The sequence below is a fragment of the Salmo salar genome, chromosome 04 (assembly GCF_965601325.2).
Source record: "Salmo salar chromosome 04, fSalSal1, whole genome shotgun sequence".
NCBI lineage: Eukaryota > Metazoa > Chordata > Actinopteri > Salmoniformes > Salmonidae > Salmo > Salmo salar.
In genome coordinates this window covers 54,145,231-54,289,409 of record NC_138294.1, presented here as the reverse complement: position 1 = coordinate 54,289,409, position 144,179 = coordinate 54,145,231, and the positions used below count along the sequence as shown (strand labels likewise).

Below are 144,179 nucleotides of genomic sequence, written 5' to 3'. Positions count from 1 at the left end.
AGGAGGTGCTCTTATTCTCCATGGACTTTACAGTGTCCCAAGACTTTTTGGAATTAGTGCTACAGGATGCACATTTCTGTTTGAAAAAGCTGGCCTTACTCCTGACTGAGTATATTGGTCCCTGACTTCCCTGAAAAGTTGCATAACGCGGGGACTATTCGATGCTAATGCAGAATGCCACAGGATGTTTTTGTGCTGGTCAAGGGCAGGCAAGTCTGGGGTGAGCCAAGGGCTATATCTGTTCTTAGTTCTACATTTTTTGAATGGGGCATGCTTACTTAAGATGGTGAGGAAAGCACTTTTAAAGAGCAACCAGGCATCCTCTACAGACAGGATGAGGTCAATATCCTTCCAGGATACCGGGCCAGGTCAATTAGAAAGGTCTGCTCGCAGAAGTGTTTTAGGGAGCGTTTGACAGTGATGAGGGGTGGTCGTTTGACCGCGAACCCATTACACACGTAGGCAATGAGGCGGTGATCACTGAGATCCTGGTTGAAGATAGCAGAGGTGTACTTAAGTTGGTCAGGATGATATCTAAGAGGGTGCCCATGGTTACGGATTTAGGGTTGTACCTGGTAGGTTCCTTGATCATTTGTGTCAGATTGAGGGCATCTAGTTTAGATTGTATGACTGCCGGGGTGTTAAGCATGTCCTAGTTTAGGTCACCTAACAATACAAACTCTGTGGATAGATGGGGGGCAATCAGTTCACATATGGTGTCCAGGGCACAGCAGGGGGCTGAAGGGGGTCTATAACAAGTGGCAACGGTGAGAGACTTGTTTCTGGAAAGTTGGATTTGTAAAAGTAGATGCTCGAATTGTTTGGGCACAGACCTGGATAGTATGACAGAACTCTGCAGGCTATTTCTGCAGTAGATTGCAGTAGATTGTTATAGTTAGGGATGGAAATGTTAGGATTTTTGGTGGCCTTCCTAAGCCAGGATTCAGACATGGCTAGGACATCCGGGTTGGCGGAATGTGCTAAAGCAGTGAATAAAACAAACTTAGGGAGGAGGCTTCTAATGTTAACATGCATGAAACCAAGGCTTTTATGGTTACAGAAGTCAACAAACGAGAGCACCTGGGGAATGGGAGTGGTGCTGGGGGCTGCAGGGCCTGGGTTAACCTCTACATCACCAGATGAATAGAGGAGGAGTAGGATAATGGTACGGCTAAAGGTTATAAGAACTGGTCGTCTAGTGAGTTCAGAACAGAGAGTAAAAGGAACATATTTCTGGGCGCGGAAGAATAGATTCAAGGCATAATGTATAGAGAAGGGTATGGTAGGATGTGAGTACAGTGGAGGTAAACCTACGCATTAAGTGACGATGAGAGAGGTTTTGTCTCTAGAGGCACCATTTAAGCCAGGTGTTGTCACCGCATGTGTGGGGGGTGGAACAAAAAGGCATATTGAGCAGGGCTGGAGGCTCTACAGTGAAATAAGACAATAATCACTAACCAAAACAGCAATAGATAAGGCATATTGACATTAGGGAGAGATGTGTAGCCGAGTGATCATAGGGTCCAGTGAGTAGCTAGGCGAGCTGGAGACACGGCGATTCAGACAGCTAGCGGGCCGGGGCTAGCAGGCTAGCAGATGGACCTCCGGGGGACGTCGCAACGGAAGAGCCTGTTGAAACCCGCTCGGACGGTTACGTTGGCAGACCAGTCGTGATGGATCGGCGGGGCTCCATGTCGGCAGTAAAAGGGTCCAAGCCAATTGGCAAAATAGGTATTGTAGCTCAAGAATTGGCTGATGGACCTCTTTGGCTAGCCAAGAGATGGGCCTAGCTCGAGGCTAGCTACAGGCTAACTGGTGCTTGCTTCGGGACAGAGACGTTAGCCAGGAGTAGCCAACCGGATAGCAGCTAGCTAGCTGCAATGATCCGGTGTAAAGTTTCAGAGCTTGCGATAGGAATCCGGAGATGTGGTAGAGAAAAAGCAGTCCGATATGCTCTGGGTTGATATCGCGCTGTGCAGACTGGCAGGAATTGACCATGCTGAGGCTGGCTGATGTCCGAGTTAACGGTGATGACCGCTAGCAGTGGCTAACTGACTACTAGCTAGTAGCTAGTTAGCTGGCTAGCTTCTGATGGGGGTTCCGGTAGCAGATCCGTACCACATTGGGTGAGGTGGGTTGCAGGAGAGTATGTTCAGTCCGTAGATGGCAATTGAGATTAAAAATATAAAAAATATATACAAAATATATACGAAGAAAATGATATATACACGGGATGGGACAGGACAAGACAAAACAGACGTCCGACTGCTACGCCATCTTGGAACACACGTGGTCAGATTCGTGGTCAGATTCGATTTTCCAATAAGCCTGAATGGATGCATTTTGATTGCTCTGCTATATCCCTGTTGTAAATGCATGAGGTTGCATCACTGGTTTTGTATGCTCTCTTTTTATGACCTCTTCCTACCAACACGGAGAGGGAGAGCCAACACAATTGGTTCTAGGCCCATTCCATCAGGGAATGTTATTAATGCACATGCTCTGTTATATCTCTTAGCAGGCTGTTAGGAAAGAATTTAGTCACTGTAGGTTCAATAAGATCCTTTCATATGGGATAGTCATTAATGTCCCATGCATGAGAGTCGGTAGAGCTTACAGCTAAATGCAACAAAGCTGTCCTGGTCCTTCTCTTCCGCACCATAAAAACCCACACTTCCTCCCTATACCTGCTCCTCTAACAGTCACGTCTCTCTCCATGACGCTGATGACTTTCTTGTGTTTTCGTCCTGAGACACACCGTCTTTATGCCATTGTCTCCGATCATTCCTACACACACTTCATCTTATGGATTCCTGAAACATTCCATGCCAAGGTTGATTCTACCCGTACTTCCGCTTGTGGCCATAGCTCACTTTAGATCTACATCTTGATCTGGAGACAAGGATTGTTATCCTCTCCTCCACTGGAGGGTTTGGTGTGAAGATGTTCACTTCATATGGCTGTAACTCTATATAGTAAATGATGTTAACGTTTGAGTGTTGTGTCATCATATACTACTGTATTTCCTAGCTACCCCAGTTTAAGCGTACTCTTCTCTTACCATTCAAGTTCAAACATGAGGACTTTTTGCTGATTTTCTCCCCCACTGTGCAGCCAGAGCTTTTGGAGACTTTGCAGACTTGGCTTGCCTCTGGCCTCCTCCAGACTAGAACATTATTTATCACAGTGGCGGTGCCTGCAGGAGCTGCAGAGCTACATACGCTTCTTTTTAATTAGTGAATCGCCCCCGTAATGTGGGAGATAGGGAGTGTCCATTTCTGTGGGGCAAATAAACACAAATTGGTTTCTTATGAATTTGTGTTGTTGTAACCATGAAAGACCATGAACACTGTGTCTGTACTGTAGCCTTTAGGACATTATGATGTTAACATGGCCGTTTCTAGCATTTTGGGGACCCTAAGTGAGATTTGGTTGCCGCCCACCCCCCACCCCCCTCCACCCCACCTCGTAGGCAAAACATTTTAATGGCCCCCTCTTGGTGTCGGAGAGAAAAATATGCAGCTTTAAAGTTCATGTCCTGCAATTCTACACATTTTTCTATGGGGCAGAAAGAAGATTTTGCAGTTTCAAAATGAATTACATGGGATTCTACTCATTTTGCCATGGGCAGGAGAGAGAACTGCAATTTTAAAGCAAAATTCCTGCAATTCTACACATTTTGCTACAGGTTAAAAAATATAAATCCCTTTTTGAAGCAAATATTTTTCAGTTCTACACATTTAGCCTTGGGATGGAGAGAACATTTAGCCTTGGGATGGAGAGAACCTTTTGCAGTTTTAAAGCAAATTTCCTGCAATTCTACACATTTTGCCATGACTTATGCCATGTTTATATGATATCTGAGTGAGAGTGACTAACAAAATCAATGCGGGCCCCTGAAGGGCAGGGCCCCTGGGCACGTGCCTTGCGTGCCCGGTCAGTAATATGGCCTTTATTACTACAATGTTTAGATAGCTGGCTGGACTAACTTAGCAATTTATGAAATGTTAGCTAATATATGGGCTAATTGAATGACTGTCAGTGACTGACATAACAAGAGTAAAAAATGTAACTTTTTTTGTACATTGTGTATTCTACTATCCTAACTAACATTAAGTTGAGACCATGACTGACTTCCTAAAAAAAAATTTGTGGACCCCTAGCGGCCGTGCCTATGTCGCTTATGCCTAGAAACGGCACTGCCCTGTACGTGCAAAGTGTACAGAGTGCATAATGCATATGGCCATAGGTCTTCAGGTGTTGTATTATGGTATCAGGAATTTAAAATATGACCAGCATATGTACAGTTGACACAATTTAGACTGCAAACATGTGCTCACGTGTGTGTGATTGTGTACAGTATGTGTGCACTGTAAATATATCTACATATTGTATGCACAGATGAACAAATACTGTATGCAAACAACGTATCAACCCGATGCAGGTTTGTAGGTAATCTAATGATACATTTTCATGAAGGTGAGGTGTTAATTATCAAATTGAAGTAATTGTGGAAAACAATTCCACACAAGCCTTTGGTCTTGCCTCAAAAATGATCGTAATGAAAATAATGACTGTGGTGGTGAATTACGTATGTGGTCATAATATGTGTGTGCCACATGAAGTTTGTGGAGAGACTCATAATAAATGCTCTTGGCACTTTCATCCACAGAGATTTATTAACTGCCTACTTTATGTGAAAAAAATCCCATCTGTTGTTTCAATGGTGGCAGTCTTAAAATGCCTTCCAGGGATGAGAATGAAATCTGTTCATATTCATCAATATTACATGAGTTAAAGCTCACTCTTTAATTTATCCCAAGTCAAACTACTGTATAAGGAATTCACTCATTCAGATACACAAAGTCAAGGCTCACTCATTCATTCATTCATTCATTCAGTTGAGTGAGGTGCTTATGATTTTACTCACATCATTTGTGTTCATATGAGAATAGGCCACTCATATTATCTCACATTTACTTATATTCACTCTTAAGGCTCCCTATTTTTTGATTGGAAAAAAATCAGAGCTCTGCACCAGTTCAGATGTTATCTGCTGGGTTGTGCACTGCAACTTCTAATGGGAGGGCTGCTAAAGTCATCATGTGTGATATGATATCACTTAATCTCAGCCACATGTTTTTTTAATTCTCTACTCTGCATCCAGGGCCTGAGTGCTCTGGGATTGATGTGTGAGTACTGTACTATGAGTGCCAAAAAACCTTGATATGAAAACTTGCACTGTTGGATGGCAGAGCAATGCCGTATGCCACAGTCATTCTGATAACATACTTTAATACATTTATCTTACAGTAAGTAACTAATTTATCTTACAGAAAGCATTATGAGAAGAGGTTGGGAGTTTAAATACATCTCATATCTTCAGATTTGCCCACTAGAGTGATCTGAGGACGAACGAAAGGTTAAGTAATTTACACATTTTTAATGGCACTGTTTAATTTAGCAGCTACATAGAGAACAGTATTGAAAGGATAATACTGTACATGGTACAGAAAAGATTTATCAGGGTTTATCTGGTGACTAAATGACTAAGGAAATACCACATTTTAGGGGGATTGCATGCCTGATAGACCGTCTCCAGGAATAACTCTGTATCTTTCAACTAAGTCTCAGGAAGCCTCATGGCCAACTATTCAAACTATTCTGTTTTGATTTTGCTGGGCAGCAGAACATTAAAAGGGCTTTGAGAAAAGATGGTGCTCTCTGCTGTATTTGTAACTGATCATGGATCATGCCAAGGCTTGACACTGGAAAGTAACACTTCCTTGAGTTTAACTGGGAGCTATAACTCTTTTTGGGCATATATTTATTTATTGTGGTGGTTGACTCTTGAATTTCACCCATTTTTTTAAACAAGGTCATAGTTAACTGATAAATGTACTAGTTCGCTTTGAAGAGGCATTTCGTGTCCATGTAAAACTGGCTGTGAACTTTAAAATTAAAGTGTCACTTTATACTCTCTATGTACTATCTGTTTGAAATGACAAACAGGTGGCATACATTTTTTTGCATATTTTCACTAATAGAAATACACTACTTACAGTAATACCATCTCTAAGCTGATTTTCATACGTTACCTCTCAATTGTGATATGGTATAACAACATTTTAAATTGTTAATACATTTCAGATGCTTTAAGCCTATCACCCCTAATAATCTATAGTACTTGTGCTCCTTTTTATCTCTCCAAAGTAAAATAAAGATCCGGTGTGTGTTCTTGGAAGGCTATACAATACTCTGGTCTCTCCTGCTGGTGTATAAAAAGCGGGAATCTATTTCTGGCTGATGTATATAGATCATTTAGAACACATGGTGACAGAAGGGGAGCAATTGTGACAGACCCTACGCAAAAGCATCCATCTTGGAGGATGTGTGAATTATGTTCTACATTATGGTATTTTGTTTACTAAAACACTACTACTGTGTTCAGCTAAGAAACAACAACAGAAAAAGAGCGGAGAAATGAGGGTGGGGCCTTGCTCAAGGGCACATTGGCAGATAGTTCACCTAGTCAGCTCGGGGATTTGAACCAGTGACCTTTCAGTTACTGGCCCAACGCTGTTAACCGCTAGGGTTGGGATGTCATCCTCTGCCTCTGCTTGTGAAAGATCATGAAAGATGCAGTAGCAGCAGGGGACCCCCAAATGTTTTGAAGCCCCATATGGCCGGCACTCTGACAAACCAGAAAGGGCATACATTACAAACCCTACTTCTCTCTTACACACACAGACACAAAAATGCACACATGTGCACTCAGAGAGAGAGAGATGAAAAGAGAGAACGAGACACACACACACACACACCTGGCACGTCCTTTATGCTAGTATCCCAGCACGTCTGAGAACAGCTTAATTAAGTGTCATTCTGATCCTGCGTGATAATCTGTGTTTTAATGTCATATGTACAAATTGGAAGGTGAAGCAATTTGGCTAAATCATGTGGTGGCATGTGGATGTCTATAATACTGCCAATGCATCACCAGCCGGTGTGCTGTAGCTCACTAACCAGGATAAAGTATAGAGCACATTATAATATGTGCAGACAGGGACCTCTGGAAATTATTATGTGATACACTGCAGCAATTTGTGGGCTGTGTCACAGTATTTCACACATTATGTGAATGTCCCAGATAAGCTGCTGACTGTTGATTCAAGCAGGCAAGGTACAGATGAGAATGTTTATGGATCCTGTTCAATCTGATATGCATTGTAAAAGGAAGTACTGTAAGTGAATAAAATGTACTATAAGAAAGAAAGATGTGAAAAACTGTGAATCTCACACTTATTACACACCCTGACATATTCATACACATGCACGTACACGCACAAACAGGCCTACTGAACAAGAAAGCTTGTTTTCCATCCCCTCAATTGTGGCTGAAAAAAATGGCAATTTGTTGGTCATTTTTTGCTCTTTCTTCTCTGCCCATCGTTTCTCCAAAGCTCCCTGACAGACATTCTGGTTATTTGTCTTAAGCCAAGGCTCTTTGGCTCCTGTCTAGAGTAGGAAGGCAATATTAAATCTGACATTTCCAAACATCCTCCCTCCTCACTGTGTGTGTGTCTGTGTATGCGCGTGTGTGCGACAGAGGGAGAGAGAGAAAGAAAGTGACACCGACAAACCTCATAATGCATTGGGGAGAAGGCTGTTAAGCAGGAAGACCAGGAGACTAAGATAACTAATGGGGAAGTTTTCACACACTGGGACTTTTAATGATGTGTGTACAGATGTATGATCTTAATTTGACCAGTATTGTGATAGCAAAAATAATCCTCCAGCAACAGGCTTTTAATGTTTTTTTATTTGAACTTGCTTGACCGGTGGATAGGCTATTTGCTGGCTAAAATTAGGCTACATGAAAAGTGCAATACTGTTAATATAATTGCGTGTTAGTGCAGGTTTTCAGGGAATTTATGTAAATCACAAAGTCCATTTGCATTTCCTGCAGCACAGGAAAATTCTCAGAAACAACAGAATGATCAAATTAAGATCATACACTTGTATTTGTTCTTTAAAAGTGTCAAAGCTTGCTTAATCGTAACAGGTGCTGGAGGGTTGAGTATGTGTTTCCTATAGCCTCAGGCTCTCTGCGGGGGAAAAGTCCCATGAATAAGCTTTTTGAGGTTTGTTTTACTGCACAGAATATGTGTGGGATATTTAGCTACTGTACATAATTCCTCCCAAACCAGTGAGAAGCCTTTTAATTGATACCAAATGTTTGTGTGTAGAAAGGAATTGATTGAAATTGTGAGGTTTATTGAGCTGCTTGGCTCTGTGGCCTGGGAATGTCAGAGGTCAAGTCTAATTGTCGGCAGATGTATTCTTGATGCAGGGTTCAAAAACCAACTTAATGCCCTTGCTTTTTAGTTGCATTAAAATAATCTAACACTGCAGAGAGAGAGAGATAGAAAGAGAGAGAGAGAAACTGCAGTGTTAGTTGTTTATATGTGAACCCTAGAGGGAAACATTTGTGGTTTATTTAGGGTCATTCAAGGTTTATTATCTTCTCAAACGCTCACACATTCAGCCTTTAGGACTGTATAATGTAAGACCACACCTTAGCTAAAGGCTTGAGTAAACACTACTTGTATTTCTCAATGTCTGGTTGACTCACAGAAAAAAAGTAAATTGCCATTTGTTTAAATATTCTGAATAACATGACAGTCCGCTCTCTTGGCAGCGTTGATTTGATTTCTTAGGATGTGTACTTTATTGTCAGGGGATTTATATTGTACCATAAACACTGCCGTTCCACTGTCGTCTGCAAAGGACCTCCCATCTGCAAGTAACTTTAACACTAGTATTTAAGTTATGAATACAGTACATGGAGATCACTCAGAGCAGAGATTAATGGGACGTGGGACAGACTTGCTTTCTCTTTCCAACATGAATATTTACTTTATCTTCATTTTCAGGCAGAGTGGAGATGATACTGATGCTATCCTGACAGTGCTGATATGGCTATTGTTATTTTCAAGTTTCAAATTGTATTAGCCGTATGTACGGGATACGCATGGTAAAGATCGTCCAACGAAATGTTTACTTGCAGGTTCCTTCTTGACAATGCAGCAACAATAATAAATAATAAAATATAAGAATATGAACATAAAGTAAATGGCTCAGTGGAATAGAATAATACATTTTAGCATAAGCATAACACAGGAAGGCACAATTTATAGTCCACAATTGTACATGTGGGGCTTCCCGAATGGCACAGTGGTCTAAGCTGTGCTACTAGAGATCCTGGTTAGAGTCCAGGCTCTGTCGCAGCTGGCCGTGACTGGGAGACCCATGTGGCGGTGCACAATTGGCCCAGCGTTGTCCGGGTTAGGGGAGGGTTTGGCCGGCAGGGATGTCCTTGTCCCATCGTGCTCTAGTAACTCCTGCAGCAGGCCGGGCGCATGCACGCACGCACGGTCGCCAGGTGTACGGTGTTTCCTCCGAGCCAGGTGTACGGTGTTTCCTCCAACACATTGATGGGGCTGGCTTCCGGGTTAAGCGGGCATTGTGTCAAGAAGCAGTGTGGCTTGGTTTGGTCGTGTTTCAGAACATGCACGGCTCTCGACCTTTGCCTCTCCCGAGCCATATGGGAGTTGCAGCGATGAGACAAGACTGTACTGTAACTACCAATTTGATACCACGAAATTGGGGAGAAAAAGGGGGTTCAACAAAATGTTATATATAAAAAAAATGTTAAGCAAAAAATTACAAAACACTCAACCTAAAAATACTACAAATGTAAACATTCATACAAAAAAACAATTGTACATGTGTATTGGGGAAGGTGGGGATGGTGGGCAAGTGGTATTTTGGGTATTTATTAGGATCCTTATTAGCTGTTGCAAAAGCAGCAGCTACTCTTCCTGGGGTCCACATGAAACATGACATAATACAGAACATTAATAGACAAGAACAGCTCAAGGACAGAACTACATATAAAAAATAAATAAAGGCACAAGTGGCATACATATCAATACATACACACAAACTATCAAGATCAAAAAGGGGAAAGGTGTTGTGCCGTGAGTTGTTGCTTTATCTGCTTTTTGAAACCAGGTTTTCTGTTCATTTTAGCAATATCAGAGGGAATGGAGTTCCATGCAATAATGGCTCTATATAATACTGTACGCTTTCTTGAATTTGTTCTGGATTTGGGGACTGTGAAAAGACCCCTGGTGGCATGTCTGGTGGGGTATGTGTGTGTTAGAGATGTGTGTAAGTTGACTATGCAAACAATTTGGGATTTCCAACACATTAATGTTTCTTATGAAAAGAAGAAGTGATGCAGTCAGAAGAAGTGATGCAGTCAGTAATTTAGTCTCCTCAACGTTCAACAGCCACACCCTTCATTACCAGATTTAGCTGAGGTCTAGAACTTAGGGAATGATTTGTACCAAATACAATGCTCTTAGTTTTAGAGATGTTCAAGACCAGTTTATTACTGGCCACTCATTCCAAAACAGACTGAAACTGTTTGTTAAGGGTTTCTGTGACTTCATTAGCTGTGGTTCCTAATGCATATATGGTTGAATCATCAGCTTACATGGACACACATGCTTTGTTTAATGCAAGTGGCAGGTCATTGATTAAAAGAGAAAAGAGTAGAGGGCCTAGAGAGCTGCCCTGCGGTACACCACACTTTACGTGTTTGCCATTAGAGAGGCTTCCATTAAAGAAAACTCTTTGAGTTCTATTAGATAAATAGCTCAGAATCCACGATATGGCAGAGGTTGTAAAGCCATAACATATGTTTTATCAACAACAGGTTATGGACAATAATATCAAAGGCTGCACTGAAATCTAACAGTACAGCTCCCACAATCTTCCTATTATCAATTTATTTTAACCAATCATCAGTCATTTGAGTCTGTGTAGTACATGTTGAGTGCCCTTCTCTATAAGCATGCTGAAAGTCTGTTGTTCATTTTTCTTCTAGGCTCAGATTAAAGATATGACAGTTAGCTATAGAGTCCGCTACCATCTTTAGTAGCTTTCCATCTAAGTTGTCAATGCCAGGAGGTTTGTCATTATTGATCGATAACAATCATTTTTCCACATCTCCCACACTAACTTTACAAAATTCAAACCTGCAAAACTTTTCTTTCATTATTAGTTTTTTTTGCATGAATACGATGGCTCACTGTTTGTTGTTGGCATTTCCTGCTTAAGTTTGCCCACTTTGCCAATGAAGTAATCATTAAAATAATTTGCATCATCAAATGGTTTTGTGATGAATAAGCCATTTGATTTGATGAAAGATGGAGTTGAATTTGTCTTTGTGCCCATAATTTCATTTAAAATATGTCTGTTCAACCTCTCTTTCATATCGTCCGAGATCCATAAAGATTGGAAAGCTGCCTAGCCTAGTGGTTAGAGTGTTGGACTAGTAACTGAAAGGTTGCAAGATCAAATCCTTAAGCTGACAAGGTAAAAATCTGTCCTTCTACCCCTGAGCAAGGCAGTTAACCCACTGTTCCTAGGCTGTCATTGAAAATAAGAATTTGTTCTTAACTGGCTTGCCTAGTTAAATAAAGGTGAAATCAAACAAAAATGAAAGGGGGTGACACTCTAGACCCAAACTGTTACAGACCTCTATCTATCCTGCCCTGCCTTTCTAAAGTCTTCGAAAGCCAAGTTAATTAACAGATCACTGACCATTTTGAATCCCACCGCACCTTCTCTGCTGTGCAATTCGGTTTCTGAGTTGGTCACGTATGAGTTTCTGAGTTGGTCATGTATGTAGCTTTAGTCTTTCACTTTTCAATTAAAAGGACCTTTAGGACCTCAGCCACGCTCAAGGTCCTAAACGATATCATAACCGCCATCGATAAAAGACAATACTGTGCAGCCGTCTTCATCGACCTGGCCAAGGCTTTCGACTCTGTCAATCACCGTATTCTTATCGGCAGACTCAACAGCCTTGGTTTCTCTAATGACTGCCTCGCCTGGTTCACCAACTACTTCTCAGACAGAGTTCAGCGTATCAAATCGGAGGGCCTGTTGTCTGGACCTCTGGCAGTGTCTATGGGGGTGCCACAGGGCTCAATTCTCGGGCCGACTGTTTTCTCTGTATATATCAACGATGTCACTTGTGCTGCGGGTGATTCCCTGATCCACCTCTACTCAGACAACACCATTCTGTATACATCTGGCCCTTCTTTGGACACTGTGTTAACCTGTTAGGGCTAGGGGGCAGCATTTGCACGTCTGGATAAAAAAAATGTACCCGATTTAATCTGGTTACTAATCCTACCCAGTAACTAGAATATGCATATACTTATTATATATGGATAGAAAACACTCTAAAGTTTCCAAAACTGTTTGAATGGTGTCTGTGAGTATAACAGAACTCATTTGGCAGGCAAAACCCTGAGACATTTTCTGACAGGAAGTGGATACCTGATGTGTTGTATTGACTTTAAACCTATCCCATTGAAAAACACAGGGGTTTAGGAATATTTTGGCACTTCCTATTGCTTCCACTAGATGTCACCAGCCTTTACAAAGTGTTTTGAGTCTTCTGGAGGGAGATCTGACCGAACAAGAGCCATGGAACGATGATGGCCCATTAGACACCTGGCGCGCGAGTTCATGTTGGGTACCCTCGTTCCAATACGTTATAAAAGAGTATGCATTCGTCCACCTTGAATATTATTCATGTTCTGGTTAAAAAAGGCCCTAATGATTTATGCTATACAACGTTTGACATGTTTGAACGAACGGAAATATATTTTTTCCCCTCGTTCATGACGAGAAGTCCGGCTGGCTTACATCATGTGCTAACGAGACGGAGATTTTTGGACATAAATGATGAGCTTTTTTGAACAAAACTACATTCGTTATGGACCTGTGATACCTGGAAGTGACATCTGATGAAGAGAATCAAAGGTAATGGATTATTTACATAGTATTTTCGATTTTAGATCTCCCCAACATGACGTCTAGTCTGTATCGTAACGCGTATTTTTCTGGGCGCAGTGCTCAGATTATTGCAAAGTGTGATTTCCCAGTAAGGTTATTTTTAAATCTGGCAAGTTGATTGCGTTCAAGAGATGTAAATCTATAATTCTTTAAATGACAATATAATATTTTACCAATGTTTTCTAATTTTAATTATTTAATTTGTTACGCTGACTTGACTGCCGGTTATTGGAGGGAAACGATTTCCTCAACATCAATGCCATAGTAAAACGCTGTTTTTGGATATAAATATGAACTTGATAGAACTAAAAATGCATGCATTGTCTAACATAATGTCCTAGGAGTGTCATCTGATGGAGATTGTAAAAGGTTAGTGCATCATTTTAGCTGGTTTTATGGTTTTGGTGACCCTGTCTTTGACTTGACAAAACATTACACACAACTCTTGTAAATGTACTGTCCTAACATACTCTAAATTTATGCTTTCACCGTAAAACCTTTTTGAAATCGTAAAACGTGGTTAGATTAAGGAGATGTTTATCTTTCAAATGGTGTAACATAGTTGTATTTTTGGATTCAAATTTGCCGCTCTTGAAATGCACCTGCTGTTGATGGAGTGCACCACGGGTGGCACGCTAGCGTCCCACCTAGCCCCAAGAGGTTAACTAACCTTCAAATGAGCATCAATGCCATACAACACTCCTTCCGTGGCCTCCAACTGCTCTTAAACTCTAGTTAAACCAAATGCATGCTTTTCAACCGTTCGCTGCCCGCACCCGCCTGACCGACTAGCATCACTACTCTGGATGGTTCTGAATATGTGGACAACTACAAATACCTAGGTGTCTGGCTAGACTGTAAACTCTCCTTCCAGACTCATATTAAACATCTCCAATCCAAAATTAATCCAGAATCGGCTTCCTATTTCGCAACAAAGCCTCCTTCACTCACAACGCCAAACATACCCTCGTAAAACTGACTATCCTACCGATCCTCGACTTCGGCGATGTCATTTACAAAATAGCTTCCAATACTCTACTCAGCAAACTGGATGCAGTCTATCACAGTGCCATCCGTTTTATCACCAAAGCCCCTTATAGCACCCACCACTGTGACCTGTATGCTCTAGTCGGCTGGCCCTCGCTACATGTTCGTCGCCTCTAAATATTCGTCGCCAGACCCACTGGCTCCAGGTCATCTATAAGTCTTTGCTAGGTAAAGCTCCGCCTTATCTCAGCTCACTGGTCACAATAACAACACCCACCCGTAGCATGCGCTCCAGTAGGTATATCTCACTGGTCATCCCCAAAGCCAACACCCACTTTGGCCACCTTTCCTTACAGTTCTCTGCTGCCAATGACTGGAATGAATTGCAAAAATCACTGAAGCTGGAAACATATATTTCCCTCACTAACTTTAAACATCAGCTATCTGAGCAGCTAACCGATCGCTGCAGCTGTACATAGCCCATCTGTAAATAGCCCACCCAATCTACCTACCTCATCCCCATATTGTTTTTATTTACTTTTCTGCTCTTTTGCACACCAGTATTTCTACTTGCACATCACCATCTGCTCATCTATCCCTCCAGTGTTAATTTGCTGAATTGTAATTACTTTGCTACTGTGGCCTATTTATTGTCTTACCTCCTCACGCCATTTGCACACACTGTATATAGACTTTATTTTGTTTTCTATTGTGTTATTGACTGTACGCTTGTTTATTCCATGTGTAACTCTATGTTGTTGTTTGTGTCGCACTGCTTTGCTTTATCTTGGCCAGGTCACAGTTGTAAATGAGAACTTGTTCTCAACTAGATTAAATAAAAATTATGTACTCTAACATTTTTTTCATCATTCTTTATATCATTGATCTTGGATTCACAATACAGGTTATTATTTTTGTTGAGTTTAGTCACCTAATTTCTCAATTTGCAATAAGCCAGCCAGTAAGATGTGCAACCAGACTTATTAGCCATTCCTTTTGCCCCATCTCTTTCAACCATACAGTTTTTTATTTCCTCATCAATCCATGGAGCCTTAACATTTCTAACAGTCAGTTTCTTAACAGGTGCATGTTTATCAATAATGGGAAGAAGCAGTTTCATAAATTAATCAAATGCAGTGTCTGAGTCACAGCAAAATCTTTTGTATGATTTCTTTACACTATTTTAGGCCCAGCTTTTGGAACTTTGGCTTTCCTGGATATCACCACTATATTGTGATCACTGCATCCAATGGGTACTGATACAGCTTTAGAACAAAGTTATTCAGTATTAGTACAACTGTGATTAATACATGTGGATGATCTTGTTCCTGCAGTGTTTGTAAACACCCTGGTAGGTTGATTAATAACCTGAACCAGATTACAATTGCTGGTTACTGTGAGAAGCTTCCTCTTGAGCGGACAGCTTGATGAAAAGCAGTCAATATTCAGGTCCCCAAGAAAGTAGTAATCTCTGTTTACATCACATACTGTAAACTATCAAGCATTTCACACACGTTATTTAGATACTGACTGTTAGCACTTGGTGGCATATAGCAACACCCCAAAAGAAAATACTTCAGAAGTGCCAGGTTAACCTGCAAGCACAGTTGAGTAACACTTGACATAAGATATTCTCTAAGTATTACTTCTGGGAGGGAGGATGGACAATGAGCCTGTCATAGCTGATGTAAGCAATGTCCTCACGCGCTCTGGGCTTTCATGGCTGGGATAAGTTCTTTCCACTTTTGGTGCACATCTTCAGGATAGTCCTCACTGAGGAAGATATATGTTCCCCTCAAGTTCTTGGCTATTTTCAGCACAGCTACCTTGTCCTTGAGCCTCAGGAACTTGACCACTATCGGCCTGTGCCTGTCACTTGGTTCGGTTGTGGGTTTTCCAGACCTGTGAGCATGCTCCACCTCACTCCTTCCAGGTCTCATGTGGAGATTCTGCAATTCCGTCCACAACCATGTTGTTCCGCCTTGATTGTCCCTGGAGAGTCCCTGAAGAACTTTTCTACAAACTGTTCTTCAGGTCCTGGACCTCTCTGGTCAGGTTGTCCATTCCACCATTTTTTGGGACAAAACACTTGAAGCTATTTTCTTGTGGTTGTAACAACTTTTTTTGTTTGTTTAAAAAGATCTTTCACATGTGATAGTGACACCACTGTGCGCAACAGTACTCCCGCCAGCTTTAGTCTTTGTCATGGTCACTAGCAACTTAGGTAACACTGTTACTCCTCACAGTTCCAGACAGGGCAGGTCACATGGAATATTGAAAACAACAACAAAAAGCAGGGATCTAGACAGCCACAAACTCGAGACAATCAGCAGTCCCAGCCACAATGGCTAACCGCGTCGCGGGCTGTGTTCAAGCCCTCAAGAAAACCCTACTAGCTTGATAGGCTACACCAAATAGCTCCTCAGACCCGGCCTTGGTCGGCAGGATCACTAGACAGAGAGTAGATGTCCCAGCAACTGATGCCAACTGCGTCGCGCGATCCAAACTCAAAGGTTAGCTAGCTACTAAGAAACTTTCCAATACACTTTCAAAACATCAAACTTTCCAAAACAACAAACCGAGCTCTCCCCTTGTAGCAGCAATTGTGTGTGTGTGTAGCATGAATGTACTGTATATGTGTGTGTGTGTGTGTGTGTGTGTGGGGGGGGGGGGGGGGTGTTATTAAGGACACTTTAAAAATGTTATCCTAAAATGACACACCCAAATCTAACTGCCTGTTGCTCACGACCTGAAGCAAGGATATGCATATGCTTGATACCATTTGAAAGGAAACACTTTGAAGTTTGTGGAAATGTGAAATTAATGTAGGATAATATAACACATTAGATCTGTTTAAAGATCTGCATTTTTTGTACCATCATCTTTGAAATGCAAGATAAAGGTCATAATATAATATTATAGTTTAGACGCAATTTTGATTTTGTCCACTAGATGGCAGCAGTGTATGGGCAATGTTTCAGATTGATCCTGGGAAGCATTGCAATACTGGACTATATTTTGTGTCAAGTCTGCCCAAATGTGCTGAATTGGTCAATTGATACATTTTCAAGTACATAACTATAGAGAACATACAAAAATGATATGGTAATACCAAATGTAGGTTTTACACACTCCCAGGAATGTCATACATGATAGATCATTAGCTTATACACCAACTTTCACACATCCAGATGACCGGGTGGGGTGGGTGTGGAGCCAGAGACAGCAGGAGTTCGAACTGTAGAACCCAGTTCCTACATTTGAATATAAAAATAGATTTTATGAAACAAAACTATGTCACATTTTATCTCTGGGACCCTCATGATGACAAATCAGAGCAAGATTACTGAATATAAGTACATTATTTACCTTCAGAGGTGAATGTATCAAACCAGTTGCCGTGATAAGTGTGTTGTTGGTGTGCACTCTCCTCAAACAATAGCATGGACATTTTTTCACTGTAATGGCTACTGTAAATTGGACAGTGCAGTTAGATTAACAAGAATGTAAGCTTTCTGACCATATAAGACGTCTATGTCCTGGAAAGTTTGCTGTACTTACAACGTCATGCTAATCACATTAGCGCACGTTAGCTCAACCGTCCCGGTATAGGGACACCGATCCCATAAAGGTTTTAAGAGTGAGTGTATGCATGCAGGGTGCGGAGAATCAGAGCAGGTAGTCAGTCCAGTTCAAGTGTTCAGCATTCTGATGGCTTGTAGATAGAAACTGTCTCTGAGCCTTTTGGTATTAACATTCCTTCCTCAGGCACCATTTCGAGTAGATGTCCTGGATGGGTGGGAGCACGGTCCCAGTGATGTTCTGGGCCGTCTTCACCACCCGTTAAAGGGCCTTGCGGTCGGGGTCGAAGCAATTCCTGTACCAGACTATGATTCAACAGGTCAGGACGCTCTCGATGGTGCAGGAGTAGTATTTGAAGAGGAGCTGTGGCGGCCTGCTGAATTTCTTTAGCCGCCTTAGGATGTAGAGATGCTGTTTCGCCCTCTTGCCAAGAGTTGTGGTGTTGTTGGTCTATGACAAGTCCTCAGTGATGTGGACGCAGAGGAACTTAAAATGTGTGACTCTCTCAACTGCTGTTCCGTTGATGTGGATAAGGGTTTGTTCCCTTCTCTGCTTCCTGAAGTCCGCAATCAACTCCTTTGTTTGCTGATGTTGAAGGAGAAGTTGCTTGATAGGAAACAAAGTGTTTCTCAAAGTATTATAGTATATCAAGTCCATCTTTACTCCCTACCTCAATGCCAAGCAAGACACATGAAAAAAATCTGATATGAATTCTCTATACACCTTTTTAACAACAATATACTGTACACCTCGTGGTACAAAAAATACACTGTACTACTGATGGCAGGTCATAAACACATGCTATATGCTTTTCACATTGCTATGTTCTTTGATCAGGCCATGACATTTTGTGTATGACTAATACAGCTATATTAAGATTCATAGAGGCCCCTTGCTCTGGCTCTGGGGTAGAGGCACCGTTAAATGGGCATTGGTCCAGGTCCTAAAGCCATGACTGTGCCTGATATTCAAATTACCAGTTCCCTCTGCTCTCTCTTAAGATTGTAGGATAGCATTGCTTGGCCTTAACCAAATCAACAAGCCCCCCTTGACAAAAAAGCACATGTACAAAATCCCTGACTAAATGATTCCAGTCTTACTGTAGAAAACATCCCAAAAGTAGATCCAAAATGTAAATAATAACATATTAAAGCCAGAGAATGGATTCTTTCTCTTTCTGCACAGAGACAGTTAAATCAGAAGCAATGATTCTAACCACAGGAAAATAAACCTCTGAAGAAGGATGGACAAACTCTGTGGTTTCCACTCATTGTCCAACATACTGTACCCATGTTTCCACTTTACTACGTATTTCTAAATGCAAATGAAGGTGTCAGAATAGACTAAATAGTTTACCTTTTCCATCTAGATCTTGTGTGATGCCCGGTAGATATGGGTAATGTTGCCTTTGTGGCAGTGAGTGGGACTGCTGATGGTTGTTAGTGTTTAGATGGTATTACAGTCTACTTCGCCTCTGCCCCTACCCCTACCCCCCCACTGTCTGCACATGGCTCCTAGATTTAGGTCATGTCTCAGATGGAGGGGCTGCCGCTCTGCACTTTTCACATGACACAATTGATAGTGAGTGAACTGAACTGTACACTATGTACGAGGGTGAGTAGATTTTGGGAACAGTTATGCACTGCTCAGTCTATGAAGCGAAACAAGACCCCATCAAAGTCTTTTTATGAGTTTGCCAATGTTTTCTTTCAAACTTTACAACAGATAAAATATTGAATTAGTTATTGACATAGCATTAGTTATTGAATTAGTTATTGACAACACATAAATGTATATGCATTGCTTTTAAAAATGATGGGCACCTTTATATCGGACCACTGCACTTAAGTGTTACCCAATGACTGACTCACAATGACAAAAATAATGCAGCAAGTAGGCCTACAGTGAAACATGGAGAATCATGTAATCATTGGGATCATGAGACTAGCAATTTAAATAATTTATCAAGTGCAATTTGAGATCAAGGGACAGGGATAAGAGCACATGTGTGTCCTTGTTGTCCTCAAAATATATTGAATATGTATTTTTGGAATACATCTTTAATCCTGTACCATCATAAAGTTATCTAATAGGCAAAACTATTCCATCACAATTAAATGATTTATTTTATTTGAGTATTCAGTATGTTTTATTTCAGTATCGGGTGTGTTTTGGCTTGTATTGATATGCGGGGGGAATTCCAGGCATCCCGTAATTAAGGTAATAGTGTAAAACAAACCAAAACCTGTCTTCGTCTCCACACTCTTAAAAACAATCCTGTGGTTGTTCCAAACATGTATTTCAGCCAGCCTGTCATGTACCCAGTTATCAGATGGCCGGAGGAGGTACACGTAGCCAGCAAAGATTTGAAACTGGCAGAAAAATGTAATGCTCTCAGCCATGCACCTGAATACATGCCTGATAATTTCCCAGGTTGTAGGAAAATGAGCTGCCCCTGCTTTACATATTTAGCAGTTTAATCTGCACTCCAATATGAATCTTTAACATGAGAATCTCCTGTGTTGGTTGGTATTCAGCCCATGCAGTGACAGTGTGTGTTAGGATCCGGTCCGGTGCATTGCCCTAAATGTGGATTGGTCTGTTGAGGCTGTTTCCAGGGGAAATGAGCTCATCCGGAGCAGTGGAGCCTCAGATTTGCCTCCAATTGGTTCTCACCTGTGATGTTACTGGAGACACATTACTTGTCAGGAAATTACAGTAACTACACTCATTACAACATCCTGTCCTGTGTATCTTGGATATCTGTATATCACAAGTATCCAGCACATGAAAAGTTTCTATTGCAATTGATGTATTCAATTGATGTATTCAATTTAACTGACATAAAAGGGCAGTAATGCCAATATGTAAGTGTTTATGAATCTCAAAGTACAATGTAATGTGGGTCAATGAGACAAACTTCCTAGTGGCATCGCCATCAGTAAATTAAATGCATTTATTAAACCAGAAATGATGAATCATGACTGCATCTCTTTATTTAAAAACCCCTAGCATCCAGATTGCTGAGTGATGTCATGAGAGGGTGAAGGTCGAGAGTCGGCCCTTTTCATGTCACAGAAAGTGGTTTATTTTTCGTTCCAGTCGCAGCACAAACATTCATGATATGCATGCGAATTCACAGCGATGGGGAGATCAAACAGTCCGTCGTGCAGGAGAGAGGGGGAAACTACTTTTCCTCATGACAGTATGATGCACTGCAGAGTGTCTGCAACATAAACATGGCCCAGAAAAGTAATTTCACTCTGAATTTGAGCACCGGTCTGACAGCACAAGCCAGATAACCAGAATTTGTGGGCAGAGTGTTATCTCTGCAGGCAGTGTCAGGAAATTTACTGCTGAAAACGTTCAGCGGTAATCCATTTGTTGCTTACGGTCATTCCTAAAAGAGTGTTTCTCCCACCTCACTGACCAGATCTCTGTCTCTCCACTTTGGCTTGATGCTCTCATCAAAGATGAAGAGAGAAATGTCATCTACACTATATATTACAGACATGATACAAAATCATGCATACATTGCTTTCAAGGTGAAAAGTTCAAGGTGAACTGTATATGAAAGTAATAATGTTTAGATAATACTAATAATGTTTAGATAATAATAATAATAATGTTTAGATTTCATTATTGAAGCTCTAATGTTAAAATAAATCAAATAAAACATTATTGTGTAGACCTTACAGTGGAATGCTTAACCAACAGTGCAGTTCAAGAAGAGTTAAGATAATATTTACCAAATAAACTAAAGAAAAAATTATAAAAAGTAACACAATAACATAACAATAACGAGGCTATATACAGGGGTACCGGTACCGAGTCAGTGTTCAGGGGTACAGGTTAGAGGTAATTTGTACATGTAGGTATGGGTGAAGTGACTATGCATAGATAATAAACAGTGAGTAGCAGCAGTGTACAGAACAAATGGAGGGGGGTCAATGTAAAAGTCATTTGATTAATTGTTTAATTGGGGGTAGAAGCTGTTAAGGAGCCTTTTTGGTCCTAGACTTGATGCTCTGGTACCTCTTGCCGTGCGGTAACAGAGAAAACAGTCTATGACTTGGGTGACTGGAGTCTGACAATTTTATAGGCTTTCCTCTGACACCGCCTATTACATAGGTACTGGAGGAAGCAGGAAGCTTAGCCCCAGTGATGTACTGGGCCGTACGCACTACCCTCTGTAGCGCTTTATGGTCAGATGCTGAGCAGTTGCCATACCAGGCAGTGACGCAACCGGTCAGGATGCTCTCGATGGTGCAGCTGTAGAACCTTTTGAGGATCTGGGGACCCTTACCAAATCTCCTGAGGGGGAAAAGGTTTTGTCGTGCCCTCTTCACGACTGTCTTGGTATGTTTGGACCATGATAGATCGTTGGTGATGTGGACACCAAAGAACTTGAAACTTTCGACCCGCACCACTACAGTCCCGTTGATGTTAATGGGGGCCTGTTCGGCCCGCCTTTTCCTGTAGTCCACGATCAGCTCCTTTGTCTTGCTCACATTGAGAGAGAGGTTGTTGTCCTGGCACCACACTGCCAGTTCTCTGACCTCCTCGCTACAGGCTGTCTCATTATTGTCGGTGATCAGGCCTACCACTGTTGTGTCGTCAGCAAACGTAATGATGGTGTTGGAGTCGTGTTTGGCAACACAGTGGTGGGTGAACAGGGAGTACAGGAGGGGACTAAGTACACACCCCTGAGGGGCACCAGTGTTGAGGATCAGTGTGGCAGACGTGTTGTTGCCTACCCTTACCACCTGGGGGCGGCCCGTCAGGAAGTCCAGAATCCAGTTGCAGAGGGAGGTGTTTAGTCCCAGGGTCCTTAGCTTAGTGATGAGCTTTGTGGACACTATGGTGCTGACCGTTGAGCTGTAGTCAATGAAAAGCATTCTCACATATGTGCTCCTTTTGTCCAGGTGGGAAAGGGCAGTGTGGAGTGCGATTGAAATTGCGTCATCTGTGGATCTGTTGGGGCGGTATGCAAATTGGAGTGGGTCTAGGGTATCCGGGAGGATGTTGTTGATATGAGCCATGACCAGCCTTTCAAAGCACTTTATGGCTACTGACGTGAGTGCTATGGGGCAGTAATCATTTAGGTAGGTTACCTTCGCTAGCTTGGGCACAGGGACTATGGTGGTCTGCTTGAAACATGTACACTACTGTTCAAAAGTATGGGGTTACTTAGAAATGTCCTTGTTTTTTAAAGAAAAGCTATTTTTTTGCCCATTAAAATAACATCAAAGTGATCAGAAAGAGTGTAGACATTGTTAGTGTTGTAAATTACTTTTGTAGCTGGAAACGGCAGATTTTTAATGGAATATCTACATAGGCGTACAGAGGCCCATTATCAGAAACCATGACTCCTGTGTTCCAATGACACGTTGTGTTAGCTAATCCAAGTTTATCATTTTAAAAGGCTAATTGATTGTAATTATGTTAGCACAGCTGCAATAAAACTGGCCTTCTTTAGACTAGTTGAGTATCTAGAGCATCAGCATTTGTGGGTTCGATTACAGGCTTGCATTCCGGAGACGCCTTTAAAAAAAAATGTATTAGGTAAGTTGACTGAGAACATGTTCTCACTTACAGCAATGGCCTGGGGAATAGATACAGGGGGATGAAAGAGCCAATTGTAAGCTGGGGATGATTAGGTGACCATGATGGTATGAGGGACAGCTTGGGAATTTATTCTGGACAACAGGGTTAACACCCCTACTCTTACGATGTGCCATGGGATCTTTAATGACCTCAGCAAGTCAGGACACCCATTTAACGTCCCATCCAAAGGACAGCACCCTACACAAAGCAGTGTCCCCAATCACTGCCCTGGGGAATTTGGATATATATTTTTTTAGACCAGAGGAAAGAGTGCTTCCTACTGACCCTCCAACACCACTTCCAGCAGCATCTGGTCTCCCATCCAGGGACCAACCAGGACTAACCCTGCTTAGCTTCAGAAGCTAGCTAGCAGTGGGATGCAGGGTGGTATGCTGCTGGCTCTTCACTGTTGAATATTGAGACTGGTGTTTTGCGGGTAAAATTAAATGAAGCTGCCAGTTGAGAAGTTGTGAGGCGTCTGTTACAGACTCATTCAGGGAGAGGTTGAAAATGTCAGTGAAGACACTTGCCAGTTGGTCTGCGAATTCTTTGAGTACACGTCCTGGTAATCAATCTGGCCCCACGGCTTTGTGAATGTTGACCTGTTTAAAGGTCTCGCTCACACCGGCTAACGAGAGCGTTATCACACAGTCATGCAGAACAGCTGGTGCTCTCGTGCATGCTTCAGTGTTGCTTGCCTCGAAGCGAGCATAAAAGGCATTTAGCTCGTCTGGTAGGCTCGCGTCACTGGGCAGCTCGCGTCTAGGTTTCCCTTCGTAGTACATAATAGAATTCAAGCCCTGACATATCCGACGAGCATCAGAGCCGGTGTAGTAGGATTCAATCTTAATCTTGTATTGACGCTTTGCTTGTTTGATGGTTCATTTGAGGGGATAGCGGGATTTCTTATAGGCGTCCGGATTAGTGTCCCGCTCCTTGAAAGCGGCAGCTCTAGCCATTAGTTCGATGTGGATGTTGTCTGTAATCCATGGCTTCTGGTTGGGATATGTATGTATGGTTACTGTGGGGACGACGTCGTCGATGCACTTATTGATGAAGCCGATGACTGAGGTGGTATACTGCTCAATGCCATTGGATGAGTCCCGGAACATATTCCAGTCTGTGCTAGCAAAACTGTCCTGTAATGTAGTATCAACGCCAGCTGACCACTTCAGTATTGAGCGAGTCACTGGTACTTCCTGCTCCTGCTTGTAAGCAGGAATCAAGAGGATAGAATTATGGTCAGATTTGCCAAATGGAGGGCAGTGGACCGCTTGTATGCATCTCTGTGTGTGGAGTAAAGGTGGTCTTGAGTTTTCTTTTCCTCTGGTTGCACATGTGACATGCTGGTAAACATTTGGTAAAACTGATTTATGTTTGCCTGCATTAAAGTCCCCGGCCACTAGGAGCGCCGCTTCTGGGTGAGCATTTTCTTGTTTGCTTATGGCCTTATAGAGTTGGTTGAGTGCGCTCTTAGTGCCAGCCTCTGTCTGTGGTGGTAAATAGACGGCTACGAATAATATACGCAGATGAGAACTCTCTTTGTAGATAGTGTGGTCGACAGCTTATCATAAGGTACTCTACCCACCGGCGAGCAATACCTTGAGACTTCTTTAATATTAGACGTTGCGGACTAGCTGTTATTGGCAAAAAGACACACACCCCCACCCCTTGTCGTAGCTTCTCTGTTCTGCAGATGCATTGAAACTCCCTCCAGCTCTATATTGTCCGTGTCATCGTTCAGTCACAACTCGGTGAAACATAGGATATTACAGTTCTTAATGTCCCGTTGGTAGGATAAGCAAAAAAAATGAACAAATTGCACAATTGATTACGGCCATGTAAAACGTCAGCCATCTTCTTCTGCACCATTTAAAAAAAATTATCAATTACTTCTACCATCTTCTTTATGTTAGATGGGTTGCTTAATGCTTAACGTTGCTTATTGATTGTGCCATATAAACATTTGTACTTTTTTCCCTACTGTGTTCAGAATGGAATACCACGTTGGTCCTCCTGTGACTAAAATAAAATTTTAAAAATGTACAGTAAAATCAGACCTTGATCTCACGAATGCAAGATAATGCGTGGCCCTCCTGATGTGGAACAGCCTTGGTTAGATTTTTATGAACACATAGATCTCTATATTATAACTCTCACATTGAAGTGATGGGTTGGAATAGGTGGAACCCTGTATCTAATGGGAAGTCTGCTGCCTTACTGGGTCACATGGCCCAGCACCGCTTTCTAGCTCTGCTGTTCTGTTCCAATAGGAACAAATTAAAGTTGCAGGGAGGAGAGGAAAGTTTCCAAAGTTAGCAGCATTAGCATTCACTTTTCTCTTGAAGGCGGTGAATGTAATGATTTTTTCCCTCCAGACAGTTTTCTTTCACTCCATGAAGCAAATATGGAAAAGTATTTTTTTTTATATTCATGACAAGATATTTGCTGACAGTGGCACTTATGAAACTTTTTGAGAAGTCAAAGAAATATGTGCTGAATTTTCTTTCACAAACTGAGTGTCTGAAAGAGTTGAGGATGAAAAATGTATTGGGGAGTGCCTGGAACATCTGTTTAAGAACCGATTCAATGCCTGATACAAACATTTACCAAACCGTGAGAGAGACAGGATACTTCCAATTAATACCACCAAATACATATGTTTGACTGGACTTCTGTTTGAAGTGACGACACCTAAGAGCTTGCTGTGGTTGTGTTTGAGATTAAAATAACCAGCAATATCTAAATAAATGATCGCTTTGAAGAGTTGAATTTCCAGAAATTCTGGAGGACTTCAGGGAGCTAATAGGAATCACTGCAACAACACATGATTTGTTACTTTGGATCAATCACCAGTTTGGATGTCAAAAAGCCAGGATGTCAAACACCAGGATGACTCAGCAGTAGAGATATCCACAGTTAGAGATCAACCTGCAAATACACATTTATTACAAGACCTCCTGCACTAACTCCAGCCATGAGAGCAACATTTGCTCATTAGATGTGTGCTGTGAGCAAAGGCTCAGAACAAATAGATAGCATCAACAAAACAGTCAATGGAGAAGAAATGTACAGTCGTGGCCAAAAGTTTTGAGAATGACACAAATATTAATTTTCACAAAGTCTGCTGCCTCAGTTTATATGATGGCAATTTGCATATACTCCAGAATGTTATGAAGAGTGATCAGATGAATTGCAATTAATTGCAAAGTCCCTTTTTGCCATGCAAATGAACTGAATCTCAAAAAACCATTTCCACTACATTTCAGCTCTGCCACAAAAGGACCAGCTGACATCATGTCTGTGATTCTCTCGTTAACACAGGTGTGAGTGTTGACGAGGACAAGGCTGGAGATCACTCTGTCATGCTGATTGAGTTTGAATAACAGACTGGAAGCTTCAAAAGTAGGGTGGTGCTTGGAATCATTGTTCTTCCTCTGTCATCCATGGTTACCTGCAAGGAAACACGTGCCGTCATCATTGCTTTGCACAAAAAGGGCTTCACAGGCAAGGATATTGCTGCCAGTAAGATTGCACCTAAATCAACCATTTATCGGATCATCAAGAACTTCAAGGAGAGCGGTTCAATTGTTGTGAAGAAGGCTTCAGGGCGCCCAAGAAAGTTCAGCAAGTGCCAGGACCGTCTCCTAAAGTTCATTCAGCTGCGGGATAGGGGCACCACGAGTACAAAGCTTTCTCAGGAATGGCAGCAGGCAGGTGTGAGTGCATCTGCACACACAGTGAGGCGAAGACTTTTGGAGGATGGCCTGGTGTCAAGAAGGGCAGCAAAGAAGCCACTTCTCTCCAGGAAAAACATCAGGGACAGACTGATATTCTGCAAAAGGTACAGGGATTGGACTGCTGAGGACTGAGGTAAAGTCATTTTCTCTGATGAATCCCCTTTCCAATTGTTTGGGGCATCCGGAAAAAAGCTTGTCTGGAGAAGACAAGGTGAGCGCTACCATCAGTCCTGTGTCATGCCAACAGTAAAGCATCCTGAGACCATTCATGTGTGGGGTTGCTTCTCAACCAAGGGAGTGGGCTCACTCACAGCAATGAATAAAGAATGGTACCAACACATCCTCCGAGAGCAACTTTTCCCAACCATCCAGGAACAGTTTGGTGACGAACAATGTCTTTTCAGGCATGATGGAGCACCTTGCCATAAAGCAAAAGTGATAACTAAGTGGCTCGGGGAACAAAATATTTATATTTTGGGTCCATGGCCAGGAAACTCCCCAGACCTTAATCCCATTGAGAACCTGTGGTCAATCCTCAAGAGGCGGGTAGACAAACAAAAACCCACAAATTCTGACAAACTCCAAGCATTGATTATGCAAGAATGGACTGCCATCAGTCAGGATATGGCTCAGAAGTTAATTGACAGCATGCCAGGGCAGATTGCAGAGGTCTTGAAAAAGAAGGGTCAACACTGCAAATATTGACTCTTTGCATCAACTTCATGTAATTGTCAATAAAAGCCTTTGACACTTATGAAATGCTTGTAATTATACTTCAGTACTCCATAGTAACATCTGACAAAAATATCTAAAGACACTGAAGCAGCAAACTTTGTGAAAATTAATATTTGTGTCATTCTAAAAACTTTTGGCCATGACTGTACACTAAAACAGCCAGTTTTCTTTCTCTCTCTCTCTCTCTCTCTCTCTCCTCTCTCTCAAAATCAAACTACGAAGTTCCAAACTGCCTCTGGAAGCAACATCAGCACAAGAACTGTTTGTCGGGAGCCCCATAAAATGGGTTTCCATGGCCGAGCAGCCTAAGATCACCATGGTTGATCATGGTTCGGGCTAGGCCCCTTAGTTCCAGTGAAGGGAAATCTTAACGCTACAGCAGACAATGACATTCTAGACGATTCTGTACTCCTACCTTTGTGGCAACAGTTTGGGGGAAGGCTCTTTCCTGTTTCAGAATGGCAATTCCCCTGTGCATAAACTAAGGTCCATACAGAAATGGTTTGTCAAGATTGGTGTGGAAGAACTTGACTGGCCTGCACAGAGCCCTGACCTCAACCCCATCGAACACCTTTGGGATGAATTGGAACGCCAACTGCAAGCCAGGCCTAATCACCCAACCTCAGTGCCTGACCTCATTAATGCTCTTGTGGCTGAATGGAAGCAAGTCCCCGCAGCAATGTTCCAACATCTAGTGAAAAGCTTTCCCAGAAGAGGAGGCTGTTTATAGCAGCAAAGGGGGACCAACTTCATATTAATGCCCATGATTTTGGAATGAGATGTTCGACGAGCAGTGTCACATACTTTTGGTCATGTAGTGTAGCTATACCACCACATTTATTTTGTTCAGCTAAGAAATGTGGCAGTTTGATTTGCTTTTCAATAAAACCCATATCAGTGCTGCCTTGCGTAAGACACATTCTACTGTGCATGGTTCAACGCACCATCTGCTTGCTATACACTTTGAAATAAAAGACAACACCAGATAAATTCCATAGGAAAAATTTATTTATCAATATGCAATATCAGGATTTCAAACTTGGCTCATGGAATATCCATTCCATAGTAACTGGTTATGTTGAACACGGGTTGAAGCTGCGTGTGAATGAAAGGCGAAATATGAACATGGAGCAGATACAAAAAACACAAATGCACTGGGATTGCATACATGTACATTGAAAATAATACTGTATCATGAACAGAAATAAAACAATGACAATAATGACAGAGCAGGGAAAGTGAGCAACCAGTCAAACTGAACAAGCCAGTACTGTTTAAACTGTGTTGAGCAGGAAAACCAAAACACTGTATTAATACTCCAATAGCATGGAGCTGTATAAGTTCATATACTGTACTTCCGCTATCATGTCGCTAATCACTGCTGGAATATTTTTCCTTTGTGAGCGGCCTGCCCACCACACACAGCACAGCAGAGTCTGGCTGAACTTGGCTGTGTGGCGGCTGATAGCTGAAGAAATGTCTGGGGCTTGAGCTGCTTTATCATTAGAGAGAGCCAGAGATAATATTGTGCTAATCTGCAAAGGTCAAGAGAGCATCTCCATTTCACCTTGAGGGCTGACAAAGGAGTGAGATCGAGCCATGTATGCTGGCCTTATTTATTTCCTAAAGTCGCAAGCTCAGCAGAGCTCCAAGCATGCTGCTCCCCCTTGGACTCTCACAACTAGAGATGGAATGACTGTATCCTTGGTCTGTGAGAAAATTCAGAGTTTAGGGAAACTTGCCCAGAATAATATACTGCCAAAAAGATGCCTGGAATAATGTTCTGTCCATCAGACTATTTTAAATCAGCATGGGTTTATTTATTTACCTTTGGAGTATGTTATTATACTAAGATTTATCTTGATCAAGGCATCAGATATTTAACTGGTTGCTGACCCTCCCCTGTTTTACGTTCACTAACAGTTCCATTGATTTCAAGGGGTGACTGTCACAGAGAAAATCGATTACATGTATAGTAGAGTGTCTAGCCCTTCTCTAGGTTCCCAATCCAGCACCCACAAACAAACAATCTGGGACAGCTAGAATGAAACTGAGGGGGTAAAAATCTCTCATGCTGAATGTATGTGGTGAACCATGATACGATTTTCTTCTCTCCTTGCAATGCCTGACACTTAAACACTGGCTCTAAGAGATGTGTCATCTATTATTGTCTATTAAAAAAAAAAAAAAATCAAGATTTATATGAAATGTATTTCCAAAAAGACACCTATTTACAAAATTCTGCATACAAAAAAACAAATATGTTCATAAATGGGGCTCTATTAAATGTAACTTTTAAATTGAATTTTTTCACATATTTACATTATTTTAGGCCACTGAACTAACCAAACAATAATAAACAAGCAGTAAATGGATGTCACTTCTAGGACCACAGGGTGTTTGTGGTAGTGTTAATTGAAGACCATACAGTGGTGTAGACATTATCCTTCAACATTTTGACGATTATCCTTGTATTCAACTATACCTTTACCCAATGACAAACCACACACAACAACCACACAATGTTTGTTCAATATCTGAAGAATTTGGATTCTGTTGGTCACCAGTTTGTCATTGACTTTATCTGAGGTTTATTTTTTTTTATCACTTATTGAGTTGTGCCTTCGATAAAACTTAGTTACAGTATTGAACAAAATATGTTTAAAAAATGTAATGCCAAATCATGATTACAGTCATTTTGCATATGTTGTAAACAATGTATTTTTTCAATGTAGGTGACAATGTACAAGACACTAGGAAGGCAATAGTACATTTTTTCTAGGCCCTTTTTAAGCCAAACAAATGTGAATGTATCAACATAAATCCAGACTGGGGGGGGGAAACATTTTGTTGTTGTTATAAAAGAACAGGCAGTCTGCTATAGCCCTCAAAGCAAACAAATATGTCTGTGTACAGCACAGGAGGTTGGTGGCACCTTAATTATCTGAAACAATGCCAACAAACTGGTCGCACATGTCCTGCTCTTGCTGCTATACTTCTTAATAACTTTAAATAATGTCAATGTTATCAACATTAAAAATATGCCAGAAAACCTCTACTGTAAATACAGGACATTACCTATCTTCTGTCACAATAAACACACACAACTAAACAACGGGACCAACTTCAGAACATGGAGATAAGATATTGACACAGAAAATACTGTATGTGTAATGATTCATGTTGAAAACTATTTGGTACCAGTGTAATCTTCCCTGGTCTTTGAGGTTGCCATGTGATAGGAATTGTAAGTCATTAGTTGTCCTCCTGAAGACACCAGAGATGTTTAAGCGCCACCCCGTTGCGGTGGTAACAACTCTTTAGGAATTAAAAAAGCCTTTTCATGAGCAGGAATAGTTTAAGATAAAAATGTACTGTATTGCAATTATGTTTGTACAACAATGTGTAATGTAGAATCATTATTTACTTTAAGTGTCTACTCTGTGCCTCATCTGCGCTAAGTGATTTTGAAAGGTTTGGTTTTACCACCATCGCACAGCTGAGGAGAATAGGGACTGGAGCTGGTTGCCAAACTCTTTCTATTATCATTTATTCTCCTGAAACTAGCTTTTATTGAGATGCACAACACACATGATTGACATTACCTGCACCCACTTCTCATTCTGAGCACATGACTGATCCAGGCACAATGTCTACAGTATGTGACTATGAATGAATTCAGACCCAAAAGGGAATGTGGAAAACAATAAAACCATCCTTAGCAACATCCCTATCCATTCCATTGTCTCCGGGTGCAGAACTAACACTACAAATGTCATACCATTTGGTGAACACAACTCATTCCCTCCAAAGCCATCCAATTCTTCTGAGAGCACGACCTTTAGGTGGGAGTGAAAGGTTTGATAACATCTTAATTGTGCCCACACTTTTTCTGCTCATACAAATCAGATCTTGTTATTCTTTTTCACTGAAGGGAAAACTCAGGCCTAATTTAAGAGGAGCAAAACCCCTTGAGGCTCTTTAGATACAGAAGTGACCTGTCAATTTGAAACAACCTTTGTTTTCTTTTATTTCAGTCATGATGGCCTCTCACCATGATTGAGTATGAGCTATTTGTTTTTCATTAATTTATATCCAGGGTGAGGCACCTTCGTTGCTCGTTTTTCCCCCCCACAGTTGCATAACTGACTTTGCCTGTTCAGACAAGCTTAGAGAAGTAGAAGAGGAGACACTTATTTAACACAAGTATGTCACCTAGATCGATGTGTTTTTTTTATATACAGTACCAGTCAAAAGTTTGGACACAACTACTCATTCAAGGGTTTTTCTTAATTTTTTAAATCTTATATATTGTAGAATAATAGTAGACATCAAAACTATGAAATAACACATATGGAATCATGTAGTAAACAAAAAAATGTTTTCAACAGGACAATGACCTAAAACACCTCCAGGCTGTGTAAGGGCCATTTGACTAAGAAGGAGAGTGATGGAGTGCTGTATTAGATTACCTGTCCTGCACAACCACCCAACCTCAACCCAATTGAGAAGGTTTGGGATGAGTTAGACTGCAGAGTGAAGGAAAAGCAGCCAACAAGTGCTCAGCATATATGGGAACTCCTTCAAGACAGTTGGAAAAGCATTCCAGGTGTAGCTGGTTGAGAGAATGCCAAGAGTGTGCAAAACTGTCATCAAGGCAAAGGGTGGCTACTTTGAAGAAAATATATTTTTATTTGCTTAACCATTTTTTGGTTACTACATGATTCCATATGTGTTATTTCATAGTTTTGATGTCTTTACTATTATCCTACAATGTAGAAAATAGTAAAAAATAAAGAAAAACCCTGGAATGCGAAGGTGTGTCCAAACCTTTGACTGGTACTGTGTGTGTGTGTGTGTGTGTGTGTATGTATATATATATATATATATATATATATATATATATATATATATATATATATATATATACATACATATATATATATACATACATATATATATATAAGAGAAAGAGTGGCAAAGTATCACTAAAGGACACCTGAAAAATATTAATATTTACCATAATATTGTATGTATTAACTAGATATACAGTAGAAAATAAACAACGTTGAAGGATCAGACATTGGTGAAGAGGGAGCTACTGTAGGTGACTGATAAAAAAGAATAGTGCAGGTAAAACATATTAAAGGGAAGTGTGTTATGCTATATCATCACACTGTGCCTTTTTCTGTCTCTGAGCAAACCATGGAGGCTTCATTACAGGAATGGAGACCATGAGTGACAGCCCTATCGCAGGGTCCTTTGTTTGTGTAGTATACCCTGTTTGCAACTTGTCTCCATTGTCAGAGCAAAGGCTTCTCTACTCCATAGGCTTGACCATCTTACAGTCCTCTCAGACACAGAATAGCAAAACTTGGGTGAATTCAATTTCTAGCAAGAAGCAGGAAGAGAAGACGACACAAACCCTCCAAAACCTGCCCTTTGGCTTATCTGGAAACAAACAATTATTCAACTACCGTGTCCATGACGACCTGTTTTTCATTTCTGTTCTTGTGATGTTATTTTGAACATCAAAAGTGTTTTTGAACATCAGATGGACAAGGTAGTAAAAGGTAGGCCAGAATTCTCCCCTACAAGCAAACATCCTAAAGATAGTCTTTGCCTCAGACCTTGTAGTAGATGTTGGCTGGGCTTTGCGGGGGCATCTCCTGGACTATATAAACCGGATGGCCGTAGTCCCCGCTCACCTTCTCGTAATGGGGACAGTAGTTGTTTTCTGTAGTCCGTAGAGGGATGATGATGTCACTGGGTTCTGAGCCAGCATTCCCAGAGCACTTGGGGCTGGCCAGTGTGCTGAGTGACAGAGCGGTGGTCCGCTGCTGGGTGTGCTTGCGGTTCCTCTTCCTCAGCTTGATCAGCAGGACGATGAGGATGATGATGATCAGCAGGAAGATGACGCATCCCGCCCCGATGGCAGCAAACAGCGCTGGCTTGGAGGCAAAAATACCCTCTGCTGAGTTGGACTTGTTGTCCTGGTTCATGGTGTCTGTGGATGGAAAAATAAAGGAATCAGTTAGCAGCAGGGAATGAACAAGCGGTGGTCTGCTTGGCAGCCAAGTCAGACAAAGCTGTACTGTTGCTGATCAGGATAGAGGTGGAACCCTGCGAGGGTGCAAATGGGTTCTCAATGAGAAAAAGGCTTCTTCCATTATTTCTCTGAATTGACTGAGTAGCTAGGGGCTTCCTGACTGTGTGGCCTTTGTGAGCGTGTGGGGGTGTCCGTTTTCCACAGATGATAGCTCATTTCTTCTTGGCATGCATCCTGAGAGCGAGTGGAGGATTAAACTGTGTATGTTTGGCCATATGTTATAACTCCACATGAGGGGGTAAAGGAAGAGAAACTGTTTAAACGTATATAACCGGCTGCGAGGGAAAAGAAAACAACACCAGTCCCTCTATTAGACACAGAGGATGAGGAGTGAGTCCAATTAGAGTGGCATGCCTATTTCCTGTGTGGTCCTGAAGCCTCCCTCCCTATCCCTCCCTCCCTTCACTATGTATACTTCACTGCATCCCAGCGCTGCCTGCCTGGGAGCACAGCTTCCACCGCTGTCTGCCTGCCTGCCCAACGCTGCTGCTACACTGTCAAATCAGAGGCTGCTAGCTGCATTTACACTGGGGGTAGAGGAATGGATTCCACAGTGATCCCAAACATAACCAAATCACCACTGGAATTATTCCCCGCTCTTATTATTTTCTTTAATTTTGCAGGGTAAGACGACCCTGATGAAAGGGGAAGAAAATCCCATTTCAAAGTTGACAGATGGAAAACAGTCGGCTATTGATCTTACATGAGACCATAGAGCTCAATGTGTGTTGAAGGCAATGGAGCTGATCAGTGTCTAAGTCCCCACTGCTTTTATTTTCCAGCTTGTCAAGAATGTCGAGTGAACAGAAGACTAGTTTGTGAACAAAAGACTAGTTTGTTCTCGCTCATATTAATGAAGTCAAGACCACCTGCTGGTTAATGAGCATGAGGACGTTATCGTGACATGGAACATTAGCTTTCCTCAAGATCGTCTGAACGATTCTAAAACACTAGAATTATTCAAATGACTTCTGGGTGAACTAATTTTCACATTTGCACCTAACTGTAGACCCATGCCAACACTTCAGAATGTTCTGAATAATTTATAGAAATCTATTCTGGCCATCTCTCTACCCAGTTTAATTTAGATGCTGAGCATGAATGACTGTGAGTGTTATTATAATGTGCTTTCCTCACAATCTGCTGAGACCTTTTCTGCTTCCAAAGACCTTAATGGCTCAGGAAAGAAATGTGCATACAAATTAAAACGAGGTATTACCTCTTTGTATTACAGAGGCAAAACAACATTTGATCTTTCCACTGAATGAATGATAGGCAGAAGGAAGCAGCTTGATAAAATACTTTTTCTGCCATAATAAGCAGATACAGATGGTACCTGTGCTCCTCTGTCAAAGCTTCAACACCACAAAGGCAAAGCATTGTACCCGGATATCTCAGTATCTTTTCACTTTATTGCAGAGGGATAAACCTCCCAACAGTATCCCTGACTGTTTAAATGCTGAAGTATTTGTACATTGAAACGTATCATTTTGCTCCTGCTGGCAGCTCTGACAATAATCCCATGCATTTATTTTGTCTGTTGTCCTGATTGGCTTTGGATCAGTTGTGCGCATTTAGCCACCGTTCAGCGTTCAGCTGTGGACCTGTGCAGACAGGCATGATAAACTGTGCATCTTTATTACATTCCTCTTCACCTGTGGTATGAGAGAAGTCAGACGCAAAAGGTTGTTAGGCAGAGCTCTCATGTGCAGGTAAAGGAATAGGACAGAAACAAAAGTTCAAAGTAACACACCTAGAAAGATGACTGCCAAACCTTCACATTGAAAGAAAACCCCACTGTGGGAGACTTGGCAGCTTTCCAGGATGAGAGGGAAGGCCATTTTGTTTGTCCTGCAGCAGAGCCAGAACTCTAGGGCCCAAATGACTTTCTAAACCTATGTAAACTTTAGCATTTTCTGCCTCCTGTGAAAAAATACCATTCTGATGACTGAAACACAAGCAAAACAAACACAAATGGATATATCTAATGTGCAGAAACCCTGCTGATGGATTTAATAGTCTCTGATAATTTTATCATCTGCGGCTCGATCTCAGCCAAGCAGATATGGTTTAAATTTTTCATTACCACACTTGAACACTGTCTATCTATCCACATTACTACTCAGCATAATTAAAAAAGTAGATCAGTGTAGCTTTCTCAAACCAAAATGGAAAAATATAATACTTTTGTGTCTGTGTTTGTGCATGGGTGCATGCGAAACAGAGGAGGCTGGTGGGTTGAGCTATAGCAGGACAGGCTTATTGTAATAGCTTGAATGGAATAAATGGAGCAGAGTCACACATGTGGTTCCCATATGTTTGAAGTGTTTGGTAGTGTTCCTTTTATTAGTTTCCAGTCTTTACAATGAGCCAATCCTCCTATAGCCCCTCTCACCAGCCTCCCCTGGACTGCAAGAATATGTGTGTGGCAGACCTGGGGAAGCATTGTACTTAGAAAATGCAGTAACAAATGGTTTCACAATGTGGCATACAGTATTGGAAGCAAAACCATGACCTTTTGGCATTGAAGGTTACAGTCCAATCCACTGATAATGAGGAATAGAACACAAAACAGGGAAACAGGGCTCATACTGAGACAAATACTCCTTTTCACACAAGTTTGAGCATCCTCACCTTTGTTGCCTGGCTCCACAGCCCCACCACTGCCACCCTTTTTCTTATTTGGGCTGGTGGTTGTCTCCTTCACAGTGTTGTCCTGGTCTTCACTTGGCTTGTCTGTTATAACTGGGTCTGGTACAACTGTGTTTGGGTCTGCAATTTAGATGAAGAAAGTCAACAAAGCTAGATTCTAATGTGAATATTGTAAATTCTGTTGCTCTTTTTATAATTTTCCAATAAAGATTTGAAAATGGGGGTTGGAACGGGAGCCATATTTATCAGTTCCTTTGAACTCAATTTCTTCAAAGTAGTCGATGGCACACTTTTCAAATTAAAAACTGACAAGTCATGATGTCATATTTAGAGACATGCATGACAGTATCTGCTATACCTTGCGAAATTAAGCTATAAGAAATTATGTAACTTGTCTCCTGACAAAAATGCATTCGTCCCTTTTTTCATGGTTCCCCTGAGTCCCATCAATGCCATGCAGAAGGCTAAGGGGATACACTGGCATGAAGGGAGATTTCATCAACTGGAATATCACTGAGGTTTTACTGCCCCTCCTTCCAAGAGAACTTAGAGATCTTGGAATTATTTTACTGTAATAGTTTATAGAAAATATTCTAAATGTCCAATTGTTCTATTTTTAGAATGGCATTTTAAGAGCCCTAATGGAGGTGTTTCTCTTTGGTTATTAACACAGTATTTATAAAGGCATAGCTACTGATATTCATTATTTTAAACCAGCTCATATTGCTGCTACAGTGTGCTATGTATAACCTAAACCGCACCCTCAGTTTGTCTGTTTGATTACAGTTAAGAGAACTATTGTTCCAGACGCTTTGGTGGTGTGCTGTCTGCTACTGCTGAGTGCTAGTTTCTAATGTGCAACACAACAAATGGGTATGTCAACAACCACTAAAGGATCTCCATCCCAAAGACAATATCACACATTTTAACATGACAGCTTGTTTTATAAAGACATTACACACCCCATACTAATATAAATGTGATCAATTCACCTGAGTTTCAAACATCGACAGGCCTTGCTCTTTCTCATTATACTAACATTTTGAAAGCTTTGGCTGCAGATAAGAGAGTCCATCAAAGCCATCAGCCTCCCTTTAAACTACCCAGCATACGGTGCCATACAATCTCATTTCATGGGTGAATAGTCATCTTATAATTGCATAAAATTCAATGTTCACATACAAATCAATAAATTAAATCTCATAGTGTGCAGTAATACAAGAGTGACTCAGTATGAGGAAGTGCATCAGCAGATTGACAGTCTGCTACATATCCAGATATTGGTCATATGATCGTCTCCAATCTTTGCCATTTTTGTTAACAAAGGCATTTTGCTAGAGATAAAGTTCTCTCCATGAAAAATATAGGAATTACTTTATTTTTTTTACAAAAGGGTATATAGCTTATTGTATGTATCCTCTTCTGATAATATGTTTGTTCATGTTGCTTTGTGTGTTGTTAACCATCATACTTTAGTGACCGTTGCCCTGGATGAGTCAGTGTAATAAAAACAAAGAGACGATACCGTTTCTTCCTTACTTTATTGTATGTTAACCGCTTCTCTGTGTCTACAATATTTGTGGCAACAGAGTTGCTATGACTCAGTGCCTGAAAATAGGACCCAATCCTTCAGCAAACACGCAGATGAATGTACTATGACCTAGGTTCGGTAACGTCATTGCTCCAAATCCTAAAGAAATAAACCGTTGCATTCCAACCGTAACTACCTGCACAAGACAGCAAAGTTAATGACATCTATAATCTTTTTACTGTTTCCTAGCTCCTAACATAATGGGCATCTTGTGTATTAAACACAGATTTACGCAAACAAGCCTTGAGAAAGACAAAAGGAATGTCAAGCCAACTATGATAATTATTATCTAAGGTCAGCTATACAAATAATCCCTATCTGTAGAATGAGTCTTATCGGCAGACCCTCCCTTTGGGGTTTGTTTGTTTTGGATGTGTGGACGCTGACTAGGGCAGTGATTAAGACTGACCCTGCCACTCCTAGCATGACGGCAGGCCAAGCAAAGGTCTCTTTAGAGACATAGCTACACTCTTCAAAATAACCTAAAAGGGTTCTTCGACTGTCCCCATAGTAGAACCCTTTTAAAGAACCCTTTTTGATTCCAAGTTTAACTATTTTGGGTTCCAAGAAGAACCATTTCCACAGAGGGTTCTACATGGAACCAAAAAAGGTTCTCCTATGGGGACAGCCTAAGAACCCTTTTGGAGCCCTTTTTTCTAAGTGTGTAGATGAGTGGGCCAATATATCAGTGAGGATTTAAGGAGAGGGAGAGTGCATGTGCTGACTGATGGCATTTATATGGAGAACCTGGGTTTTTCCAGTGGTCTCATCTGTTCCACACGGCTGATGGTGCGTGTGGTAAACGTCTTTATTCCTTCATCACATTGATTTGTGTTGAATTGGTTTGTGTTGGCCTCGTAATCCACTGTCAGCGTGATTATGTATTGAGACAAATGCGTATACATGTTGCACAGTGTTATTTCTAAAAGCTAGTGGGGACATGCCATGGCAGATTAGACAGCCCACACCACACCAGTGTAGAATGCCTGGGAACTCTTGCCCCACTTATCTCAATACATTGACATTCTGTTAAGGCTACTGCCTCATTTGGAAAACAATGTTAACACTTATTTGAGTTTGTGACACAGTGAGAGACAAAGTTAAAATTTAAGAGTGACAGTGTGTGAGAAACCTGGGCTCTTCAGGCAAAGCAATCTCATTCATGTTAGACCAACAGACAGTCTAAGTAATAGGACAACAGGTAGTCCGTAACATGCTCTATGGAATGTCCCCTATGTTTTCCACAGCTTTCATTTGTCATTGTGTGAGTGAGTTCTTTTGGTATGTGTGAGAAAGTGTTTCAGTGTGTCCATCTGTATTTGCACAATGGCTTTTCTTTGTTTCATCTTTCCCTTCTCAAAAAAGAAAAGTAAAGAATGGAGTGAAATGTGATGTCTGAGGCCCTTATTTTATGAGCGATGAAGTCACTGGGCGACTCTCCACACACTGTGAGCAGCGGAGTATCCCACTGTAAAAACCCACGCCCGGGGTGTCTGGCTTTATGAACAATAGCTCATGAAACGCTCCTCTTGCACTGCAGTCATGACAGTCCCCATACAAAGCTTTCATTATCACTCATCCATACTTATATCCTGCCTGGCTCTATTGTGACTACCTTTTACTGCTTTTCTGGCATTCCTGCCAGCCTGCATCGAGATGCTTACTTACCCTGGCCCACTTTCATGACGATCTTCATGGAGAGGGTGTTGCAGACCCCTCCTTCCCTGTTCTCTAGACCCTCCAGGGTCCCATTCGACGTGGCTGTGATGAGACAGGAAACAGTGTTGGAACATAAATAATAATTACAGCCACTCAGAATGAATCTACGGCTTGATTGTTCATTCATGAAGAGAAAATATATTTGCTTCATAAGATACAATCTAACCACTTGCGCTGAGAAAATACTTTTTAACACCAAGCTTACAATATTGCTTACAACAGGTTCATTTTCTAAACCGCACACTGGTAATGTCCGCTCAGGCTGTAGCACCATATAAAAACAAGGCTCTATTATTTTTTGAAGGTGCTGCTTATATCTGTACATAGGGAAGGAATTGGATGATGAAATGTGGTGTCTCCTACTAAGACACGGCTGTGATAGTAATCTGATCCCGAGGGAATGTGGTGGCCTTCAAAACACTGCTGAAATCATACATGTGGTGAGAGGGAGGTGTGCACGGTGCATAGTCCAAAATGTATATGTGGTAATCACTTTTACCCACCTCCTCCTCTATCTCTCCCCCTCCTCTTTAAAATAGGTTTTTGTTCTTTCCTTTTTGCTGAAGCAATGTACCAAACATTTGGCAAGGCATGTTATGCCAGAAGCAATTATCGCAAGCTGCAAATGCCAGGGGCTTAGCTTTCTCTTTCGGCATGTCCTGTAATTAGAGACTGGGTGGCACAATGGCCTGCAGCCCTTATCTCTGAGGGGCTTTCCTTCAAATCAATATCCACTGAGGGGAGCTGAGGAGGCCGGGGGACAGGGGAGGCCAATAGGATCTCTGTCGCCCTGTGTTGCTTCTGTCAGCTCCGCTTCCCAAGGACTTAAGTCACAGAAACGGGGCGCAATTGGCACTCTCTATTCTAAGTTGGGACAGAAAAGACCAAGGAGTGTGAATATGGATCGGGTTCTCAATAATGCTTTCAGCCCATATATACGAGGAGGTGGTTTCCATGCCAGTGAAAGCTGGGGCCCGCCCTGCCCTGTGTGATTCTTTTCAGACCTGCTCCGTGGGTATTTTTACCTCCAGAAACCTCAGCTTTTTTCTCCATCTGCTCCATTCTCCCCCTCACAAGGCACTAAAGGGACGGCCACCTTATTAGCTGGTCCAGATTCCTCTCTCATTAAGAGTCATGAATGAGTTGCCATGTAGGAGAGTGTTTGACTAATAAGGTCCCTCTCCAGGAGAATCAAAGCCCCTCTCAGTGGAGCCCAGGCACAATGGCAGTAGGCTGGTGAGAATGGGACATGTGGCGCTGCTCCAGCAGAGGTATCCCACCACACCACTGGCTCAAATCACCAACCGCTCAACAACACAGAATGGGAGGCCTGTGAACCCGATTTCACTCTTTCTTTCCCACATTTTGTTTTTCATTCTTCAAGGATGCAATTAGAAGACAGAGGACACACAAAACTGGGCTCATGACAAACATTTTGGATTAGCAATTCCTTCTTATTGAGTAGCCAGATAGAATAAAATGAAAATTTGAATTATTTTGTTTTACAGGCAAAGCTTAAAGGAGCTTATATTGATGACATTTCACTAATGACACCCTGAATATACTGACAGCCGTACAGTATGGCCAATCAAGAGACATTATAATGGAAAGGGATTTATTAAGTTAAGGAGCTTGAGAAGTACAGTGAAAAGACAATCTCATTGACTATTGGCCAATGCAGGGAATAAACGTGGAACCTAGCCTCGTCTACCTACAAGCCACGACCTTAGCTGATTACATTACCTGCCTGTCTCATTCACATTGCATGCTATATCATGCAGGGTACTTTCTGTAACTCTTTTACTACTACTACTACACCAAATGAGACTTCTTTGTCAGTCGAGAGAGGCCCCAGCAAACTAATGTTGGGTTTAAATAAAAGTGACAAGCTAACCTTGAACGGTTTGATGGAGCAAGAGAAGCAAAACCCTAGACACAATTCATTAGTATTTTCTGATTGCATTAACCACCAAATAGACTTACCATGTTTCTCAAAAACCAACTCTCTCAGACATCCTATATCTGTCCAGTATTCCACAAATAGAACCCCTCATTTGACAGATGCCTTTTTAAACTTTGTCATTGAAAATGTGGGCTTGTCTTATTAGGTTTAGAGCACTCATGAAAAGAGAATGGATGTGAGAAAAACATGAGCAATCAATAGCTTACAGCACTTAACCCCAAGAACAAATTGAGTTACAAAAAAAAATTGAACGGATCCTTAACGCTCTGTTAGTGGAAAGTTGAGGCAGTGAGTGGGAGAATGCCCTGCTGCCCTGAATGATGTCACAACTATTAAGATGCATGGGCCTGGGAGAGGTGCCAGGCTCCGACTGAGTCGTCATGCACAATGTGAGCATGCCACCGTGCCCGCGAGAAGCAGGGCAGAGATACAGACAACTCTCCAACAAGGCCTCCAATTATAGGCCACTATGTTGCCCATCAGAGAAACACTTAGATTCTAGGACAGGAAATCACGGCATCACTGAGAAAGGATAAGGGAATTATATAACATGCATTGCAGTTGTCTGTTATTGTTGTAAACACTGTATAATTGTTTGTCACTGCAATGAGTAAACTCTTAGTTGGTTCCAGGACTGTCAAGGCCAACCTTTGAACTGGGAAAACATAATTTAACACAGGATATGAAGCAAGGTCATCAGCAGTCCCATCTCTTCCACAGCTGCTGAAACTGACTTCTGTTTTCAAGGGAACTGGGGGTCACGTTTCACAACTCATGGGGCTCTGAGATGTTGGAAAGATATCTTTACCTTGCAACAACACTGGTCTCTCTCATTCAACTTCAACAAAGCTACTGCACTCGTTCCATGAAACGGAGTCTGGAAAATAGGTATTCCAATGTAAAAGTCTGAAATAATAGTCATAGAAGAAAATTTCAAGGACAATACTCAAACTATTCCGTTTGGGGGGTACTAGGAAATTGTCTTTTTTTTGTCCCCAACTGTACTGTAGTGTACCAAAAACATCTGGAGGACATCTTGAGATTTGAACACAGCAGATTAGTTTAGGGACTGGGGATACTTTTTGCATGACAGCCTGTATCGACAAAAAGTTCCCTTCTTACCCAATAGATCAAGGATTTATGTTGATAAAAATACATTTTGGGAAAGGGGGATACCTAGTTATTTGTACAACTGAATGCCTTCAACTGAAATTTGTCTTCCGCATTTAACCCAACCCCTCTGAATCAGAGAGGTGTCACAACTATTAATCTACATTCTTTAGAAATAAACAAACGTTTGCCCTGATAATTTGAGATGGTGTGTAAGATTACTAAACTATTGGTATTTTACCACCTCAAATTATCAGGGCAAATGTTTGTTTATTTCTAAAGAATGTGGATCATATAGTGCATAGTCCAGGTCTGAGAATTCTAACTTGTTCAATTCTAGGTATGTTTATAAGACTGAGATGGGACCCTTTGTTAATATACGGTGCTCAAAATATAAATGACTTACTGTATAGCTACCAATTATAAAAATCCCCTTGAGAAAGTGGAGCCTTTCTGTTTGAATCATAGCATGGTTGTTTGGAGTCTTACCACTGGGGGTAGGGAGCCAACAGACATTAGCACATAATTCATTTGGCAAGAATAAGCTCTATATGCTATAGTGTGTGGCTCCGAGGGAGGCTTCTGTCATGACTAAAATAAATCTTGTGCCATTCTAGGTTTCTTCCTTTAGCACCTCTAATTAACTCCAACATGTTTCCTCTTGATTATGGTTTCTTTCTTTGCTCCAAGGACAAATAGCATGGTCTCGCAGGCTATCATACTTGTATGCAACTGCAACAGCACAGATACTGTGCTGCTTGTTTAAACATAAGCCAATCTGAAGGGAGTCTTATATACTCATTGTAAGACATTGTGGGTGAGGATATGAAGCAAAACAGTTTGTTTTACAATTGACATTCTCTGTGGTTTGTCCTCATTTAGCTGACAAACAAAATGCAGACAGTATTTCCAAACTTAACTGTCATTTCAGTTTGTAGGACGCTATGGATGTTCCTCTGAGTGCAGCCAATACCACATCCCCACATACTCACCAATGCACACCATGTTTAGAAGCAAACACGATTTGTTCAAAAATTCTTCTCTGTACTTAGATCAAATGACAAAGACATCCTCCAAAAACAAAAGACCAAGCGCATTCAATTTGAATTAATGTGCTCTGCAGCATGCTTCTGTAGAACACGTAGACAATCCCTTGTACACAGTCCTGTACATGTGTTCACTGAGCAATAGCATGTACTTATGCATGCATGACCCAACATCTGACATACAAGGACCCTCTGTACTGTAATTATACATGAGCAAAATCTATACTCTATACTCATTATTCATTTCTCAATTATATTTTATTACATATTGATTTAGCAATATTACAGAACTTGCCAGTGTACACTACATCAGGCCCATAATGTTAATGCAACGGCTTCTGTATTCTTTCCCTGTAACTTACTGTAACTCCTAGTGGCATCTTTGCTCCAAACACCATCTGACATGTCTGAGCTTTGCCCCGTCTGACAAAAACTCATGTAATCTGTTTCATTGGAGACAGAACCTTCACTGACGTGCCACATTAAAACCTTGGGACAAATGGTAAGAAAAAGGCACAGAGAAAACAAAGCAAAGCAAACCATGCAAAGCACCTTTGATGAGTGATAGGCTTAGCGGGATAGAAAGGGTTGTTGTACACTCAACTCCCAGATGAGCACTGATAACTGTGTTCCAAGGACTATGCCAGGTAGCCAGCCTGACAGAAACTGGAGTGGGATTCAGCATTCTGAGACAAGGCCACAGCTACTCTCTGACCCACATCATTTAGACACACAGGGGACACTGGAAACATTGCAGCTAGCTCTTCTGTCCATAATAGAAGGAAATTATAAAAGTCTTGAAAAGTAAGAAACTGTGGTATGTTAGACAGATTAAAATGATAATTTGACAAAGTCAATCGCTTGTGAAATAGAAAACATTTTGGACTCACTAGCTTTAGCGAGAAGCTGGATTTGGTCTGTGTTTATGGTCAGTAAGATAATAAGATGCAAAATATTTGGGTTAGGAATAGAAGCAGTTGTTTTAGGGATTCAAGGGAGAGTGGCTAAGTCTCAAGGCTGCCCCATCAGATCAGGCACAGTTGACCTGCCTGCTGACAAATTAAGCTGAGGGTCTGGAGTGGAGATTTCAGCGCTGCTGCGAGATTACAGCACACTCAGCTCCGCCAATGATATTAAGAACAACCTTTAAATCCCGGGGGCCAGCTGCACCATGGGAGCTGAGAGTCTCAGACCAGGAGGGAGAGGGAACTCAGCCCAGCCGCCACCACTGTCTCCCGCCTACCCACCTCACATCAGAATGAGACCACAGTCTCACTACACGACATCAGAACCAAAGCAGGGCTTTGACGAAAATGAAGGGAAACACATTTTTTATTTCTCCCACTGAACCTGTCAGCTCTGTGAGTGTCTCTGTGGTTGCTAGGGTGGATGCACACTCACTGGACAGTCTATTAGGTACAACATTCCGATTACGAAAATTGATCGCTCCAACAGACAGTGAGTCATCTGGCCGTGGCTTGATATATAAAGCAGGCAGACAGGCATCGAGGCATTCAGTTACTGTTCGATTGAACATTAGAATGGGCAAAACGAGTGACCAAAAGCTTTGAGCATGGTATGATTGTCTGTGCCAGGCACGCCGGATCCAGTATTTCAGAAATGGCCGGCCTCCTGGGCTTTTCACGCACAACAGTGTCTAGGGTTTACCGAGAATGGTGCGACAAACAAAAAACATCCAGTCAGCAGCAGTCCTGTGGGTGATAACAGCTCGTTGATGAGAGGTCGAAGGAGAATGGAAAGAATCGTACAAGCTAAAAGGCGTGCCACAAACTGACAAATAATGGTGCTGTACAACAGTGGTGTGCAGAACGGCATATCGCAATGCACAACTCCTCGATCCTTTTCACGGATGGGCTATTGCAGCAGACGGTTCCACTCCTATCAGCTAAAAAAAGCGGCTTCAGTGGGCACGTAATCACCAACACTGGACAATTGAGGAGTGGAAAAACATTGTCTGGAACATAACAGTGAGTTCAGTTTACTTGAGTGGCCTGGTCAGTCCCCAGAGCTCAACCCAATAGAGCGTCTTTGGGATGAGAAGGCTGTTCGCAGTATGAATGTACCGCTGTCTAATCTGCAGCAACTGCATGATGCCATTGCGTCAGCATGGACTAATATCCATGTGGAACATTTCTGACACCTTGTAGAATGCCCCGAATAATTCAGGATGTTCTGGAGGCAACGAGGGTGGTCCGACCCAGTTCTAGATGGATGTACCTAATAAACTGTCCAGTGGGCACCTGAGAGGGTGCCTGTGGTTGAACAGACAATTAAATGTGGGTTATGAGTGGAGACACGTGCTCAATATTTCCACAACAGGGTTCTGTATTTCCACAACAGGATTCTGTATTTCCACAACAGGATTCTGTAAACACTCCAGGGTGTAGCAATAATGAAAAGCCCTCAGATGTGTGTTTTTACATTTTGACAGCAGTCAAATGTAAATTGAAAAGTCAACATTTAATTCCGTTCCATATGACTTCATTAATGTATTGGGTTGGTTGCCTGAGCTTGACAGGGACCAGTAAATGACTAGTTTTACCCAAATCCCCAGTTTAATGGGCATAACTGTAATTATACACAGAGCACAGATCAAAGCTGTAACCCATGTTTAAAGATGATGCACCGGCACAGTAATTGTTTGTCTTTGGAGAAGCTGCGTTTCTGACAGAAATAGTGAGTTGAAAAGACCCCAGTCGACTCATTCTGGGTCACTCTCTACCACTGTTCACAGAAACCTAAACTCTGGTGCCGCAGAGTGACAGAGGAGACGATGTATGGAAGGCTCTGCTGGGATCTTCCTGCAAGCTGGGAGTATCTGATTTCACTCGAAGGAAACTACAGAGATAATATACAATCCTTCAATAGACACCAGAAGGGTTTTATTGGAAAACTACTGAACTCAGGAAACAAAAATTTGATATGCTGAATACCACTTTCAAAGATTCTTTATTCTCAAGGTCATGCTAAAAGAGGGATTAACGAGGAATACAATAGTTGAGAGGGGATGTCATTTTTCATTCTTGTTCAAACTGATTCACGTAGAGTGGGATCAAAAATAAAAGGATCAAAAGAGTTTCGGAAAGCAATTCAAACAGAAAGCTTGACTTGAAGAGGACGTAATGGTGACATGTTTATTTAACCTATTATTTTCTGTGCACATATTTATCTTTATGCTGCATACTTGCAATGAAATTCCTCAAATTAAAAATGAAACAAGCGGTTTTCAGATTTTTTTAAGGGGGCAGAATTTAGGTATGCACAAGTACCCCTACACAGTAAAATCATAAGAGTTCATTCAACTCCTATGGATTCGAATTTAACAGTATTTTGGGGTTTATATTGTCCCACCCCCATTTTGCTAAATCCCCTCTGGTCATGGTGTTGATCTTTTTTCTTCTTCTTAACGACACTAAATGGTAAATATTCAACTCTCAGAGAGTTGTTTAAAATTAACTTAAATTACAATTTTACTCTTCTCAGTATTATTTTTTATCAACTCCCTTGCCATTTTACACTTGCCAATCAACTACAGTATAGTATATTTTTATTTCAGTTTACCTCCTTTGAGTTATGAGGGTGTAAAGCCTTATTTGAAAAAAATGTATGTGTCACATTATGGTAGTTTGCAAAGTGATATCCAATCTCTGTTGGAAGCCAACTTGCTGGAAGAAATCCATCACTTTTTCATCACTCACAACTTGCAATTAAAATCCCTATCAGGGTAGGGAAGAAAATATCGTACATGAAGACTACCTACACCCTTCAAACTCAACTCTGGACCTCGAAGCCAGTTCCACATAATTTATCATCGTTTGGCTCTAATCGGGGACTGATTTAGACCTGGGACATCAGGTGTGTGCAATTCATTCTCAGGTAGAACAGAAAACCAGCATGCTCCAGACCTTGTAAGGTAACCCCTGAACGACACCATGTAAACTGGAATGACTATCTCACTAACAGTTGCAATTAATCCAACCACTTACAGATTGGATTAGTTTAGAAAAATGTGTGTTTCTTATCTTTGTGTAGCATAAGATAAAAACAATAAAATGTAAATGCAAAAACACAGATATTGAAACAAACAATTTGAAAAATCAACCTGCAAAAGAGCATGCTGGGAAACAATAAGGCCCCTCCCACATATGTGGATAACTCAATAGATTTAACTGTCTCTGGTTACTCTTAATGGAGTTAAATGTACTCTGTCCCAATTAACCATAATTATCAACATTAGGGAGCGCATCACTCTCTTGAGGGTTAAGATAATTCTCAGTAGAATCAATTTAACCCACATTTTTTAACACTGATTTCAACTATCCTTGATTTACTGTGAAGGAACAAAGTTGGATCATTTTTTATTTTATTTTCCTGTAGAAATCTTGGCACAAGTGTAAAGATGGAAATTGCACATTACGAGAATGGTGTAGCCTCACATATCGCCTTTCTTCCAGAAGAGAAGCTTGCCAGCATTCCAACACTGGAGCTGAACTGCTTTAGTGTCCATTCAGTCTCCCTCCCATAGGCAGATTTGATATTTAGTATACTGCCAGTTGGATTTTATACTCTCTGAACTCTTTCTTCATGGGGACAACTGACATTTCCCCCCCCCCCCCCCCATCCTATATACAGCATGATGGTAGTACCATGCCTCACCACATCACATCCTGTGAACATACAGCAGTTCATCTTTAGTATCTTTAGTGATACAAACATAAAAAGGATCCAGATTGTAGCTTTATCGTAGACCTATTCTGCTTGGTACTAATTCAACCGCTACAGTACTTCATCACATTCACACACACACATTATCCACCGATATATGGGTTCTTCAAACATTTGAGTCCTCCCTCCTTGTCTCCAGCTACTGTGCTGCAGAGTGTTTGTAATTTGATTTGAACTCTGGCAAATTGTTTGATGGGAAACACAAAAAAGTAATGCGGTCCCCCACCCGGCAGGAGGTTCATTGAACCAATATAGTCCACTAATTTTCATAGACAGTAGGCGGGGGCGGAGTCAGTACAGGTGCATCAAAGCTGGGACTGTGAGACTGTAAAACAGCTTCAATCTCCAGGCCATCAGACTGTTAAATAGTCACCACTAGCCGGCCTCTGCCCAGTACCCTGCCCTGAAATTTAGTCACTGTCACTAGCTGCCTACCACCCTGTACTCAACCTTGCACCTAAGAGACGGCTGCCCTTTGTACATAGTCATTGAACACTGGTCACTTTGATAATGTTTACATGCTGTTTTACACAATTTATGTATACATAGTGTATTCTAGTCAAGGCTCACCCTATATAACTACTGCTGTTCACACCTTTTCTATTCATACACTTTCCATAAATGTCTATACACACCATCACATACAGTTGAAGTCGGAAGTTTACATACACTTAGGTTGGAGTCATTAAAACTTGTTTATCAACCACTCCACAAATTTCTTGTTAACAAACTATAGTTTTGGCAAGTCGGTTAGGACATCTAAGTCATTTTCCCAACAATTGTTCACACACACATACACTAAGTTGACTGTGCCTTTAAACAGCTTGGAAAATTACAGAAAATTATGTCATGGCTTTAGAAGCTTCTGATAGGCTAATTGACATAATTTGAGTCAATTGGAGGTGTACCTGTGGATGTATTTCAAGGCCTACCTTCAAATTCAGTGCCTCTTTGCTTGACATCATGGGAAAATCAAAAGACATCAGCCAAGACCTCAGAAAAAAAAAACAAGCATACTTACAAAGTTGTGGCAAAATGGCCTAAGGACAACAAAGTCAAGGTATTGGAATGGCCATCTCAAAGCCCTGACCTCAATTCTTTAGAAAATGTGTGGGCAGAACTGAAAAAGCGTGTGCGAGCAAGGAGGCCTAGAAACCTGACTCAGTTACACCAGCTCTGTCAGGAGGAATACGCCAAAATTCACCCAATTTATGGGAAGCTTTGTGGGAAGCTTGTGGAAGGCTAATCGAAACGTTTGACCCAAGTTAAACAATTTAAAGGCAATGCTACCAAATACTAATTGAATGTATGTAAACTCATGACCCACTGGGAATGTGATGAAAGAAATAAATGCTTAAATAAATCTCTCTACTATTATTCTGACATTTCACATTCTTAAAATAAAGTGGTGATCCTAACTGACCTAAAACAGGGAATTTTTACTTGGATTAAATGTCAGGAATTGTGAAAAACTGAGTTTAAATGTATTTGGCTAAGATGTACATACACTTAGGACTTTACCTATACATACAATGAGTGTCTTTGCATGACAGACTGACCAGGTGAATCCAGGTGAAAGCTATTATTCCTTATTGAGGTCACTTGTTAAATCCACTTCAAAATCAGTGTAGATTAAGGGGATGAGACTGGTTAAAGAAGGATTTTTAAGCCATGAGACATTAATTGCGCAAGTGTGCCATTCAGTGGGTGAGTGGCCAAGACAAAAGATTTAAGTGCCTTTGAATGGGGTATGGTAGTACGTGCCAGGTGCACTGGTTTGAGTGTCAAGAACTGCAACGCTTCTGGGTTTTTCACACTCAACAGTTTCCCGTGTGTATCAAGAATGGGACTCCACCCAAAGAACATCCAGCCAGCTTGACACAACGGTGGGAAGCATTGGAGACAACATGGGCCAGCATCCCTGTGGAATGCTTTCGACACCTTGTAGAGTCCATGCCCAGACAAATTGAGGCAGTTCTGAGGGCAAAATGGGTTGCAACTCAATATTAGGAAGGTGTTCCTACTGTTTTGTACATGCAGTGTTTATATTTATTTTCCGAACTCTGACATTGCTCGTTCAAATATTTCTATATTTCTTCGCGTGGATTGTTTTGACAGGTATTACTGCACTGTTGGGGCTAGGAACATACACCTGCTATAACATTTGCAAAATATGTGTACACGACCAATACCATTTCACAGCCTCCCAGCAGTGGTCCTGACTATCTCCTTATATTTTATTTATGTTAAAGTAATGGCTGTTTAAAGGAGAAAAACGGCATCTTAACTTGCTCTCTAAAGTCTCACCATCCATTCGGTACAGGATTGACAGCACTGGGACTAAACAGCCTCCTAAAATCCAATAGATGCCTGGATAATTTATGCATCGGTGCAAACGGTGCAATGAGATAGCAGTGGGACACAGAGGCAGATATTGCAAACCTTATCAGGCCCTTATACACTGGACAAGATGGAGCTGCTCCCAAACTGTATAGGGAATTAATACAAGGTGTATATAACCTACATTACATGGTTTGTAGGTGTGTGTATGTACATGTGCACTTGGTTGTGCGTGTTGGGTGGGCGTGATAGATATGTTTCACATTTGTTTTTCATTTTCCCCATGTTTTCTATTTCTAATAAAACAGCGCATTTTAAAGGATAAAGTAGCTGCTAGGGCTGATCCCATTTAGTAAACTGGTCGATTGTTTGGTGATAGGCTGTTGGTCGACCGAAATGTCTTTAGTCGAGCAGTAGCAAAATATATATATCTATATACACATATACACACATATATATATATATATATCTATATACACATATACACACATATACACACACATATATATATATACACACATATACACACACATATATATATACACACACATATATATACACACACACACACACATATACACACACACACACACACACACACACACACACACACACACACACACACACACACACATATATATATATATATATATTATATATATATATATATACATACAGTACCAGTCAAAAGTTTAGACACACCTACTCATCCAAGTGTTTTTTTTTTTTTACCATTTTCTACATTGTAGAATAATAGTGAAGACATCACAACTATGAAATAACATATGGAATCATGTATTAACCAAAAAAGTGTTAAACAAATCAAAATATATTTGATATATTTGAGATTCTTCAAAGTGGCCACCCTTTGCCTTGATGACAGATTTGCACACTCTTGGCATTCTCTCAACCAGCTTCATGAAGTAGTCACCTGGAATGCATTTCAATTAACAGGTGTGCCTTGTTAACCCTTTCATGCGTGAGTTCCAAATAACTCTAACGGTCACCCCAGCGTTAGTTTTTTTTATGCATGTGATGTTAGAATGTTCTCTCCATTCCAGAATGTGATTGTTATGCAACAGTACATTTAATCCGCGCTGCCCTCAAACCAAGGCACGCAGCCTGTTTTTATTTATAGGCTGTTTCAACTTCAATTTCAAATGATTTTCTAACAAGTTTTTAAGAACAGTTTGAATTGAGGTGTGTTCCACCTCCTCATTCATTCACAAAAAAATAGTCCTTTTTACTTTTGCGGACAATTCATTTTTGGGACATTTCTGACCCGGACAAAATTCCCCAGGCACTTCCCAATTGTTTGCATGCATTCCGATTCTTGCATAGATTGTAATGGGCACATATTATGTGTGTAAAATACTTTTTTGAAGGTTGTACTGATTTTGATAATCTAAGCTAATTCCAGCTGTGTGTAGCCATGTTTGTTGACAAACAATGCATTCTGGGTTTCACGTAATCGTCTGTTGGACCAAAGATGTTATAACAAAATGAGGTGAGTAAGGGTTCACTCATTTTTTGAGTAAACCTCCGGAAAGGAATGGTGGGATGTGAACGATGGTGGACGACACCCTCCCTTGAACATGCAAACTATAAACAGACCAAACTCATCTTGTCTCCTCTTATTATCTTTGGTTTCTGTGAGGGGCAAAAAGCATGGCAGTGCGCAGAAACTACCCATTGTCGAATTACTTTCAATTTCTAGAGTGTTTAACTCAATTATTTTGATCAATGGTGAGCTCACCCGTGATGTGATTAATTATAAATAGTAATTTCAATTAGCTAATTCATATTGTAGTTTGTCAGCGAGAGTTATACAAATATGACCGCTTATGTTACGTCAATCTTTCCTCAGTTAGCGCTAGGACAAATGTAGCCTACATTTTTCTGGTTTGGATGATTGTGTTATGCTGTAGATACTTCTGTGAATGTCTGAACATTGCATCCAAAAATAAACTGCTCACATTCTGGACATAACTTTGTAAGGACTGTGCAAAAAAAAAAAAAACACCATTGTGCAAAAGGTTTCTGAAAAATGTGTGGCCAGCTCAAATGCTGATTGTTGCGTCATTCGAAAATGGCCGTTCTATAAAAGCGTTCTAAATAAGCGTTCTAATCACACCGGTTTGATCGTATGCTACAGGGACCATTGTAGAATGATCACAACCATGTGTTGGTACGTGTGAAAAGGTTAAAAGCTAATATGTGGAATTTCTTTCCTTCTTAATGCGTTTGAACCAATCACTTATGTTGTGACAAGGTAGCGGTGGTATACACAAGATAGCCCTCTGGGTCTTCCAGGAAAGGAAGACCCAGAGTTACCTCTGCTGCAGAGGATAACTTTATTAGAGTTAATTGCATCTCAGATTACAGCCCAAATTACTGCGTCACAAAGTTCAAGTAACAGACACATCTCAACCTCAACTGTTCAGAGGAGACTGCGTGAATCAAGCATTCATGGTTGAATTGCTGCAAAGAAACCACTACTAAAGGTCACCAATAAGAATAAGAGGCTTGCTTGGGCCAAGAAACACGAGCAATGGACATTAGAACGGTGGAAATCTGTCCTTTGGTCTGATGAGTCCAATTGTGAGATTTGGGGATTTTTTGTGAGATGCAGAGTATGTGAACGGATGATCTCTGCATTTGTGGTTCCCACCGTGAAGCATGGAGGAGGAGGTGTGACGGAGTGGGGGTGCTTTGCTGTTGACACGGTTGTTGATTTATTTAGAAGTCAAGGCGCACTTAACCAGCATGGCTACCACAGCATTCTGCAGCGATAAGCCATCCCATCTGGTTTGCGCTTAGTGGGACTATCATTTGTTTTTCAACAGGACAATGACTCAAAATGTAATGATCGGACCAAACTGCAGCGGGGATGTGAATCATCGTCTTGATTTATTAAAGAAATGAACACTGAACAAAAGAATGCCGAAAAACCAGTCCTGTAAGGTACATAGACTATACATGGAACAACCACCCACAAACACAAGAGAAAATAAACCCACTTAAATATGGCCTCCAATTAGAAGCAACGACAACCAGCTGCTTCTAATTGGAGGTCGTTCCCAAAACTAACATAGAAATAGAAAAACTAGAAAACCCACATAGAAATAGAAAACATAGAACATAAACCAAAAACCCCGAAACACCCTGACCAAACTACAATAACAAATAACCCCTTTTACTGGTCAGGATGTGACAAAGGGCCTGTGGAGAGGCGTTGGAAATAAAAAAATTCAGAGCGACTAGCAAATTCCATATTACCACATGTATTTATTAAAGAGCAACAATATTGTGGAGGAAAAACATCCTCCCAACAAACCTTCCTCCCGGTCTCTGATGTCTCAGCCAAGACAAATGGCAGTAGATTGGGGCGTGCCCTGTTTTCCTCACTGCACTCCCTGTCTATGATGGATCTGACAGTACCAACACCGACCTTTTCATAGTGCCCTTCTGATTTCATCGATTGAGGCATGGTTAAAGTCAACAGTGACTTATGAAACCCTACCACAAGAAATAATTTCCACAACTACCGATCCTTTGGCCAGGACTAAGATGGATGGTTTACAAAAGAGGGCTTTCACATCCAGCTAAAAATCCCATTGGCAGCAACAATTTTCTCTGGTCTGATTATGATATCTCTCATTTATTTTAATGATATACACTGAGTGTACAACAAATTAAAAACACCTTCCTAATATTGAGTTGCACCCCTTTTGCTCTCAGAACAGCATCAATTCATAGTGGCATGGACTCTACAAGGTGTCGAAAGCATTCCACAGGGATTCTGGCCCATGTTGACTCCAATGCTTCACACAGTTGTGTCAAGTTGGCTGGACGTCCTTTGGGTGGTGGACCATTGTTGACACACGGGAAACTTGAGTGTGAAAAAGCCAGCAGCGTTGCAGTTCTTGACACAAACCGGGGCGCCTGGCATCTACTACCATACCCCATTCAAAAGGCACGTAAATATTTTGTCTTTCCCATTCACCCTCTGAAAGGTACACATACACAATCCATGTCTCAATTGTCTCAAGGCCTAAAAATCCTTATTTAACCTGTCTCTTCCCCTTCATCTACACTGATTGAAGTGGATTTAACAAGTGACATCGATAAAGGATCATACTGTCGCTTCACCTAGTCAATCTATGTCATTCATGTTTTATACACTCAGTGTATAAGTGAACACAACTTCTGCAATCATTTTCAAATGTCTGATTAAAAAGTCCACTATTATTCAAAATTAGATTATTCCAAAATAGTGCAGTGTAACCTACCATTTACAATGGTGGAGCGTGTTCTAAGACTTGTCCAAGCAATTTTATTTAAATGGCAAAAAATCATGATCCAGGATTGTAGGACAGTTCGTTGGAACTGCAAGCTTGATCTTACACTGCGAGATTTCTGAAAGAGCATCAACTTAACTACAATCCCTCCTCAGGGACGTGAGAAAGTCCCTGAAAGCATTAATTGGTGTTAAATTAGTCTTAGTTTCTGCTGTACGCACAGGGAGCGTACTCATTACCCTACATAACACATCACTACATCCCATCATGCCTCACTCTATGGCTCCCAAAGGTCAAGGTGACTACCTTAGGGATATTGCTATGGCAACAGGTGGAGGATCTGATCCATGTGGGGACTCAGATGGTTCAGTGTTTGAATAAGCAGAGGCTGACCAATGACTGAAAAAACAGCTACACTCTGAGGAGGCAAAGGTCAACTTTAATCATCTCCACAGCTCCCCACAGGAATCTCATAAAAAAGTTACACAAGTTCATTCTCATTTCCACCCCTACAAAAGAGAAAGGTGAGAAGAGATTAAAAGTATTTATCTAAAACAATATTTAATCCTCTGTGAACTGATATACAGACTAGTAAATCATATTGAAAGTAGCTTGCTGATTGGGCCCTTTGTAAGAAGTTAATAAAAACTTTAAATAAAATGAGCTAAGATTGGATATTTACCAAGAAACAAAAGGAAAGCTTTGCCTACGATCTCGACAGCCCCTAGTTAATTAGATAAAAAATCTAAAGCATATGCTTTGTTGGAACTCCAAAGCCTGCGATTAAATGTGTTGTCTGCAGAGCGAACAATTAATATGCTCCTTGTAACCTAAGCGCTCATTACGTTCACATCAAGGCAGTAAACAAGTCTACAAAAACCAGAAAATGCAGATACAGTAGATATACAGTACATTACTATGTAACACACTTTTAAACGTTTTCACACTACCTTTTATGGGACAACTGACTCCTTTACCTTAAGGCGTTTCATGTCACAGACTCCTCTACGACTGATTTCTATTTTCAGTTTATTCACCACACACTGCTTCAGTCAATAACTCAAGCCTTTGACACTGTGGGTCACACAGAGATTTAGGAGTTTAGTCACCACCTCACATCATTTGAATAAACCTCTGAATAGGATGTTCTTCACACTATACTAGCGACCACTGTGGAAAGCCCCTTGGTCCCCACCTCAGGGAAACGTGATCCCTCTGACACGGCAGCCACTACGAAACAAAAAATGAACCTGGTAATTATCATTTTTCATCTGTGGCATATGAAAAATGTTTGCTCAGGCCGGCTTCAAAAGCTGTGGCTGCACTGTGGTACATCAAAGCCAGGGATATGTCCTCAAAATCAGAATCATATCTTCTTTATTCCAAAGTGACCGGCTATTCAACTTCCTTATGCATTGTAGTCAGCTCCGGAAGGGCTCCGATCTCACCCTCAAGGTGCAGTCTAGGCCAGCGACGACTATCAATAAATAATCAGAGGCTCTTTTAGAATAAACCAGGCCCTAGATTAGCGTTTCCCAAACTACACAGCTGATTTAAATAATCAACTCATCATCAAGCTTTGATTATTTGAATCAGCTGTGTAGTGCAGCGGAAATGCTGCCCTAGATAACTAAGCCATGAGCAAAGGTTCTACACTCCAGCGCCATTGTTGTGATATGTGCAACACAATAAACTTGATAGGCCTTACATTTTTCATTATGCCTTCTCAATTGAAAATGTGGACCTATTCCTGATGAAACAAACCATTAGGGGTATCCAGGGACCAGTTGAACTAGTGATAAAAAGAGAACCTTTCAACTGTACATTTCCTGATCTTCATTTTTCAGTCTGTTCCAGATTTGTAATACTTCTCTAGAGAGGATGACACTAAAGTTTCCAGGATCATGTTTTTCACATTATCTTCTCTTAGACAATACCAGACCCTTTTTTATTTTTCTTTATGCTCAGGCATGTTACTTTCCAGATTTACACTTTAAAAAATTAAAAGCAAAGACAATTCATTTGACGCCAGATTCATTATGAGCCAAATCACGGTTACTACACTGTATGCGACCTGACACATAACCACAAGTTTCACAAAATAAACATTCTGCATATTCTTCCATGGGAGTCCGCACTGTATGCGTATGAATACTGGCCCAGTTGTTTCTCTCCTGGTGCATCTCGACTCGTGTGCAACTAATTGGAAGGTCTTAAACCGACTCGTAGATGATGGAGATGCCATGGTGTGTCAAAAGGTAAGATGGAGCGCGGCAGATGACATCATTCCTGGGGCTGTGCTGAAGATTAGAGAGTCAGCTGTCCGAGGGAGCCTCCATGACAAATCTCCCCATTCCCCTCCTGCATCCACTGTGCTCAGGGGGAAACGTTGCTATATCTGGCCCAATTACACTGTGATTCCATCCTCCTCAGTGACAAGGCTCCTGCAGCTCTCTGCCTGCTTCCTGATTAACCTGATATGAAGGAGACCTCCAGAGGCGGTTAACGCCGGGCATGGAAGGTAGCAGAGAAAAATCAAGAGGAATCAGGACAATAGAAGAGAGGGAACATGGGGAATATACGATCGGACAGATCGGTGCAGTCGGTCATAAAGATGGAGTAATGCCTGAGCAGCTGTTTGGCTGTGTTTGTGTTTCACATCCGTTTGAATTACTAGAGGAAGGCTTTTCAGTCAAGCTCAGTTAGCGACCTTGACCAGTAACAGAGACCAGTTAACTGGATACACAAGTAAGATTTGACTAGTCAGCGTGTTGAACCAATGACTATGCATCAGTGATGTTCCGCTTGAAGTGTAATTTTTGTGAAATGCATTCCAATGTTGCGAGTCCTATAATCAAGGTTCCCACTGTAACATTTTAGAGAAGTTATGTCAGTGAGAAATGATGCTAGCGGAACACGATGAAAGAGTTTAATTGTTATCGGGCCCAGGATTGAAGATTTTCAAAGCTACAGTGAATTCTGCAGACGCAGTGCTTTATGAGCTGAATCGAGCAGAGGGAGATTATGGGAGAAGCAAATGCACTACACATGGTGTGGGAGAGCCATGGAAGCAACACCTCCTGAAAGACGCTGCCTGCAAAGGCTTTGTTGTGTTTTGCTGTAACAGCATGGGCCAGATGAAATGACTCGGGAGACATAATGGGACAACTAGTCACATTTGAATGCTGAAAAACATTAAAACAGTTTGTTTGCTTGAAATGGTACTCATTATTTCATGTAATTTGTTCAAATCTATCATTCTTTGAAAATCTTCATGTATTTCTTCCACAATACCTCTCATGAAAAACATTTGCCTTTATTGAACTTACACATGGTGTGTTATCTTTTCTTACCAGCACTGACTTTGTTGATAGCTACTTTGAGAATAAATGTACTTACTATGACTGATGTTTGATTGTCTCACCTAGCTATTTTACGATGAATGCACTTTAAATCGCACTGTATTAGAACGTCTGCTAAATTACTCAAATGTAATGTAAAATGTATGTATACTACACTGCCCTACAAAGGAAAATCTTTGATCTGTTGTAATCTGATTAGTGTGGTATTTAGTTTCCTGAGACAAGAATGAGCCAGTTGATCAGAATATATCATGGAATATCAGAAATGACTGTCTGTCTAGATGGAAAAAGACTTCGAATTCAGATTTTGCAGTAACAATAATTACATAGTTACTGTGTTTTGCCTTTATAGGGCAGTACAGTTAAAAAATGTATTGTTTATATCATCTTGTAGCATCTCCTTACTCAGCTTTTCTTGCACAAATGTCCTCGTCTGCCCCTGCAATACACTGGATGGAAATTCAGGCTGTGGTGCCAATCAGCTCAGTTTCCAGAGACATTTAGTGGATTATGTCCATTTCCTGCCAACAGCCCACCCAACACACACACACACACACACACGCACGTATGAACACACACATGGACAAAAAAAACACATACGCATGCAGACTTACATACTGTATGTGATCAAGCACCCCCGAACCCCCCCACACACATACAGACAAAAATCCCTGATCCCCCGTCCCAACTGGAGTGGCAGCTGTCAAAATGCGTCACCATCAGGCATGGCGGGTTTCAAGGAATCAGTGTGCAGCTGACAACACAGCCAGACTGGTTTAGTGCAGGCTAACAAAAATGATCCCTCTCCCAACAAATAACCTACTGTACATAGACATACACATCATTCATAGCAGGGGATATGTTGTCTTCTGAAAAGAGAACAAGATAAATAGCATGGAAGAACTCCATGCTAAGATGGATTTTTGTTTGGAGGATTGTTTTCTTCTCTGGGAGTATAATCACTCCAGTATGTCTGTTTCTTTCTCCTGCAGTTCTGTGGCCCTGATGCCAAATGGTGGTCAGGTTGGAGTTGACATCAGTGGGTTATTACTGACACCCCTCCTGCTGAGACTCGATGACCCTCTGCACAGGGGCACATGGGAAAAGATCCACACCACAGGGGGAGGGCGTAGGTGACCAGCACAGGCCACCACAGTCACTCTGTTTATTATGGGGCTGAACTATGCAGTGCAGCCAGCGCGAGAACTGACTCCCAACACACAACATGTGCACAAACTATACCAGTGTGCATACAGTCAACAAAGATAATCCTCTCCATGTCAGTGTAAACATGAGGGAACTATGCCAACGAATCAGTTGGTCGGGCATTTGATTTCCATACGCGGGCATGTTTTTTTTTTTTTTTTACACGGGACATTTTTTGAAAGGGTGTTACAGTAAAGACCATAAGCGGCGTGTGAGTTTCATGTTTGGGGAAGCTTACAATTGATCAATTTATACTGATCTGCATGCCAGGTAGTTTCATATGTGCATTTTCGTGGAACTGTTTCATTTCATGAATAAAGTTTTTTGTTTTTTCAAAATCATTGTCAGGCGTTTAATCATAAAAATCAGAACTAAAATGATAAAAATCTAAAAGTAAAAATTCAACTAAAGGAGAGCACCAGCCTCTGCCATATGGACACTGATAAACTGTGATCTATTGGCAGCTAAAGAAATGAGCGCATGGAACTCCGAGATAGTTGATGATGCATTGGCCTATAGACTAAGTAAAATACATACAGTACATTCAGAAAGTATTCAGAACCCTTGACTTTTTATAAATTTTGTTATGTTACAGCCTTATTCTAAAGTAATTACATAGTTTTTTCCCACCTGGCCAATCTACACACAATAACCCATAATGACAAAGCAAAAACAGTTTTTTTATTCATAATAAAAACTGAAATATCATGTTTACATAAGTATTCAGACCCTTTACTCAGAACTTTGTTGAATCACCTTTGGCAGCGATTACAGCCTCGAGTCTTCTTGGGTATGACGCTACAAGCTTTGCACACCTGTATTTGGGGAGTTTCTCCCATTCTTCTCTGCAGATAGCAGAGCAGGTAGCCTAGTGGTTAGAGTGTTGGACTTGTAACCGAAAGGTTGGAAGATCGAATCCCCGAGCTGAGAAGGTAAAACAAATCTGTCGTTCTGCCCCTGAACAAGGCAGGTTAACTACCCACTGTTCCTAGGCTGTCATTGAAAATAAGAATTTGTTCTAACTAAATAAAGGTTTAAAAAAATCATCCTCTCAAGCCTCTCTATTTTCAGGTCTCTCCAGAGATGTTCCACTGGGTTCAAGAAAGGGCACTGGCTGAAAAGGGTCTGAAAAATTATAGAAATATAGAAATAAGAAATTATAGAAATAAGACTTATATTTGCAAACATTTCTAAGATCCTGTTTGCGCTTTGTCATTATGGGGTATTGTGTGTAGATTGATGTGGATTTTTTTTATTTAATCCATTTTAGAATAAGGCTGTAACTTTACAAAATGTAGAAAAGGGGAAGGGGTCTGAATACTTTCCGAATGCACTGTAGGTCTAAAGCCAACAATTAAAAACAGAAAATATCCTGATACATTCAGGTACTTTCAATCACATTCATCTCTCTTCTCTGCCTTTCTTCCTCCCTTTTAATCTGTCTTGACTTGAGCTATCGCTAGTAAAGTGCAACATTGTATCAAATCAATCAACTGGGTGTGGCCCAAAGCTGTAGCTAGCGAACTTGTAACATTGTATCAACTAGCCTATTCCGGGCCCTCAGTTTCCAGCGCCAGTGAGCTCAAGACAGAGAACTATTTTTGAGCAAGGGAAAAAATGTCAGGTACTTTATTTCATGGCATTTCCACTGGATATATGGGATCATCAGATCATGATGTTTTGCTCTTTCACACTGAGGCTTGGTGATTATCAAGGCCGGTGAGGAACTATTATAATTCGCAATGGATGTTAAAAAACAGACTCCATTGACTTAGGCTACTGTGTGAGGTGAAGAAAAATGACTGAGTAGCTCAGGTTATAAGTGGTGGATGTGGTGAGTTAAGACAAACAGAAATCAGACATCCCCAGAAGGGCATTTTCCTACATTTGCACGCAGCAGGTCAGGTACTTCTATGCATGCTCACACACAGCTCTCCCTCAACATTATCAGAACAGATACACCAGATACATGCTCATTGTTCACATGGAGCACTCCAAACAAAATACAATGAAGAAATTATATACTTTTACATTACCGTGTATTTTACCAATAAAATAGTCAGACGGTGATGTGAACATTCTCTGTATTCATATCCCGAAAGAAAGAAATGATCTCACTACAATGCATTTTTATAGAAAGTTAGCAACATCTTGTCTAATGTGGCTACCTTGGAAAGGACAATGGATGATATATTGGCTAGAGGTCGACCGATTATGATTTTTCAACGCCGATACCGATACCGATTAATTGGGGTGCAGAAACCCCCGCTGCCGATTAATCGGCCGATTGTTTTCGTTAATTTGTAATAATGACAATTACAACAATACCGAATTAACACTTATTTTAACTTAATACAATACATAAATACTATCAATTTAGCCTCAAATAAATAATGAGTCATGTTCAATTTGGTTTAAATAATGCAAAAACAAAGTGTAGGAGAAGAAAGTAAAAGTGCAATATGTGCCATGTAAAAAAGCTAACGTTTAATAAGTTCCTTGCTCAGAACATGAGAACATATGAAAGCTGGTGGTTCCTTTTAACATGAGTCTTCAATATTCCCAGGTAAGAAGTTTTAAGTTGTAGTTATTATAGGACTATTTCTCTCTATACGATTTGTATTTCATATACCTTTGACTATTGGATGTTCTTATAGGCACTTTAGTATTGCCAGTGTAACAGCATAGCTTCCGTCCCTCTCCTCGCTCCTACCTGGGCTCGAACCAGGAACACATCGACAACAGCCACCCTTGAAGCAGCGTTACCCATGTAGAACAAGGGGAACAACCACTCCCAAGTCTCAGAGCGAGTGATGTTTGAAACGCTATTAGCACGCACCCGCTAACTAGCTAGCCATTTCACATGGGTTACACCAGCCTAATCTCAGGGGATGATAGGCTTGAAGTCATAAACAGCGCAATGCTTGAAGAATTGTGAAGAGCTGCTGGAAAAACGCACGAAGGTGCTGTTTGAATGAATGCTTACGAGCCTGCTGCTGCCTACCATCGCTCAGTCAGACTGCTCTATCAAATATCAAATCATAGACTTAATTATAACATAATAACACACAGAAATACGAGCCTTTGGTCATTAATATGGTCGAATCCTGAAACTATCATATCGAAAACGAAAAGTTTATTATTTCAGTGAAATACGGAAACGTTCCGTATTTTATCTAATGGGTGGCATCCCTAAGTCTAAATATTCCTGTTACATTGCACAACCTTCAATGTTATGTCATAATTATGTACAATTCTGGCAAATTAATTACGGCCTTTGTTAGGAATAAATGGACTTCACACAGTTCGCAATGAGCCAGGCGGCCCAAACTGCTGTATATACCCTGACTGCTTGCACGGAACGCAAGAGAAGTGACACAAATTCATGTTAGCAGCCAATATTAACTAAATATGCAGGTTTAAAAATATATACTTGTGTATTGATTTTAAAGAAAGGCATTGATGTTTATGGTTAGGTACATTGATGCAAGGACAGTGCTTTTTTCGCAAATGCGCTTGTTAAATCATCACCCGTTTGTCGAAGTAGGCTGTGATTCGAAGAGAAATTAACAGGCACCGCATTGATTATATGCAACGCAGGACACGTTAGATAAACTAGTAATATCATCAACCATGTGTAGTTAACTAGTGATTATGTTAAGATTGATCGTTTTTTATAAGTTTAATGCTAGCTAGCAACTTACCTTGGCTTCTTGCTGCCCTCACGTAACAGGTAGTCAGCCTGCAATGCAGGCTCCTCGTGGAGTGCAATGTAAGGCAGGTGGTTAGAGCGATGGACTAGTAACCGGAAGGTTGCAAAAATTAATCCCCGAATCCCCCCTGAACAAGGCAGTTAACCCCCGTTCCTAGGCCGTCATTGAAAATAAGAATGTGTTCTTAATCTGATTTGCCTAGTTAAATAAAGGTGTAAAAAATATATATATATATATATATATATATATATTAAAAAAAAAAAATCGGCAAATCGGTGGCCAAAAATACTGATTACCGATTGTTATGATAACTTGAAATCGTCCCTAATTAATTGGCCATTCCGATTAATCGGTCGACCTCTAATATTGGCACGGTTTGCTGGCCCGAGACGTATCCTTCAAACACCGGCTTCTCTGGCATTGTCACTTTAATATGAATTCGGGGGAACGGAGAAAAGAAAGTATGAAATGTATGCATTCACTACTGTAAGTCGCTCTGGATAAGAGCGTCTGCTAAATGACAAAAATGTAAAATGTAATTCAGAGGGCAGAAATGATTAAATATTAAAGCATTGGACCTCTCACTAAAGGCTTCAGTCATACATAAACTAGATTTAAATCCGAACTGGTTCTCTAGCAGATTAGTACAACCTCTCACTTTCGGTTATTTGAAAATGAAATCTCCAAAATATTGCTATTTTTTAAAAACAAGCCATAGAAAGCTGGTTGCAATTTCAATTTAATCCACCAGAAAAGACAGAACAAATATTAGGAAAAATGAAATACTGAAATATAGTTATTGATTAAAAAAAAAACGTTATATAAAAAAATAGGACTGGTATGCCAGACATGCAGTAAACAAATATATATAGAAATGTCTGCTCTAACCAAAATTATAACCAACTGATTGCATCATTACTGAAAAAATGGAGGAGGCAAGTGGAAAGGGGAGAAGGTAAGGAACTTGTCTGTCGGCCCTGCATTAAAATTGTGATAAATAAAAAAGTATACCAGTTTCATTTAAGGACCAAAAAATGTATAGCTGCACCATACAGTTTGGAGGAGATTTCCGATGTACCATTTCCATGGCACATGGTTTATGAACTGATACACAAAATGTTTTTACATTTTAATTATTATACAGAATTCTTGCAACCAATAGAATGTTAAATATATTAGATTACTTGTTTTGGTACTGCCCATACTGTGTGTAGCTTGTTTTTGGTCGCAGGTTTGGGAATGACTGAAAACCTCACTTAAATCCATTTTAAATTCAGTCTAACACAACAAAATGTTGAAAAAGTCAAAGGGTGTGAATACTTTCTGAAGGCACTGTAGCTCTATGCGTTTGTTATTTGAAACAATCCACAGCAAAGAAATTTTAAGAAGCTAGTGATCCTCTGTGGCTAAGTCATGCTCTCTGGTGAAGTACTTAGAATTTTTTTAGTTAGGAGTAATGATATAATATTAGCAAAACATACATTTATTTTAGGTGAAGCCAGCATCTGAACAGTGCACTGTGCATCCGCCAACTTTCCTTTCCAATTCGCAAGAGACTGCTTGAAACCAGAGATCTGTATATAATGACGAGATGCTCATGTCTCCGCCCTAACAATAGGAGTTGTTGTCACAAAGGCGAGAATGCAGGTGACAAGTTTAGGTCTGCATAGTAAGCCCATAGAAACGCACTGGGAATATTCTGGACAGATTTTGGCAAGAGTGAGCCCCTTTCGCTTCATCTCTTCCTCTCTGCTTAAACTATCTCACCGGAGAAAGCATCGGAGCGAGCGCAACAGCGCCACTCTGTCTTACTATATGTAGCCCATGTATCTGATGCTGTCTGGTCAAAAAGAGTATGGCATCAGATACATGGGCTACACATACAGAGACAGAGGGGCATTGTTTCGCTCGCTCGGATGCTTTATCTGAGATTGATGTGTCTGTCTGTCGGCATGTGTCTCTGATATAAATAAATTATAAATATATTTCTATATTTTACTTGGATGGGCAAGGAGGTAGGGCGGGCCAAGCCCCCTAAGGCCCACCCATAATGCCGGCCCTGTATGCCAGGGCATATATTTTTATTCTTAGGAGAGAGAGGGAGTTAAAAAGTTAATGCTAGCCTTCTCTGTGTACTGTATTCTCCACCAATCACTGGAGCTAATTAGAGGCATTATCTCTGGTCTGATGATGTTTATGAGCAGTACACAAATCTTTGATGAAGCATTACGGTTTCTCTGCCACAGATCAGTAAAAGAAGTACAGTTTGTCATAAAGCAACAGTTATTCTGAGAGAGAGAGAGTTAAAGTGCACACAAAGCTGGACCAGCAGTGCCCCATTGCCTCGAGACAATATTATAGTGCCAGGGAAGTTTAATCTTATCAGTCGAGTGATACCTAATTGAAAAATTGTTATCACAGAGTTAGATTGAGACAATTTGGCATACCAATTGAAAATAGTGTATGATTAATCTGTACTGTCTGAGGAATGTTCATGGTCAGTTGTTTTGAGTCAAAGGAAACAAAGATCTGACCTCAACGGGAAAACTCTTTGAGGCACTTTATTTTCCCTAATGTCATAAAAACTACTTGGACCCATAAAACAGCTTTTATACGCCCTTGGTACACTCTAAATGTAACCCCTAGGATCTCTGCCAATTTTCTGAAAATGAGGTTTCAATACACCAACAAGTAAACGAATTACATATGTTCTAATATGGACATATTGTACAATATATTATATTGTCAATGGCTTACGAACATATATATTTTATTTAATGTCTGTGTCTGACATACACTGAGTGTACAAAACATTAAGGACACCTGCTCTTTCCATGATATAGACTGACCAGGTGAATCCAGGTGAAAGCTATGATTTCTTATTGATATTACTTGTAAAATCCACTTCAATCAGTGTAGATTAAGGGGAGGAGACTGGTTAAAGAAGGATTGTTAAGGCTTGAGACAATTGAGACTTGGATTGTGTATGTGTGCCATTCAGATGGTGAGTGGGTAAAACAAAATATTTAAGTGCATTTGAATGTGGTATGGTAGTAGGAGGTTTGTATCAAGAACTGCAACGCTGCTGTGATTTTCATGCTCAAAAGTGTCCACCACCCAAGGGGGGGTGAGCAACTCAATATTAGGAAGGTGTTCTTAATGTTTTGAAACGTAGAAGTTGACCACTATTGATCAGATCATCAAAGACACAAAGTCAGTAAGATCTCAGAGAGACTCACACTGACAGCAGCACTCTTGGCAATAGACATCCTGCGTTTTATTAAACCATACTTTGATTTATGAGGAAACAATTGAATCAGCAGTGTAGAGTGCACTCTGCCTCGCCTCTCGTCTTCATCACTAATCCATCACTACTCAGAAAGCTACAGAGTTCAGTAATTAAACAAGCACTTGAGCTCATTTCCCCTATATCAAGGGAGTTTAAACAAAAAAAAGAGGCACTGTTTATCAAATGGATGCCAAAAATATACTGGATACCTGATCCAACATATTGTACATGTGATGCTGGGACATCTCTTACACATTCAGTGTGCACACGTTTTGATAAATGTGGCCCATTTAGTCGTGAAACCACATAAATCGTTCTTTTGGAACAAGACTAAAGAACATGAGGAAAATATACTGATTACTTTCAAGGATAGTCGAAAATGTAATCGGTTTGTGGCAAATATGCAATATGTTTGCTTTCCTCACAGGGAAGCATCAAAACTGCAAGCCTTTTCTTTTTGTTCATGCTTCACCAGTCATTCAGAATGTTTTGATGGGTCATTCACGTTAGGTTGGAAGACATTAGTGAGACTGGACATTATGGTGTCATTGATGTTCTAATGCTAGATCTCTGAGAGGATAGGACAATAGCAGAGTACCTTCCCCAGCCAGCCACCAGTGATTATCTAAAGACATACCATGTGGATTAGAGGGTTAAAGAAAAGCAGCCTTGGGCCTGTGGAGTCAGTTGAAGTCGATTATGTGCTGGTGTTAGGATGTCAGAGCCAATGGGCTCGGCTCAGCGATGTGTAACAGAACAAATCAGGCCTGCTTGACTGGAGCTGACCCCTCTGCCACTGAGTTTTAGTGTTATTGCAACTGACCGGATCTGACAGAAACGATTTTGCCTCAGAAAACTCAGAAACGCCACTGCGTTTAGAGTCGCGCTGAGCAGGGAGAGCTAGGCTAGTAGTGGCTGTACTTAAACACAATGGGTCAAAATGATATCAAGGCTGCTGAGGCATTCCTGACCAAGGACTACTTGATAAGGCTTTTATTCAACATACATTATATTCAGACGACCTTAAGAAAATGTTTATGGGGGGCCGAGGGAGGTTAATGTGAGCTGTAATGATTTCAGGCTCAGCAGGATAATCAATTCAGTGGTACTAGACAGGTCTCTTTCAGAAAGTTACATGCTGCACAGCAAATATTTTATAAGCTTTCATTCCAAGTAAAAGGCACAAGTAAGTACAGTACCTCTTCTATATGTTGCATACTATGGAACGTTAAGCCCATGGAAAATACAACTGTTTGATTTTATCGCAGCACTGCAATACCCATTTCTAAATTGTAGATTAAGGAAAAGCCTCATTGCATTTAAGTGCCTTTTGAATCGTTTGTATTCCATGTCAGGACTGTATTAAAGGGATACTTCGGGATTTTGGCAAGGATGACCCTTATCTTCTTCCCCAGTGTCAGAGTTTTATGTGTCTACTATGAAGGAAGTTAGAGATAGTTTCGTGAGCCAATGCTAGCTAGCACTAGCGTAATGACTGGAAGTCTATGGGTATCTGCTAACATGGATACCCATAGACATCCAGTCATTGCACTAACTCTAGTTAGCAATTGCATTAGCACTAGTTAGCACCTTACTTCAAACTGCACTCAGTCATAAAAATGGTATCCACAAGTTCATCGGACTCTGGGGAAGTAGATAAATAGCCTCATTTCAAAAATCCCGAACTATTCCTTTAAACTATGAACAATCCATGAACAATTGTGTTGTAATTTGTAAGCATAAATAAAATGTTTATAGATGGTGTAAAATAAGATAAACCAGTAAGGTAAAATGCCAGATACTCACATGTGATGAAGTAGTTGATGTTCTTTTTGAACTCCAGGCCCATGTAGTTTGGACTGAACTCCTGAAACTTGATGGTGAATTTGATGTCCTTCTCAGGTTTATTGCAGTTGACCAACACATTGGGGTCCATGACCGTGCTGCACTGGTCTGCCTGGTCCTTCTTCACCAGGTACAGTTTGTAAAACTCATATGGCCGCCCCATGTCTGCCTTTGGGCAGATAATGTCCAGCTTGTCCCCTATCTCTGGGTAGATCACCAAGCCCTTCCCATACTGAAATCTGAAACAGACAAAATATGACAGAGAAAGATTAGAATATTTCAAATATTCTAATAACCATACATGCAACGTTTCGGCATAGATCACATTAATTGCGTAACAGTGTGTAATTACTCTGTAAAATGCCACTCTTCTCTTCACACAAGTGTTTTTTTTCTGTGTCTGGCTGAACAGCGACTAAGGGGGCTTTCATACCAAATTGGTTTGGAGCGTTTTTTTCCGAACTCTGGTGCGTTTATCCCCCTAGTTCGGTCGTTTGGACTGGTCTACGCACTAAACAAAGCACCGTGGTTCGTTCAAAAAGGGTGGTCTCGGTCCAATTCAATTCATATAGTGGTGGTGTGGTTCTTTGCAGGTGAGAACGCAGTCCAGACCAAACACAGGAAAAAAAAAACAGAGTTGCGCAGTCATATAAGTTTGTTAACTGCGAGCATAATTTGATATCTTTGAAACATTGTGAGAGTTGATGCATTTAGGAGCACATCCAATGCAGACGGGGGCTATACCGGGAATATAGGCTACTGAATATAGCATATTCACTTCGCAGTTAGAGCGGCAATTGCGCTGTTTCCTCCCGCATGATGTTGGAAAACCAAAGTAAAAGTAATATGAAGATTGGGAAACAAAAATGAATCTTTATAATAATCATGGATGGATTTAACATGAACATTTTTGTCCAAAGAACGAATTACTTGCATGGGCACGTGGTTTTGTTTAGGAATTTTTGTTTGTTTGACATTTAGAAATGTGAAACCAACCGGACCAAGTGAAAAAAATACAAATAATCAAACTATTCTAACCGATTTGAACTATAGCTCAAAACTGTGTGAAAACGCCCAAATATAGAGTCAGTTGTTTGTTATTTCACTTCACTTAAAGCCGGTGCAAAATAAATCATGAGTGAATTCATTGTAAGGAACAGGTTAAGGGAAGCAGGGGCGGGTATTTACAACATCAAACACACAGATAACAACCGAGAGCCCAAGTAGTTATACGGTAAACACATGCATTAATTTACATTAATTCCCTTTGATTTAAAACACTGTAAACAAAGCAAACATCCCCTATCTTTACCTTAGCAAACATACAGCACATTGCCAGGGTAGATGTCAATAGGAAATCAGTATGACAGAGGGCTGCCCGGGTCCTGACTGAGCTTAATCTGCGCCCGGCGAGGGAAAGTACAGATAAACACACAGCACTGTGATGGTCAGATGGCATGCATGCCTTATCGAGATGCTCCACGCCTTATCTTTCACATTCATTTTGATATCTTCCCTCTAACTCAAAGCAACAGACACTGCTGAATTCTATTTGAGGATTTGGACCCGCTGATTGCCTTTGGTGTGTGATACTTCGAGTGGTTTCATTTCCTTTTTTCCTTCTTGATAAGAACCCTTAGGTCTGCCGACATGCTTAATCCACACAATTCATTATAAAAGAAGAGCTGATGTAGGCAATATTTGATCTGGTATTGTAAGAAGTCAAACAAATCTGTGTTGAATGTATTTTTGTTCAGCTTAAAGTCTAAACAACCTTGTCCTAGTTACCAGAGTGACGTTGCTCAATTTGATAATGATGTATTTGGTTACGGTGGATACGTAAAGGGACAATCTGATCCTTATTTACATTTGATTTTCATATACACTCTTCCAGACCAATTTCAACATGGTTAAATTGACAAGAAAACAGCTTTCATGACTCATCTTAAGGCCCTGGTGGTTAGGAGGCTGACTAATACTCAACACACATACAATTAATCAACAGTCAGCATTGTCTGTCTGTCTGCTTTTATCTGTCTGTCAGAAACATAAGTTATGGTTTGCTATGGTATCTTAGACAAAGGTATGTGCCCTAATTCCACTATGCCAATCCACCATGGCTCGTTTAGTATCTAGTCTGCACCGACCATGTTTCTCTACATGCTGTAATTAGGATCTCTCCCTTTCTCAATTCTTCGTTCTCTGGTTCTACGTGGGATTACAGCTCTTTGCCATGCATGATGGGACTCATGATTTGTGAAATAAAAAGGGCCCCTTGTGCTCGCTAACAGCTTAAGAGTGATGATGATGCATTATTATTCCCCATATACTGAAGCAGAACTGGCATACTATTACCATACTGTACATAAAGACAAAGCAGAGTGCACAGTCTGGAGTCAGCACAGTTTGCCTGGCCCTGCGGTTAGCTTGGTGTTGTCTTTGTTTCTCAGACAGTGGGTCCTCTGTTTGCCTTCTCTGTTTGGCTTCTCAAACTCGTTTGATTTGCCCTTATCCTCAGGCTTCTTCAGAGACTGATCAGATGTCTGGCTTTAGTTTTCATATTGTCTACAATGTGTTTCTGAGCCAAAGGAAATGCATTCTTCAAGTGTGTAGGCTACATAATGCAGCTCTGTTAGCAAACTTTCTCAAACTAAAGACTTTCGCATGCTTCGGTTCGGTTGGCGCCTAGCCGAGAACCCAACGAGTGTGCTCGCATACTCCTTTAAAAGACCTTCGCTTGAACAACAAGAACAAAGCGTGAATAGTACCGTTTGTCCATCTTGAGACGCCGTAGCCAGTATACATTTCCTCAAAAGTCTAAAATAACTCAAGAAATCTGTCATTCATTTTTACATTTTTGTCAAAGAGATCTTAGTCGTGCAATTTTACACCTAACTAAGATGTTTGGTGCAGTATTTCTCAAGTAATTTTTTTTTTCTTCATGGAAACGATTAATCTCTTATTGAATGACAACTAACACGTCATTAAAGAATCCCTACAATTTACCAATCACCGAAGACCAAAACGAACAAAAACGTCACAAAATGTCATAATATATGCACAAACTGTTCTGAACTGTTTCAGATGGGAAGCATGCGGATGCCTTAACATTCAAACCTCCACAAAGCAGCAATGCTCTCTCTGCTATAATCCTCTGTACTTACGATCATGGGACCATGGGAGGATAAGGTAAACGGCCACGGGCCAGCACAAAGTAATGCGGCTAACAAAGGGTTCACTGCATTTGCGGTAACCGCCGACTAGCAACATACTGTATAAAAAAAGAAACCAAAACCAACTGTATTTCAAACTGAAGTGACCAACACATAATTCATAGCTGTCTACAAAACCGACACTGATTGTCTTATTTTGTAGTCTCTCAGCAGTAGTCCCTTCTTCAGTTCACTTTTATGGCTTCACACAAGCACCTCAAAATGGAGTACATCAATAGAAAAATATGACAAAAACCATGTTAGATATTTCTCTATACACTGGCAGAGCAATTGTTGTTGATAGTTGGCCGACTGTGTGGGCCAACAAAAATAGAGAATAGTACAAAAACACCAACAATAAATGCCCCAAACCTGACTAAATGAACAACAGAGTGTGGATGGCAGAGAAGGATATAACTCAAGGATGACTTTAAAACCACATAATACCATGTCTGCTGCTGCTCTGTGCTGAATAGGATGTCTCAGGTTTTGTGAAGCTTCTTTGCCTGCCTATTATTACTATTATTAACAATTTTACAAGTAGATGTCCAAACAGATTCTCCATTCCCTTTGTGCTGATCCAACAGGACTGCTGCTCAGAAGAGCTAAGAGGCAGAGCAAAAGACTGTTCAGATTCAAGACTGAACACTGGAAATTACAGGTCATCTTCACGATTAAGGCTTTAAGCTCTGAATATCCTCCCACTACTTTAGTTTCCATAGGAAATGCGGTTTAAAGAGTGACAATTTAACATGGCAGGCAGGAGTTTATATTTTTATTCATCACTATTATTTTCAGGACAGATATCAGCAGAGACAGTGGGGTATTATGTGTGTTTTAAAGTGGAATGAATATGAATGAGATTGATTGGCATATTCATCAGGAGTGCTCAATGATTGCCATTTCATTCAGTTTGCCGTCATACAAATCCTTTCATGTCTTTTCAATGGTCATTTTTCATCAGAGGAAGAATGGTATTATTACAGCTTTCTCCACAGTCAGTGGGGTTTTAAAGTGCTGTTATCTGCACATGCAGCTAGCACACCAGGATCTTTTTCAGTTTAGGATGCATGGTGATACACAAATAAAATGCATTATATAGAATATGGGTACAAGCATGTTCAAATCACCATAACTCATTGTTACAACATAGAGATGTTTTACTCAAGGTCTTAAAGGCTGAATCAAACAAGTTACCAACATTTACATAAACAATCACAGACAATAGTGGGGGAAAACAATGAATGGTCAGTCTCATTCTGGATAGTGATACAATGACAATAAGCAAAATAGCTATCAGCATAATAACATCTGCAACTATTGACTTGAAATTCAATTGTCAAGGTCTTCCAGGGCAGGGAAAAATAGCAATATTGCACTGAGTGCATTTGTGAAAACAGATTAAAAAAAGAAGATTGGATTTGATTTCAATATTGAGCTAATCCTCCATGACCAGGTTGCCTCTCCTCCTGCTGTACATTGCCACCCTGGGCCTGATGCTGCCTCTGCTTCGAGGGCCCTGAGATCCTGTTTAACATAATTAGGTACCAGGTCAACCTGTTATCACAGCCTCACATGCAAAATAAAATTAACTGGGGTCCAGCAGAGACACAATACGGTGACTGCTGCTCTCAATCTCAAGACACAGCCCCTCAAAGTCAATAATCTAATAAACATTAGAAAAACACCCAGTTTAAACCGTGGGGGAATTATTGCTTATAGATAAGGGGCTGCTAGATTAAGCCAGCTTCTGTTAACATTTTACAGCATTGTTATCTTAATGTTTGATCATTCTAAAAACATTGAGTGAGAGACAAGCTAAATTAACACTCCTTTAAAACAAACTTTTATTGTTCTACTTGCTCTGAAATCAAAGCATAAAAATTAAGTCAATATTTTGTTTGAATGTTAAATTGATGTTTTAGGAGTCAACATATTTGCATTAAAATATACTTCCTAAGGTTATAACCTCAGGCGGACATTTGGCTCCATTATGGTCAAACACTGAATCACAGACATTCAATCAGCCTGTCAATGAAGATGTCAACTTCTGTGAACCATCACTGATACATGCCTCTGGTTGAACAAACCAAGCAGACATCTAATCAAATAAAACACAAATGTCCCAGTATCTTTCCCACTGCTAGCAAAACTACTTCATCAAATATGTGTCAAATATACCAGGTGCAAGGGGACAAGCAATATGGGCAAAGTTGAAGAAGCAAACTGATCTCCATTGTCTGCGCTGCTCATTATCAAACTGTGGAAAGACTGAAAAAATAGCCCTCTTTTGTTCTTCACTCATTTGGGCCTCCTACACACTTAGAGCCTAGGCAGTTCCATTCAGGCTTTGGAGGAGACAAGGCCTCATTCTCTCGCCAATCGGATTTACAAGATGCACCATTCGGGCATAAACAAGTTGCCATGGAAACATTATGATTTTTGCACAATCTGTCCCTTTTCCTCTCCCTCAATCCCCCCCATCATCTCTGATTGAAAATGATTAAACAGCTATTCAAAATGAAGGTAAAGACTTACATGTACTTTCGTCTGTGACTAAAATGTGAAGTCAATTTATTCAAAGCCAGGAAAATAATATAAAATGTAGGTTTGAAGTTACATTGTATGCGATACAACCCCACCCACAGAGTGACAAATGACAAACTTCATAGGGCATCATTATCACAGCATTCTGCTTTTCTCATTTTAACATGAAGCACCCAGGTTCTCTCTCTCTCTTTACCAATTAAAGAGCTACAATTCGTAGTCCATGCAAATGAAGTTTATTCATTCACATGCTCTCACAATGCTACTGAGCTCTTCTCACAGCCAAGGGGGAAAGGAGCTCTCATAAGTGGCATCGCCACACTCTCCTCCCCCCTTCATACATTCCAAGGGGGAATTCAAGCACATGACTTGGCAGACCCCTCCATCCCACAATGCCTCTCTGCTGGAGGATTTAGGCTATCCAATGGAATATCAGAGAGCAGTGCAACTAGTCTGACACTCTAAAGCAGTCACCATTCATACAACACTCTCAATAGGCCTCAGGCTAGCTAGAAGGCAGGATACACTCTACATTCAAACATGCACTTTGCATACTTAGTTATTCAATATATAGATATAATGATCAGTACATTTGAGTTGAAGACAAAATTGACTATGCAAACTTGCTATTGACTACTTTTGTTTTGCAGTTGAAGGATGTTGGGCTCTCTGAAAGAAACGTTTCTTTATTTCACCATAAGTAGTTTTCCCCTAGTCCTATTTTCAATGTTGGCTAAAAATGGAGATTGGCAGGTATCGTTTTCCTTCATGCCTGCAAATCATTAACTAACAGAAAAACATCTTCTTGCTCTGACAGTAATTTGAGGGTAAGGGAACCGCAACCCAAATGAGCTGTTATGCAGAGAGGGAAGAAAAACAAATGCCTCAAAAAAGAAAATCAACATACATCAAATCTTAAAAACATTTCCTGCAAGTCCGTGATTGTGTAAAAAATCTGAACAAAAATCGAAACGCAACATGTAAAGTGTTAGTCCTATATTTCATGAGCAATTTTCCAAAAAGCTTATTTCTCTCAAATTTTGTGCACAAATTTGTTTACATCCCTGTTAGTGAGCATTTCTCCTTTGCCAAGATAATCCATCTACCTGACAGGTGTGGCATTTCAAGAAGCTGATTAAACAGCACAATCATTACACAGGTGCACCTTGTGCTGGGGACAATAAAAGGCCACTAAAATGTGCAGTTTGATAACACTAAACAATGCCACAGATGTCTAGTTTTGAGGGAGCGTGCAAACGGCATGCTGACTGTAGGAATGTCCACCAGAGCTGTTGCCAGATAATTGAATGTTCATTTCTCTACCATAAGCAGCCTCTGTCGTTTTAGAGAATTTGGCAGTACGTCCAACCGGCTTCACAACCGCAGACCACGTGTAACCACGCCAGCCCAGGACCTCCACATCCGGCTTCTTCACCTGCAAGATCGTCTGAGACCAGCCACCCGGACAGCTGATGAAACTGAGGAGTATTTTTGTCTGTAATAAAGCCTTTTTGTGGGGAAACCTCATTCTGATTGGCTGGGCCTGGCTCCCAAGTGGGCGGGCCTATGTCCTCCAAGGCCCACCCATGGCTGCGCCCCTGCCCAGTCCATAGATTAGGGCCTAATTTATTTATTTAAATTGACTGATTTCCTTCAATGAACTCAGTAACTCAGTAAAATGGTTGAAATTGTTGCATGTTGCGTTTATATTTTTGTTCAGTATATATTTCAGATATGGATGTTGCTTTCCTGTCCAAAAGACTGCATCTGAAACAGTTAGTACCGGTCAATAAATTATTACTGTAGCATTATAAAAACGATTGCCATATTGTACACATTTTCTGTTTGTTTTGCTTCAGGTTGATTCTGTTTGTACTTCATATAATTGCCAAGCGGAACATATCTTGTAAACAGACATGTATAGCCATTCATGGGGTACAGTATAAAAAGGCCTGTGATACCATTCACCCCTAAACCAATTCCTTGGTTAAGGTTGCTCAAATACAGACTGGTCATTGTTTAGAGTTCAGTGTGGAATAATGGCTTTTGTGTCAATGGGCTACACTGTGGTTTACAGAGGCCCTCGTGCCACGTGCATCACAGCCTTAAGTATCACAGCAATTTCAACGAACCAAGACATTTTGCCCTCAACAAGGATTTGTAAAGCAGATGGCCAGTTAGTGTCCGGTGGTGGAAAAAATACCCAATTGTCATACTTGAGTAAAAGTAAAAAGGTACCTCAATAGGGGCTCCCGAGTGGCGCAGCGGTCTAAGGCACTGCTTCTGTGCAAGAGGCGTCACTACAGTCCCTAGTTCGAGTTTCATAGGGCGGCACATAATTCCCCCAGCGTCATCCGGGGTAGGCCGTCATTGTAAATAAGAATTTGTTCTTAACTGACTTGCCTGGTAAAAAAAATAACAAGGAAAAGTGAAAGTCACCCAGCAAAATACTACTTCAGTAAAAGCCTAAAAGTATCTGGGTTTGAATGTAAGTACAGTGGTGGAAAAGGTACTGAATTGTCATACTTGTGTAAAAAGTAAACGTTATACATCAAAATCATTATATTAAGCAAACCAGATGGCACAAAGGTTATTTTTTATATATTTTCCCCATATAGCCAGGGGCACACTCCAACCCTCAGACATCATTTACAAACGCAGTATTTGTGTTTAGTGAGTCGGTGAGTGAATTGGACCATATTGCTGTCCTGCCTGAACATTTGAAATGTAATGAGCACTTTTGGGTGTCAGGGAAAATGAATGGGAGTAAAAAGTACATATTTCCTTTAGGAATGTCGTGGAGTAAAAGTAGTCAGAAATATAAATAGTAAAGTACAGATACCCCCCCAAAATGACTTAAGTACTACTTCAAACTATTTTGACTTAGTTACAGAGGATCAGGCACAGAGGTGTCATGCCCATAGGGGGCACAGGGCTCCTTATGGGCTCACGAGTGGCGCAGCGGTCAAAGGCACTGCATTTTAGTGCAAGAGGCGGCACTGCAGCCCCTGGTTTGAATCCAGGCTCCATCACATTTAGCTGTGATTGGGAGTCCCATAGGGTGGTGCCCAGTGTTGTCTGGGTTTGGCCAGGGTTGGCCATCATTGTAAATAAGAATTTGCTCTTGACTGACTTGCCTAGTTAAATAAAAAGAACAGGGGCACATGCCCTCTCAGATTTGTCCTGCAAAAAAAACATTGCCGCTTAGCAATTGTATGAAGTTGGCTTTAGCTAGCCCAGATAGGTTCCCAATCTTCCAACCTCATAACTAGCTGTCAATAACCCATTTCAGGCTATCAATCAAGTTAGAGTAGCCAACTATCTTAGCTGACATGCCTGCTGACAAGGTTGGTAGACTAAATGTACTACATGTAAGCAAGCAATAACTAAATGAACTGACTAAGTCTCACATTCCTTTCAATCTTTTACCCAGATTTTAGCAGAGATGCAGAGAAGCATATTTAGTTTATATATTTTTTTTTTAAAACACCAGTCAGGAGGATACAGATATATTTTTTTACATAGATTTCAGCATAATTATTAAGGCTCTAGATTGCAGGAAAAGGCTGTTTCGGACCTCACCCCAGCCATCCTCACGTCTTTTGTGCCCCCTCAGATTTTTGGGGTGCATGATGCCCCTGATCAGGCACAGTTAAACAGCTAGAGGGCTGGTAATGTGTTATCATAAAGTTGCCATACCCTCACTGAAATGTTCAAATACATATCGAAGAAGGAAGGGTAAACCCTGGGGCAACAGATGCCCCCAACAGGCGGAGAGAGATAATCACCCTCCTTACTAAATTTGCTTTTACGTCTATTCTGGTCTCCAGTGCATGGAACTGCCTGAGATTACAGTGATACAGTAATTGGCAACATGGCTGTGACTCTTCCAGATCAAGAGCCCAGATTGGAGTATATCAGTTCTCGTGGGCTGGAGACTGAAGCCCAAGGCTGGCTGTGTGAATTATCGAATGATCCCAATTACCTTCAAGTAGGCTAAGGATTCTGCAAAAGGCCAGTGGCAGTATGAAGCATTGTCACTGTGACTGGGGTATGATTCAGTGCAGTAACATCCTCCTACACATCGAACAGTGACCAATGGCTAAACCTAATAATTCACTGGACAATTATCAGTCACATCATAGAAGTGCACAGCAGACAAGTTGAATGCAGAGAAATCATATCTGTCTACTACACAGTGCTTAAACACATATAAACTTGTATAAACATGCATGCATATCCAAGCTAAAAACACTTTATATAGGGTATCAGACACAGAAGCAGAAAAGTGCCTGCTGTATGACTAATTTAGACATTCCCTTTTCAACTGAAAATCTTTCCACACACCCTTCTTGTTGTATGAGTAAATATGTCCCAGCTTATGCTGTAAAATACAAACAAGATTTCTAAATGATAAATTCCACCTAGAAATGAGAGTGGGATTCACCACATAAAATTCACCACCATAAAAATACAACTCGGCAACTGAGGCAAGCATGAACATCAAATGGACTTTTAAAGCCTACATCTGAGGGGTGGTAACTCTTTTAAACAACTGTGCCACTCTGACCACAAGGGCCTCGTACCAAAAACTTTGTTTAAATATTTTTTTTATGAGATGTGGAAATACTGACTTATCTACACTCTTAAATCTAGATACAAAAATGAGTACAGTAAATAAAATCTAGGTCCATTCTAAGCAGGCTGGAGACAGAGGCAGTCCAGGGTCACTGTGGTCCTGAGAGACACGTTTTCAGTCCTGGAGGAAGCCCAACCCCAGATGGACTCTGATCTGCTGAGGAAACTGACTACAGGCTGTGGACCCAGGGGGCCTAGTGGCAGCCCAGCCCAGCCCAGCCAGCTAAGGTCAGCCCAGCAGACCAGGCCTGATCTGAACAGTGGCCAAAACACACTGAGTGATAGAAGAGCGCTCCATACCACAAGGTCCTCAGGATGCTCCTTACATTTTTTTTTTTTTAGGCGTCTGCCTCTGACTGTGATATATATGTGCTTCTAATTAGGATATATCAGCGTGGCCTCATGGAGACAGGGATGACATGATGAGACATGCTGTGTTATAATATGCAGGGGTAAACAGACTATTACCTGGGATCGGAGAGGAAGGTGACATCCATACCCTGCTACTCGATAAGAGGGGGAGATTTTCTGTTCAGTATCAAAAGGGCTTTGACAACATTTCTCTGTGATGTGTTTCTGAGGTAGGTGCCCTGGATAACGTACCAGGAATATATTTGGCTGCATGGCACATGGAAATAAATGTATCACACATTTACCACAGGAGACTACTAGCTAGCACTAGCTATGGACATACATTTGAATCAGAGGTATTTCCAGTATACGATATGGTCAACCACTCAGTGTTTTTATTGTTTGGGTTTATGTATCTTTCTGTGATAGCAAAGAAGGCAAAACAAAGACAACCTAATTTCAATATCCTCTAACACAGACCAATGCAAAACTAAAACCACCATAAAGATGTTCAGATAGTGCCTCTTCTGTTGTTGCATCCCTTCAAGGGTGCTAGGAAAAGTGTATAGAAAGAAATGTATTCAAATCAATGGGGCATATGAGAAGCACAACTTTCTAAAATTATTTTTAAAAGTTGCCTCAACACTGCTTACACAACTCATGTGTTCTCTGCTTCTTCCTCAGTTCTGCCTTGGTTTGGGGAAGGTAATTAGCTACTTTGAGTCCAGCAAGGCAGTATAATTTGTCTTGCTCACGCCCAGCAGCACAGAAGCATGTCATTGCTGATAATAAGTCTGAAGAACGCATATGACCTTAGGACTGTTCCCATATGCAAAAGCATGGCAACAGTAGCTCAGGACAAAACCTGACAGGCAGGCAAGATTCATAATGCAACTGAACAAACTATAAGGGGTATAATGTTTTTTATTTATTCTCTTCCCCCTTGTAACAGTGTTCAATATTTATCTTTCTTTGTTAGGAAATGGACCATCACAACTATTGTTCAAGCCTCAATTGGACAAGCAAAGCATTCCTGGGGCAGGTTCCCCAGATACGTCCATGACTTCTGCCCACATTCCCATCGCTTTGGTTAGGAGGAGAGAATGCCACAGGTCAGAGGAATGAGACGATGAGGCTGGCTCCTTTCTTCCCCTTTAGGTTTGACATGGAATACGTGATTGGCAGCTCTCTTTACTTTCCCCCAGTCAGAAAAATATCTCAATAATACAATCTGACTCTGACCAGTGTCCACTGGAAACAAGTTACTGTACATATGATTCTAAATAAGAACATTCTCCAAATTATTTTGAGGTAATATGTACATACAGCTTTAAGATGTATTTGTCAACAAATATGATTCATAGTATTTCCAAATGTTACACTCGCTACATTTCCTATCTGAGAGACTGCAGTCTTGCTTGAGGCGAAAACAAACCTTTCAGTGGATGTAGAATATTGCTCACTGACATTCCCAGGCAGCATTTGATGCGAGTGAAGGTGATCTGAATTCAGCGGGAATTTTCATAGACTGTTCTGTTACAGGAAGGACTTAAATCAGTGGTTTTAAGTACTTGAGTAAAAATACTTTAATATACTACTTAAGTATACTGAACAAAAATGTAAATGCAACATGTAAAGTGTTGGTCCCATGTTCCATGAGCTGAAATAAAAGATCCCAGAAATGTTTCATATGCACAAAAAGCTTATTTAAAAAAAATACATAAAAAAGTGTACAAATATGTTTGCAACCTTGTTAGTGAGCATTTCTCCTTTTCTAAGATAATCCATCCACCTGACAGGTGTGGCATATCAAGAAATGAATAAAACAGCATTATCATTACACAGGTGCACCTTGTGCTGGGGACAATAAAAGGCCACTCTAAAATGTGCAGTTTTGTCACACAATGCAACAGATGTCTCAAGTTTTGAGGGAGCGTGCAATTGGCATGCTGACTGCAGGAATGTCCACCCGAGCTGTTGCCAGAGAATTTAATTTTAATTTCTCTACCATAAGCCATCTCTAAAGTCGTTTTAGAGAATTTCCAACCGGCCTCACAACCGGGCAGATGGCAGACAATATGTATGGCGTTGTGTGGTTTGCTGATGTCAAAGTTGTGAACAGAGTGCCCCATGGTGGCGGTGGGTTTATGGTATGGGCAGGCATAAGCTACGGACAACGAACACAATTTCATTTTATTGATGGCAATTTATATGCACAGAGATACCGTGACAACGAGATCCTGAGGCCCATTGTCGTGCCATTAATCCGCCACCATCACCTCATGTTTCAACATGATAATGCACAGCCGCATGTCGCAGGGATCTGTACACAATTCCTGGAAGCTGAAAATGTCCCCAGTTCTTCCATGGCTTGCATACACACCAGACATGTCACCCATTGAGCATGTTTGGGATGCTCTGGATCGACGTGTATGACAGCATGTTCATGTTCCCGCCAATATCCAGGAACTTCACACAGCCATTGAAGAGGAGTGGGACAACATTCCATTGGCCACAATCAACAGCCTGATCAACCCTATGTGAAGGAGATGTTGCACTACATAAGGCAAATGGTGGTCACACCAGTTACTGACTGGTTATCTGATCCATGCCCCTACATTTTTTTCAAGATATCTGTGTCCAACAGATGCGTATTTCCAGTCATGTGAAATCCATAGAGTAGGGCCTAATGAATTTATTTGAATTGACTGATTTCCTTATATGAACTGTAACTTTACTATTCATATTTTTGACAACTAACTTTTACTCCACTTGATTCCTAAAGAAAAGATATGTACTTTTTACTCACATACAGTTTCCCTGACACCCAAAAGTACTTGATACATTTCGAGTGCTTAGCAGGACAGGAAAATGGTCCAATTCACGCACTTATCAAGAGCACATCCCTGGTTATCCATACTGCCACTGATCTGGTGGACTCACTAAACACAAATGCTTTGTTTGTGCCGTCTGGTTTGATTAATAAGGAATGTGAAATTATTTATTACTTTTGGTACTTAAGTATATTTGAGCAATTACATTTACTTTTGATACGTAAGTATATTCAAACCAAATACTTAGACTTTTACTACTATTTTACTGGGTGACTATCACTTTTACTTTAGTCATTTTCAAGTAAGGAAACTTTACTTTTACTCAAGTATGAAAATTAGGTACTTTTTCCACCACTTGGACTTAATGAGGATCTGGCACCGTGTTGGTGTTGCTGATCAGGTTACACACAGAACTGATTACCCTATGCCCAAAAAACAGCAAATAAACAGGTTTTACTTGGCAAACTAGAAGAATGGATAACCTGAGTAGCCTGAGAGACCCATGTCAATGATTATCATATACATTCCATTAAGGTGAATAAAAAAAAGTCCCTAGCCTTGGATTTAAAGACAGACGGGTAATGTGATCAATTGATTTGCTCAATGAGCTGCATTGGCATGAATGGTGTCTTCTATCCTATAAGAGGAATCTGATGCACTAATTCACCATTAGAGAAGACAGAACTAAATCATTTGGCAGTAATAGCTGATATTGAAGCTGCCGACTGTGACTAGTCTGCCTAGCTAACACCTCTTCTAGGAAAAAAAACTTGGTAGGCTCACAAAACACCTGGTTCAGTGCAAGTTGAAACATCTATGACACAACAGCCATTTGATTGTCAAGGCTTGTCTCAGGAACATGGAAAGACTGCAATAAAACCATATAAAGCACATATCATTTTCTAGAGGAGCATTACACCACTTTACATGTTGAGCCCTGCACAACCGAAAAGTAATTTCTAATGTGTTTAACCAAAACCCACCAAATGCACACATAAAATCAAAGTAAGTACATGTCTTGGCCTGACCAGATTTGTGTCTGACGGCCCTCTCGTCCCCGTATTAACTACCAAACCAAAAGAGACTCCTTTCAGAGTCAAGCCGGGGATGAGAAAAGAACATGGGGTAATTGTACACAAGGGAACAAAAAGGAGCCCAGCCTGTCATTGGGAAAGACAACTCAATCTCATATGGTTACTTGAGAGTAACACAATGTAACAATTCCACTGTGGGGATCACAGTCAACTTACGTATGTATTTTTGATTAGAGGGCATAGCTTGTGCTCATATCAACATCTAAAATGGGCCCTCTTTGTATCACACTGCTGGTCTGTCTTGTATAACCAGGTGACATCTATATAAATGCAAATAGAATCTCCACCCAACACGTGGGAACATTCTGTTCACTGTCAAGAGGAAACAAGGTTAAAACAACTTATTGACCTTTTCAGCACTTTGTGTGATTCTTTGTCACACTGGTTGTGAACTAGTTAGACCCCAAAGCAATGACATACATTTGCTGTCTATCTGCCTATTAGCAGTGATGCATAGGAGGGACTTTACAGAAACAGCCGACCACAGAACAATGTTAATAAGGGGGGATAATTGTATATTATTTGACACAATGTAATCTCAATCTCCTCAACACACTCAATGGAAAGGTCAACCAGTAAACAAAAACATAGGTTAAGAGTAAGACTAGACAGATGTGTATGGAACATACTACATTTGCTAATGCACCATTTCATTTGAATAGCTAATAACAAAAAGGCAACATTAGCTGACAGGAGTCAGAAGAAACAGGAGCAGTCTAAACAAAGCTGTTGTGATAGGGTTGGAACAGGTCTGCTTTAGTGCCTGGGGTGTGTATTACAGATCTGGTCTGACAGACAGAAAGTTGACAGTCCTGTTCTTTCGTTGTTGTTTCAGTAGGGTTGTTCCCTTTTTAATTATAGTCTTCTCAAGAAACAATTTGTTTTTGTTTTTGAGGAACAGCTGGCTAATAGCTTAAGACAGCAGGGGGAAAGACACGCTATTAGGGAAGCTATATTATCACCATTAGTACCATCTGCAACAGATACAGGGCCTTAATCTCACTGAGATCGGCCACACTGACACCGGAGCCTCCCTCTACCCAACAAGTCTTCCCTTTTTTGGAGACAGCTGCAACCTTGCCTTGATATGTGACTGTGGACACGCACTGTTCTTCTAGCACTTGACCAGAACACGGATACAAAGTGATAACTGTGCTTAAGCAGACAATGCCAAATGCAGAAGACCACCACAGCCAAAATGTCCGATCACAAAGCAAGTTCGATTTGGCATCTTTTTACCCCAGGAATGTCTTAATGGAATATTGCATAATACTAGTTCATCCTCTTTATTAAGATTTTGAAATTAAACTCTAACCATATGTGATGTTTTCTACATGTTTGATTCTTGGGAGATTTGATTCTTCCCTGGTTCTGCTTTCAACACACAGAGAACAAGAAATGTATTAAAAATCCTGAAAATACTTTTTGTGTGCTAAGCCAGGCTATTTTACAAACCTCGCTCTGAGGGGATAAATGCTGACACACTATAATAGCACTTGTCACGCAGCTGGCAATCTTAATGCCAGCACAATGTATCAGAGGACTGCTGTTTTCTGAGCTTCTTTCTACCCTCTTCTTTCAGCAGACTATTCAGTCTGACTAAATTTGGGAACATTGGAATCATTGCACAGCAGCTCCCCTAATATGGCAGAGAGAATTCTGATGCGTGGATATTGTTCCCTGTATCAAATAACTATTAGGATTTGGGCATGTGTGTTAGGTGCTTTGGTATGGCAGATGTTGAGCTAACGGAGCTGTTTGAGGTGTCAACTGCTCAAACTCTCTCCTCTCTTCAAAAACACAGCAGTCAACCGTGAAAATATTGTTCCTTTGTGTAAGGAGTCCATCGAGTTACTTGCCTTTTCCTTAGACTTACATCTGTTAGTTTATATAATAATGTTTAATTCCCCCTACAGCTACGCATGTGCACCAGCCTGCGCTCATGACAAATGCACCAAGACTAATTGCTCTAAGTTTTAGTGTGGAGAAAATTCTAACTCAAACAGTAGGTTAAATCAGTCACTGGAGCATACATTTCTTTACACAGAATCTCAACTCAGTAAATCAGTTTCCCACCATTACTATAACATTTGATGTCCCTCCTAACAATGGTTGTCAAGCAATCAAGATCCAGCCAATACAGTCAGAGGATAACCATGACCACTCTATAGAAACAACTTGCTTGAAAACTCGGAATTGAAATGTTTTGTGCTCTTATTACTGTTTATGTTACAAGCATTACTGAGGCAACGTGAATATATTTTGCTGCTATTATGCAAAACAGGCTTCAGAGATGCATAGCCTGGGGTTTCTCAGTCATATTTTACTTCAGAGTGCTTTTAAAAGTTTTTAAATCTGCCAGATACATAAAGGCCATTCTGTTGGGAGGAAGCTGTGGGTTGTGTCACAGCCTCATCATCAGTCAGAGCCTTGGCGCGGTGACTTGCAGCCACACTGTAACCTCACTGCAGGCAGACAATGACCCATTCCCCCAGAGGAGTACCTGGTCTCCAGACAATGTCATTCATTTTAATGTGAAAGGCCACACTGGGAGGAATTTCAATATGGCTTTGTGTGGACTTCATTGTCCTCTTTTCTTTCTGAAACTTTAACCTGACAGCTCACTGCCTCTTCTCAAAACAAATGCTTTTGTTTGCAGGATGAATTCTCTATTGCTATGCCTGCATTGTCTTCAATATTTTCCAATGTCCCCGACTGTCAGGTAGTGTTGGGGAGTAGTGAACTACATGTAGTTCAACTAGTAATTTAATTACATTTTGCAGTAGCTTGGTGGTAGTTGAACTAAATTCAAATTTCTGTATTGTTTTTTAGTATTTACATTTATTTTTTGCAATGTAGTGGTGTTGCACACTACTGTTAACATCTGACTCCAGAGTGATCTGTTCTTGCAGTGAATGATAATTTTTCACAAATCTCCAAGAATCAAAAATGTGTCTGCATACTTTTGACCTTGGAGTGTATATGTTTAAGGGTAACTTCAGTGTAGCTTAACTTCTTTCAGTGTGAAGTAATAGGTAGCTTGGTAAACTATATTTTCAGAGTAGCTTCCGCAACACTGCAGTTAGGTAAAATAATTACATCAGGGTCATAAAAAGAGAACTTGCCAAAAATCTGACTTTTTTCCATCAAACCAGCAATCAAAATAATTCATTAGATGGACCTCAAATCCCACTTGCTTTAAACCACTAAGGATTTAACTGAAGCCTAACAGAATGTGTATGAAGCTCAAAACCACTATTCTCAGAATCTCAATTTTTTTTAAAATATTTATTTATATATAACACACCTACTCATTCAAGGGTTTTTCTTTATTTTTACTATTTTCTACATTGTAGAATAATAGTGAAGACATCAAAACAATGAAATAGCACATATGGAATCATGTAGTAACCACGCCGGGAAGCATTCTCTTGCGCTCGTTTTAGGAGGTTGCTAAGGAGTCTGTGCACACAGAGAAAAAACAACTCACTTTTCTCCTATTTTTGACACATTTTAGGCAAACAATAGACCGCCCATAGCGGATGATTTGTAGTGCATATAAAGTTTGACCATGTGGATGTAAAGTACCGGTCAAAAGATTGGAAACACCTACTCATTCAAGGGTTTTTCTTTATTTTGACTATTTTCTACATTTTAGAATAATAGTGGAATCATGTAGTAACAAAAAAAGTGTTAAACAAATCTAAATATATTTTAGATTTTTCAAAGTAGCCACCCTTTGCCTTGATGACAGCTCTGCACACTCTTGTCATTCTCTCAACCAGCTTCATGAGGTAGTCACCTGGAATGCATTTAAATTAAAATGTGTGCCTTGTGAAAAGTTAATTAGTGAAATGTTTTTCCTTCTTAATGCGTTTGAGCCAATCAGTTAAGTTGTGATAAGGTAGGGTTGGTATACAGAAGATTGCCCTATTTGGTAAAAGACCAAGTCCAAATTATGGCAAGAACAGCTCAAATAAACAAAGAGAAACGACAGTCCATCATTACTTTAAGACATGAAGGTCAGTCAATCCGGAACATTAAGAACTTTGAAAGTTTCTTCAAGTGCAGTCGCAAAAACCATCAAGCGCTATGATGAAACTGGCTCTCATGAGGACCACCACAGGAAAAGAAGACCCAGAGTTACCTCTGCTGCAGAGGATAAGTTCACTAGAGTTAATTGCACCTCAGATTGCAGCCCAAATAAATGCTTCACAGAGTTGAAGTAACAGACACATCTCAACATCAACTGTTCAGAGGAGACTGCGTGAATCAAGCCTTCATGGTCGAATTGCTGCAAAGGAACCACTACTAAAGGATACAAATAAGAAGAAGAGACTTGCTTGGGCCAAGAAACACAAGCAATGGCATTAGACTGGTGGAAATCTGTCTTTTGGTCTGATGAGTCCAAATTTGAGATTTTTGGTTCCAACCACCATGTCTTTGTGAGACGCAGAGTAGGTGAACGGATAATGTCATTGTGTGTGGTTCCCACCGTGAAGCATGGAAGAGGAGGTTTGATGATGTGGGGGTTCTTTGCTGGTGACACTGTCGTTGATTTATTTAGAAGTCAAGGCCCAATTAACCAGCATGGCTACTACAGCATTCTGCAGCGATACGCCATCCCATCTGGTTTGCGCTTAGTGGGACTAACATTTGTTTTTCAACAGGACAATGACCCAACACACCTCCAGGCTGTGTAAAGGCTATTTGACCAAGAAGGAGAGTGGAGTGCTGCATCAGATGACCTGGCCTCCACAATCACCTGATCTCAACCCAATTGAAATGGTTTGGGATGAGTTGGACCACAGAGTGAAGGAAAAGCAGCCAACAGGTGCTCAGCATAGACTGTTGGAAAAGCATTCCAGGTGAAGCTGGTTGAGAGAATTCCAAGAGTGTGCAAAGCTGTCATCAAGAAGAATCTAAAATATATTTTGTTTAACACTTTTTTAGTTACTACATGATTCCATATGTGTTATTTCATAGTTGTGATGTCTTCACTAGTATTCTAAAATGTAGAAAATAGTAAAAATAAAGAAAAACCCTTGAATGAGTAGATGTTTCCAAACTTTTGACTGGTACTGTACATCCACATGGTCAAAAGTTATATGCACTACAAATCCTCTGCTATGGGCAGTCTATAGTTTGCCTAAAATTTGTCAAAAATGGGAGAAAAGGGGATTGTTTTTTCTCTGTGTATGCGCAGATTCCTTAGCAGCCTCCTATAAAAAGCGGGAGAGAATGCTTCCCGGCGTGGGGCTATTGAGCTGGCCTCTCCAGCTGCCAGGGCACTCGGCGGTTTGAGGGTCCGCCCATCCTAGGGAGCTGTGGCGTTAACAGCGTGACTTTTAATCCACCCCCCCAACTCTGTGCAGTGGACTAGGGAATCCTTTCATGCTGGTCATTCACATAGCAACGCCTCGAGAGGGCTTTGAGGAGCCCCAGTAGAATGGGTTAAAGGTGGCATGGAGAAAGCCCTGGCTTACAGACACATTGGATCACTAGCCTTTGTAGAGCTGGACGGACAAACAAAGGAGAGAGGAAAACCTCAGCGTAGCTCAAGATGGCTACCATCTGATGTGTACACTCAGAGCGGGAGAAAAATCAGGTTTATGAAATGTGAACGATATGGCTATTTGTCACTGTCAGGGCCTATGGTTATAATCACTATGTCTGTGTTATGCAATTTCTGCTGTGTAATTTCTCTCATTACACACAGTGGAAATTGAAGGGTCTGTTTCATAATTAATAATAAAATGTATTCTAGCAAAAAGTACATCTGGCGCAGCGACACACTTACAGAGGACTAGGCCCAGCAGGCCCATGGCATCAGCCATTTAGTTAAATCTGCTTTGAAACACCGGTTCTAATGGGCTTTGAACTGGCTGTCACACCCATCCGTTCCAGAGCCAGGGACTAGATCTGGAATGCAGCGAGACACAAGGGTTTCCCTACTGTTGTCTTTCCATGAAGGAGATCAAACCACTGTTTGGGATCCTGCTCAACACATAGGTGTAACTAGTGGAGTAAGATCCAATCAGAGCCTTTGTCTGTGTGTGTGTGTTCTTCGAAGTATTGGGGATATAACAACGTTGATCCTAAGATAAAAGATAACACAAGAAGAGACATAGCATGTCTACACATTACCATACCTTCAGCCGTCCTTATAACAAAACGATTTGAAGCATGTTTTAAGAAAACCTCTGTACACTATTAACACAGACCACCTGTTGCAAACTGTGGTACTGCTGCAAACTGTGAATGCAAAAACGATTATATTGTTGAAACCCTCAGAGACAGAGAGCACATTGTTAGGTGAGCCATATGCATTTATGGAAAGCAATATCTGGATCCAAATCTCACAGTTGGTTGGGGCGATATGTGTACTGAGTTTCAAGGAGAGAGTGTCTGGTGGAATTCCCATTTGTGTGACCTATGCCTCTGATATCTAACATCTGTTCCTCTCTCCTTGTGCTACACAATCCTCATTCTGTACAGAAGCCTCTCTGCCATTGTTGGTGCAAGCATGAGCTAGGCATGTAGAGCTGACCCCCCCCAACCCCAAGCCCTTGATTATTTAGTAGAGTCCCATGAATGTTGTAGTTAACTTAGGAATGGTCATGGATCGAGTGTGCCAAACAATGGTATTCTTGTGGTGTTCAACAATGACTCAGCCTACTCTGCCAATAAATATAAACTCAATGGCTTTGAGTCAACTGTATGTAACGGCTGTGTCAAGAGATAGAAGAACACATGCATCAATTTTCTCATGCAACAAAATGTCAGTAATGAAAAATATAACCTTTCTGGCTATTTTCTACCAGTAATGTACTACACTTCTGAATTTGCCTTTCAAATTATGTCCAGATACTGTCTATATACGAGCACCTATGTAATGGTAACTACTTTGGGGTCCAATCTAATGACGCATGTGCAACAATAGGACATTAACAAACAACATGAATTATTAGTTGTCCCTTAAGCATTTGGGTATGTTTCGTTGCATTGGAGAGCACAGTATTTCATTAAGAGGGCTGTGTATGCATGAGTCACTGCTAAGGAACTGTACAGCCAGACTGTCGACAGATTCCTAAAAGGATTCTGCACATACAAGTCGCCACATGAAAAAAATAATTGTAACAGCTAGAAAATACATATTTTACTGCAAGAGATTTGGGTTGTCCATTAACAGTTCATTTGTCTGGAAAGCTCACTCCCTGGTGTAGCCCTGAGAAAACATGCTGTAAAACATTCCCCTGAATATTCCCTTTTCATGTATTGATTTAAATAAGTAACGAGAAGGGAAAAGGCCACTTAGAGCGACCTGATCAGTCAGCTAGACTAGAGCACTCAGATACGAGAATGTGGCCCACATGAGAATGAAGAAACATCAATGTTCTCATAGACATAAGATGTAGTAACAGTTTATGGATTTTTTTCTCATGTATTCATTTCAAAATGTCTAAAACCATATCTAACAATGGCATGTACGTACAAAGGCTTTACTCAGGATCTCAGTTGCTCAAAATCAAGCCATCGATGGCTGCAAAAGGAAGCCTCAGACAACTGTCTAGACCAGTAGCTCCAGTGCATTCTAAAAGTGGAATATTAGAGTGCCTAATAACCAGTGTTTGTATTTATTAAGGATCCCCATTAAGGATCCCTGGGGTCCAGCAACATTAAAGCAGTTATATACAATTTCAAATATTACATGACATTACATTTCATAACACTTTTCACAACACATTACGTGTTCCCTCCGATCACTACTCTACTATCACATATCTACAATACAAAATCCATGTATACATGTGTGTAGAGTGCATGTCTTATCATGTGTATGTGTGTCTGTGCCTGTGTGTGTCTCTTCACAATCCCTGCTGTTCCATAAGGTGTATTTTTTTCTCTTGATTCTACTGCTTGCATCAGATACCTGATGTGGAATAGAGTTACATGTAGCCAAGGCTCTATGTAGTACTGTGCGCCTCCCATAGTCTGTTCTTGACTTGGGGATTGTGAAGAGACCTTAGGTGGCAAGGGTTTGCATGGGTGTCTGAGCTGTGTGCCAGTAGTTCAAACAGACACCTCGCTGCACTCAGCATGTCAACACTTCTTACAAAAACAAGTAGTGATGAAGTCAATCTCTCCTCCGCTTTGAGCCATGAGAGTTACATGCATATTATAAATGTCAGCTCTCCGTGTACATTTAAGGGCCAGCCATGCTGCCCTGTTCTGAGCCAATTGCAATTTTACCTTTTTGTGGCACCTGACCACAAGACTGAACAGTAGTCCTAGTGCGACACACCATGAGCCTGTAGGTCATGCCTTGTTGATAGTGTTGTTAAAAAGGCAGACCAGCGCTTTACTATGGACAGACTTCTCCCCATCCTAGCTACCATTTTATCAACATGTTTTGACCATGATAGTTTACAATCCAGGGTTACTCCAAGCCATTTAGTTACCTCAACTTGCTCAATTTCCACATTATTTATTACAATATTTAGTTGAGGTTTAGTGAATGATTTGTCCTAAATACAATGCTTTTAGTTTTTGAAATATGTAGGACTAACCTAATCCTTGCCTCCTATTCTGAAACTAACTGCAGCTCTTTGTTAAGTGTTGCAGTGATTTCACTCACTGTAGTAGCTGATATGTATAAAATCAAAACAAATGTTATTTATCACATATCCCGAATACAACAGGTTTAGACCTTACCGTGAAATGCTTACTTACAAGCCCTTAACCAACAATACAGTTCAAGAAATAGAGTAAAAAAAATTACTAAATAAACAAAAGTACTTTTTTTTTTAAATCAATCAAAAAGTAACAATACATTTACATAACAATAACGAGGATATATCAGATGGTACCAGTACTGAGTCAATGTGCGGGGGTACAGGTTAGTCAAGGTAATTTGTAAAGTGACTATGCATAGATAATAAACAGCGAGTAGCAACACTGTAAAAACAATGAGGGGTGGGGGGGGGTCAATACAAATAGTCTGGGTGGCCATTTGATTAGTTGTTCAGCAGTCTTATGGCTTGGTATATGGTATAGTGTTGCGTCATCGGCATATATACACACACTGGCTTTACACAAGGCCAGTGGCATGACACTAGTAAAGATTGAAGAAAGTAAGGGGCCTAGACAGCTGCCCTGGGGAATTCCTGAGTCTACCTATGTGTTGGAGAGGCTTCCATTAAAGAACACCCTCTGTGTTCTGTTAGACAGGTAACTCTTTAAGCACAATATAGTAGTGGGTGTAAAGCCATAACACATACATTTTTCCATCAGTAGACTATGATCGATAATGTCAAAAGTTGCACTGAAGTCTAACAAAACAGCGTCCACAATCTTTTTATCATGAATTTCTATCAGCCAATCATCAGTCATTTGTATTTGTGCCGTGCTTGTTGAATGTCTTTCCCTATAAGCATGCTGAAAGTCTTGTCAATTTGTATACAGTAAAATGGCATTGTATCTGGTCAAACACAATTTTTTCCAACTGTTTACTAATGGTTGGTAACGAGCTGATTGGTTGGCTATTTGAGCCAGTTAATGGGGCTTTACTATTCTTGGGTAGTGGAATTACTTTAGGCTTCCCTCCAGGCATGAGGGGACACACTTTCTAGTAGGCTTAGATTGAAAATATGGCAAATAGGAATGGCAATATCGTCCGCTATTATCCTCAGTAATTTTACATCCAAGTTGTCAGACCCCGGTGGCTTGTCATTGTTGAACAACAAAAATTACCTCTTCCACACTCACTTTACAGAATTCAAAATTACAATGCTTATCTTTCATAATTGTATCAGTTATACTTGTATGTGTAGTCAGCGTTTGTTGCTGGCATGTCATGCCTAAGTTTGCTAATCTTGCCAGTGAAAAAAGCATTAAAGTAATTGGCAATATCAGTTGGTTTTGTGATGAATGAGCCATCTGATTCAATTAATGATAGAGCTGAGTTTGCCTTTTTGGCCAACATTTCATGTAAGGTGCTCCAAAGCTTTTTTACCATAATTCTTTATATCATACATCTTCGTCTCATTGTATATTATATTCAGTTTAGTCACATGATCTCTCAATTTGCAGTATATTTGCCAATCGGTTGTGCAGCCAGACTTATTTGCCATTCCTTTTGCCTCATCCCTCTCAACCATACAATTTTTCAATTCCTCATCAATCCACAGGGATTTAACAGTTTTTAAAGTCATTTTCTTAACAGGTGCATGCTTATTAGTAACTGGAATAAGCAATTTCATAAGTGTCAAGTGCAGCGTCTGGTTGCTCCTCATTACACACCACAGACCAACAAATATTTTTTACAACAACATAGGAATCACTACAAAGCTTCTTGTATGACCTCTTATATACTATATTATATTGGAACTTTGTCTTTCCTAGATATGGCTACTCCTGTAGATTGTGATCACTACATCAAATGGATTTGCATACTACTTTAATCTTTTCACGAGTGAGTGCCAAATATCTCTAACGGTCACCCCAACGTGAGTTGTTTTATGCACGTGATGTCAGAATTCACTCATTGTTCCAAAATGTGATTGTTAAGAAAAAGGACAGTTAACACGCGCCGCTTCATTATCTATAGGCTGTTTCAACTTGTCAATTTCAAATTATTTTCTTTAAAAAAACAACAGTTTGAATTGAGGTGTGTTCCGCCTCATTATTTCACAAAGAAGTAGCCCATTTCACTGTTGTGGAGAATTTAGGTTTGATACTTTACTGAGACGGACAAACTTCTCTCTTCGAGGAGAACCCAAGCACTTCCCCAGTGTTTCCGACAGATCAAGTATACATTTGCATGAACTGGCACATTTTCTGTCTGGCGCTCGCATTGCCTTCATTGTTGTTTTCCTTACAAATAATACCAGTGGACATGTGCGCGTTCCTATCCAAGTAAGTGCCTTATTTTATGTATATCGTGTTGTCGTTTCTACTGTAGCATACAGTAGGTATGGAGCATGATGTATTTACAGTTTTATTTACATGTTTTCAAGTACTGGTGACAAATAATGCATTCCAATTATTGCATAGATTTGAAGAGACACTTATGATGTGTGTAAAATACTTTTTTGAAGGTTGTACTGATTATGATGAGCTAATGCTAAGCTATTTGCCAGCTATGTGTGGTACCATGCTTGTTGACATTATACAATGCATTCTGGGTGTCACGTAAAGTCTGTCAGACCAAAGATGTTATAATGAGGTGACGGAATGGTTCACTCATCTTTCGAGTAAACTTGCGGAAGTGAATGAAGGGAAGTGAATGATCGTAGATGACACACTCCCTTCAACATACATACTGCAAACAGACCAAACTCGGCTCCTCTTATCTTTGGTTGATGCGAAAAAACAAAACATCGTGGTGCACACAAACTTCCCATTGTCAGATTACTTTCGGATACTATAACGTGTTTTACTCAATTATTTAGATTAATGGGGAGCTCACCAATGATGTAATGCATTGTAAATAGTAATTGCTATTAGCTAATTCATATTGTGGTTTCTGTCAGCCAAGAGTTTGTCGGCCAAGCTAAATATGACCGCTTGTGTTACATCAATCTTTCCTCAGTTAGCGCTAGGACTAATGTAGCCTACATTTTCCAGTTTGGATGATTGCGTTATGCTGTCACTACTTCTGTGAATGTCTGAACATTGCATCTAAAAATAAACTGGTCACATTCAGGACAGAACTTTATAAGGACTGTGTTTGTACAAAATGTTTCTGTGAAAAAAGTGTCCAACTCAAACGCTGACTGTTGCGTCAATCGAAACTGGATATTCGAAATAAGCGTTCTAATCACACCGGTTTGAGCGTATGCTGCAGGGATCACTATGTTGGTACGTGTCAAAGGCTTAAAGTAAATTTGTGCAGCAGTAGTAAAGATGTGATCAATATATATTTATGATTTCATTCCTGTGCTGTTTGTAACTACCCTGGTAGGTTGATTGATAACCTGAACCAGGTTGCAGTTACTAGTTACAGTTTGAAGTAGAGGTCGACCGATTATGATTTTTCAACGGCGATACCGATACCGATTATTGGCGGACCAAAAAAAGCCGATATCGATTAATCGGCCATTTTTAAATTTTTTATTTGTAATAATGACAATTACAACAATACTGAATGAACACTTATTTTAACTTAATATAATACATCAATAAAATCAATTTAGCCTCAAATAAATAATGAAACATGTTCAATTTGGTTTAAATAATGCAAAAACAAAGTGTTGGAGAAGAAAGTAAAAGTGCAACATGTGCCATGTAAGAAAGCTAACATTTAAGTGCCTTGCTCAGAACATGGGAACATATGAAAGCTGGTGGTTCCTTTTAACATGAGTCTTCAATATTCCCAGGTAAGAAGTTTTAGGTTGTAGTTATTATAGGAATTATCGGACTATTTCTCTCTATACGATTTGTATTTCATATACCTTTGACTATTGGATGTTCTTATAGGTACTTTAGTATTGCCAGTGTAACAGTATAGCTTCCGTCCCTCTCCTCGCTCCTACCTGGGATCGAACCAGGAACACATCCACAACAGCCACCCTCGAAGCAGCGTTACCCATGTAGAGGAAGGGGAACAACTACTCCAAGTCTCAGAGCGAGTGATGTTTGAAACGCTATTAGCGCACACCCGCTAACTAGCTAGCTATTTCACATCGGTTACACCAGCCTAATCTTGGGAGTTGACAGGCTTGAAGTCATAAACAGCGCAATGCATTGCGAAGAGCTGCTGGAAAAATGCACGAAAGTGCTGTTTGAATGAATGCTTACGAGCCTGCTGGTGCCTACCACCGCTCAGTCAGACTGCTCTATCAAATCATAGACTTAATTATAATATAATAAACACACAGAAATATGAGCCTTAGGTCATTATTATGGTCGAATCCGGAAACTATCATCTCGAAAACAAAACGTTTTTTTCTTTCAGTGAAATATGGAACCGGTCCGTATTTTATCTAACGGGTGGCATCCCTAAGTCTAAATATTCCTGTTACATTGCACAACCTTCAATGGTATGTCATAATTATGTAAAATTCTGGCAAATTAGTTCGCAACGAGCCAGGCAATGAACGCATGAGCAGTGATACAATTTCATGTTAGCAGGCAATATTAACCTCTTGATGTTACCCTACGATAGGGGGCGCCACAGCGCATTTTGGAAAACATTCATGCCCATTTTCAACGGCCTACTAATCAGACTCAGAAGCTAGGATATGCATATAATTAATACCTGTGGATAGAAAACACCCTAAAGTTTCTAAAACTGTTTGAATGGTGTCTGTGAGTATAACAGAACTCATATGGCAGTCAAAACCCCGAGACCGATTGAACCAGGAAGTGGAATTCTGAATTGTGGACTCAACTTCACGTCGTTGCCTATTATTCACACCATGAGCTATCGTTATTTGAGCACTTCCTATTGCTTCCACAAGATGTCGCCAGTCTTTACAAAGTGTTTTGAGCCTTCTACTGTCGAAACTCAGTGAATGAGACGCGTTGGAAATTGGTCACAGGGGGAGGGCCATCACCATTATGACGCCGGCGGCCCTGTCTACCCCCACCTTTGGAAACGTTTTGAAACACAATGAAATCATCCCCCTTGAATCTTATTGGCTCTCTTGTTGAAACAGGCCCTGAAGATTTATGTTATACAACGTTTGACATGTTTGAACGAACCTAAATGGGAAAAAAATGTTTTATTTCGAAACGGCTGTGGCGCGCTCGGCAGAGTAGTTGGATACACCATTCGGACGCGCTAACAACAGCAAGCTAATGGAACATAAAGGATGGACTTTTTCGACCGAAAATACATCTGTTGTGGACCTGGGATTCCTGGAAGTGCTTTCTGATGAAGACAACTAAAGGTAAGGGATTATTGACAATATTATACAACATTAGATGTGATATGCGATTGTTCCAAGATGGCGCCGAGCTGTATTTACTAGCTCATTTTCTGAGTATCGCATCCCCTTTTATCGCTAAGTGTGATTACCCAGTAAAGTTATTTTTAAATCTGGTATGACAGGTGATTTCAAGAGATATTCATCTATAAATCTTAGAATGACAATATTACATTTTAAACATGTTTTCGAATAGTAATTCAGTAAATTGTAGCTCTGTTTCCCCGGATTGCATTTGACGGGAAAATAGTTAGTCAACGTCAGACGCCGATGTAAAATGCTGTTTTCATATATAAATATGAACTTTATTGAACAAAAGAATGCATGCATTGTGTAACATGATGTCCTAGGTGTGTCATCTGATGAAGTTTGTAAAAGGTTAGTGCTGCATTTAGCTGTTTTTTGGTTATTTGTGATGCATGTGGTTGGTCGGAAAATGGCTATGTTGCTGCTTTTACGATGGACTCCTCTAACATAATCTAATGATTTGCTTTTCCTGTAAAAACTTTTTGAAATCGGACGACGTGGGTCGATTCAGGAGAGGTGTATCTATAAAACGATATGAGACAGTCCTATATTTGAAAAAAAATAAATATTAAATTTCGTTATGCTAATGTCGCTAGGAGTTTTCCCTGGATTTTCCTGGATGCCCGCTGACGGGACGAGACGCTGAAGAGGTTTTAACTAAATATGCAGGTTTAAAAATATATACTTGTGTATTGATTTTAAAGAAAGGCATTGATGTTTATGGTTCGGTACATCGGTGCAACGACAGTGCTTTTTTCGCAAATGCGCTTGTTAAATCATCACCCGTTTGTCGAAGTAGGCTGTGATTCGATGAGAAATTAACAGGCACCGCATCAATTATATGCAACGCAGGACAAGTTAGATAAACTAGTAATATCATCAACCATGTGTAGTTAACTAGTGATTATGTTAAGATTGATAGTTTTTTATAAGATAAGTTTAATGCTAGCTAGCAACTTAGCTTGGCTTCTTGCTGCCCTCGCGTAACAGGTAGTCAGCCTGCCATGCAGGCTCCTCGTAGAGTGCAATGTAAGGCAGGTGGTTAGAGCATTGGACTAGTAACCAGAAGGATGCAAAAACGAATCCCCGAATCCCCCCTGAACAAGGCAGTTAACCCCCGTTCCTAGGCCGTCATTGAAAATAAGAATGTGTTCTTAATCTGACTTGCCTAGTTAAATAAAGGTGTAAAAAAATATATATATTTTTTTAAATTACAAAAAAAAGTACAAAAAAACAATTTAAAAATAAAGAAAAAAATACAAACATTTTCGGCAAATCGGTGGCCAAAAAATATCGATTGTTATGAAAACTTGAAATCGGCCCTAATTAATCGGCCATTCCGATTAATCGGTCGACCTGTAGTTTGAAGCTTTACCTTGAGTGGGCAGCTCGATGAAAGCCAGTCAATAGTTAAATCACCCAGAAAATATACACCTCTGTTGATATCACATATATTCTGTAGATCTTATAACCATGTATTGCTACCACTGTATCATCAAAGGTATTATCTGAGTTTCAGATATTGTCAGAATATTAATGTCATCTGTTACTAGCAAATGATTGATTTCATGAACCTTGTTTCTTAAGCTACATACGTTAACCTGGGCTATTTTTACCACTTTTTTGGGATGCTTGATTGTTTTTATTGCTTTACTGGAAAGTGTGGCAGAAGCAGACATGATCATGTTATTTATGTTTGTGCAGGGTGAGCTGCACACAGTGGACTTCCTACTAGGTACACCGCCTCAGTGGTTCATAGGCACATGATTACTGCATACATTAGCTGTAGGATCAGCAGAGGCATTCAGGGCAGTTAGAGGGACATACATTTGGTTACTTATATTTTGTCTTCCAACACCCCTGGGATAATGTACATTTGCTGAAGCATTATGACAACTCAGTGCCTTATAATGCTGAGAAAGGATCCAGGAACCCAAATGATTTGGGTGGATCCCATCCTCCTTATAAAAATAGCTTTGTTTGCAGAAGGTATCAAAATTGTCAATAAATGTTACACCCACAGAGCTGCAGTAGTCACATAACTGCCAGTTATGGAGGGCTAAAAGTTTGCTGAAACATTCAATGCCACGATTTAGGGAGGGCACAGGGACATATATTATGGGGAGTTTGTTGGTGTCAAGCGATCCAAGAGATCCAATCAGTTCTTTAAAATCCATCTTCAGCTATTCTGAGCTGCCCTTAATGTAATTGAATCAGAGTCAATTTCCTGATGCATGTTTAAATTATTTGGGAGCAGCTTATTGATGTCATGTACTCGTGCTCCTGGATAGCACAAAGTTTTGCTCCAAGAACTGAGACATTTCTCACCATTGAACTGCCCAATACAATGGCCCGAGAAGGGGATGAAGAAATCTGCTCATTCCTACACCTCACACAATTCGTGGAACCTTTCACAGGCCCACAAGAAGCAGGATAGCATACACACGCAGCTCCCGGGCGATAGGTCCAGACCTCCCACAGCAGGCAGTGCCCTGATACATCCAGAGAGAAGGAATGGAGCTGAATTTGCTGCTGGATTCAGCCTAGTTGGAGTCAGCGCAGCCGTCACAGACAGGCAGTCCCAGCGATGAAGGCGCAGTTAGATCAGGCACCAGGGCGGCGAAGCTATTCCCCATGTCAATCTGCTCTGGACCACTCGCAGGAATTCCAGTCCTCTTAGGAGCATGCCGCTGCCTTCATTTTCCACGACTTGTGACATGGGACCAGCGCTGATTGGAACAATCCTCTTGCTGTTCTCCGTCAACTCCACTGCAAGATGGAAGAGGAGAAGCAGATGGAGACGACTTCCTTGGCAGGCAAGTTCCAGGTAGCACAGGCCATTTGGATAGGGACAGATGACAAGGTGGGGATACATCCATTAAGCCCGAGAAGCGTCTAGCCACAGGAGAGAGAAAAAGTTCCAATTTGCGTTTTCCCCCATAACTTCACACAGAATTGAAATTTGCTTGCTAACGATAGCCACCTCATTCCTGTAATCCTCCGCAACCAAACAATTGCTGCATTGAAACTCCGGATTGTCAATATTGTCCGAGAAAAGAGCGTAATAAACACAGCTGCTACAGCGCTGGAGACGTTCGTTAGCTATTCCAGGCGAAGCAGGCTCCATTGCAACCTAGCTAGCTGGCTAGTAAGTAGCAGATGTTGCAGGCCTGGGCAACTCCAGTCCTCGGGGGCCTGATTGGTGTCACACTTTTGCTCCAGCCCCAGCTAACACACCTGACTCCAATAATCAACTAATCATGATCTTCAGTTAAAAATGCAATTAGTATAGAACCAGGTGTGTTTGCTAGGGATAGGGGAAAAGTGTGACCCCAATCAGGCCCCCGAGGACTACTAAAATTGCCCAGGCCTGTAAGAGGGTTGGGGTTGTTACTTCTTTCAACAGTAACAAATTGCTTTACTTATCACTTCATGGGAAAAGGGATTAGTTACAATACTCTTTATATTACTTTTGTCTTACACCCCAAAAGGTTGCTCAATGTAAACAATGTTACAGAGGTAGGTGAGCCAGTTGTCTACAGTAGTAATATAATTCCGCAGCAACAGGAAATTAGAATTATGTGGATTATAATTTATGGAAATTTGTGTAGGGGTTGATAGATTTTGTTGTTAGGGCAAATCAAGTCTGAAATTTCAAAGTGGAAATTACAAACTTTTTAAAACTCAAAACACTAAAATGTTGCATTTCCTGTGTGCAGTAAAATTCTCAGCATAAAAAAATGATCAGATTAAGAACCTACATCTCTACATTACGTAAGACTCTTCTACCGTGGATTAGGGCAGAATTTCCTCTACAACATACCCAGTTACAAGCTTGTTCAGCTCCCCCCGGGTTACAGCCTGTCCTCCAGAACTATTAAAATCAAGCCTTGGTTGTTTGGATGAGGTAGGCGTAAAGTCATCTTCAGCAGCAGTGGTCAGGCCTCAGGGATCTTTCGCTACAAGTTTTGTCTTGCTTTTGCAGGTGCTTCAAGAGATTTGGAAGTTGTGTTTCTAGCAGTGGAAAGCACAGTTTATATTTTACAGTTATACTCTTGTCATTTTATCCTCCTACCAAATCAAAGTAATGGGAGTACTTCCACGCTGAGAAACCCAACGCTTCTGCCATGTTTAATCTCCCTCACTAAAGCAGTTAGTAGTAATGTGTGAGTGTAAACAGGAACTTGGTGAGAGGACGTCAGACTCAGGTTGAAAACAATTAGAATCGGGGGCAGGGGGATTTTTAAATATTGCGCCAACAGAGAGGGATTAATACTCTTCAAAAATATTTATTTGGATAACAAAAGTAAAGAAGTAACAATGAACTATCTGTGATCAGTGACTGTAATAGTATTACTCAAATTGGAACAGTACTCCATTATATTACTTGTTACCACAAAAACGTATATTATTTCTGTAACGGGTTACTTTGTAACGCGTTAACCCCAACACTGCTAATGACTGACTGCTTTTACTTTCCTTTCATTCTTGAACTAAGCCGCCCTGAGGTGGCTCTAAGTCTCTCCTCTTTGTGATGGGGTCTGGGTTTCTGTGAAACGTTATCAGAACCAGCGTGAAGGGATGAAGCCAGGAGGAGAACAAAACTACTCCTGTGACACTTCTCAAAGGAATCTCTTTCTTGTGTAAACTATGGCTGAAACCTAGGGAGCAGGGACATGGGTGGGTTTATTAAAGGCTGGAGGGTTGGCACAGCCTATTTAAACAGTGACAGAGTTAATCTCTAGACTGTCACTTTTAATCACAGGAGCATTGATCATGATGGCACAGTCAGGCAAAGCTCGAGCTACTTCACTTGGCTCTAATGCATTAAACACACAGGCCACTAGATATTTGCTCAATTTATCATACACTGCTGAATCTTCCGACCAAGCTCGATCTGTAATTGTCTGTATGGAAGGCCATGTGACTTCGTGGGAACAATTAAAACACAAATCAATATCAATTTTCTCTCCCGTTTTACAATGTGATGTCAAACTGTTGACATAACCATAGACCAGTCACTGCAGACAGTCCCTCGTGTCGGTCTTCACAGAGTGAGAATTCCGAGGTTTCACCCCTCTTAAAGATAACTTCAATAACACATTAGCTGAATGGTTAAAACATTAACTGACTGGTGTCTCCCTTCTATTTTTTTGTCTCCACTTGTTTTTCCTTGAGGAATTAAATCAGGGATTTGTTGAATTACCTAAAGCTGGAGGGTCTTATTTCAAGATTGCGCAAACAAAAATAATACTCCCTGGCTTTAACAGGCAAAGATCATTTCTGAATCATTGGCAACAGTATAATTATGGTATGAAGTGCACCATCAAATGGAATGAAACTGCTTTCAAACTTATTTTTTTCTTAACTTCTCTAGGGTAGGGGGCAGTATTTTGACGTCCGGATGAAAGGCGTGCCCAAATTAAACTGCCTGCTACTCAGGCTCAGAAGGTAGGATATGCATATTATTAGTAGATTTGGATAGAAAACAATCTGAAGTTTCTAAAACTGTTTGAATGATGTCTGTGAGTATAACAGAACTCATATGGCAGGCAAAAACCTGAGAAGAATCCAACCAGGAAGTGTGGAAATCTGAGGTTTGTAGTTTTTCAAGTGATTCCCTATCCAGTATACAGTGACTTAGGGTTACTTTTGCACTTCCTAAGGCTTCCACTAGATGTCAACAGTCTTAAGAACCTTGTTTCATGCTTCTACTGTGAATATGGAGCGAACAGGAGGGCCTGGAAGTTGATGAGTGAGAAAATGACATGAGCTCAGAGGCGAGCGCTCACGTAAGTGTTAGCTGTGTTCCTTTTCTTTTCTGAAGACATTGGAATTGTCCGGTTGGAATATTACTGAAGATTTATGTTTTTAACGTCCTAAAGATTGATGCTATACATCGTTTGACATATTTCTAATATAACTTTTTTTTACTTTTCGTCGTGACATTTGCGCGCGCTTCCTGCATTTGGAGTAGACTGAACGCATGAACAAAAGGAGGTATTTGGACATAAATGATGGACTTTATCAAACAAAACAAACATTTATTGTGGACCTGGGATTCCTGGGAGTGCATCCTGATGAAGATCATCAAAGGTAAGTGAATATTTATAATATTATTTCTGAGTTTTGTTGACTCCACAAAATGGCGGGTTTGGTTTCGTGTCTGAACCCTGTACTCAGATTATTGCAAAATTTGCTTTCGCCATAAAGCTTTTTTGAAATCTGACACAGCGGTTGCATTAAGGAGAAGTGTATCTATAATTCTTTAACAGCCAGCTTCGTGTTGTCCTATAATAACCTCTGTGAGAAGACCTTTCAGAAAATGCCCTCATGAAGATATTATAAAACTATTACAGTTTGCATGTAAGTGCAAGTTGTCTAAAAGCTTACCATTGCCTGTATTTCACATGTGCCAATGGTTAAACACAACAAATATAGTCTCTTGACGACATACAGTAGGCCTAACTGGCCACCACCTGCTTGGGTCTGTCTGACACCGAACTCATAATCTTGGGAATTACTAGGCCAGCATTACATTGCTATTGTTCTCACAAGGGAGAGAGATGGCAGGGTGAATTTATGAGATTTAGCAGTGATGGGTCTCAAAAGCAGATAAAGCATCCTACATGTAATAAATCTAAGTGACAAATGACTATATTCTTTCTCAATGTTTTTGAGAGATACCAGTCCCAGCCCAACATGGGAATTGCTATACCACACTATATTATAAGATGACAAATATGACATCAGGTATATTTTATAAGGCTATAACATGCATAACTAAATAAATACAAGTTTGTCATAATATATTTGATTGTGCTTTGAAAAAAGTAATGGTAGATCTGTAGTAAATGCAGGTAAATCTATATTAAGTTAATAGTGAGCTCACTTCTGAGATTTTCAATTACCTCCTCATTTTATTCCATCCTGAGAAATTAGAGAGAAGCAGGTTTGTTCAATATCAATAAATCCAATTACAGCTATTTCCCCCTTGCAAACACTCCATTTAGCTGCTGTCTCAGAAGAGAGAAAAAATAATATATACGGTTGTCTATCCTTGCAGAAAAAAAACAGCACTCCTACAGCAATATCACAGCAAAATAAAATAACAATCTACTGGTTGTAATAGTTATATGTATAAATATACACCTGAAATACCATTTGTGATACCTTTACCTATGATGGATTTGAACTAGGGCTGTGAAACTATTAAAATAATGAAATCGACTTAATCACAATTTTTGAATTTTCTACAATTTGGCCCAAAATAAAGATTTTTCCATTTAAAAAGCAGTGCATTGTAACTCAATGAGTTACAGGAATAATATACTAGGACGGAAACATCAGAATGTTTTAATAGCATTTTCACCATAAACAACATAAGTCACAAGCATACAGCTATTAATGCTCCCAATGTTTAAGTAGGCCTACTCTCTCTTATCAATGTTCTTGAAGTTTAACACTTGCACACACACACACACACACACACACACACACACACACACACACACACACACACACACACACACACACCACACACACACACACACACACACACACACACACACACACACACACACACACACACACACACACACACCCCCTTAAAGCTTCAGGCATTCTAAATGAGTGTGACTATAGGAAATAATTACTGGCTATATGGATACAAATAACAAAGAGCTTTAAACATGTCCAACAATGTTAAGAAAACACTGTAACCATCTGTACTCTTCAGATACCTTTACACACATAGGCCTACACACTCTCCCTCCCTCAAACACCTTCTCTCTCTCACACTTACTCTCACTCTCTCACACACACACGCGCGCGTGCGCGCGCGTTGAAGCATCTATACCGTGTGTGTGTGTGTGTGTGTGTGTGTGTGTGTGTGTGTGTGTGTGTGTGTGTGTGTGTGTGTGCGTGTGTGTGGATCTATTTGGATGGGCTATACCATCCAAATGTGTATAGCCCAGTCAGCGGTCAAGTTATCAGGTTGCTAGCTAGCTAGCTAGATAGCTAACATGACTAGCTAGCTAAACAATGTTTGTTATCAAACCAGAAAATAGCGGCTCACGAGTAGTTTAAAACGGCCCGTGACATGCGCACGAATCAACGGCAGAAAGAAAAAGCATAACTCTGGTAATATTGGGCATAACTTTCACATGATTTTGGTTAGAGGCACACGGTCTTCAGCTATGTAAAGGAGCAAGCAAGCATTGACTAGCTGTGTTCCATGTTGTGTTCTGCGCTTAAAAGTGTCATTGTGGAAATGTGCACTTAATATGGTTCTGTGCGTTGAAGAAATGGAGATGCGATTAACAGCGGCAAAGAAATGATGGCGGTAAAAATGTCACGCGTTAACTTTGACAGCCCTAATTTCAATGTTTAAATTAGAAGTCTGCAAGAAACAACTTGTCCAAAATGTTAACAGTATCTTAAAATGTTGGCTTGTGACCAAAGAACAACAGCTTTTAAGTGCATTAATCTTTGTATTCTGTCTAGAGTTCACACTTTTAAGCATTCTGTCAATTTCCTTGGTCTACCACAAGCTTTTCCTCATGTGCCCAATCACCATCTCTGCTTTTTATGCTGTACAAGTTTGGGCACTGCATCTCAGTAGGCCTATCTACATGTTTCAGTGTGACTTCATGATTCATGTGATTAAATGAAAGGAACGCTCTTCTTAAGTTTATAGCTGTAACGGTGTGAGCTAGCCAAGCAAGAGGTCTGGTACTGGTGAGAATTCAGCAGACAGTGTGGCTGAAGTGTATAAGACTCAATGTGGTAGACCGTCTACATAACTTTAATAAGGCAAAATAATAAAGAGCGGAGAAGAGAATGGTGGCAACCCAAAAACATTTCTGTTAGTCTGTTAATCTGAACAAGGAACAGAAATACTAAGTGCCAAAGTAAAAGACCATTTGAGTGAACATTGACAGAGAAATTAAGTATCCCATTGAGAAAAATGTGGAAATCATAAAATTATACAATATAATAATTAATGTAATAACCAGTGCTTTCGAAACATACTAACAGACAATATTATATACAAGGGAAATTTGCGTGAATGTGTTTATTTTTTGTGTGAAAAATGTGGAAATCACAAAATCATACAATATAATAATTAATGTAATAACCAGTGCTTTAGAAACATACTAACAGTCAATATTTTATACCAGGGGCATTTGCGTGAATGTGTTTATTTTTTTTTGGGGGGGGGGAGCCAATATGCCTGAATTTACTGTGGAAAGTCCTGTAAAATGCTTTACAGAGTGATTTACCAATTCTAGCATGGGGGTAGTGTTATTCCATATGTCTGTTTCCGAGTTAGACATGTATAAGCCTCTTGCAGGACCATCACCTCGAGTCATACAATTGTTACAGCCAACAAAAACTCAAACGTTTATTTTTTCAGCTTCCCTGAAAAGACTTGCTTTGGCCTTTTTTGTTCATTAGGCAATATAAAACACTTGAGACAATGTCTTCTTCAACAAACATGTGTGGGCTCTGCTCATCATCTGAGAACTGAAGTTTGAGTTTACATCCACACTGGAACTAATCCCAACTACTGACAACTTTGACATACAATATCTTGATACAAAATGGCTGCTGCATTCCAATTCAAAAACTACAGCTGCAGTTGGAGCAAACTTAGTCTGCACCAATTCAGCAAAATAAACGTTGTGCCTCTGTATAAAATTAATTATTTTAGTTCATACATTGGAAAGAAAATCTATATTTTATGTTTTGAGGTAAGCTTCTCTGGAGGTGCAGTCCTGCATTTGTTTGTGTGAATTCAATTTATAACAAATCAATTATGTTTTTTTTAATGCCTTTATGAACATGATCTGTATGTCCTCATGTCCAGATAGATCTGTAATCAGCTTTTAAGTGCCTGTCTGCACTCTGGATGACCTAACTACCAGCATTGTAGAGGTAGGAAGAGCAAAGCAACACCCCTTGGTGGGATAAGTAAACAAACATTAACTTACTTGAGAAAACAGCCACCAACTGTTTTAAAACAACATAGCCTTTATTTTAACAAATGGTAAACGGCAATTGAAGTCTTGTCTTTTACGTTGTTCAGTGTCGTGACTTTTAAACGGTGTACTGATGAGTGAACAAGGCCAGGACTAGGCCACTTCACTTGTCTACATCCACAGCTGGTGTTTAAATCCTCAATATTGAGTCCCTTGGTAACTGCTTTCAAGAATAATAGAGATGTGTTCTCAACATTTCACATTTTGAATAGTTGATTATAAAATGTGTGATTCACCTTATCAGCCCATATATATTTATATGCATGATACATAACTCTGCTACCTTGTGGTACCACAACTTTCCCCCCTTATATTAATGAAATATTTAATTGAAGGGATATATATGTGTTATTTTCTACGCTGTAGACAGACAGAGACCGCAACAGCGAAAAACTTAATAGAATCTATCTATAGGTTATATAAATAATTCCAGGACTAACTTGGATTGAAATACAAATATATAGACATTTGATATATATTAATCTAGATCAAATAACATTAAAAGGCCTACATATTCTAAAAGCAAAGTCCCTGTTACTCTCTGAGGACTTAAGTTGGGATGTTATCTGAGGCAATGTGTCTACCCTCAAAGCCAGAAAAAGATTGATTAAACTTGGAAAACACACTTATAAATGTGTCGTTCCAGCCAGAGGAGAGCACCTGAAAACACACGCACAAACAGCAGTTGCTGCCTCTCCCTTGATTGTAGAGACCACTCTGCAGTAGAGATGCAGGCTACCCGTAAATGATGGGGCCTGGTTGATTCTAGGTGAAATTGGCACCTCATAAATGTTGGTTGGAAGTTGATTAATGGCAAACACGAGTTAATGAATCCTATCAAAAATAACCTATACACTTTAATGAAAGACATGTACCACAACATGTAGAAATATATTAATGACTCACTAGGCAGAACTGAATGCTTATTGTTGTATAGTTTAAACTATGGCGTATGTGATACATGCTATCAAACAATGTCTGGCTTTTTCCTATGATGCCTTCTATCATATTGTTTTACAGCATGCTGTTTCATTCAACACTGTGTGAGTCTTCAGAGCCAGCACATCACAGAGTCCTGAATGTCATTCAGCGCAAACAGTAGTCAAAAACATGTCCAGGCGCCAATGCATATTTATTTCCATTAGCAAGCTTTACGCATGCTAATAGAATAACATAAGTATTCAGTGTTTTATTCAATGCATGGTAATACAGTTTAAGTCTTCTATAGACTAGATTAGCAAATTGAACACTTACTTGGGGTTTTGCGAGTTCCAAATCACCGATTCCAACGATTTGGCAAAGGGCAACAGCGACCTGCACAAGACTGTCAAAATCCAAAGGTAGTACTTCCAATTGGAACCGGAGCCTGCCATTTCCACGTTTATTCAGTCAGGCAAATTAGTCAACGGCACGATGAAATCATTCGAAAATGTTGATACAGTGTAAATTTCGCACAATTCTAGATCCCATTCACTAGTGTCGCATGTAGCCTAGCCTAGATTATGCGTAAAACCACGTTGACGATAGCAAAATATTAACCAGCAATGAATATAATATGAAATCCTATTTTCCCCTGTTTCGTGTAGGCTATGCAAGCAGAACAAGAGTATCTTGCAGGTGAGTCAATGTTCTGGATTCTTTATCTCATCACCTTACCGGTGTCGAATATATTTGTAAGGTAGGATATGCGCACGTTTAAACGCATTGATAGAACAAGTTTCTTGTTACTGGTCAGAAAATAATGTTGAATCCGGTAACAAGTGGAGTCTTCACCCACGAACCCGTGCGCTGGAGTGCGTTTTGCGGTTGTTGATGCACATTTAACAAGCAGACTACAATAAATGTGACCCTTTTGTTCTTGCTTCTTCAGTAAACATCTGTTTTGTCCAGTTGGTGCAACTGTGTCTTCTTTGTATGGTGAAACCGTTGTCTATAAATAAATCCATTTAATTTTTATCGACTATTAAAAAAAACGCTTTGACAGGAAAGATTTTGCGTGCCTCCAAAGTAGCCTACTCCATCAGTGTAGCAGCAGACTCAAAAACAGTCGTGATAAAATGCGCAAAATCCTTATTTCAGGTGGACGTTAGGCTCCGATGCATTGAACTTAGAATCCACTTGAAATGTTACAGTCTGCCTGTATATTGTGGACACCAACTCATGTTCGAAGTCCGCGCTGAACTGCTTCTTCCAAAGGGCATGAATAGTCTCTTAAACATCACGTCATTGATACGAGTGAGTAATCCAGTTCAGAGTCTGTAAAAAAAATAAACCAGTTGGTAAATAAAGTTCAATATTGTGCCTATTTAACTTGAACTCGCAATGAATTTTACCAGTGAAGGTTCCAGCGTACACTGCACACCAAAGTAGCATTTGATACTCCTTTTTCGCACACACTGCTGCGTACGTAATTCAACGCTTAGATAGCCCTGGCCTCCTAACCAATCAAGGAAGCTTGGCGAAGTCCTCTCATTATTCAGTTGGTCAACATTCTCTTGACTGAAGAAATTCAGGCATAGTGCAGCCTGGGCCTTTACAGTGAATACATTGTAATTAAGAGATTATTCTCTTTCTCAACATATGCGCGGACTATGTTGTATACATATGAATTGATTAGACATGGTGAGTATGGTGGCCTAGACTTGTCTCCACAATCAACAGGTAATATAGTATGCCTACGTAAGGTTTAACGTAGCAGTGCATGGTAAGTGTATTATCAGATGTTGCTCACTACATGGGCTACTTATAAGATGTTTTGATAGAATCCAAAACATATTTTTAAAGTTTCGTCGAGTCTCCCATTACAGATGGTAGTCTATTCTATGTGACTCTTGTAGGTCTAAGATGGCTTGCAATACTCATTTGACAATGTTGCCCTCTATTGGAATGGGTGGAAACGTTGTGGGAAAACAGAAAGCATTATCACGAGTGGATCTTGCTGTATCTCTTCTGTTTCTATTCTATTATAGGCCTATTATGTTATATCCTAAAACGTTTCCCTGCTTGTAATATATTTGATGCCTTTGAAGTGAAATTATGTTTAATATCAACGTTATGGCAGCCTATTGTAAAGTCATTACTTGGTTATAGTCCGGCTTGCTCTTTCAAAACGTATTTACCAACTTTATTTACCAGTTATGATGTGTATTTAAAATGTGTTATTGATTAATAAATATCTCGATATGCTTCCAATGTAAACTATTTCTTCTTATATCACATTTCAACACAAGCCTTAACCAAAGCTACCTAGTAAGATTGTGCTTATACACCAAAAAACTAACTAATTCTAAAAATGTAAAGTTAGAGCACAACTGTTTTCATAGTTGTGTTTTATGCCATGGTTAGCATTATATGCATCTCTACAAAGTCAGGAATATGTGACCATTTCATATTGCTGTAACTTCATCTATGGCAGGTCTCTAAAAATAACTCATTGCTCTAAACTAGATGTTTGATTGGTGACCTACTTAGGATAGACACCTATAGCAACTTTACATTGCAGTTTGCTTATTTGATATAACCTGATATCGTGGCATGAGAGTAGACTATGTAGAAGTTTCTCCAACCTCCTTAACAAGGCATTTATTTCAACCTTTGGAATAAGGGAGGAAAAGACAAATAGGTCTTCATTTGAATATGACACTCATTGAAAATACCATTCAGGCATGTAGTGAAATGCTCCAGGAATCCAGCGGTATGATGTAGCAAAGGATTGGCATGTGGCCAGGTTTAATTCCCAGATGTGGACACTACTGCTTTGCCCTTGAGAAAGCCACAGCTTCACTGAATATAATCTGCTGTATAGTTCTCAAGTATAAAATGCAGAGTTACTCTCAGATTGCAATTGCCATCAACCAGACACATATTATAAATTGTTGTTTGTATGCATATCAATTCAAGCCATGTTTGCCATCCAGTAAGAGGGAGATGGATGCAGCTGGTTGTCATCATTATATATATATATATTTTATTTAACCTTAATTTAACTAGGCAAGTCAGTTAAGAACAAATTCTTATTTACAATGACGGCCTACCCCGGCCAAACCCGGACGATGCTGAGCCAATTGTTGCCTACGCCCTATGGGACTCCCAATCACGGCCAGATGTGATACAGCCTGGATTCGAACCAGGGACTTTAGTGACACCTCTTGCGCTGAGATGCAGTGCTTTAGACCTCTGCGCCACAAGGGGAAATTAGTTTATTGAAAAAAGATGGACTACTTTTTGGTACTAAGAGGTGTGTTTGGACAGTTTTATGTTGGAGCTGACTGTTTAAACTGACGTTCTAAATACATATCCAATGAAAGGCAGCCACTGTGACGAGATATTTTAATTTAGATCATACTTGGCTATGGATTTCCCCTTGTGTTTTTACTGGTTATGGACTTACAGACAGATGACCTTAACAACTGTCTGACATAGTACAGTCGTGACCAAAAGTTTTGAGAATGACACAAATATTAATTTCTACAAAGTTTGCTGCTTCAGTGTCTTTAGATATTGTTGTCAGATGTTACTATGGAATACTGAAGTATAATTACAAGCATTTCATAAGTGTCAAAGGCTTTTATTGACAATTACATGAAGTTGATGCAGAGTCAATATTTGCAGTGTTGACCCTTCTTTTTCAAGACCTCTGCAATCCGCCCTGGCATGCTGTCAATTAACTTCTGGGCCACATCCTGATTGATGGCAGCTCATTCTTGCATAATCAATGCTTGGAGTTTGTCAGAATGTGTGGGTTTTTGTTTGTCCACCCACCTCTTGAGGATTTACCACAAGTTCTCAATGGGATTAAGGTCTGGGGAGTTTCCTGGCCATGGATCCAAAATATCAATATTTTGTTCCCCGAGCCACTTAGTTATCACTTTTGCCTTATGGCAAGGTGCTCCATCATGCTGGAAAAGGCATTGTTCGTCACCAAACTGTTCTTGGATGGTTAGGAGAAGTTGGTCTCGGAGGATGTGTTGGTACCATTCTTATTCATGGCTGTGTTCTTAGGTCAAATTGGGAGTGAGCCCACTCCCTTGGCTGAGAAGCAACCCCACACATGAATGGTCTCAGGATGCTTTACTCTTGGCATGACATAGGACTGATGGTAGCGCTCACCTTGTCTTCTCCGGACAAGCTTTTTTCCAGATGACCCAAACAATTGGAAAGGGGATTCATCAGAGAAAATGACTTTACCCCAGTCCTCAGCAGTCCAATCCCTGTACCGTTTGTAGAATATCAGTCTGTCCCTGATGTTTTTCCTGGAGAGAAGTGGCTTCTTTGCTGCCCTTTTTGACACCAGGCCATCCTCCAAAAGTCTTTGCCTCACTGTGCGTGCAGATGCACTCACACCTGCCTGCTGCCATTCCTGAGTAATCTCTGTACTCGTGGTGCCCCATCCCGCAGCTTAATCAACTTTAGGAGATTGCTGGACTTTATTGGGCGCCCTGAAGCCTTCTTCACAACAATTAAACCGCTTTCCTTGAAGTTCTTGATATTCCGATAAATGGCTGATTTAGGTGCAATCTTACTGGCATCAATATCCTTGCCTGTGAAGCCCTTTTTGTGCAAAGCAATGATGACGGCACGTGTTTCCTTGCAGATAACCATGGATGACAGAGGAAGAACAATGATTCCAAGCACCACCACCCTCCTTTTGAAGCTTTTATTTGAACTCAATCATCATGACAGAGGAATTTCCAGCCTTGTCGTCGTCAACACTCACACCTGTGTTAACGAGAGAATCACTGACATGATGTCAGCTGGTCCTTTTGTGGCAGGGCTGAAATGCAGTGGAAATGTTTTTTGGGGATTCAGTTCATTTGCATGGCAAAGAGGGACTTTGCAATTAATTGCAATTCATCTGATCCCTCTTTATAACATTCTGGAGTATATGTAAATTGCCAGACTTTGTGAAAATTAATATTTGTGTCATTCTCAAAACATTTGGCCACGACTGTAGATCAATACCATAATAAATGGTCTAATAGAAAACATAGTTTCTGAACATTACCATTTGTTTGGCCATCTTGTACCTGCTGATGTCATACTGTACCTTTACTGTAAAATTACAGTATGACATCGGAATTACATTCTTACATTCCCCTTACATTGCTGTATCACTGTACCAATTTAGACTATGAAAAAGTGCTACCTTCGTTAGAAATGATGTGTGTTAATCACATCTAAAAGGGGTTCTCTATCTATAGTTCATCGTCTATCTACAATGCATTCCAAAAGTATTCAGACCCATTTACTTTTTCCACATTTTGTTACGTTACAGCCTTATTCTAAAATGGATTAAATTGTTTTTTCCCCTTGTCAACAATCTACAGAAGTGTATAAAAAAAAAAAAATGAAATATCACATTTACTTAAGTATTCAGACCCTTTACTCAGTACTTTGTTGGATCACCTTTGGCAGCGATTACAGCTTTGAGTTTTCTTGGGTATGATGCTAAAAACTTGGCACACCTGTATTTGGGGAGTTTCATCTCTGCAGATCCTCTCAAGTGCTGTCAGGTTCGATGGGGAGCATTGCTACACAGCTATTTTCAAGTTTCTCCAGAGATGTTCGATCAGGCTCAAGTCCGGACTCTGGCTGGGCCACTCAAGGACATTCAAAGACTTGAACCGAAGCCACTCCTGCGTTGTCTTGGATGTGTGCTTAGGGTCGTTGTCCAGTTGGAAGGTGAACCTTTGCCCCAGTCTGAGGTCCTGAGGGCTCTGGAGCAGGTTTTTATCAAGGACCTCTCTGTACTTTGCTCCGTTCATCTTTCCCTCGACCCTGACTAGTCTCCCACTCCCTGCTGCTGAAAAACATCGCACAGCATGATGCTGCCACCACCATGCTTCACCTTAGGGATGGTGTCAGGTTTCCTCCAGATGTGATGCTTGGAATTCAGGCCAAAGTGTTCAACCTTGGTTTCATCAGTCAAAAGAATCGTATTTCTCATGGTCTGGGAGTCCTTTAGGTGCCTTTTGGCAAACTCCAAGTGGGCTGTCATGTGCCTTTTACTGAGGAGTGGCTTCTATCTGGCCACTCTACCATAAAGGCCTGATTGGTAGAGTGCTGCAGAGATGGTTGTCCTTCTTGAAGGTTCTCCCATCTCAACAGAGGAACTCTGGAGCTCTAGCAGAGTGACCATCGGGTTCTTGGTCATCTTCCTGATTGCTCAGTTTGGCCGGGCTGCCAGCTCTAGGAATACTCTTGGTGGTTCCAAACTTCTTCCATTTAAGAATGATGGAGGCCATTGTGTTCTTGGGGAACTTCAATGCTGCAGACCCTTCCCCATATCTGTGCTTCGACACAATCCTGTTTCGGAGCTCTACGGACAATTCCTTCGACCTCATGACTTGGTTTTTGCTCTGACATGCACTGTCAACTGTGGGACCTTACATAGACCGGTGTGTGCCTTTCCAAATCATGTCCAATCAATTGAATTTACCACAGGTGTTGTAGAAACATCTCAAGGAAGATCAATGGAACCGGATGCACCTGAGCTCAATTTCGAGTCTCATAGCAATGGGTCTGAATACTTTTGTAAATAAGGAATTTCTGTTGTTTATTTTTAATAATATTGCAAACATTTCTAAAACCAGTTTTCGCTTTGTCATTACAGGGTATTCAAATCAAATCAAAGTTTATTTTTCACGTGTGCCGAATACAACAGGTGTAGACCTTACAGTGAAATGCTTACTTACAGGCTCTAATCAATAGTGCCAAAAAGGTATTAGGTCAACAATAGGTAGGTAAAGAAATAAAACAACAGTAAAAAGAGAGGCTATATACAGTAGCGAGGATATAAAAGTAGCGAGGCTACATACAGACACCGGTTAGTCAGGCTGATTGAGGTAGTATGTACATGTAGATATGGTTAAAGTGACTATGCGTATATGATGAACCGAGAGTAGCAGTAGCGTAAAAGAGGGGTTGGCGGGTGGTGGGTGGGACACAATGCAGATAGCCCGGTTAGCCAATGTGCCGGAGCACTGGTTGTTCGGCCCAATTGAGGTAGTATGTACATGAATGTATAGTTAAAGTGACTATGCATATATGATAAACAGAGAGTAGCAGCAGCGTAAAAAGAGGGGTTGGGGGGATGGGGGGGCACACAATGCAAATACCTGTTCAGGATTCTTATGACTTGGGGGTAAAAACTGTTGAGAAGCCTTTTTGTCCTAGACTTGGCACTCCGGTACCGCTTGCCATGCGATAGTAGAGAGAACAGTGTATGACTGGGGTGGCTGGGGTCTTTGACAATTTTTAGGGCCTTCCTCTGACACCGCCTGGTGTAGAGGTCCTGGATGGCAGGCAGCTTAGCCCCAGTGATGTACTGGGCCATACGCACTACCCTCTGTAGTGCCTTGCGGTCAGAGGCCGAGCAATTGCCATACCCGGCAGTGATGCAACCAGTCAGGATGCTCTCGATGTTGCAGCTGTAGAACCTTTTGAGGATCTCAGGACCCATGACAAATCTTTTTAGTTTCCTGAGGGGGAATAGGCTTTGTCGTGCCCTCTTCACGACTGTCTTGGTGTGTTTGGACCATGTTAGTTTGTTGTTGATATGGACACCAAGAAACTTGAAGCCCTCAAGCTGCTCCACTACAGCCCCGTCGATGAGAATGGGGGCATGCTCAGTCCTCCTTTTGCTGTAGTCCTTTTGCTGTAGTCCAATTGTTATTCTGGCACCACCCGGCCAGGTCTCTGACCTCCTCCCTATAGGCTGTCATGTCGTTGTCGGTGATCAGGCCTACCACTGTTGTGTTGTCTGCAAACTTAATGATGGTGTTGGAGTCGTGCCTGGCCATGCAGTAGTGGGTGAACAGGGAGTACAGGAGGGGACTGAGCATGCACCCTGAGCATGTTGAGGATCAGCGTGGCAGATGTGTTGCTACCTACCCTCACCACCTGGGGGCGGCCCGTCAGGAAGTCCAGGATCCAGTTGCAGAGGGAGGTGTTTAGTCCAAGGATCCTTAGCTTAGTGATGAGCTTTGAGGGTACTATGGTGTTGAACGCTGAGCTGTAGTCAATGAATAGCATTCTCCCATAAGTGTTCCATTTGTCCAGGTGGGAAAGGGTAGTGTGGAGTGTAATAGAGATTGCATCATCTGTGGATCTGTTTGGCCGGTATGCAAATTGGAGTGGGTCTAGGGTTTCTGGAGTAATGGTGTTGATGTGAGCCATTACCAACCTTTCAAAGCACTTCATGGCTACGGACGTGACTGCTATGGGTCTGTAATCATTTAGGCAGGTTGCCTTTGTGTTCTTGGGCACAGGGACTATGGTGGCCTGCTTGAAACATGATGGTATTACAGACTCAATCAGGGACATGTTGAAAATGTCAGTGAAGACACCTGCCAGTTGGTCAGCACATGCCCAGAGCACACGTCCTGGTAATCCGTCTGGCCCCGCAGCCTTGTGTATGTTGACCTGTTTAAAGTTCTTACTCACGTCGGCTACATAGAGCATGATCACACAGTCATCCGGAACAGCTGATGCTCTCATGCATGCCTCAGTGTTGCTTCCCTCGAAGCGAGCATAGAAGTGATTTAGCTCGTCGAGGAAGACTTGTGTCACTGGGCAGCACGCGGTTGTGCTTCCCTTTGTAGTCTGTAATAGTTTGCAAGCCCTGCCACATAAGACGAGCGTCGGAGCCGGTGTGGTATGATTCAATCTTAGCCCTGTATTGACGCTTTGCCTGTTTGATGGTTCGTCGCAGGGCATAGCAGGATTTCTTGTAAGTTTCCGGGTTAGAATCCCGCACCTTGAAGCGGCAGCTCTACCCTTTAGCTTAGTGCAAATGTTGCCTGTAATCCATGGCTTCTAGTTGGGGTATGTACGTAAAGTCACTGTGGGGACAACGTCCTCGATGCACTTATTGATAAAGCCAGTGACTGATGTGGTGTACTCCTCAATGCCATCGGAAGAATCCCGGAACATGTTACATTTACATTTAAGTCATTTAGCAGACGCTCTTATCCAGAGCGACTTACAGATTGGTGGATTCACCTTATGATATCCAGTGGAACAACCACTTTACAATAGTGCATATAAATCTTTTAGGGGGGGGGGGTTAGAAGGATTACTTTATCCTATCCCAGGTATTCCTTAAAGAGGTGGGGTTTCAGGTGTCTCCGGAAGGTGGTGATTGACTCCGCTGTCCTGGCGTCGTGAGGGAGCTTGTTCCACCATTGGGGTGCCAGAGCAGCGAACAGTTTTGACTGGGCTGAGCGGGAAATGTGCTTACTCAGAGGTAGGGAGGCGAGCAGGCCAGAGGTGGATGAGCGCAGTGCCCTTGTTTGGGTGTAGGGCCTGATCAGAGCCTGAAGGTACGGAGGTGCCGTTCCCCTCACAGCTCCGTAGGCAAGCACCATGGTCTTGTAGCGGATGCGAGCTTCAACAGGAAGCCAGTGGAGAGAGCGGAGGAGCAGGGTGACGTGAGAGAACTTGGGAAGGTTGAACACCAGACGGGCTGCGGCGTTCTGGATGAGTTGTAGGGGTTTAATGGCACAGGCAGGGAGCCCAGCCAACAGCGAGTTGCAGTAATCCAGACGGGAGATGACAAGTGCCTGGATTAGGACCTGCGCCGCTTCCTGTGTGAGGCAGGGTCGTACTCTGCGAATGTTGTAGAGCATGAACCTACAGGATCGGGTCACCGCCTTGATGTTAGTAGAGAACGACAGGGTGTTGTCCAGGGTCACGCCAAGGTTCTTAGCACTCTGGGAGGAGGACACAATGAGTTGTCAACCGTGATGGTGAGATCATGGAACGGGCAGTCCTTCCCCGGGAGGAAGAGCAGCTCCGTCTTGCCGGGGTTCAGCTTGAGGTGGTGATCCGTCATCCACACTGATATGTCTGCCAGACATGCAGAGATGCGATTCGCGACCTGGTTATCAGAAGGGGGAAAGGAGAAGATTAATTGTGTGTCGTCTGCATAGCAATGATAGGAGAGACCATGTGAGGATATGACAGAGCCAAGTGACTTGGTGTATAGCGAGAATAGGAGAGGGCCTAGAACAGAGCCCTGGGGGACACCAGTGGTGAGAGCACGTGGTGCGGAGACAGATTCTCGCCACGCCACCTGGTAGGAGCGACCTGTCAGGTAGGACGCAATCCAAGCGTGGGCCGCGCCGGAGATGCCCAACTCGGAGAGGGTGGAGAGGAGGATCTGATGGTTCACCGTATCAAAGGCAGCAGATAGGTCTAGGAGGATGAGAGCAGAGGAGAGAGAGTTAGCTTTAGCAGTGCGGAGAGCCTCCGTGACACAGAGAAGAGCAGTCTCAGTTGAATGACCAGTCTTGAAACCTGACTGATTTGGATCAAGAAGGTCATTCTGAGAGAGATAGCAGGAGAGCTGGCCAAGGATGGCACGTTCAAGAGTTTTGGAGAGAAAAGAAAGAAGGGATACTGGTCTGTAGTTGTTGACTTCGGAGGGATCGAGTGTAGGTTTTTTCAGAAGGGGTGCAACTCTCGCTCTCTTGAAGACGGAAGGGACGTAGCCAGCGGTCAAGGATGAGTTGATGAGCGAGGTGAGGTAAGGGAGAAGGTCTCCGGAAATGGTCTGGAGAAGAGAGGAGGGGATAGGGTCAAGCAGGCAGGTTGTTGGGCGGCCGGCCGTCACAAGACGCGAGATTTCATCTGGAGAGAGAGGGGAGAAAGAGGTCAAAGCACAGGGTAGGGCAGTGTGAGCAGGACCAGCGGTGTCGTTTGACTTAGCAAACGAGGTTCGGATGTCGTCAACCTTCTTTTCAAAATGGTTGACGAAGTCATCCGCAGAGAGGGAGGAGGGGGGAAGGGGGAGGAGGATTCAGGAGGGAGGAGAAGGTGGCAAAGAGCTTCCTAGGGTTAGAGGCAGATGCTTGGAATTTAGAGTGGTAGAAAGTGGCTTTAGCAGCAGAGACAGAAGAGGAAAATGTAGAGAGGAGGGAGTGAAAGGACGCCAGGTCCGCAGGGAGGCGAGTTTTCCTCCATTTCCGCTCGGCTGCCCGGAGCCCTGTTCTGTGAGCTCGCAATGAGTCGTCGAGCCACGGAGCAGGAGGGGAGGACCGAGCCGGCCTGGAGGATAGGGGACATAGAGAATCAAAGGATGCAGAAAGGGAGGAGAGGAGGGTTGAGGAGGCAGAATCAGGGGATAGGTTGGAGAAGGTTTGAGCAGAGGGAAGAGATGATAGGATGGAAGAGGAGAGAGTAGCGGGAGAGAGAGAGCGAAGGTTGGGACGGCGCAATACCATCCGAGTAGGGGCAGAGTGAGAAGTGTTGGATGAGAGAGAGAGGGAAAAGGATACAAGGTAGTGGTCGGAGACTTGGAGGGGAGTTGCAATGAGATTAGTGGACGAACAGCATCTAGTAAAGATGAGGTCAAGCGTATTGCCTGCCTTGTGAGTAGGGGGAAAGGTGAGAGGGTGAGGTCAAAAGAAGAGAGGAGTGGAAAGAAGGAGGCAGAGAGGAATGAGTCAAAGGTAGACGTGGGGAGGTTAAAGTCACCCAGAACTGTGAGAGGTGAGCCATCCTCAGGAAAGGAACTTATCAAGGAGGGCGATAAATTATAAGGATGTTAAGCTTGAAAGGGCTGGTAACTGTGACAGCATGGAATTCAAATGAGATAGACAGATGGGTCAGGGGAGAAAGAGAGAATGTCCACTTGGGAGAGATGAGGATTCCAGTGCCACCACCCCGCTGGCCAGATGCTCTCGGGGTATGCGAGAACACGTGGGCAGACGAGGAGAGAGCAGTAGGAGTAGCAGTGTTATCTGTGGTAATCCATGTTTCCGTCAGTGCCAAGAAGTCGAGGTGCTGGAGGGTAGCATAGGCTGAGATGAACTCTGCCTTGTTGGCCGCAGACCGGCAGTTCCAGAGGCTGCCGGAGACCTGGAACTCCACGTGGGTCGTGCGCGCTGGGACCACCAGGTTAGAGTGGCAGCGGCCACGCGGTGTGAAGCGTTTGTGTAGCCTGTGCAGAGGGGAGAGAACAGGGATAGACAGACACATAGTTGACAGGCTACAGAAGAGGCTACGCTAATGCAAAGGAGATTGGAATGACAAGTGGGCTACACTTCTCGAATGTTCAGAAAGTTAAGCTTACGTTGCAAAAATATTATTGACTAAAATGACGAAGATGATACAGTACTGCTGGCTGGTGAAGTAGGCTAGCTAGCAGTGTCTGCGTTGTTGACTTTGTTTGAACGTGTAGCTGGCTAGGTAACCTATTTTTGTCGCGGGGGACGACAATAGCTGGCTAGCTAACCTCGATAATTACTCCAAACTACACAATTATCAAACTATGACAAAGTCAACTAACACTGCACTAGTCAAATCGTTCCGTTGTAATGTATTAGTTTCTACAGTGCTGCTAGTCAGTAAAGGTTGGCTAGCTAGCAGTGGGTTTGATGATGACAAGGTGTGTTGACTAAGTCTGGAGTCTGGACAACGGCGTCGCGGCGCGGCTGGCTAGCTAACCTCGATAATTACTCTAAACTACACAATTATCTTAGATACAAAGACAGCTATGTAGCTAGCTAGCACTACACTAATCAAGTCGTTCCGTTGTAATGTAATAGTTTCTACAGTGCTGCTAGTCAGTAAAGGTTGGCTAGCTAGCAGTGGGTTTGATGATGACTAGGTGTGTTGACTAAGTCTGGAGTCTGGACAACGGCGTCGCGTCGCGGCTGGCTAGCTAACCTCGATAATTACTCTAAACTACACAATTATCTTAGATACAAAGACAGCAAAGACAGCTATGTAGCTAGCTAGCCCTACACTAATCAAGTCGTTCCGTTGTAATGTAATAGTTTCTACAGTGCTGCTAGTCGGTAGAAGTTGGCTAGTTGGCTAGCTAGCAGTGTTGGCTAAGTTAGGAGGACGAAAACAGCTGGCTGGCTAGCTAACCTCGATAATTACTCTAAACTACACAATTATCTTTGATACAAAGACGGCTATGTAGCTAGCTAAGAAAAAATTGCTCAGATCAAACAAATCAAACCTTTGTAATGTAATGAAATGTAATATTACCTGTGGAGCGAAGCGAAGTGCGACTACCCGCTCCAAACCCGGAAGATGTTCCAGTCTGTGATAGCAAGACAGTCCTGTAGTTTAGCATCTGCTTCATCTGACCACTTTTTTATAGACCGAGTCACTGGTGCTTCCTGCTTGAATTTTTTGCTTGTAAGCAGGAATCAGGAGGATAGAGTTGTGGTCGGATTTGTCAAATGGAGGACGAGGGAGAGCTTTGTACGCGTCTCTGTGTGTGGAGTACAGGTGATCTAGAATTTTTTCCCCTCTGGTTGCACATTTAACATATTGATGGAAATTTGGTAGAACTGATTTATGTTTCCCTGCATTAAAGTCTCCGGCCACCAGGAGTGCCGCCTCTGGGTGAGTGGTTTCCTGTTTGCTTATTTCCTTATACAGCTGACTGAGTGCAGTCTTAGTGCCAGCATCTGTCTGTGGTGGTAAATAAACAGCCACGAAAGTATAGCTGAAAACTCTCTAGGCAAGTAGTGTGGCCTGCAATTTATCACAATATACTCTACTTCAGGCGAGAAAAATCTAGAGACTTCCTTAGATTTCGTGCACCAGCTGTTGTTTACAAACATGCACAGACCGCCCACCCTCGTCTTACTGGAGTGTGCTGTTCTATCTTGCCGGTGCAGCGTATATCCCGCTAGCTGAATATCCATGTCGTCATTCAGCCACGATTCCGTGAAACATAGGATATTACAGTTTTTGATGTCCCGTTGGTAGGATATTCGTGATTGTACGTCATCTACTTTATTGTCCAATGATTGCATGTTGGCGAGTACTATTGATGGTAATGGCAGCTTTCCCACCCGCCTTTTCCGGGTCCTGACCAGGCATCCGGCTCTTTGTCCTCTGTACCTGCGTCGCTTCCTCTTGCAAATAACGAGGATGTTGGCCCTGTCGGGTGTTTTGAGAATGTCTTGTGCGTCTTGCTTGTTGAAGAAAAATCTTTGTCTAATCCTAGGTGAGTGATCACTGTCCTGATATCCAGAAGCTCTTTTTTGCTGTAAGATACGGTTGCAGAAACATTATGTACAAAATAAGTTACAAATAACGCGAAAAAAACACATAATAGCACAATTGGTTGGGCGCCCGTAAAACTGCTGCCATTTTTTCTGGCGCCATTTCCAGTATTGTGTGTAGATTGATGAGGAAAAACTTTTATTTAATACATTTTAGAGTAAGGCTGTAACGTAACAAAATGTGTAAAAAAGGGAAGGGGTCTGAATAGTTTCCGAATGCACTGTATAATTGATGTGGGAAGGAATTGAAAAATGCTGTTTTCTCTCACCATGTCAGCAGATGGTGCATTGATTATGAAACAGAATGGCTCTTACTTGGTTTTAGAATGTGGCGGTGAGACTACTGAAAAGATACAGTATCACAAGTTGTTTTTTCTCAGAATGTGAGCCAGTGAGTTTAGTCAAAACACAACCCGACCAAATATAAGTATTGACTTAAGGTTTCTTGCATAACCCCAGTTCTCTGATAATATAAGTGAGGTATCTCACTATGGGGAATGCGCTTTGAGGCGATGACCACTAGGAAACTCCAATCACCCAACATAGACAGACAGGAAGTGTGGCCAATAGTGGGGAACCCCACTCCTTATAAGGCGCCCGCCCTCTAGTCATCATCAAGAATATGTTTTCTTTCTTATTCATAGCAGGAAGGGAAACATGGTGATATACCTCACTCATAATATTAGAGTACGCGAAGTAACCGTAAGTTGTTTTTCAAATACTTGTTTTGGTATTTCACTATGGAGATATAGCCAACTCCCGTAGTGCTCATATACTCTCCGAAGCTAAATAGTCTCAAGAGCATCACCCCTCAAAGGCCCTGACACTGAGCACCGTACACGCCAACGAAGTCCAGTCGGTAAAACTGCATTACAGATCTCTCTAAAAGAGATGCCATTGAACAATGCCCATGACACAGCCCTACCTCTGGTGGAGTGAGCTCTCAAGCCCTCCGGAGGTGGTAACCCCTCTCTATTATAAGCCACTATAATAGCCTTCACTATCCGGTAGGATAGGCACTGACGAGAAATGGGCCTGTCCGTATAGGGAGGTGCCCAAGAGACGAGAGCCCTGCGTCCTGTCCATGTAGACATGTAAGGCGTGCACAAGACACAAGCGATGGAGATGCTCTTCTACTGTAGAGGAAAAGGGCGGTGGGTGAAAGACCAACAGCTCTAACATGAGGCAATTGTAAGCACTGCTGACTTTAGGCACAAAATCAGGGGTGGGCTATAAGGTAACCTTGGACAACCCCAGGGACAAATTGCAGGCACATGTGGTGGACTGACAGTGCATGCAGCTCACTCACCCGCTTTGCAGATGTAATGGCTATAAGTAAAGCAGTTTTAAATGAGAGATATCTTATTCCAATGCTTTCCAGCGGCTTGAACGGCTGATGTGAAATGGCCTCAAGCACAATAGATAGGGGACTAAAGGCTTGGACACAGGCCGTAAGCAATGTGCACCCTCATAAAGAGACAAATTGGGGGGTCACACTGTATTATTGTCAAAGCCTATATGACAGGCAGAGATGGCAGCCAGGGACACCTTTACTTGTTGACAGGGGGAAAAGGCTTTCCTCCTGTCCAAAAGGTCCTGTAAAAAGCATAGCACCTCTGAAACGAAGCATTGGAAGGGAATTCTCTGTTTCTGATCACACCATCCCTCAAACACATGCCACTTATTGTCATAGTGAGCGTGTAGTGAGCGTGTAGAAGGGGCACTTTCGCTCTGAATAGTCTCAACAACTGAGCAGTAGGCCTGTTGCATTAAGATTCATCCTCTCATGGGCCAGGCCCAAAGAGCCAGATGTTTCAAGTGAAAATTGGGCAGGTCTGATGTGGAAAAATAAAATAAATTCTTGCCTACCTCACTCGTATAAAAAAAAAAAAAATGTTTTGCAAAACAAGTATTGTGTAGTTCCAGTAGTTAGCTACATGGCAAAAAAAAAAAATGAACTACTGAAAACATTACCTAGATTTGAATTTGGTTCAGCTACCACCAAGCTACTGCAAAATGTAGTGTAAATGACTAGGTGTGAACTAAATGTAGTTCAACGACTGAGCAGCCACCACAGTCATATTGTCCGAAGAAAAGGTAGAAAATGCTTATGGCCAGAAGCACTGTAAGTAACTCGAGGTAATTTACAGCTGTTCACTGCTCTGCCCTGATGGACTGCGCTCCACCCTGTGAGAGATGTCTGTCCTTACTACTTTCCTCGCAGACACTACCCCTAGGGAGAGCCGTTACGCATGGTGAGGAAATCGTTATCCTCCGATGGAGGTGACAACGGGGACACAGGCGTAATGGCAGACAACCAGTGCTGAAAATCTCTCCTCAATAGTTCCAACGGAACTACTGAGATGGTGGAAGCCATCAACCCCAACATACGGAGACACGTCTTGAGTGTGACCATATGACCCATTGGAATATGGAGAGGCACTGGCGCAACGACATGATTCGCCCGTCCGATAGTGCAACTCAGAAATAAATAGAATTCATGCCAGGCATTATATTCTCTGTGTGGGCACTAAACAGCTTTTTTTCAGATTTATCCTGGAACCTAACCTAATGTGAAAATAAGCGTCCTGCAGATAGACTGTAGTGAACCAATCACCTTGACGATTGGAGCGAGACAGCACATTGTGCGTAAGCATACGGAGCGTTTTCAGATAGCCGTTGAGGACCCGTAGGTCCAAGACGTTGAGGAGAAAGAAAAAACATGTTACTCATGTCAGAAGGTTTGTAACGCGCCTCTTCATTAATGAGATTGGCTGGATGAGGCGACGCAACGCAAACACATCAACTTCGCAGGTTCTTTTGAAGACAGAATGTTTCTCGTGGTCGTGGAAGCTCAAAGCAAGTGGCCAGAGGTTGCCATCATGAGGTTTACTATTACAGATAAGACCGTCGAGAAGCTTGGTGTTTAGACGGTTTGGATCGCCACTCCAAGTCATTAGCAACATGGGACCACAGCAAGTGTCCCAAGAAATGACTACGTTCCTACAGGTGAATGGCATACAGCACATCAGGTCCACACTGTATCATCCATATACCAACGGGCTAGCAGAGAGGTTCGTGCAGATCATGAAACATGCCTTGAAAGCCTCTCTGGGTCAAGGGACGCTGCACTGTTGTATCGTGAGCCCACGAGTGGAGTCACTCAGGGTGTGGGATGGAGGAGAGATGTTCACAAGATCCTACATTCCAGGCCAAGATTTACAGTCCTGAGTGCCTTAAAAAAACAAGCCTTAACAAACTGTCATTGGACTGAACGAAATTAGAACTTAACTGAGAGAGCCTATGCTTGACGAGGGCCTTCTTTGACCGAAAGCGCCAACACCAGCACCTCTGACAGACCCTTTTCCCTGTGTACCACTCTGTCATAACGGAAACTCACCTGAACCAGACAACACTCAAATTCACAGTAGTGCCTTGTTGCATTTAATTTCCCTTCTGTGTGACGCTGCGTCTGTGTAAAGGTGGTGTCAGTAACTGATTATTGTAAGTCTTAATTACATATCATGATTAATGCTGTTGCTGCATTGTCCACATTCGGATGTAAACTGATAGCCTAGCCTACTGGTGACTACTGGTGGATGAACCTATAATTTCACGGTTGTGAAGCCATGCTGCGCAGAGCACAAGCAAAGTGCTTCAACCTCGTAAAATATAAGACCAGAACATTATCCGAATCCACAGGAGAAATTATTTTACAGAAAATAATGTTCCTTGAGTTTAGAGTGACAGAAAGTAGCTAGTTTATAACTAATTGCTCTCTGTCTCATTATTTAGCAGAACAGCAAACAGAGGCGTTGCTATGGATACTCACACAAGCAGAGCAATGCACAGAGCACATGCAGCGCAAGCAGCGCAGGCAGCAAGGAACCGACAGATGAGCAGCTAATGGATACTAACAGAGGAAGTTATTTCTGATTTTAGGTTCGGCAGGGCCAGGCAGAGATCAATCAGGCCTGGGTAGGGTAGTGCCTGAACGTCGTGGGCATGGGTAGGGCTTGGGTTTAAAATTCATACTCATGCAGGGCTTCACTACAGAGGGTAGTGTGTATGGCCCAGTACATCACTGTGACTGAGCTCCATGTCATTAAAGACCTCTATACTAGGCATGTGTCAAAGGAAGGCCCTAAAAATTATCAAAGACTCAAGCCACCCAAGTCATAGACTGACCTCTCTGCTACCGCACAGCAAGCGATACCAATGCACCAAGTCCAGAACCTGCAGGACCCTGAATTAGAGGTCGACCGATTATGATTTTTCAACGCCGATACCGATTATTGGAGCCCTTCTCCCCCGGTTGCTCAGTTTGGCCAGACGGCCAGCTCTAGGAAGAGTCTTGGTAGTTCCAAACTTCTTCCATTTAAGAATAATGGAAGCCACTGTGTTTTTGGGGACCTTCAATGCTGCAGAAATGGTACCCTTCCCCAGATCTGTGCCTCTACACAATCCTGTCTAGGAGCTCTACGGATAATTCCTTCGACCTCATGACTTGGTTTTTGCTCTGACATGCACTGTCAACTGTGAGACCTTATATAGAGAGGTGTGTGCCTTTTTTAAATCATGTCCAATCAATTGAATTTACCACAGGTGGACTTCAATCAAGTTGTAGGTACATCTCAAGGATGATCAATGGAAACAGGATGCACCTGGGCTCAATTTCGAGTGTTATAGCAAATGTTCTGAATACTTCTTTTTTTTAAAACCTGTTTTCACTTCGTCATCATGGGGTATTGTGTGTAGATTGATGAGGAACATTTTGTGTGTACTCTATTTTACAATAAGGTTTTAACGTAACAAAATGTGGAAAAAGTGGAGGGGTCTGAATACTTTCCAAATGTACTGTATCTACCTCTATTGCATAGTATCCCTGCACATTGGCTCGGGTCCCGTGTGGCTCAGTTGGTAGAGCATGGTGTTTGCAATGGCAGGATTGTGGGTTCGATTCCCATGGGGGACCAGTACGGGGGAAAAAAATGTATGAAATGTATGCATTCACTACTGTAAGTCGCTCTGGATAAGAGCGTCTGCTAAATGACTAAAAATGTAAAAATGTAAATGTACAGTTGAAGTTGGAAGTTTACATACACTTAGGTTGGAGTCATTAAAACAAATTTTTCAACCACTCCACAAATGTCTTGTTAACAAACTATAGTTTTGGCAAGTTGGTTAGGACATCTACTTTGTGCATGACACAAGTAATTTTTCCAACAATTGTTTACAGACAGATTATTTCACTTATAATTCACTGTATCACAATTCCAGTGGGTCAGAGGTTTACAATCACTAAGTTGACTGTGCCTTTAAACAGTTTGGAAAATTCCAGAAAATGATGTCATGGCTTTAGAAGCTTCTGATAGGATAATTGACATCATTTGAGTCAATTGGAGGTGTACCTGTGAATGTATTTCAAGGCCTACCTTCAAACTCAGTGCCTCTTTGCTTGACATCATAGGAATATAAAAAGAAATCAGTCCAGACCTCAGGAAAGAATTGTAGACCTTCACAAGTCTGGTTCATCCTTGGGAGCAATTTCCAAACGCCTGAAGGTACCACGTTCATCTGTACAAACAACAGTACGCAGGTGTAAACGCCATGGGACCAAGCAGCCGTCATACCACTCAGGAAGGAGACACGTTCTGTCTCCTAGAGATGAATGTACTTTGGTGCGAAGAGTGCAAGTCAATCCCAGAACAACAGCAAAGGACCTTGTGAAGATGCTGGAAGAAAAAGGTACAAAAGTATCTATATCCACAGTAAAACGAGTCCTATATCGACATAACCTGAAAGGCCGCTCAGCAAGGAAGAAGCCACTGCTCCAAAACCGCCATAAAAAAGACAGACTACGGTTTGCAACTGCACATGGGGACAAAGATTGTACTTTTTGGAGAAATGTCCTCTGGTCTGACAAAAATGGAACTGTTTGGCTATAATGACCATCGTTATATTTGGAGGAAAAAGGGGGAGGCTTGCAAGCCGGAGAACACCATCCCAACCGTGAAGCACGGGGGTGGCAGCATCATGTTGTGGGGGGTGCTTTGCTGCAGGAGGGACTGGTGCACTTCATAAAATAGATGGCATCATGAGGCAGGAAAATTATGTGGATATATTGAAGCAACATCTCAAGACATCAGTCAGGAAGTTAAATGGACAATGACCCCAAGCATACTTCCAAAGTTGTGGCAAAATGGCTTAAGGACAACAAAGTCAAGGTATTGGAGTGGCCATCACAAAGCCCTGACCTCATTCCTATAGCAAATTTGTGGGCAGAACTGAAAAAGCGTGTGCGAGCAAGGAGGCCTACAAACCTGACTCAGTTACACCAGCTCTGTCAGGAGGAATGGGCCAAAATTCACCCAACTTATAGTGGGAAGCTTGTGGAAGGCTACCCAAAACATTTAACCCAAGTTAAATAATTTAAAGGCAATGCTCCCAAATACTAGTTGAGTGTATGTAAACTTCTGGCCCACTGGGAATGTGATGAAAGAAATAAAAGCTGAAATAAATCATTCTCTCTTCTGTTATTCTGACATTTCACATTCTTAAAACAAAGTGGTGATCCTAACTGACCTAAGACAGAGGATTCTTACAAGGATTAAATGTCAGGAAATGTCAGGAATTAAATGTATTTGGCTAAGGTGTATGTAAACTTCCGACTTCAACTGTATATAGCCAGGTTATCGTTACTCATTGTGTGTTTATTTTTACTTTTATTATTACGTGTTTTACTTTTCTATTATTTCTCTATTTTCTTTCTATCTGCATTGTTGGGAAGAGCCTGTAAGTAAGCATTTCACTGTTAAGTTAGCAAGCGGACAGAGACAGCAAGGGGTTAGAGAGTGGTTTATTTCTGGAGGCAGAGTGCTGTAAGCATGTACTGGAGACAGAGCTTGGTGGCGAATGATATTTACCCATTCGGCCTCAGCTTGAACATAAAACAGTAACGAGGGGAGAGCTTTAGCTTGGAAGGCACTTGTGCACAGAACACACCGTGTTTTATCCCAGCTTCAGTTACTAGTTATAAAGACTAGCCTTAGACAGTTATAAAGACTAGCCTTGGTTTTAGAGTGTCTTGGACTGGAGTACCGTGTAGGTGGGACCTGTTAAATAAGCAAGATGACCAACTGAGCTGAACTATGCAAGAGAGCTAAGCTAGCCTTGTGCCAGCTGAGGTAAGCCGCGTCCTCAGAGCATGCGCAGACCAGCTGGCTGGTGTGTTTACGGACATATTCAATCAATCCTTATCCCAGTCTGCTGTCCCCACATGCTTCAAGAGGGCCACCATTGTTCCTGTTCCCAAGAAAGCTAAAGTAACTGAGCTAAATGACTACCAGCCCTTAGCACTCACTTCCGTCATCATGAAGTGCTTTGAGAGACTAGTCAAGGACCATATCACCTCCTCCCTACCTGACACCCTAGACCCACTCCAATTTTCTTACCGCCCCAATAGGTCCACAGATGACGCAATCGCAATCACACTGCACACTGCCCTATCCCATCTGGACAAGAGGAATACCAATGTACCCTCCAAACTTGTCATCAGGCTCGAGACCCTGGGTCTCGACCCCGCCCTGTGCAACTGGGCCCTGGACTTCCTGACGGGCCGCCCCCAGGTGGTGAGGGTAGGTAACAACATCTCCACCCCGCTGATCCTCAACACTGGGGCCCCACAAGGGTGCGTTCTCAGCCCTCTCCTGTACTCCCTGTTCACCCACGACTGTGTGGCCATGCACGCCTCCAACTCAATCATCAAGTTTGCAGACGATACTACAGTGGTAGGCTTGATTACCAACAACGACGGCCTACAGGGAGGAGGTGAGGGCCCTCGGAGTGTGGTGTCAGGAAAATAACCTCACACTCAACATCAACAAAACAAAGGAGATGATCGTGGACTTCAGGAAACAGCAGAGGGAGCACCCCCCTATCCACATCGATGGGACAGTAGTGGAGAGGGTAGAAAGTTTTAAGTTCCTCTGCGTACACATCACGGACAAACTGAAATGGTCCAACCAAACAGACAGCATGGTGAAGAAGGCGCAGCAGCGCCTCTTCAACCTCAGGAGGCTGAAGAAATTCGGCTTGTCACCAAAAACACTCACAAACTTTTACAGATGCACAATCGAGAGCATCCTGTCGGACTGTATCACCGCCTGGTACGGCAACTGCTCCACCCATAACCGTAAGGCTCTCCAGAGGGTAGTGAGGTCTGCACAACGCATCACCGGGGGCAAACTACCTCAAATCAAATTTATTTATATAGCCCTTCTTACATCAGCTGATATCTCAAAGTGCTGTACAGAAACCCAGCCTAAAACCCCAAACAGCAAGCAATGCAGGTGTAGAAGCACGGTGGCTAGGAAAAACCCCCTAGAAAGGCCAAAACCTAGGAAGAAACTTAGAGAGGAACCAGGCTATGAGGGGTGGCCAGTCCTTTTCTGGCTGTGCCGGGTGGAGATTATAACAGAACATGGCCAAGATGTTCAAATGTTCATAAATGACCAGCATGGTCAAATAATAATAATCACAGTTGTCGAGGGTGCAACAAGTCAGCACCTCAAGAGTAAATGTCAGTTGGCTTTTCATAGCCGATCATTGAGAGTATGTCTACCGCTCCTGCTGTCTCTAGAGAGTTGAAAACAGCAGGTCTGGGACAGGTAGCACGTCCGGTGAACAGGTCAGGGTTCCATAGCCGCAGGCAGAACAGTTGAAACTGGAGCAGCAGCACGGCCAGGTGGACTGGGGACAGCAAGGAGTCATCATGTCAGGTAGTCCTGAGGCATGGTCCTTGTGCTCAGGTCCTCCGAGAGAGAGAAAGAGAGAATTAGAGAGAGCATACTTAAATTCACACAGGACACCGGATAAGACAGGAGAAATACTCCAGATATAACAGACTGACCCTAGCCCCCCGACACATAAACTACTGCAGCATAAATACTGGAGGCTGAGACAGGAGGGGTCAGGAGACACTGTGGCCCCATCCGACGATACCCCCGGACAGGGTCAAACAGGAAGGATATAACCCTACCCACTTTGCCAAAGCACAGCCCCCACACCACTAGAGGGATATCTTCAACCACCAACTTACCATCCTGAGACAAGGCCGAGTATAGCCCACAAAGATCTCTGCCACGGCACAACCCAAGGGGGGGGCGCCAACCCAGACAGGAAGACCATGTCAGTGACTCAACCCACTCAAGTGACGCACCCCACCTAGGGACGGCATGGAAGAACACCTATAAGCCAGTGACTCAGCCCCTGTAATAGGGTTAGAGGCAGAGAATCCCAGTGGAGAGAGCCGGCCAGGCAGAGACAGCAAGGGTGGTTTGTTGCTCCAGAGCCTTTCCGTTCACCTTCACACTCCTGGGCCAGACTACACTCAATCATAGGACCCACTGAAGAGATGAGTCTTCAGTAAAGACTTAAAGGTTGAGACCGAGTCTGCATCTCTCACATGGGTAGGCAACCTATTCCATAAAAATGGAGCTCTATAGGAGAAAGCCCTGCCTCCAGCTGTTTGTTTAGAAATTCTAGGGACAATTAGGAGGCCTGCGTCTTGTGACCGTAGCGTACGTGTAGGTATGTACGGCAGGACCAAATCGGAAAGATAGGTAGGAGCAAGCCCATGTAATGCTTTGTAGGTTAGCAGTAAAACCTTGAAATCAGCCCTTGCCTTAACAGGAAGCCAGTGTAGGGAGGCTAACACTGGAGTAATATGATCAAATTATTGGGTTCTAGTCAGGATTCTAGCAGCCGTATTTAGCACTAACTGAAGTTTATTTAGTGCTTTATCCGGGTAGCCGGAAAGTAGAGCATTGCAGTAGTCCAACCTAGAAGTAACAAAGGCATGGATTAATTTTTCTGCATCATTTTTGGACAGAAAGCTTCTGATTTTTGCAATGTTATGTAGATGGGAAAAAGCTGCCCTTGAAACAGTCTTGATATGTTCTTCAAAAGAGAGATCAGGGTCCAGAGTAACGCCGAGGTCCTTCACAGTTTTATTTGAGACGACTGTACAACCATCAAGATTAATTGTCAGATTTAACAGAAGATCTCTTTGTTTCTTGGGACCTAGAACAAGCATCTCTGTTTTGTCCGAGTTTAAAAGTAGAAAGTTTGCAGCCATCCACTTCCTTGTGTCTGAAACACAGGCTTCTAGCGAGGGCAATTTTGGGGCTTCACCATGTTTCATTGAAATGTACAGCTGTGTGTCATCCGCATAGCAGTGAAATTTAACATTATGTTTTCGAATGACATCCCCAAGAGGTAAAATATATAGTGAAAACAATAGTGGTCCTAAAACGGAACCTTGAGGAACACCGAAATTTACAGTTGATTTGTCAGAGGACAAACCATTCACAGAGACAAACTGATATCTTTCCAACAGATAAGATCTAAACCAGGCCAAAACTTGTCCGTGTAGACCAATTTGGGTTTCCAATCTCTCCAAAAGAATGTAGTGATCGATGGTATCAAAAGCAGCACTAAGATCTAGGTGCCCTACACCACCCGATGTCACAGGAAGGCCAAAAAGATCATCAAGGACAACAACCACCCGAGCCACTGCCTGTTCACCCCGCTATCATCCAGAAGGCGAGGTCAGTACAGGTGCATCAAAGCAGGGACCGAGAGACTGAAAAACAGCTTCTATCTCAAGGCCATCAGACTGTTAAACAGCTATCACTAACATTGAGTGGCTGCTGCCAACATACTGACTCAACTCCAGCCACTTTAATAATGGAAAAATGTATGTAATAAATGTATCACTAGCCACTTTAAACAATGCCACTTCATATGTTTACATACCCTACATTACTCATCTCATATGTATATACTGTACTCTATACCATCTACTGCATCTTGCCATCTTGATGTAATGTATCACTAGCCACTTTAAACAATGCCACTTTTATATGTTTACATACCCTACATTACTCATCTCATATGTATATACTGTACTCTATACCATCTACTGCATCTTGCCATCTTGATGTAATGTATAACTAGCCACTTTAAACAATGCCACTTTTATATGTTTACATATCCTACATTACTCATCTCATATGTATATACTGTACTCTATACCATCCACTGCATCTTGCCTATGCCGTTCTATACCATCACTCATTCATATATATTTTTTATGTATATTCTTATTCATTCCTTTACACTTGTGTGTATAAGGTAACTGTTGTGAAATTGTTAGGTTAGATTACTCGTTGGATATTACTGCATTGTCGGAACTAGAAGCACAAGCATTTTGCTACACTCGCATTAACATCTGCTAACCATGTGTATGTGACAAATAACATTTGATTTGATTTGATTTGGGACCATTTAGCCTAGCTTAGGTTAGCAGTGGTAACGTTAGCCTTGCCGTGTGAGCTAGCTTGTTTTATTGCGTCTTTTGGACCGGATCACTGAGAAGACCGGTTCTCGATGACGCTTAGCTATGAGCTGCTCATAATTGGCTAGCTAGTGTTCATTAGCTAGCTAGTGTTCACCCAGTGGGCTACTTTTCTAGCTAATGCTAGCACTGTGTTAGCCGAAGAGAACAGCGCAAATTATGTGCTCTTCGTTCTTGAGAGCCTCTTTTAACCTTAGTACCATGCGGTGTAACCAGTCAGTGTAGCCGGAGCTAGTAATTCCAGGAATTCGAGTGCTTGGCTTAGTTCGCCTAGTAAGGGGAAAGCAGAAGCCATAACTCTGAGATAGATGGTTTTGTCAGCCAGGTTATATGTGTGCTACTCAAAGCCTAACCGTGAGGTCTGTACAGCTTAGCTAACGAGTAGCAGCCTAGTAGGCTAAAGCGTAGCTGTAGTTAGCACTTTGTTACCAAGAGAGCACTGCATGGTGGTGTTGCTCTACAGGCTGAAAAACCCCCACGATCATATTACCGAGCGTGTGCTAGATTGGTTTTGCCTTGCAATGTGGGCTAACCAAATCTAAAAAGTATATTTTCTCTCCTTCCACCGTGGTGTGAAAAAGCAGTGAGAAGCAGGAGCTAAGTGGGCTAAAAGGGCGAAGGCTATTATTTTCGGTAAAAGTACTCAACCCTCTCGAGGAAAATCTGTAATCCTACTCTTGGAGGTGAGTTCTAGCGGGTCACCTGTTACCAGTTAAGCAAAAAAGCCGTAATTCAAGTCATGCTGAGGGGAGTTGGTGAGAGTTCATGATATCCGTAAGGGGAGAAAACAATAATGACTAGTGGGCGGGATCGTGGCGCCTTATAAGGTTCCCCACTATTCGCCACACTTCCTTTTTGTCTATGACAGACGTGTGATTGGAGCTTCATTGTGGTCACTGCATCGAAGGGCTTCCCCATCATGAGATACCGAAACGAGTATTTGAAAGAGAACCATATTTGCAAAACACTTTCAGAAATACATACACAGAGAGATAGACAGGGAGAGAGGGATAGAGGGAGAGAGGGAAAGAGAGAGGGAGAGTAAGAAAGAGCTAAAGCAACATCACACAGGTGACTTAAGGCTCTCATGTTAGCAGCTCTTTAGAGATGCTGAAAGCCATAGATGTGCCTCTGATGTCATTAGAGACCTCGCCTACTGGAATGTAGCCAACCTTTGGTGCAGTCAACTCTGATAAATCATTGATGATACAATATACAACTTAGATAACTGAATGAGAATGTAGAGATATCATTTGTGTCAACAGATATGGTTTTCAAACGGTGGTTTTGTCTTTCTAAATTAATAAGTGGTTCTATGTGGGAAAATATATAAATCCAAAGAGCAACTGAAAAGCACATAACGCAAGAAGAGCACATAACTCAGTGTGTGTCAGAGCAAAGGAAAGAGTGGTGCTGTTTTGGATAGGAGTTGAAGTGGCTAAAACTTCAGGGCTTACTGCAGTGTGGGGCCTGTGTAATTATAGGGTCTAAAATGTGTCATCAATTATTTAATGGCGCCAGAGAAGAAGGCAGACGTTTTATGTGTCCCCACGTATTTTTGTTAGTTTATTTGCGTTGTCTTGTAACTTATTTTTTTACTTATTTTGTACATAATGTTGCCGCTACCGTCTCTCATGACCAAAAGTAACTTCTGGACATCAGGACTGCGATTACTCACCATGGACTAGCAGAATCCTTTTTTTTCCTTTTAACGAGTCTGACGAGCCCGACGCAAACGATATACTGCTTTCTCGGGAACAGGTCCAGATCCCCGTGATTTGCGTGGAGAGGAGGTGGAGAAAAAGGGGCCAGAGGGCGGGCTTACTTCTGAGAATTCGTAGGCGATCGAATAAACCCCCACTTCCTTTAATTCTGCTAGCAAACTTGCAATCTTTGGAGAATAAAATCGATGACCTAGGCTCAAAATTATACTACCAACGGGACATTAAAACTGTAATATCTTATGCTTCACGGAGTTGTGGCTGAACGACGACACTATCAACATACAGCTGGCTGGTTATACGCTGTACCGGCAGGATAGAACAGGGGCGTCTGGTAAGACAAGGGGCGGCGGACTATGTATTTTTGAAAATAACAGCTGGTGCACGATATCTAAGGAAGTCTCAAGCTATTGCTCACCTGAGGTAAAGTATCTCATGATAAGCCGTAGACCACACTATCTACCTAGAGAGTTTTCATCTGTATTTTTCGTAGCTGTTAAAAAACCACCACAGTCAGAGGCTGGCACTAAGACATCATTGAATGAGGTGTATTCCTCCATAAGCAAACAAGAAAACATTCACCCAGGGGCGGTGCTCCTAGTAGCTTTAACGCAGGGAAACTTAAATCCGTTTTACCAAATTTCTGTCAACATGTTAAATGTGCAACCAGAGGGGAAAAAAACTCCACACACAGAGACGCATACAAAGCTCGCCCTCCATTAGGCAAGTCTGACCATAATTCTATCCTCCTGATTCCTGCTTACAAGCAAAAATTAAAGCAGGAAGCACCAGTGACTAGATCAATAAAAAAGTGGTCAGATGAAGCACATGCTAAGCTACAGGACTGTTTTGATAGCACAGACTGAAATATGTTCCGGGATTCCTCCGATGGCATTGAGCAGTCATTGGCTTCATCAATAAGTGCATCGATGACATCGTGACCGTATGTACATACCCCAACCAGAAGCCATGCATTACAGGCAACATCCGCACTGAGCTAAAGGCTAGAGCTGCCGCTTTCAAGAAGCGGGACTCTAACCCGGAAGCTTATAAGATATCCCGCTATGCCCTCAGACGAACCATCAAACAGGCAAAGCGTCAATACAGGACTATGATCGAATCAGACTACTGAGAACACTAAGGTAACCTGCCTAAATGACTAACGACCCGTAGCACTCACTTCTGTAGCCATGAAGTGCTTTGAAAGGCTGGTCATGGCTCACATCCCAAAAACCCTAGACCCACTCCAATTTGCATACCACACCAGCAGATCCACAGAGGATGCAATCTTTCACTCCACACTGCCCTTTCCCACCTGGACAAAAGGAACACCTATGTGAGAATGCTATTCATTGACTCCAGCTCAGCGTTCAACACCATAGTGCCCTCAAAGCTCATCAATAAGCTAAGGACCCTGGGACTAAACACCTCCCTCTGCAACTGGATCCTGGACTTCCTGACAGGCAACCCCAGGTGGTAAGGGTAGGTAACAACACATCTGCCACGCTGATCCTCAACACAGGGGCCCCTCAGGGGTGCATGCGAAGTCCCCTGCTGTACTCCCTGTTCACTCATGACTGCATGGCCAGGGACGACTCCAACACCATCATTAAGTTTGCCGATGACACAACAGTGGTAGGCCTGATTACCGACAACGACGAGACAGCCTATAGAGAGGAGGTCAGGGATCTGGCTGTGTGGTGCCAGGACAACTACCTCTCCCTCAGCGTGATCAAGACAGAGGAGATGATTGTGGACTACAGGAAAAGAAGACCGAGCACGCCCCCATTCTCATCGACGGGGCTGCAGTGGAGCAGGTTGAGAGCTTCAAGTTCCTTGGTGTCCACATCACCAACAAACTAACATGGTCCAAGCACACCAAGACAGTCGTAACGAGGGCACCACCAAACCTATTCCCCCTCAGGAGACTGAAAAGATTTGGCATGGGTCCTGAGATCCTCAAATGTTTCTACAGCTGCACCCTCGAGAGCATCCTGACTGGTTGCATCACTGCCTGGTATGGCAACTGCTTGGCCTCCGACCGCAAGGCACTACAGAGGGTAGTGCGAACGGCCCAGTACATCACTGGGGCCAAGCTTCCTGCCATCCAGGACCTCTATACCAGGCAGTGTCAGAGGAAGGCCCTAAAAATTGTCAAAGACTACAGCCACCCTAGTCATAGACTGTTCTCTCTACTACCGCACGGTAAGCAGTACCAGAGCACCATGTCTAGGTCCAAGAGGCTTCGAAACAGCTTCTACCCCCAAGCCATAAGACTCCTGAACACCTAATCAAATGGCTACCCAGACTACTTGCATTGCTCCCCCCCCCCCCCCCTTTTACATCGCTGCTACTCTCTGTCATCATCTATGCATAGTCACATTAATAACTCTACCTACATGTACATATTACCTCAACTAACCGGTGCCCCACATATTAACTTTGTACTGGTACCCCCCTGTATATGGTCTCCCTATTGTTATTTTACTGCTGCTCTTTAATTACTTGTTACTTTTATTTATTATTCTTATCCGTATTTTTTTAAACTGCATTGTTGGTTAGGGGCTCGTAAGTAAGCATTTCACTGTAAGGTCTACACCTGTTCTATTTGGTGCATGTGACTAATACATTTTGATTTGATTTGATTATGAAACTGTATAATGACACATTTTCTTGTCATCCAATATCTAAATGTTGCTTCAAAAGGAGCCATTGTGTCCATCTAATGTTTGGCTTTCAAGAAAGATTTAACAATACCCAGACAACAGCATTATAGAATCAATGACGGAATTGTTTATTGGGATTTTTATGGAACTACAGGAACAATTATGGTTGCTTTTGTGTTTATTTGCTATGACAGTAGAGGCTAGCACTTCTCTCAAGGAGCGAGCTTATTGCTGAATATGCATAACCCACAATAGGAGAGAGGACGAGAGGACCCCCCTCCCCCTGAGTGCTCTCAGGGTTGTGAGAATGGAACAATACTAACTTAAAAACACTTTATTTAAACTACTCTCCAGAAACTACTCTGCCTACTCTGCCTACTCTGAATGTTATAAATCAGCCATGGCTAGATGAGATAGGGGAAATGGCTATCGACTCACGGGACAGAATAAGGCAATTGAATTAAGACTGTTGCACAATGAGGAATATTTCCTCTCAACTTTTGTCAGGCAATTTCCTTGCCATTTTGACTTATCTCAGCAGATATTAGATTTTCCTACTAAAATAAAGTTGCAGGAGTTGATAATACGATTATATCTAGGTCATGCACTTCTAGGAATGTATTAAGACTATTCTTTGGGATTGTCCTTCATTGCCTTCAGCTACCATGGCGTGGTCTGACTCTGATCTCTGATTAACACTTATCATTTCATGATGTGCCAGAAACATTCTGGGGGGATTCAGCAGGCTTGTAAAAACCTCCAATAAAAAGCAGCTGCTCCTGGTGCAGCTGCTGCATGAGGAATGTGGACATGGCTGGATCGCATGACTGTCATGAACCTTCATATGTAGGCTACAGTACAGTATGATTTCTATGGGAAGCGGTAAAGCTGATGGATGATCAGACAGTCGCAAGGGCATGTGAGCTTGGAAAGCACATTTTGCTACCCCAAAGAAAACCATTACAAACACTGCCACTATAGCATAGTGCAGAACAACATGACCGGCCCAAAGCGACATAGGCAGACACCTAGGGCCACCGGCAACTAAGGGACCGCTGACCAAAAAAGGGGTCTTCATTTACTGATGATCTGTTAATAGTACAATACACAAGGTGCAATTTCTTAATTTGTTTGTGCATCAGCAGTTTTCCTCTTGTCAGGGGCCTTGACCTCCAGGGGGTCTGTCATGCCAACTAGTGTCCCTCTACCAAAAAGTGTCCCCCCCTGCATCACAGTGGGATTTGCTAAACTATTAGTGTCCGTTGCTATATCGACGGTATGATGAGCTAATGCGTTGAATTTTGGAAATCATTACAGCCTAAATGACGTTCTTTTCATCCCCACAATGCAAACAAAGCTGAGTTCTGCAACAATTGCGCTGTTTAAACTAGTTTTGCTTAGCTAATAAGATGAAAACCTTACTTCAAACTACTTTTGGGTACCTTGTTAACATTTCAACAACATGAAATCCATGTCATAAACGTTGCTACCTTTCGAAAATAGCAAAGCAAATGTTTAATCTGCTTGACACGTTAATGTTACTTACCTTACAGATCACAAAGTCAGCGAATTTCTGCTCCATTCATATGCAAATACATTTGATTCATAAACTGGCTTGTCTGGCTGGCATGTTATCATTTAATTCTGCCCTTCCCTTTCTACAGTGAAATAATATTTTTTCAGTAGTCCTCTATTATGATTCATTTCTTTCTATCTCGCATAGCTCATTAGTACACCTTTGTGGTTTAATAAGTATGTATCTATTGTAGGTCCTAGGATACAGCAATGAATAATGTTGAACTAACAAATACCATCAAGGGATACCTTATAATTTACAACAATGAACACCTTATGAAACAGCTGTGAAAACCAACCTGGCAATATTGAAATATATTTTAAGTATATAAACTTTGAACTTTTTTTGGTACATGTGTGTCATTCATTTATTTTCACAGATTTTTTGTTCACTCACATGCAATGACTGCAATACGAAATGTTGGTGTGTATAATAGAGAGGAGGTAACTGCTGTGTGCATGGGAGGTTCTGCCTGTCACTTGTTCTCAACATGCAGCCAGTCTCAGAAGGAGGACTCGAAGAGGGAGACTGCCAAGTCCAGGCACTGCTGCTTTCTTTGGTCTGAGTGTCTGCAGTGCTAGTGTTTTTAGTTAATCTGTGTATCTCACATATTATGTGCCCAGTATGATAGAGCAAGAAAACTTTCTTAGCAGATAATGACAACATGACAATAACAGTAGCTGTATATTAAGTAATGAAAAGTTGGAGGGTGGTTGGAAATTGAGAAAATCAGGTTGACATCAGGTCAACCTGATGTCAACCTGGACCTAGGCAGGACCTAGGCAGAAACCCTAGGTCATGGAGAACAAGAGCAGAGTAAAGGAAACAGAGTAGGAGACAGAGACGTAAACAAGCAAACATACATCTTACAGGTTGATCATGTATGTCAAAATACAGTTATTTAATGATTTAATTTAAATTAAATGTTTGATTAGACATGCAATAATGTTAATACCTAGTCAGTTGTACAACTGAAATGTGTCTTCCGCATTTAATCAGAGAGGTTTGGGGGGGCTGCTTTAATTGACATCCACGTCTTTGGCACCCAGGGAACAGTGGGTTAACTGCCTTGCTCAGGGATAGATACACAGATTTTTACCTTGTCAGCTCAGGGATTTGATCCAGCAACCTTTCAGTTTGGCCCAATTCTCTAACCACTAGGCTAACTGCTGCCCCCCAGACAGAAAAGACAGAAAAGAAAGGATACCTGTCAGTAATTGTTTATGTCAGTGGGGTTGATGAGGTAGGTAAGGGATGGTCCCTGGAAAAGATAAGAGAGAGGTGAGTTGTGAGAGAAACTTGTGAGAGAAACCCGCGGCCACCGCGAGGAGGCTTTCCACTCCTGGATGCTACACCTGCAAAAGAGCTTGAACATGATGATTTGTAAAATTGTCTAACCAGGAGTGTGATAAAAGGATGACCCCCAAAAAAGTCCTCCATCTGGCCACAGAGAGTAGCTGGCCTTACTTGCCCCCGTTGGACACTAGTGACGAGAACCTGAATAGTGTCTTCTTGTCCAGTGACTGGACTTACCTGCCCCTGTTCACCCACTTGACACAAGCCACCTGTGAGAAAATTTGATGGATTAGTGGAGTTTTATGAAGGATAGATAGGTACTTTTCAACAGTTTTTGAAGGTATAGCCTACCTCAAGCTGGACCCCTCTGACTCAGAGCACAGAGAATCATCAGACTGATCCGAACTCACTGGCTCTGGTAGATGGTATACCTCATGGGTGGCTCGGACAGTCAATGGTCCTAAAGTCATTTGGAGAGGTCAATTGAAGAGGTACCTTTTGTAAGCTCAGAATAACTACCATTTCTTGCTTTCTTAAATGTCACCCAAAGCTTAACATACTTTGTCTCATGGGCTTCACCGAAGTGTAGGCCGTCAGTGCTTTCAGTGGTCGACCGTCCAACTGCTCCAACTGTAGAAGATTGTTGACTTCCAGCAAGGTAACCCAAGGAGAACAAAGAAAAATATAGTTGAAACTAAACGAGACTAAAACTAGCTTCAGGTTATTTTGTTTGCAAATGCAAATTGTTATTATCTGAGATTTTTATATTCACCTTAACATATGGTGACCCCCGCTAGGAGCGAAAAAGCATGGTTTTTCCAGGTCTTGCCTTCCTTTCGTCCTTCTTCCAAACCAAGTCACTCGCCCGGATGTCGAAGCACTTGGTCCCTTTCTTGCTTTTCCTCCGGTAGTTCTCCTTCTGTTTCTCCTGCGCCTTGTCGATGTTCAGTCTCACCTTGATTGATAATAGAAATAAATGCAATTATATTTCATATTATTACAAATATACTGTATCTCTTACATATCTCTTGGAAAGCCAGAATTGTTTTACTTGGTCAAAAAACGAAAATATATTTTTGGTTCATATCACCCTTTTTTATGGGTTACAGAAGGGAATTTAGAGTTGAGCACATTCTCTTCCTTTACTGACTTTAAAGGGTATTGCCTCCACCCACTTGGTAAAGTAATCGGTCGCCGTCAGACACCAGCTGTTGCCATTTCTGGATTTCGTAAAGGGTCCGATGAGGTCCACCCCAAACATTTAAAGTGTTAGAGAGAAGATTACTTAATTCTTAACTGTATCTGTATAATACAGTATGCAGCTTGTCATATTTGTAAGGATACTGACACACACACATTCTATAAGATTGAACTCTGCTGTGGTCAAATAAAGCAACCATTACAAAACAACAATCAGGGGGAAAAAATTGTTGTGACACTTACCGATCATGTGCCATGGTGAAACAACTGATGGGTTTCAACTCCGGCACCACAGTCTTCACCCTCTCAAACTACTGGGAGACCAGGTACTGACCATTAATCACAAAGTGACAAATTGAAACATTGTGTGCTCTCTGATATCACATTCATTGAAATCATAATAATTTCAGATATAATAGAATGTGATTGATAAAGAAAAGGTTATTTCATTTGCCCAGCTGTCCACATCCTTGACAATCCCATGCCAGAAGAAGCGTAGGTTGATTTTGGCAATCATGTGCTTCACTCCGAAATGGCCAACATGCATGTTGGTCAGCATGGCCTCCTACTACTCAGTAAAAATCACCCTCCGTAGGTACATGCTGTCTTTCTCTCTCTTTTAGTCTCTCTCCCCATCTCTCTCTCTCTGTCTTTGTCTCTTCCCACCTCTCTCACTTTCATCCTTTTTTTCTCACTTTCTTCCTCTCTCTCCCCTCTGTCTGTCTGTCTGTCTGTCTCTCTCCCCTCTGTCTGTCTGTCTGTCTGTCTGTCTGTCTGTCGTGTCTGTCTGTCTGTCTGTCTGTCTGTCTGTCTGTCTGTGTCTGCCTGACTATTTAAGACACCGAGTTAAGGGTAGTTGGAATTACCATAATTGCTTATACCTGTCCATTTGATTGATCAGGGTTAACTTATAGCTACATACCTCAATGAGCAGTTAGTCACCGTTAGAGCAATTCTGAGGTAATAATTTTGTGCGGACTGAGCGAGAGATTATGTGGTAGAATAGAACTAGAACTGCCCACGTCCTCTGTCTTCCGCGACACCTACGAGGACAAATAGTGCCAGGAAACCAGCATAGCAATGGACGCTTTGGTTCATTACATAGGCCAGTCAGAATTTTGCAAGTTCTAGCAACAACCCTAGCAACGGAAGCTGGACCTCATCGAAACCCCCGCCGTCCTTTCATCAAATCTGAACACAACTCCATTTTAATCCTCCCTCCCTATAGGCAGAAACTCAAACAGGAAGTACCCGTGATAAGGACTATTCAACGCTGGTCTGATCAATCGGAATCCATGCTTCAAGATTTTTTTGATTACACGGACTGGGATATGTTCCGGGTAGTTTCCGAGAATAATATTGACGAATTCACTCAAACGGTAACTGAGTTTATCAGGAAGTGTATTGGAGATGTTGTATCCACTGTGACTATTAGAACCTACCCTAACCAGAAACCGTGGATAGATGGCAGCATTTGCGCAAAACTGAATGTGCGAACCACCGCATTTAAACGTGGCAAGGTGACTGGGAATATGGAAGAATACAAACAGAGTAGTCATTCCTTCCGCAAGGCAATCAAACAGGCAAAACGTCAGTATAGAGACAAAGTGGAGTCGCAATTCAACGGCTCAGACACGAGACATATGTGTTAAGGTCTACAGACAATCACGGACTACAAAAGGAAAACCAACCACGTCATGGACACCGACGTCTTGCTTCCCTGAACAGGCTTAACACGTTCTTTGTCTGCTTCAAGGATAACAAAGTGCCACCTATGCGGCCCGCTACCAAGGACTGTGGGCTTTCCTTCTCCATGGCCGAAGTGAGTAAGACATTTAAGCGTGTTAACCCTTGCAAGACTGCCGGCCCAGACGGCATCCCTAGCCGCGTCCTCAGAGCATGTGCAGACCAGCTGGCTGGTGTGTTTATGGACATATTCAATCTTTCCCTATCCCAGTCTGCTGTCCCCACATGCTTCAAGATGGCCACCATTGTTCCTGTACCCAA

General features: G+C 41.6%; 1 protein-coding gene across 1 annotated transcript; it reads right to left on the bottom strand.

The window, feature by feature from the left end:
- Nucleotides 1–28,579: 28,579 nt before the first annotated feature.
- On the bottom strand, nt 28,580–109,670 carry LOC106603306 (ephrin-B1). Its single transcript, XM_014196820.3, has 5 exons — nt 108,517–109,670; nt 68,547–68,824; nt 39,614–39,706; nt 36,337–36,474; nt 28,580–33,600 (listed from the first exon to the last, which is right to left on the bottom strand). Exons 1-5 carry the CDS (start codon nt 108,633–108,635, stop codon nt 33,218–33,220), a joined length of 1,011 nt encoding a protein of 336 aa, XP_014052295.1. The 5' UTR covers nt 108,636–109,670; the 3' UTR covers nt 28,580–33,217.
- Between the last annotated feature and the right edge of the window lie 34,509 nt (nt 109,671–144,179).

Coding starts and splice junctions, on each gene's coding strand:
- LOC106603306 (XM_014196820.3), bottom strand. CDS start 108,635: ATGGCAGGCTCCGGTTCCAATTGGAAGTACTACCTTTGGATTTTGACA. Junction 68,825..108,516: donor TGGAACTCGCAAAACCCCAA/GTAAGTGTTCAA, acceptor TGTCTGTTTCAG/ATTTCAGTATGGGAAGGGCT. Junction 39,707..68,546: donor CATCAACTACTTCATCACAT/GTGAGTATCTGG, acceptor GTCTCATCACAG/CCACGTCGAATGGGACCCTG.